General features: G+C 43.0%; 1 protein-coding gene across 5 annotated transcripts; it reads left to right on the top strand.

Moving 5' to 3' along the window:
- The first annotated feature begins 61,425 nt into the window (after positions 1-61,425).
- PRDM1 (PR/SET domain 1) lies at positions 61,426-121,571 on the top strand. Of its 5 annotated transcripts, none has more exons than XM_030945552.1 (7): positions 61,426-61,500; positions 101,004-101,252; positions 107,750-107,869; positions 110,934-111,186; positions 118,883-119,991; positions 120,295-120,423; positions 120,837-121,412. In XM_030945552.1, exons 2-7 carry the CDS (start codon positions 101,070-101,072, stop codon positions 121,410-121,412), a joined length of 2,370 nt encoding a protein of 789 aa, XP_030801412.1. In that variant the 5' UTR covers positions 61,426-61,500; positions 101,004-101,069. The 5 variants fall into 5 exon arrangements, with proteins under 5 accessions (XP_030801412.1, XP_030801411.1, XP_030801410.1 ...); XM_030945551.1 differs by lacking the exon at positions 61,426-61,500 and adding an exon at positions 85,540-85,656; XM_030945550.1 differs by lacking the exon at positions 61,426-61,500 and adding an exon at positions 90,904-91,024.
- Positions 121,572-132,295: the final 10,724 nt, after the last annotated feature.

Consider the following 132,295-nt stretch of genomic DNA (forward strand, 5'->3'; position numbering starts at 1 on the left):
GTAAACTAGCTCTTAAAAGATTTTATGTTGATTTTTATGCTCTGGGAGCAGTTTTCTTAAAATAAACCTTACAAATTTTAAAAAGCAAAAAAGACAATGGGAAACTACAGTAGAAAACAGAGCAGAAAATTGTACAGAAAATTGTTTACAAAGCTCCCAGTAATTTGGTAATATGAAGCATCTTCACTGCTCACTGTGCTCCTCAAATAAAAACTTGGTGGGCACATTTTGAAAGCATTAGAGATCGTGACTCCTGCAAAGACATCGCCTTTTTAAAATGTGAAGGCAAGACAAGAGTTAATCCCAGACCACAAAATCAGACAACAAAAGCATAAAGAAGCTGGCCCCAACTGTGGAAAGGTTTGGACTTGGCCACTCAGGTGGGTTAAGGCGCAACAGATGTGCCTAAGTGGTGGGCAGCAACGTTGTTAGAGATAGTTTAGCAGTTAATAGTTCATAATGCTAACGTGCAAGGAAGTGCTCAGTGCAGGGAAGAAATGGCTCTAAGCCATAATCAGCAAATGAGGAATATCAGACTGTTCCCAGCCTGGCCTCCTGAGATCTGGAGTCATGCCAGCCCGGGATCTGACACACCCCATGGCAGGCAAAAGAAGGGTTGAGACAAAAGCCTCATTGGCAGGCCCTCCCATCTCAGGTCTCTTCTCTTACCCATAAAAGCTGATCACAACTCTCCAGAGCTGGTCCCATTGGCCCTACCCTCCACGGGACCCTCTCCAATAGTGTGAAAGCACCACCCTCCTCATAGTCCAACCAACACTGCTTACTGCTGGGCAAAAGTTTTTTTTTTAAATTGAGTCATTTGTGATGGGAAAGGAAAAACAAAATCTCAAGGGTATGACAGAAATGAAAAGAAACAGCAAGATATAAAAGATCAAGGACTGGATAGAAGAGTCGTCCTCAAAGCTGGCACTGAGCAGGTACCCTTCAGTTTCAGGCGAAACAACAATTTGCACATCCCTGCACTGTGTATAGCTGGCAAAATGAGGCTGGTCAGGAGCAGGGAAAAAATAAGCAGAGCTTCCAGAGAGAACATTTATGAAAGCCTGCAGTGAAGTGTAATGCTTACTCTTCAGAAGATATGAAGCAAACCAAGACTGCTGCCAGAGGAGAGAAAGGGCTGAGGCTGAGCAGGACTCTTTCTCTGGAGTCTCTTTAAAAGTCCCAAAGATACAGTAAGTTAATGTGCCATGCCTCGAGGCAGGTTAAAGAGCATGAACCAAGATTTTCAGTAAACAAACCATGTTTTGTGTCTCTATGGGGCGTGTTCAATGCACATTCAGCATTTCAGCCCAGGCCCATCTTCACCAGTTCCACTGCACTACTTTGTGCAGGGATTCACCCACTAATCAATTCAGTTTGGTCTCACAAAGTCTTCCACTAATATTCAGTTCATCCCCTGGGTATAGCTATCATTTTCTTCTCCCTCAGGCAGCCTTGGACTCTTGCTCGCTGCGCAGCCCTCAGTGGGTATGGCACCAAAGGACTCAGGGACACACAGGAGTTTCAAAGTCCACAGTGCTTGATGAAGGCTACAGAAGTCCTACCAGAAGGATAATAAGTCTTTTGAAAAATTATTCCTTTGCATCCTGTCATACTATAAAAGTACATTACAGACCATAGATTGTCTGGACATACAAATGAATTCCCAATGTTTAATCTATCTGAATGTCTTTCTTGTGGTTTTTTACTTCAGTGTAATCCTTCACTAAACATTTTTCAGCCATTAGCTCAGGGCAATACATTTTTCATTATTAAACTGCCTCATGTTTTCATTATAGCTGCATGTCAGATTTTACTTAGTGATATATCAGTGGGATCACCTCTCTTATTACTGCACTTGAATTTCTCTTCTGAGAAAAATACAGTTATTTCAGATGAAAAGGGGCTCCTCATAGTTAAATGGCCATGAAGTATATCATCAAAATATCTACTCAGGGAAAGAGAAAAGACATCTTTGGGATGCCCCGATTGCAGCCTTGCAATACCTGAAAGAAGCATATTCAGGGTGGAGAGAGATTATTTACAAGGGCATGTAGAGACAGGACAAGGGGGAAGCACTTTAAACTGGAAGAGAGTAGGTGCAGATTAAGTATCGGGAGGAAATTTTTTACTGTGAGGGTGGTGAGGTCCTGGAAAAGGTAGTCCAGAGAAGTTGTGGATGTCGCATCTCTGGAAGTGTTCAAGGCCATGTTGGATGGGGCTCTGAGAAACCTGGTCTAGTGGAAGCTGTCCCTGCCCATAACAGAGAGCTGGAACTAGATGGTCTTTAAGGTCCCTTCCAACCCAAACCATTCTATGATTCTGTGACTCTATGATTCTATAATTAGTCTTGCCAGATCCATAAAAATCGGCATGAACTGAAGTAACAGCAAAGTACTTTCATTTGTGAGGAGTGAACCAAACCAAAAGTGACCTCTTTGGGGAAAGGTGCTGCATGTAGCTGGAGGAAACTCCTTACCCATGGGAAGAGCTGCCCAAATGGACAAGACAGATAAAAGGTGTGAGAAAAGAAGTGTTGTTGCCCCGTATTTCGAACTGGGACTTGAGTCACAGGATGAGTAAGAAGTGATCCGGAGAAGGTCACACAGGAAATCTGTGTCACAGTTGGTTATTAAACCCAGATTTCCTGATTTGCCACTGAATCCCATAATTACAAGACCATCCTTCCTGTCCTTTTTAACTCTGTTTGTAAAGTATCTCACTAATTGGGCAATGCTTTATGGGCAATGCTTTGTGGGAACAAAAAGCCTTCCATGCATCCTGCAGCATGATCTCAGGTGACTCCCACCACTGGATTCTTGTCCATGTCCCAGGAGCCTGGCTGAGGAATTGCATTTCCTCTTCCACACCAGGCTGCCCGCAGTCACACAGGGTCCTCCCACCCAGCTTATGCCTTGCCCCACTCCCTCACACCCCCTTCCCCTGGTCCTTGGCCACTGCTCATCCCACAGCCCTCCACAGTGGCATCCAAACCAGCTCTGCTGCTTCCATCGTGTTTGGTGGGGTTTCCTCACTTTGTGAGTTGGGGTCAGAGAGGAGGCCTTGGTGATCTTCAGGGCTGATGCTGTGGTGCATTTAGTGAGTCTGCTTGAAATAAAAAATGGGGTCACAGCATGCACAGGCTGGCTAAATCTTATCTCTCATACTGCAAGCAAAAGGAAGAAAAAAGACTGAAGGCAGCCACATTCAGTGGGGAAATGATCTACCCAGAAGATTTCTACCAGCAGGGGGAGGAGACCTGGGTCTCCAGGAGTATCAGATATCCTGGAAATTTAGGAAGTTTCTGGAAATCAGAAGACAAAGGAAGTTGGGTTGGGATTCCTGTAAATAGGAGATGAGAGCAAATGAAATGGACACAAGTCAGCCTACCTAGGAAAGAAAGCAACTGACAGCAAACAGAAAATGTCTGATATACCAAGTTAAAGAAGAAGATAATTATACAATCTCACAGATTTCCATAATTTGCTGAGGAAGACTCATCAGATCTACAGATAAAAAAAAAGAATTTGAGTTCCTTCTTAATGGTCTTCTGAGAGGTTTACAATCTGATTTTGGAAGTGATAAAGGAGTCGGTAGTGGAAATAATGAGAAGGTACAGACAGGCAGCTCTCCCTATGGAAGAAGCAGCAAACTCATTTTCAAGTTTAAAAAAACAGAGCCATATGGCTAGATGGTAATGCAGGGCTGAACCCTATTTAATATCAGCATTAACACTATAGAAGCTGTTGCTATAGTAGTGACATCTGGAAGAATCCTTCAAATAGATTATTCTCTAACCTGGATGAAGGATTCTGCCAGTCTGTCTGTCAAAGAAAGCCTTCAGAGCAAATCAATAACAAAGATCTTGTTACCTGAATGCAATGTAATTTAGTGGCTAATCAGTTTGACAACATTAGAAACGCAAGGAGAGAAGAAAAGAAGAATAGAAACCAGGAGATGTAATTAACAGCCAAGAAGGCAGAGAGGACTCTAGCAACAGAAGGAGAAACATAAAACTTTTATATGCCACTATCCAATGAACTTGATCAGTAAAATCACACCTTCACTCTGAACTGTTCCCAGTCTAGCTGACATTTGCTGTTCATAGGCTTCACTTAAAAAGCATTAACACTACCAATAGATAATATCATTAGTGAAGAAGAGAGATGCATGCACAAAATACTGCTAATTGCCAGAGCAATGACAGACATGATGTCCCATTTTTTAAAATGTTGGTTTGGTTACTGTTTTGCTTTGGCCAAGTGAAAAGGCTCCTCTTGACTAATTAAAATATCTCTGCTGAGCACAGACATTTGGCAGTGTCTAGAAATTCAACTCCTGTTTGTAGCTGGTTTCTCTGGCTGAAACAATAAGTGAAAACATTGCTAGAGAGGGGGGTTTGTTGGTAATTTTGTTGGTTTGTATTATATTTACACAAAGACATTTTGAACCTGATTTACTTCTGACACTGAGGAGATCAGCTGAAGCTGGCAGGAGCAATCCTCAGCCCTTGCACCTGATCTGGCCATTGAAATTCTAAAGTGTGATAATGTTAGCAATGTCATTTCCATTCACTTGCACAATGTACAAAACAACTGCATGTCAAACACTCTGTTGAAAATCATGAAATCACGATCATGGCCATATGTTTTTGGAAGGGAACAGGCTGTGTGTGGGGATACAGTATTAAGTTCTAGGGATATTACTGAAAAAATCTTGGAAATAGCAATTGACATTTTTCACACTTGTTTTCAAAATGTACTGCCCTTTGCATCCCTTAATGCAATGTACCTATCTGTTTCCTGGGGGGAACAAGCTATTTATTCCTTGAAGAGACATTGATATTCATTAGGGGTCTTACCCCCATCCCTTCAAAGTCAGAATGGGTGAATACTGGGTCCTTCTATGTCTTCTCCACTCAGCAGAGCAGATCTTACAGAGCAAAAGGCGTGACACAATTCCTGACTTGCAGCCTATGGGTTTCCCAGGTGAGCAAGGGAATCCTGCTTCTCAAGAACAGGCATGGGCCCACGTTAATAGGTTATATGTATTTACCAAGGCATGTTGCCATGAGGGCCATAGAAATTCTGTCACGGAGTCCAGTGAGAGCAGACTGCTGCAGAGGTCCCTAACACCATCTAAGGTGCCACCTGCAGATGTCTCAGAAAATTTGTGGTTTTAGAAGTCACGCTATCCTGGTTGCTTACAGACACATGTGAGCTAGAGCTAGATACACGATTCATATCAGTAACATTTAATATCAGTGCTGCCTAGGTGTTAACACAATATGTGCTATTTCAGTATACCACATTTCTCACACAAAGTAATTCTGGACTTGTTCATGAAGCAGAGACAGAATTTCAAAGTCTCAGCATGCTCAAATGTGAAAATAGATACAACCTTTAGACCAAAATGCTCATGCTCTTTGCAAACTTGGTTTTATTTAGATATATAAGGGTGATATAAGATATTTAATAGCAGAATTTATCGAGTCTTAAGCAGGAGTAGCTGTAAGAAAGAAGAAAGGTAGATGGAGCACTAGGGAAAAAAAACAGAAATTCCGTTCCAGTTCTGAGAAAGTAGTTAAGAAGTCCCTGGATGGCTGTTCATGCAATTTTTACTCTGGCAAAACTACCACTGACTTTAATTGTAGTTCACTCTGTTGGATCAGCCTGCTAATCAACTAAGCACTTTTCATTTCATGGCAATGAGAAGGTGTGCTGAAAATGCCATCATATCTCTAACCATCTTCAAAGCCTAGAATGTCTTCACACCCTTTCATGGGTTTCCCCTTTCCAGTACTAAAAAAGGATGCTATAAAAGTCATGATTTAAATGATATATTGCAATTTTGTGCACTTGGAAGCTAATTTTGCTTAGAAGCATTTTTATGGACTTTGGAAGCCGAGAGTGGGGGGAAGCAGAGCTCCTGAGATCAAAAACTTTCCTTCTGTAGAAAAAGGTTTCAGGGGAGAGCAATTTCTGCTCCTCTGGATAGGACTCAATTGCTTTTTGAGTCTCCAATATTAAAAGGGTTTTGCTGGAGAATATGCCTATAAGAAGGAATTCATTTTATCTGCCCTGGAAACAAAAGAGATTATTTTCAGTTTCTGTTATGAGAGTGAGAAGGGGGGAAGGCCTTTCCAGGGAAAAGCTGTAAGATGTTTTCCTTAATTAGTTTAATTACAAAATGCACTAAGACTATTAGATAAACATTAGGCTGTTTTTGGGTTCAAAACAGGCAGATGTCAGCAGGATTAAATCAAAATACTTTATATGCCTTTGAAGATTTTTTTTTTTACTTAAAGGCCTCAGCTTTTTTTTCTCTTTTTAGGCTCTGTAACAGCTGATAGTATTAGATTTTTTTTCCCTTTTGATTAAAATTATATTTATGCAACTTATGCAAGTCAGCTTTCATTAGCAAAGCAAGTGGTATCTGGCCTATGGTATCACATTTCTGGAATCTGATGATTTTTTTTTTTGTATTTTCTCCCTGCTCTGATCAGATTCTAATTATAGCCAAATTACAGCTATTGTCTCAAAGGCTGAGTAACATATTTGTGGTGGTGGGGGGAGGAGGAACAGAAGATGGCTGATTTAAAAATAGGAATTATACAAAGTAGTAAGAGTTGTTTATAACAATTTTTAAGGGAAGATGGCAATGGTGGAGAAGGGGAAGGCATCTTTTCATCCAAGTACAAGAAAGTTACACTTTGCTGAATTGAAGCTGTGTTTCTACAGCTTCCCTCAACATTATAATGCCCTTTATCAGCTGCTATGAGGCACTGAAGAGCTTGGTAACTCCAGAGTTACAAGTATGATATATGTTGCTTTGGGACCTAACAAATTTATGAATAGTTAAAGGATCACTGGAGAAATAAGTGTAGAACATATAGAGAAAGATTCATAGTCATAAGCAAATTTGCTATAAACTTAAAATTATGTCACCTTTACATACATACCAAGAGAAAAAATAACACTTTATTAAGCAAAAGTATAAGGAGCTGAAATCCATGGTTGTGCATCCTTTAGAGCAATAAGTATGCTTCTCTGAAACCATAAAAATTATTTGCAAATTGAATATAGGTCAAAGACATTTCCAGCACAAGTATCCTTAACCATTATCATTGACTGAGAACCTGATAGAACTGCTTGTAAAGGTATGAATGTCATCAACCCTAAATGAGACCTCAAACTAGAAAATGCAATAAACTTTTGCTCAGAAAGGCATTTTCCACTGGTAATATATTTACAGAGCATTTTTACTTTGTCACTTTTAAAATCTATTGCTAAAGACCACCTCTAAGATTGCTTAATACTGCAAATGACCCCAAGATACAGGCAAAGTCAAATGGAAGACTTCTCACACATTCTTGCATATCAATAGAAGCTGGTTTACAACAACAAGGCTAAATGCAGTATATTTTATTGCATCACCCTTCTGGTCACTTCAATAAGATGAAAATGTAAAAAGCTTTTTTTAGAATTTGGTTTTTAAAAGGCACTTTGGATATTTGGCAGATTTTCGTCTCCGCAACTGGTCTAAAAGTTTCTTATTTTCTCAGAGACTATCTTCACCAGCATCTACCAGGTAGACAATAACAGCAAAAAACAGCAGGGCAGGCTGATGATGAACAGGCAGCTTCACTAAAGAGTCCATAAAACACAGAAAACCTATATATGGACCATGCTGCAAAGACAATGCCACAAAGACATATACAGTACAGACTATACTGATATATTCGGTAAAAAAGTGTGCATTGTGAATATTTGCTCTTCATGTGCATGCACAGCCCAGTGGTCTACCTTTCACATACAATAAACCCTTTCAAAGCCTTTGGTGAAAAAAGAGGCTAAAGTCCCTGAAATGGTCTTCCTGCACACAGAGTTGTGCAGCTCCTCCCCAAGAAAGAAATGCATAAATGTCATCAGGTGTTAGTGTAATGCAAGGACCACCAGATTTTATTAAATGACTAAATCTATTAAATTATTAAATTCTTGGTCGTACCAATTTGTATCAAATGTAAACATACGGTGAAACACTTCTAAATCAATTACCTGATGATAAAGGAATAATCTTCTTACTTGAATGAAAGCAATTAATGTATGTCAGGGCTATGCATTTAAGAGGTTTCCAGGATCAGAACCATCCCTTTGATAGTACCTAAACTCACACTTTCAGAAGTTACATTAAATATCACTAGCAGATGTTGAGTAGCACACTCAGTTGTTGTGCACTAAAGCACATGGAAAACTAAACAATGCTTCCTTTCCCCCCACACCGGCACGTTTCATTCCACAGAATGGCACAACGTTCTAACTCACAGAATTCTGAAATGCAGCCACCGATTTTCCTCCTGCTGTTTGTTTCAGTTTCTGTGAGCAGGACACCGGGAGGGGAGTAGAAGGGCTGCTCCACTCACACTGCTAAAAGGTGACACCATGGTGCTCTTACAAGCCAGGAAAACACAAATAGCATGTGAAAAAGAAAAGGAGATTCAATAGGGCCAGATGAGATGCCCCGAAGCAGTGTCTCAGCTGCTCAAGGTGGCTATGGCTGTGGGGCCAGGCAGAGCATCCCCATGCTGGACCAGGAACACAATATGCTCATTCTGAGACTCCTGGACCACAAAAACTGAAACTATTGAAAGGCCACAATGTGTACCTGGCCAGCTGACAAAGAATAAATACAGTCACTGCTTTAGTTAAGAGCCTTTACAGAAATTGCATACAGACCCTGCCATATTTTCATAGAATTGTAGAATCATTTAGTTTGAAAAAGACCTGTAAGATCATCAAGTCCAACAGTTAACATTGTCAATTTTTATCTGACTTGCTAGCTAAGCCTGTCTCCTGTTCTTGTCAGAACTGTGGCCATTGGTCTTGCTCTTGGGAAGAGGATAAATGAAGAATTGCAACTGCCTCCACGTTCACACTCTTCCTTCAGTCTTCTTTGCTCTTTTCAGGCAACTTTTTTTAGACATTATATTTGCAGTATGGTGACACTGACAGAGAGGTGGGTGTGACCCCCCTCTGGTCCACACATCTTTTCTTCCTCAACCTGTGGTCCATTCACCTCAACACAGGTCTCACCACCACCACGCACCACCACAGAGGTAGGAGTGACCCTAGGAGGCATGTCACTGCTAAGAGGTCATTTTCTGAACAGAATAATGACAGTGAATGCCAAGCATGAGCTCAGGGGGTCTGGCCCTGGGCCCTAGCTGAGGGGCAGTCTTCAGTGTGCATTCTGTTGGATACTTTGACCATGCTGGAGAGGTCTCACAGCATTTATTGTGGGTGTGCTGAATGATGTGCACTGTTAAGTGATATTCATGAGCAGCGTGACCGTGCCTGTGTAATGCACAGTGAAACAGCATTACACATGGCTTGTGCCAGAAGTCCAGTCTCCATGAGCATGCAGCATGCAGTCATTCTGGGACAGGGCCTTAAGGCAGCCCTGCTAAGTGGCAGCAACAACTGTGGGTGTTGGTGGAACATGCTGATACCCATTCTGCTGAGAAAATATAGCGTGTTTCTGGAGCTGACGTAGCAGTTCATCCAGCACAAGTTCAGTGCTCTCCAGCACTGCAGGATGCATTGTATGCATTAGATGCACCCCAGGTTGCAGAAAGATGGTGATCTCTGCCTTCTCAGTGCCCCTTTCCAGCCTTCACCCTAATTCTGTGAGGGAGAGAGAAGTTGCTCTTCCCAGCACATGGGGAAGGGAGAAATTCCAGCCTGCTGCCAGACTACGGCTCAGAAACTTAAGTTGTTAATGCAGATAGAGTCCCACAGGTAGGCAGATAGTCGTGCATAGAGTACAGATGGAGAGGGAGACATGAGTCTAGGGACTATTTCTTTGATGATTGGCCTTTGGGAGCAGACCTTTCCTAAAGTTTCACTAGTTGCATCTTTAATTCAGCTAGTGTTGTTTAGTTTCCTGGTTATTCTCTCCTTCCTATCCTTCTTTTGTCCCCATCTCCTACACCTGTATTTTTGCTTTTTTATATCTAGGGTTTCACTCTATCATGCCACTAATGCCTATGTCTCTACGGCAAAAATAAAAGCAGAGGTGGGAAATATTTCCAGGATGACTATGTCCAGCTGTAAAATCGTTGGACCTGTGTGTCTTTGCTCTGATCGCATTCTGAGAGCCATTTCCAGAAGAAATGCACAGGACCCTTAGATGTAGGGAGGTCCTTGGACTGCAGAGTGCCAGCTTTAGCTAATCACATAATGAATGTTAATAAAATTAATTTCCCCCATAACTTATTATGTTGCTAGGCTGTTTGTTACCACTTCCTGCATCCCAGGTTTCACTGACAAATTGAGAAGAGCTCCTGTCTATATAAGATGATACAGAACTGGATCCTTGGGAGCATCATGTGCAGTATAAATGTATCACACTGAAGTATTTATCTGACCATAACTTTTCACTCACACTGCCCTTATATTCCCAAACTGACTTCTGGAACTTCAGCTATGTTTTACCTACAATGCACAGCCTATATACCACATATAACTGTCAGGAAAGACTTTGAGCTCTCTCCCATTTCTGCTGAACTTCATCATAAATTCCCCTTAACCTTTAATGCATGGGTTCAAGTTCTTTCTCAAATGATTGAAGATCACTCTTAAAAACCAGACCTCTTCTAAGTATTAAAACCTGGAAAATAAATTCATAATACCCTCTTCTACATTTTCCAAACCCAAACAATTGACCAAGTTGCCTGATTTCAAAATCTTACGGAGTGGAAAAAAATGTCCTGCCTGAGACTCTCCACACCAAACTTAAGCCACAAACACATTTTTTACCATGACCATTTACAACTGGGAAATGTGTGGTTTATAATGGAATGATTATACAGCTTTGGCTTGGGATGTCACAGGCCTGCTGGTAAGATAAGTAAGAATGGAGCCAGTACTGAACCTTCACGCATGTTAGGTGCAACTATTGCAATAAAGCTGCTCCCTGGCCCTTTGTACACAGTTTTACCAGGTCTGGGTTTTGTGGAATTCTCTTTTTAATAAAGTATATGGTCTAAGGCCCAGCTTGAAACAAAAATGCTCATTGCTTGCTGAGTTGTATGAACTTTGGAAATATGGCAATAAAATGGACACATATGTTCTATTATTATTATTATTATTATGCTTAAAGGCTACAAAAATAAATCATTCACAAAGCTCACATGGACAAAATGAGCACTGCCTTCTGTGAGAGTCTGTACTTACATGTATCTGTTTACTTAGATGCATCTGTTCTTGATATCTTGTGGAAAAATCAAATATTGTATCTTATGAAAAACCATTGCTGAAGCATTGTTCAAAAAATCCTAAACCAGAAGTCCATTAAAAAAAACTGAATACCTGGGTCTCTGCTTCGAACTCTCTTTTATTGTTATTAATAGATCATTTATCTTCAATATGGTTGGAGATAAAAATTCCTTTTTAAAGTGATGAAATGAAGAGATTTGCAAGTGCTGAAACCCCCTGATCTCCCCCTCTCTCTCATCACCTGATACAGGCTTAAGGTTTCACAGTTTGTAAAAATCAATGGGAAGTTCTCTCCTTGCCAGCAGACTGGGCCAATTTAATAAGTACCTGAACAGAGAGGCGGCCTGTGGAAGGGGCAGTCACCTTTCGCCTGGCATTAGGAGGAGCTGCGAGGGCCGGGACACTGGAGTGCATTGTGTCCCCGTGCGAAGGCCTGAATCAGCAGTGACGAGATTTCTGCTCTCCTGCTTTCCCCCACCAGCCTGACTGCAACCTGGAGGGGAATCTGCGAGGGGATGGACAGCCTCTGCCACAGGATGCAGCTCCCGGGGGTGGGGGGAGACTTCGCGTTTCCAGTAAAGGGCTCTCGTCTCTCACTAGGGCAAGCTCATAGTAGGGAAACTCCAAGCAGCTGCCAGGCAATTTCGTTTCAACTCTGTCCCAACACCACTGTTTACAGTTTTATGAAGGCAGCTCTGACTGTCCCTTCTCCTCCTCTCCCTCCCACTTGTTCAAGTTTGTCGATACCCGATCCATGAACATTTGTTTCCTCCTTCCCTGGAGGAGTTTTGCGCTCCACTGACCTCAAGTTCAGCCCCGACGAGGCTGGCAGGAGGGCTCAGCTGGCTCTCGTTTCCCCACTTGCTGCAGTCCCTTCTGTGGGACTAGCAAAGCCAGTGTAATTCAAGCGGGGCGACTCTTCCCTTGCCAGCTCCTCACACCGCCCAGGGCTCTGCTGACGGGGCAAACTTCATCCACCCTGTCCCGACCCACGGAGGAGAACCCCCTACCCTCCATCCATGGAGGCCGCCGGTGCTGGGGGTGTGCAGGCAGGTCAGGACCCTCAGCCCTGCTCCGGCTGCCCTTAGCTCTCCTCCCTGGTCTACAGCGCTCCACGCTGCTCTGCACCGCACACCTGCGGCCGCGCTGCGCCGTCCCCAGGTGGGTCCCAACTTGGCAGCACTGCTGTGGGTGCACAGGGGTGAAGCACTGGGGGTGGCACTGGAATGGCTGGATGGATGGACGGATGGACGCGTATTTAACTCCCCTCACAGCTTGATCTCCAGGTGATTCCCCGCTGCCCTGTATCTTATACTCCTCAGCACCAGACCTCTTTTTCCTCCCCCTCTTCTCCCCCCACATCTCCCTCTTTTCAGTAGTAACAAAGCCTTTTACTTTAACCCGTTGGGACTGTCCCCTGCCATCCCGCGAAGATGGATTGAGGAGGGGTTGGGAGATCGAGGCTTTCTGTCTGTCAACAGCTGCGCGGCCCCTGCCCAGTCCTCGCCGCCGCGCTCCCCGGCGCGGAGAGCCGCGGGGGTGCGCGGAGCTGTCGCCGGCCACCCGCGGCGAGGACGGGAACCTTGCGGGGCGCAGAAAGGCTGCGCGGCCGGGCGGGCAGCGGCACAGACCCCCGAGAAACCCGGAGCAGGGGAGGGGAGGGCTGGATCCCCCCGTGGATAAATCAGTGTGGATGTCTCTCCCGGCGCCGTGCTGAGCGTCTGCGCAGGCAGGGAGCTGGAGGCGAGAGGTGGGCAAGGCTCTCTGCCCGCATCGCGGCTCCGCTCTCAGTCCGCAGCCCGGCGGGGAGAACCGCGCTGATTCCCGCCCCGCGGAGCCGCTTCGGCGGTGATCCCACGGCACTCGGAAACCGCTGCCCCTCCGCTGGCTCCTTCTGCGCCACCGGCCACTCACATGTTTATTAAATGCCGGCATTCGTTGCTTTCTAATTAGCGGAGCACGAATCCGTCTGCTTTGTCTTCCTCGAGAAGTTGCTGCTACGCGAGCAAGATACATCAAACAAGGGCAGGGGGAGAAACTATTTTAATTAATTTTCCCCCGCAAGCACAGCGAGGTAAAAGAAAAAAAAAACCAAACAAACAAACAAAAAAAAAACCCAAAACGCAATACACATTCTGGGAGATAATCTCTACTTTCTGCTCTCCTTTGCCCGATCTGCCCTGGGTTATTCATTCCGATTGCCGCGCTATTATTTATTTCCGTGTATTTATGTTTCCCGATAGTTACTCAGTAAAGCTGTTTACGCAAACTGCAGCGAGGGGACGGTGGCAAAACTTTTGGGAAGGATGTGAAAATGATTGCGGTTTGATAGTGCCAGAATTACGGCGGAGCTCATATTTAAATTGCACTCGTCGTCGGAGCACTTTGGATATGCGTAAGGAAAAAAAAATAAAAAAGGGGGAAAAAAAGGGGAGGAAGGAAAAAATAATAAGAAAAAGAGCACACGCTAGGAATATCGTACTTTTCTCGGTGCTGCCGAGGGGCGGGCGGGGGTGACCCGCCCGTGTTTGCCCCGCGCTGGCTCGGAAAGCGCTGCGGCGCCGCAGCCCCCGCGGCCGGCCGGCGGGCGGGAGGGAGAGCAGAGCCGGCTGATCCCGGCCCGCCGAGCCCGCTCAGGTGCGCCCAGCAGCAGGTGGGCTGGACCGGGCCGGTGGCGTCCCCCGCGGATTGGGGCCGCGGAGGGGACTGCTGGAAGGAGGGGTGTGCGAAAGTTGAGGGCTCCTTAGCGCGGCGCCAATTGATCCTTCCCTCCGCGCCGCTGCAGCACCGGGGCGCGTCTCGCAGGTGGGGCGCGGGGATCGGGGAGCGCCGCCGCCCCGGCCGCCCCTGTCCCCCGCTCCCGGGCCGCTGCAGCGCCCGGCGAGGGCCCCACGGCCGGGGGTGTTTCTCTCTCCCCTCGCACCAGCCGCCGGCGGGATTACCGGCACGGCCTTGGGCTTTGACCGCTCTGCAGCGCGCACCGCAAACAGGGAACTGCCCAGTGGTTCCTGCGCTGAGGAGTGAATCAGCCAGCGGTGGGACGAGCCCTGATGCTCGGGAAACACGCTGCGGCGGCTGTCGGGAAGGAAAGCGGGCATCTTTTTCTTTTTTTTTTTCTTCCCGGGGATTTATGTGAAATTAAAAAAAGTCCCTTTTAAGTGCGTTGTAAAGCGGGAGAATTTATGATACAGCACGAAGTCTCTCGGTACGGGGTTTATATTCGCTCCCAGGAGTTAACTCGTTCCTCGGCGTCGCGGTGCCGGAGGCGGGAGGTGACCGCGCCGAGCCGAGCCCAGCCCCGACGCTGCTCACGGGCTCCGCAGCGCTGGGAGCTGCTTCAAATGTGTCCCTCCACACACGGTTTATAAAAACCGATTCCCATCTGCAAGCAGCTTCTCAGAAGCTAAACATATGATTTGTTATTATCGGCTAAGTTTACCACTTGCCATTAGGGTAAAACAAAAGTAACTTTTTGTAAATAAACTTACCCCCGGGGGTGAAAAGGAGATTCCGGGAGACTGCTGATGTCTTTTTTGGATTGCCTTAAATGTAACGCTTTGCATAATCTTTAGTGGCTACCTGGGCATTAAAACGCCACAGAATTATTTGTGGGGGTTCAAAGAAAAGGGCCCCCAGGCGTCCAGGAGGAAAAGATACACATACTGGATTTTGGGAGTGGGGAACAGAGACCTGCATTCAAGCAAGCACTTACTTTCCTCCTAAATCACTTTTCAAACCAAATTCACCTAATCCTGGTGCCACCTGAGCCTCCTCCTCACTAGCACAAAAAAGATTGTGTTGTCGGGGCTCTGGGATGGTTGGCAAGCTATTGATTTCCCAGCTGTGTTGAGAAGACAGACTGAATACAATTCAGCAGATGCAAACAGGCAGAATCTGGCTGAGAGATTGTTTTCCTCCAGAAAGTAACCTTGTGAGATGCTGAGGTTATTGACTTTGGAGTGGGGAAGGAGGTGTCTGATAATCAGCTCACTCTCTATCTCCCTTAGATTTATAGCTCAGGGCCTCCCTGTCACTCCTGAAAATATAATCACGCTGGCAATAAACCCTGAGGGAAGAATGAGACAGCAAGTGTTTTTTCTTAAGAGGTAAGGCAGTGACCTCTGAGTTACATACTTAAATGAGCCATGATCTTATAACAAGCCCAGTGCTGGTCTACTTGATTGGCCTGTCTCGGTTGAGATGCCAAAAGCATCCCAGCACATGCAGGGCTGGTAGGATGTCCCACAGCCTCACTGCAGAGGGGCCCAGGGCACAGTGCCTTTGAGATATGTAGTTTGAGAGGGGGGAGAGGTCTGTCTCACTTTGTTTCTCCAGATGGGAAAACTGTACCAGTGGGATTGCTGGGGCTTTTGGTTTGGTTTTTGGGGGTTGTTTTTGCTTGTTGGGAGGGTTTCTTGACAGAAACATTTCCTGTCCTCTTTGCAAAAATGTATTTTATGACCATTTTGCTGTGCAGACTTTTCCCTCTCTGGACATTGCACAGAGTAGTGTAACACCTTCAATCTGTGGAGCAGATACCTCTCAGTTTCTTTATCTCAGAACATGCCTTTGTCTCTCTTCAACCTGTTCTTGCTCTTCAGCAAAAACTCACCTTTTTACAAGCTGTCAAACGTAACACTAACAGCTGAGCATTCCTTTGGAAAAAAAAAAAGCAACCCACATATATTTACTTAAAAATCGCTTAGTATTTATTACTCCTTGATTTTTTATTAGCCTTTTAACAATGTCTCTCACTTTAATCCAGAGGGAATGGGCTCTCTCTTGTGCCTGTAGTAGATACATCCAAACAGAGAAGGGGAAAAAGAGTTGTTTAATCACTTGTAGTATTTCTGATATTTAAGGCCGTTTTTGAACAAGTAAAAGATCCTGCTTTGGTGTGTGCCCTCTGCTGAAAAAAAAAATTGTTTCCAAAAGCTATGTCTATCTGTTGATAAGCAGACTCAAACAAAAGCACAAAAGGCTGCAAAAGCACTGCTTCTACAATCCCATTCCAGAGAGGAGGCACCAGGGATCTTCCTTTAAGGAGGAAGAACATAATCAGGAGATTATGTTCTTCAGGCCGTTTGACACAAAGATGGCCCAAGCATCCATCTCTCCTTCACTTTCTTTCCTGAACTCAGCTGAGTAACCTCAGCCTGCCCACAGTCTGGCAGGCAAAAGGAGGATAAGAGCAACCCAGCTAAGCAGTGTCCATCTTAACTGATGCCAGTGGTTACCTTGGCCAAAAGCCTGACAGACTGAGAGGAATTTCAGAGAGGCCCAGGGCAGCCAGGAGAATGGGTAACAGCTTGGGAAATGTTAAACAACAGACATAAGACTTGAACAACATATTCACTGATCTGCTCCTCAAGTTGTTCTAGTGACTCAGGGTGGAAATCTGGACATCACTGTGGATAATACAGTGAAAACCTCTGGTCAAAGGGCGGCGACAGTAAAGGAAGCTAATTAAATATTGGATAGCAATGGAAAGGGGAGGCAGGCGTGGGAGAAAGGTTTACATAAGCTTTGTCATCGTGTAGATCAGCGGGAAGCCCCTGCCAGAAACAGGATCTCAAAAAGAAAAGAGCAAAATACAATGGCTGAGGGAAAAGCACCACCAGTTGTCAGTGATCTACACAAAACTGATGTTTGGAAAGACCACTGGATGCTTTGGGAGTATGGGATAATCAGAGGGTAAGATGAATAACACAGATGTGTAAAATACAATGGGTATAGTAGAAGATAGGTTAGGAACTTCTTGGCCCTCATGACTTGTATGAGTAATACTTAAATAAGACAAGAGGAAATGGAAAAGAGATCTTAGGAATTTTCTGCACAAGGGAGAGTGGAACACTGTGGAACTTAACTTGTGGAACACTGTCATGAGATGCCATTAAAAGCAAGGTCTTGATGGAATTACAGGAAAAAATATGGATGGATAGACAGAGTTATACTCTGAAATGAAAATAATAATAATTTTATATTATCCCATTTGGAAGTAAAATCTTCATCTCTAAGCCTAAGTAACCGAATGTTTAGGAAGAAACATGATTAATCTAGAAATGTTATTTTTGGCATTTTTTGCATCTTCCCCAGAAGTAGTCACTAGTAGTCATAATTTGAGACTGAATGCACCTTGGATTGAGCTGGTATGACCATTACCATGTTTTTAAATCTCTTCTGGAGGCAGCTTTCTTTCCTGGACAGCTTTTAGTTCAGCTTGCTAGCAGAAAGTGCAGAAGAGAATTCACAGAATAGAAAAATTGAATATGACACTAAAATATTAAGGAGAACAAATCAAATAAAGTTCTACCCTTTTCTTCTTGTTATTATGGCACCTATATGAATTAGAATATCTCATTTGAGTGTCATAAAAATATTAAGTCTTTAGATTCATGAAGATGGGATTGGGAAGCTTTTGAAAATATTATACCCACTGCCTAAATAATAACGTGGAATGTGTTAACCACCACCTCTTCACCCTATTCAAAATAATAATCATGAACAATAATCTGGGTCTTCATATGTGGCAGAGTCAGTTTGACTTTCTCTTCCAATTCAAGTAATCACTACAGGAAATCTTTATATTTGCATACTAATTTGGGGACTTGAATTTGGTTTTAGTGGAACTAGAAAGAGTGCCAGTGTGAAATGTATTTTTTTTTTTATTCCAAAGAGAAAAGTTCCACCCTTATTTTAGTTCTTTAACATTTAGTAAGAATCATTTTAATTTACCACATCTGGGCACGGTCAGATAGTGCTTGCATATCCATTCTTCTAAGCAGTCTGGACAAATACAGTGATTCAACAAATACTATTTTTAAAATCTCAAATTAAATAAACCCGAGAGCAATCATGATAGTCATCAACCGCCCTTACAGACTTCTAACAATATTTTTTTGCCCCTCCAAACACCCGTCTCTTCTAGGCAAGAGGAAAAAAGAGCAGGGGGTTTGTACCCTGAAAGAAAATACCATCAGTAAATTCAAGCTATTTGAAGCTTAAAAGAAAAATAAGCAGCAAATGTCCAGGATTCTAATAGAGTAATTTCTCCCTCAGTAGAGACTGCGCTTCAATACCAGTTCCTCTGCTGACTGAAATTTCTTAGCCACACTCTGCCTTGAATCAAATACTTTAAATGTGGGACTGCTGAAGCAGGTTACAAACCTGAAAACAACCATGCCTGCAATCACTGTGACACAGTGACTGCTTCACAGAGAAATATTATTTACCTCGTACAGAAGAAGTAAGGTACAATATCCTGCCCAAGCTTAAAGGAAGTCTGTCTAGTTCAGGAAGAGAAAGCTCTTCCTAAATCCCATTGTGGAAGACTGGAAGGCCACCATTCCACACAGTATTTAATCCAGCCAGCCCACCTCACACAGCACCGCACTTTTGTCACATTTTCTCCATTTCAGTTGTCATTATGGCCGGGGGACAAAAAAGGCTGTAGACTGCCCCAAAGCACTTTTCCCTCAGCTCTTTTTTCAGAACAGGATGCCATTTAGACTCATGCATACTATTAACATAAATAACCTCAGAACTACTTAAATCACAAAAAGAGTTTTCAAGTGTTTGTAAACAAAAATGTGTGCCAGGTATACATTTTAATTTAGCCTTTCCTCCTGGTTTGGTTTTTTTTTTTTTTTCGGTTGGGTTTTTTTCTTGCTTGCAAACGTTGGTAAATTAGAATATTGTGAAAACTACATAAAGGGATAGCTTTCAGTTTGCTCATTCCTCCTTTCTCCTTTCACCCCTCAGACGTTCTCTGTGTACCTTGACATGCAAATGCAGGGTGGTTGCCTCAGATTATTCTGCTATTTATTATTGAAATATTTTTACTGCTGGGCAGCACTCCTCCCTGTAATTTTGTGGATGGAAAGCCTTTCAGTCAGTTGATTTTAAAAACGTGTTGCACTTGTTTGAGAACACTTTTTTGGTGTTGAAAAAGGCCAAGAAACAAAGTCACCCAATTTGCTTAAAATGCCATGGACACTTGATGGAAGCTTAACTTGATATTCCTTTAATTCTAGCCTTTTGTCAGTACAACTGATGTTAAAGTGCACATATTTAAATTAAAATGTCCTGTGATGAAAGTGTGACAACATCTGAATAAATTCGTGTCTCTTTTTAAATTAAAAAAAAAAAGTGTAATGTTCCTTCCTCTCACTTTCTGTATCTTCTGCCCTTTTCCTTTGTTTTCCAAGCATCCAAAGGTAAAAGAGCTTGATAAAAATGTAGTAATGGGATGGGGGGAAGGAGAGGAGAGGTAAGATAACAGTATTTCAGGTCTTTGCTCTGCTTTGTTAGGACAGATTTAATCTTTGGGCAGCATCAGAAGATAGGCCTGAATGATCACCTGATCATCTCTTCACTCTCTCCTCTTTTGTCTGGATTACTACTGACTCTTTTCAGGGATGATAACTCACTATTCCCGTTTGGTAAATCAGGCTATTTTCCCCTGTATTTCGCTTACTGTAAAATGTTTTCTTTCTTAACTTCAGGCCATTGTTCCTGAGTAGTGAGCATGCTTGTCAATGGAGACAGGGTGAGAGCATGGAACTGTGTAACTGGGGACAGATTCTGCCACATTTTGCCAGTTAGCAGTAGCTTGCTGTCAAGTGCTCTTGACTTCATGGCAGTTTGTAGCAGAAAAAACATGGATGAAAGGGGTCAAAGTTGGCCTTGTAATTGAAAAATGAGGAAAGATAATGAATATTATGGAATATGGAATATTCTCAAATGGCAATTTAATTTTCAAGTTAGCAAATACTCAGAATGACAAAGTAATACTCAGAATAATACTTATGAACTGGGCGAGTTTTGAGAAAGCATTTGTTCACAGTCTGATTTATTAGTGCTTCTTGTTGCCTTATGACAAACACTAAAAAAAAAAAAAAAGAAGAAACAAACACAAACACCAACATCACAGTCGTCTTTATTCCATTTAACAGTGAAACTCAAAGCTAACAGTTGCAGTTCAGAACCAGAAACCTCATGACAGAATACTAAAACGTGTGGTGCTGGGACTTTGTTGTCACTGGAATGTATATTCTGTGTGGTAATCTTTTATCTAGTTGTGCACTGAAAATAAAAACCCCAAACCAAACCCCACTGTAATTACATTTTGCTTGTTCATGCTGAGTAAAACATGTCAGACATTTGGGGAGAGCAGGCTGAGGTGCAGAGGAACCAAGCATGAGCATGTGCTAGTGTTCCACAGCACATGCAGCCTGATTGCTGACACCAGCCAAGAAAAGCAAGGGATTGCTGCTGTGCTTGTGACAAGGTGAAGGTGGTTACAGGCCAGCTCATTAAAAATTATGGACATGTGTTGTGCCACTTTTGATGGCTGTTAAGAGAGGCCAGAGAGAAAGAGCTTACATAAAAGCCAGGACATAATGCCAGTTGGCTCACTCAGCACAAGGTGGCCTCTGCACGTGTAGCCAGAATGAGTGCAGGAGGTGCTGCTGTGTATTTCGGGAAGCGTTGGGAGCTACAAGTTCCATGAGGTGGTCAATGACCATCTGCCCACAAGTCAGGCAGGTGATGGGCATTTCACAGGAGGCACATGGAGAGCTTCTCTGGGGAGGATACTGCTTTTTTCTGGCTCTCTCCCCTCAATGGCATCAACACTAAGACCAGGGATATTCATGGGAAATCACACCAAGAGGGCTATGTCCATAACAGGAAGGTGCCTACAGTAGAAGAAGGCAACAAGATGGAAGTTGTAACTCCCTTTTCCTTTTAATTGCTCTTTCAAAATGAGGCAAGGGTGCAACAGCATCTGACATACTTACATGGAGCATGCCTCTCATCCTGGAAATATTTATTCTGAGCTCAAAAATAACACTGCTGGACCAGATCCATCCCTGCTGTGGGGACACCATTCATTGTGGGACACTGGACTTGCTGTTGGTGGGGTACTGAGTAGTCTGTGCCCATAGGTGTGGGGGCAGAATCTTTTGGTGGGAGGCACAGAAAGGTCCCGCAGAGGCACCTCCACATCACCATGCCAGATGCTGGAGATTGCTCAAGGACACCCTCCCTGCGCAAGGCATGGCTCTGGCTCTCCAGTGGGATTTTCACCAACCCGTTTAGACAGACTGACATAAGGGATCGAGCAGGCTGAGGGGCAGGATGCGTATGGGATCAGTCCCACCAGAAAACAGAGCAAGCTGCTTGTCTGCAGTTCTCCAATGCCCCACTCCTACAGTGCCCCTGCCACACCCCTCTGCTGCAGCGCTGCACGCGATTCCCCAGCCCGGAGCTCCCACGGAACGAGCTATTATTTTTACTATTCTCCTTTTTTCCTACATAAAACACGAAAGGAAGGCTGACACGAGCCGAGCCGCTCCTGACAGCCGCGCTCCGAGGGGCCCAAGGGCGGCCCCGCTCCCTGGCAAGGGCAGCGGAGGGGCCTGAGCTCTGCCCCTCATCCCCCCAGGAGCCCCTCGCTGCCGGGGCTCCTGCCAGGCGCCGCGGCCCCCGGGAGCCCCTTGGCGGGGCCAAAGTGAAAGTGAAGCGACTCCCGAAGCCCTTCTGGGGGTGGCGGCCGGGGTGGCCATGTGACAGCCGGGAAGCGGAGCCGGGCCGCACGGGGGGCGAACAGCGGGCCCGGGGGTGTGTGGATGATTCCTGAGGGCTGCGGTGCCCCCTCCCCGCCCGCCGCGGCAGGGGCGCCCCGCGCCGCCTCCCTTCCCTTCCCCGCATCCCGCACCGCCCGCATCTCCCTCCGCAGCCGCACTCGAGCCCTCCCCGGAGTCCGGGCAGGGCCGGGCCGGGCCGGGCCGGGCCAGGCCGGGCAGGGCAGGGCAGGGCGGGCGGCGCCCCCTCCTCTCCTCCCCTCCCTCCGCCGCGTCCCCCTCAGGCAGGGCAAGGCAGGAGCGCGCCCCGCAGCGCTGCCCCCGGGAGGAGGGACTCGCCTCCCCAGCATGATCACGGTGGCTCGTTAGGGTGGTCGTCTCTCCACCTCTTTTTTTTTCCTCCTTGCAACTATTTTTTTCCCCAATTTCCCTGCTCGCCGCGGCTGTCAGCGCTCTCACCGCTGCTCTTACCACCGCGCCTCCCGGGGCCGCCCCTTTGCGCCCGGCGCGATGCTGCGGGGGCCCGGGGCAGCCGCAGGTAAGCGGGGCGGCGGCGAGGGGCTGGTGGGGCACTGCCGGGGCAGGAGGCGCCGCTGAGGAGGGCGCGGAGCCGCCTGCCCCTAGAGCAGCCCCGCTTCTCGCCCGCACCTCCGCGTCCGGCCGGGTTTGTGCCTTCCTTTGTTTTGTTTAGGTTGTCTGTAAAAAGTTGTTATCACCGCCACCCGAAAGGACAGTCCCTCCCTTCCCCCCATCCCCAGTCGAGACCTCGGGGGTCTCAGACCCTGCCCGTGTTGGCCCTTGCTTTGAGTCTCCCTGTAAGCGCCGCGTATTAAACCTGTCTCCAGCTGCGAATCATCCCTCTCTCCAACCTACCTACCCCGCTGCCCCTCGGAGTCCCCCAGTCCAACCTTTCTGCCTATTTTGATTTTATTTCCTCCCCCCGCCTCTCTTTGGTTTCTAAGGGGCTCCCCTCCAACCTGTCTGTAGGTATGTTTGTGTAACCAGACACTGAGAGTAGCTGTCTGCCGAGGAATTAACTCGGCAACCCCCAAAGCTTAGTTTGCATTCAATAGAGGTGTTTGTTTTTCAGGTTTAAATCTCCAGACGGGTTGAAGAAATCGCCCAAAAGGAACCACTTCGCAAATTTTGTTTCCTCCCTTGAAATCCCACTGGACGTGGAGCAGGTGGGGGATCGGGAGGGGAAACTTTTGGGGTGGAAGGGCGTGATGGGATGGAGAGTGATCCGGGGCTGAGTGGTGGGGGAAAGCGCTTTAAAATTGGGAGAGTGGAGCTGCACTTTCGCCCTTCCCTCCTCAGCGAAGGATAGCTCAAGGCTCTTGCTCTCGTTCGTTAAAAATAAATACTACAGAAGTTGGCAAATTTTGTAGTTTTAGAGAAGTGAATTCTCTCCAGGATTAACGTAAAAAATGTTGATGTTTGAGGAACTGCTCTTGCTCAACCCATAAATAAAGTGGAGATGTTGACAGTTTGTCTAGCCTCTGGTAAATGAGAACAAAAAAAATATTTCAGTTCTTGAAGGGCATCAATAATTGTGAGGGTGGGAGGGAGAGGAAGGAGTTTAACTATTAACCTTTATCTGGGCTCATAAATGAGTTGAAACTCGTGTTTCTGAAGCTTCTTTTATGCGTTTGCTTTCCTGTTTTCCCCCCTCTTCTTTCCTTCAACTGAGATGGTGAAAGGTAAATGAAAATAATGATGCTCGCATTAATTGGACAGGCAGGCGATTTTATGGCTCACCAGTAAAAAATAAATGCCACGGGAAAGTTGCTGTTTGCAGTGCAAGCGGTGGGAAAGTGGTCTGGAGGGCGTGGGGGGGGGCGGGGGGGGGCGGCAGAGAAGTGTGGCTGGCTGCTGGTTGCACTCTTACTTTAGGAGGCTTGGATTTGTGTTTCCAGATCTTCACTTGAAGACGGCGAAGGACAGTTTGTGGAAGGTAGGAGAGCCTCTTCCCCAGCACTTCCATCCTGCCCACGTGTGCTGTGAGTACCTGGGTGTTTGCTCCGGCCCGCAGAGCCAGCACAGCCGTGCTGGGAGGAGACTGCCGAGTTGTTGCTGGACACGGTGTGCATATTGGGGAGCACAGGATTTTTTAGCAGAGTGATCAGCTGCTTTTACACACTGAGATGCTTCTTAAGCTAATGCAGTCCTCCCCTCTAAAAACGGGATAGCCTTTCTTTTCTTAATCAGAAAACAGCAGATGAAGACCACAGTGAAAAAGTTTCTATTCTGAGTCTTTTCTACAGTGGAAGTAGTATGCCTAGCTTAACACGTTGGTTGTTTCCGTCAAAGATGTTAGTATTTATTTTGGTATGAACTGGGGGTAAAATCATCCCTGTATTCTTCTTAATCGCATCTTTTCCAAATGTGGTGGTGTTATTTTGTGGTGTGGTTCTTGCCAGAAGTGAAATAAAGTTACTCTTAGTAGTTTTGGAGATAAACTATGTCCAGCCACCAGAGGTTTTCTCCTTCCTACAGACTTAATGAAGTGAAAGCAAGAGATCCTGTGGAGGAGGCAAGAGTGGGAGAGATATGGGATCATAAAATTTGGCAGAGCAAGTGACTGAGTGCGGTGTCTTTGTTAGTTTGTCAGCATTGCAGTTACAAGTAAAATATGCTTGTAAAATGCAAATTCAAGTAATTTTAAATGAAAATTGAAAAAATGCTTTCTCCCTTTTTTTTTTCCTAGTAAGAAGAGTCTTTCACTTATTTGTCATTGTTTTGTCGTTCTCTTGTGTGGGAATCAAAAATACAAAGACCAAGTAATGCTGTTTATTCTCATGAATTTTTGTAGAAATCTGTACAGCATACTCAGTTGGGAGGGAGTTCCTCATCTCCCCCCTAAAATGAGTCCTTGTCAGCAACAAGTGTGTTGATATACGGATCTGAAGAACTTGGGCATGAAGCCAGCTCAAGCAATTTAAATGACATGGTTAATAGTGTGTCCACTGTCCTTATCACACAGTAGTTGTCTTTAATAAATTCAGAGGCTTACAAGTGAAAATCACAGATGACAAATTAAGTGGAATCCTAGTTCCCGTGTTCAGATGAACTCTCTTTTGCACCAGTTGGTAAATATGAAATGCTAGCTCCAGATGGAGTATAAAAATTCATAAAATATACATTTCTCCTCTAAATATGTGATTCCTTTAAGACAAATAGAAACCAAATAGATTATCTGAAAGTATTTCTAAACCTGAAGTGTTCTCATGGATTCTACTGCTAGCAGTGTAATTTTTAAAAAGTTTTTCTGTAGTAATAAATGTATGTGGGACACTGCATCCTTAAAATGAACCTTTATCAAACACTTCAAAAGAGGGAACAGTTCTACATAAATTAGGTAAGCCAGCACAGCAAATATAACAAATTAAAACACTCTGTAACTCTTGTAAAGTATTTAGGATGGAAGTGGAAAAGATCATACCATCACTTTCAGTTTGAAATAAGTAACCTTTAAAGAGCAGCAAATACAATTTCAGAAATACACTGATACACAGCTGTTTCACAATGGGAATTTTAAAGTTCTTTGAGCACCTCTGGTGATCATAACAACTTTTCCCCATGTCAAATTAAAAGACTACAGCATAATATGTATCTACATAAGAAGAGGCAGAGTAGTGCAATTGACAGTTTTACTGCAAGTTGCATGTATGATTGTTTAGTTTATGACTTTTTTTTTTGGAAAGGTTTGATCCTAAAAATATCGTGACCGGATCTCATTTTCCTGATTTTCAAGCCTGCTAGATCTTGCCAATAGTTGTAGAAATGCTCCTGTTCTCAGCAGCTGTTAAGAGTTTGCTAAAGCACCTAATAATAATGTGTTTTCAATCTTGTGACTGTGATGGAAATACAGTGCTGTGTGTTTAACCGATAAGTTTGGAAATGTTCTTCTTAATGGTCAAGATTGTGTTTTTGAAAATTAACACATGAATGCAAATTGATCACAGATTTTGTTTCTTGTGGCTTGGTTTGCAAAATTCATTCCTTTGAGACTAGTGAAAACTGACAAGATATTACTTATGTCTTAAAAGTAACAAGAAATAAATAATAGTACTTTCCTAAAAGCCTTGTACAAATGAAGAAGTCTAACAGATTTTTTTTTAACTTTGTGTCTCAAATCATATCACAGTCACACCAAAATTTATTCAAGTGTTAGCTTTTGTCAAAAGTGAATGACCCAACCTGAGGTAGTAATGAAATGTTACCATGAAAAGTCTGTGGCCCAGAGAAAGGGGCAAAGAAGGGAATGTGCCTTTATGTGTAAATTCACTGTATAACAAATACGTTAATATTTGCCACTCCTCACCAATATGGATCTGCCCTATTCATTAAAACTAAATACTTGTTAGTTCCAAGTAATACTTGGAAAGATACTGTGCCTTCACACCATCAAGCATTCCTAGAGATACTTTTTTATTGAGTTGATAGGTCACTTCTCTTTCTGGATGCTCTGAAATTGTGATAGTGGCTTTCTGATACTCAAGAAGTGAAGTTAAAAGTGATCTTCATTGTTAAGAATTATAACTTACTACCTTTTTTTCCCCTTTTTGAGCCGTCCTCAAACCTGATAGCATTTCAGTTCCACAGCTGACCCACTTTTCTTTTTAATTTGAAGGCTGGGCAAAAGTCTTGTCAGGGTCTGCAGTTGTACTGCTCTGTGTAGGGCTGGGTGTCCATGCTTGAAACCATATGGGTGTTACTCTTCCAGAAGTGTTGCCACCGTTCCCAATTCCACTCTTTTATTACAGCAAATAATCCTAAGGATTTCTTCATTAATAATGTATCACAGTAGAAACCACACACTAAGCATCATGTACTTGAAAAATTACAAGCCTCAAAGGGTTGGGTTTTTGGTTGGTTTTTTGTTTGTTTGTTTGTTGGGTTTTTTTTGGTTGGTTGGTTGGTCAGTTTGGGTTAGTTTGGGTATTTTTGTGAAAACGAGGCACATTCATTAAATGCACAGAAAAAGTGTTCAGGGTCAGAAAACTTTGCAAATGTAGTGCATCTGAAGCATTTCTCTATAAAATATCTTTATCTTTTACCCTCTTTTGCTTGCCATGTTCATCACAAGACCCAAAATTACCAGCATGCATAATAAGCATAGCCTTACTGCTGTGAGGAATGCCACTTGAATAATTGCAATAATTTTTGGTAAAGCAGTGCCCTATGTTTGCAGAATGGACCTTCTCTTTTAAGCTCTGCAGGGAAGGGAATTGTCTTCAAAGTATTTTCTATGAAGTGCCTGGTATGTCTGTATGTGCCAAAAAATGATAAATAATAACAAACAGTAGTTGACAATTTATGCAGACTTCTTTTTTTTTTTTTTAATAATTATTATTATGATTTTGGAATTTGCCTATGGGGTGCTTTCTAGCAAAAAGAAAAATGTCAGAGTGGCTTCCAGCTGGGGCAAGATGTGCTGTGATGGCAAGAGAAGCTTTTAATCGGGATAGAGCCCACGATTAATCGATTGTATCTTCTGTGAAGCCGTCGGGTCAAAACATCAACTGGCGTAAATCAGCGAATCTCCACTGAAGTCTGGAGAGGCACGGCTGACTTACGCCAGATGATGTGAGAGTCCTTTTTGGCTTTAACAGTTTTCCTTTAATCTTCCTGCTGCTTAAACTTTTACTATGATCTGCCCACATTCCAGAAGCATGGATGGACGATGGGATAATGTTTCCTTACTTTCCTTCTCCTTTCAAGCTTTTGGAGGCTTTTCTTTTGCGTGATGGTGTATATGCTTCGTTAGTTATGTATGCTCTATGTCCTCTGCAAGCCAGTGAAGAAAGCTGGCCTTCTCAAAATCACACCTGCAATTATATTCTGAAAACCTCCAGTCCTGTCTAGCTTGCCAGATGCAAGTGTATTGCAAATAGCACCCAGATCATGGTGTATTTGTAATTAAAGGTTTCTAATACTGTTGTTAGTAACCCTCTTATTAACAATTTGTGTCACGTGAAGTAGTTTTAAAACCTTGCCCCCCACATCTATTTCCCAGAATAATTTTATTTTGTCTGCTAAGGGTCATAATATCTTTAGTTATTAAACTGCATCATCCATACAAAATAATTGAAAATGCTGTTTGTCTTGCATGGTGGGATGACTCCCATAATACTTGCACAGTAAAGACGAGAAATAAACTTCTTTTCTCTTTCTTACAAGCCACTAATAAATATTCTTAAAAGCAATGTTACTAAGCTAATTCTTGTTAGACATGGGAAATCTGTTTGATTAGAGATAGGAAGTCTGATTGATTTTCAAATGTTCAAGATAAATCTTGTTTCCCATTGAAGTATAATGCCATTTTTAGAATTTCAGCATAAATATTTTTAACAAAACTTGCTTTGTTAAGTAATGTAGAAAAGTAATCAAGTTTCTTAGGTGCCTGCCCAAAATTGATGGTTTTGAAGAAGGATTTGAGATACTTGTGTGTGTGAGATTTGAAACAACAGAGAAATCATAAATCCTAAAACACAGGGACACAGGCATGTTCTGAGGAGAATTATATGAACTGCCTAACCATACATTTTTTCTCAAACTTCTCACCCCATGTCCAGTTTTTCCTGATGTTTATAAATTAATAATACCTTCACTGAAAAAGAAAGTAGTAAGAGGAAAGTTGGGCCCAGATGCTTCTGTACTGCAGAAGGTGACCCAGAAAAGTCTGTAGAGCCTGATAGAGTGGATTCTGCAAGTGGAAATGACCATACTCCATTTCCTTTGAATTGATTGGAAAGTTTCTTTCCTCTTTCCACTTTCCTCTTTCCTCTTGTCAGTTCTTCCAGAGCTATAAAGGACCATAGTAACCAAACCTTTCACCAACGTTTTATGAAAGCAGGAAATATATGTAATTACAACATTTCAAGTGGCTCAATAGAGATACATAGAAAACCAATAATGTATGCAATAATTTTAGTCTTTTACAGGCACTTAGATGTCTGTTTTCTTTTTGTTTGTAGTTAGGGAAAAGCTTTGGATAGAAATGGGGCTGGAAAAGGTTGAGAGTTGATGCCAAAAAAAGTAAAGCACATTTCAGAACTTGGCTTGATTTTATTTTCTATTGGTGATGCTGTCTTTGCAGAAAGTGAAAATATTCCAGTGAAACTCTTAACTGGACTGAAAAGCTGTAAGAGTGAGCCACTTTCAAAAATGTGCCTCTTCATTATAATTCCATGTTGTATTAGAAGACATGTTTTCACTCTTGGTTTTGTACCTCTTTTACTGTCAGAAACACTTTGCTGGTCTGAAGCCCTAGTGGAACATCAGCTCCAGCTGAGATATGACAGTTCATAGCAGCTGATTATCTGATAGAATTCTAACTTAAGAACCTGATCTTGCTAATGTAACATTGTTAGATTTCGTAGGTAGCATGTAACGTAAGGAAAATAAACTTCTAAACACTTATACTAGAATTTCTTGAAAATATGAATTTATAAGATGATTTCATATGAGAAGAAGTCCTGTTATTTCACAGGTTTTAGTGGTTTTCCTAAAGTTCTATATGGCATTTACAAACCACAGCTAGTGACAAAGAATCAAATGCTGTAAACTTGCATCACAGATTTTTATGTCTAAAGATGTTTTTAGGGTTGCAAATACTTTACTGGTATTTCATCTATAGCAAAAAAAATCATTTCTCAGTTTAGATTTCTGTTACATATTTTCAAGGGGTATTTTTCCCCCACCTTTTAAAAAAATTCCAGAAGTATATAAAATACAAGAGGTGGATGTTGTGATTTAGAGAAAGTAAAAAAGAAAATAATTTTCTAAGTGAAAATCAGTAATGCTAGAAATTATTTGTTTTGTATAAGCCTTTTTCCTAAAGAGCAAAACACCCCCAAAAAGTGGTGGTTTTTTTTTTCTTCAAAAGTTTTAGAAATATTTTAAAACAGTGGAAGAACTTCATATATTGTGTATTGCTTTTATCTCGTAGCAAGAGGTTTTTTTAAGGCTAGATCTCTGAGGATTTTATATACCAACCTAAATGATTGTATAATTCTATATGAACTACAGACCCCTCCCAGCCACTCACAAAAAGTCTGCATGGTGCTGACTCATGTAAGGTTTTTGTTTATAAGTAATTAGAATAATATAATGGACACGCTGTGTTGGATATCAGAACACCGAAAAGTTTGTGGATCGGGAGTTTAATCCTTCCAGCCTCACTCTGCAGTTGGCTTTGGGCAAGTTAAGCGTCCAGTTATGTGAATCTGCAGCGGGAGGGGAACACATGGGAAGGCTCAGACAGAAAGTTGTTTGTGAGGGAGTGTTTGCAGGATCAGAGCCTTGTACTGTGAGTTGGCTCTCATGATTTCAAAATGAAAGCATTTTAACTTATGAGCTTAAAAGTAGTCACTCTTAATTTAAATACACATTGACAGACTCCTAAGGTCTCCTAAACACTTTTCTGCTGTGACTTTGTATGCTGAGTTATCTATTTGAGAATGAAATCATCTATCACAGCGAAATTAAAAACCAAAATCTGATCAAAGCAATTGTTAGAAATTACACCATTTGATAAGATCATCTGCTGAAAATAAAGGGGGAAATGAGATCTGACAGAGGTAAAACCAGGTAAATAGCTTTCAGCTCTGCTTTTGTTATTCAAGAAGAAAGAGAAACAATAGGTGCTGTTTAGAGTCAGGAGCTGCCCTTCTAACCTCTGCTGCTCTTAAAATGCCTGAAGGTTATTGCATGGTTCATGGTGGCTTTTATGTTTGCGGTTCAACTTTTAATTTCCTAACAAAAGGAGATGTGGTACCAGCCTGCTGATAAACACTGTACCGAACAATCAGAGAAAAGAATGGAGAAATTCCCTCACGTTTTCTTACTCCACTCTAGTTACTGAATTATGCTGTCATATTTTTAACAGAAGAAGAGCACTTCTTTTATGCTAAGCTGCCAAAGTTGGAGACTGATTTTTTCTAGAAGTAGGGACATTATGAGGATGGGATGTGCTCTTGCATTCAATAACCCCAGCCCAAACAGATGATTCGTTGCATGCTGTTATGGGAAGTGATCTGAACACCCACAGGAGCTGAATGTATTTCAATAAGACTTTTAATTCTTGCTGCACTGGTAAAACAGAGCCGAGTTTGCCTCAAATCCAGCTTTCTCTGCATCAAAACTCCAGCTGCCTGGCCCAGGAGTGTTCCTGCTGAGTGGGAGAAGCAGCCTTTCTGTGCAAGCTGTAAAGTGGCGCACGGTGTAAGTAACACAGAAAAACTTCAGTCAGTGCTCTGGCCCTGTCCTTACACGAGCTGCTTGAATTTGTTGGCGTGATCATTGCCCCTGTTTGGAATACCGTGCTTGCTGTGATGCTTTGTACTCGGATACCAGTGCCATCAGAGGAGAGAAGGGGTCAACTTCTGAAGGTATTGTTTTCAAGCACAGCTGAAAGTAATGGAATGTAACAGTTTTAGGAATGTACACCTGTGAGTATATAATAAGAGAGTATCTGTTTGTGTATTTTCATTGCTGACATTCAGATCAAAGGTCCCTTAGGTGGTGGTGGTGTAAGAAAAAGGGAAAGGGGCCACATGTCTCAGCAACTCTGACCTGTCCTCCTGTTTGTTGTTTGCAAGTTTTCACTAGAAAATCAGTCACAAGTCTGTTTCGATGAGGTGACTTGCTTTCAGTTACTACATACAAATATGCAGTTCAAAAAGCTGGCAGTGAACAGACAAAAAAATACTGTTAGCAAGTGCTGCCTCTTAAATACCAAAACAAATGTCCAGGCTTGCATCGGACTGCACTGGGATATTGTCACAAGCCCTTAAAAAAACCCATTGTGTTTTGGGGCAGAGACCTCTGGATGACCAATGCCAAAAAGGCTGACAAGTAAACTGAGAAACATCTTCAAGCCTTTAAAAACACATACCAGCTAAAATAAAAAGCCAAGGAAGCCTCTGTCTCTTGCCCTTCAGCTTGCTTAAAGCTAAAAGAAATCTATCCCAAATGGAGGAGAATCCTCCAGGCCCTCGAAGTTGTTTAATTAATCATCAATTTCATCCTTCTCATTAAATGGCTTTTCTTTTCTCACACGGGCAAATTAAAAAGATGATTACACCTGGGAGAAACAATGACACCTGTTAAATTTTCCTCTGTTGCTGAACATGGTTAGAAAAAATTAGATTTAATTTTAGAGATGCAGAATAAGTAGAAGTATGCTTGGTTTCTTTTCATGCGGGTTATGTGGATGTGTGCTGGTACATATGTGTGTCATAATAATGTATGCTATTGCTCCTGGCAGTAATTCTCATCTTCTGTAACTGAACTTGCTGAAAAACTAGCTTTTTGAAAAATTTATTAAGGTAGAGAAACTTTTACCATCAATTTTTTGCTTGCTTCTGTGACCCATCTGACTTAGATGTATAACAAAGGTGTTCTACATGACAGTCCTGATATTTTTTTTCATGTTGCTTCAGTGCTGGCACCTTGTTAGCTATGGGGAACTTCAGGCAGAATTTTCCATTGACTCAAGGAAGCCAGCATATGCACTGTTAGACTTTTTCGTGGATCTCTGTATGTAGATAGGGCATGAAGGAAACTGCTTATGATTTTGGGTGCGTGTTGGTAAGAAGAAGTAAGCCAGGGGTGTTGGGTAACTGTGGTCATCAAGAGCTTAGTTTGGTGTCTGTTCTCAATGTGCATAAGACCTCTTGGAGTCATTTTCTAACATGTTGTGGAAAGTTACCAGTGCTTTGATGATACACATTTTTCTCTTTCCTGGTGGGCTCTGCAGCTCCAGCTTGCTCTGTATGAATTCCTGGGGCACATGGTTTGCTTTCTGGACTCAGGCCTGAGAAATCTGTATCTCACTAGGTGATAAAGAGGGTTGTTTAGACAGTTTGATTTAAGATATTATTTCTGAGATAGAGATTGAGAGCGAGTCCTTATTTTGCTTTACCCAGATTTATTCCAGAGAAAATCATAAGCTGGGTATAATTTGCAAATGTTTTCTTTAGTTGCAAAGTTTTCACAGTGTGTTCTCCCAGTCAAAGGGTGGGGAAAATATGCAAGAAGGCCTGTGACAGCATTTTACACAACCCTTGGCCACATGGTTTTGTTTTATTTTTGTTTTCTGTTGGCAGGCACTAAAGGGGGTGTTAATTCGTGGCCTGCTAATTTTGCTGGGAGGTCTGTTCAGCCAGCAGCACAATAAAAGGGTTGCCAGCCCTGCTGTTGCCTGTGGCAGCCGTAGCGCAAGAGCGGCAAGTGCTGCTCAGATCGATCTCAAGGCTGGACTGTTGAAGTGCACCCACAGTAAAACCTTCAGCCCAGCTCCCCTTTGCTTGCCCACTGCATCTTTGGAGAGCAGCAGTGTGCCTTCAGCTGGTGGTACCATGTGCTCACTTGTGTCACCTCTCTGGTTTTTTGGGTTGCCAAGCTATGTGAAGTGGTGACTGAACTTTAAGGTGGTGGTTCTGCTGTATGCATTTCAAAGCTATGTGGTAGGACCTAGTTACCTTAAAGATTGCTTCCTGAAGCTTCAGCCTGAAGAATGTTTGCCTTCAGATGTAAGCCCTTTAATTTTCTCACCATTATATTGACCACGAGTAGAGGCGGTGAGACGTTTACCTCCTGGACCCTGCCTCAGGCCTTCAGTTGTATCTTTGGTCCCTCCTTAGTCATTTGGCCAAAGTGGCATTGTTCCAGAAGGTGTAGGTCCACAACAGCTTGAAGTCCCTCTTTCCTTGCAGTTCCTGCCCTCTCCCTTGCTCTAGAGCTGGCTCACAGCTGATCCCATACCAACCACCATACAGACCCCAACTTGCAGACTAAACCACAGAAAATCAAGAATATATTTCTGCAGGGTTATCTCCCCAAACTGGCTTTTCACAGCAGTGGACTTGTTCTGCCATCAGCAGCTAAGATGTGGTGATGGGAGCAGAGAGCCTGTACGAGGGGGTGTGATAGCACAGCCTGAGCACCAACACAATTTAGTTGTTACCTTTTAAATATTGTGAAAATGCAGCTCTTTCCAAGTACTGCGGTTATTGCCCATATTTCAAAGCAGGAAAACCTTTTAATTGCTTTATCACATGCCTGGACACATGAGAGAGCAAGACAAAAGCCTGAGACATGGTTAGGCATCACTTTTAGAGAGTCTGGGGGGGTGTCTTTTAAATGTTATCAAAATCCTTGCTGTTGCCAGTGCTGAGAGCTGGTCTGTAATGTCATGTTATTTTTCTTTATAGTTCAAGATAATATATCAGCATAGCAGACTGGGAAACTATAACACTGAAACCCAAGGTCCAAGGGTGCAGTCTGTCTAGCTCTTTGCATCTCTAGTTCCTGCTTTCTCATAAAAAACCTAATACCATAGCAGGCATTTTTGGCTGGGGAAAGGGGTCTATTTACAGTATTTACGTAAATAATTTTTTTTCTGAAGGAAATGCCAGTCACTGCACTTCATACTTTAGGTGATTAGCCAGTGGGAGAAAATGAGATTGTTGCTGTTTAGCTTGCTAAAGACAATGAAACACATTCTTCTTATGTTTTTGCCTTTCAAATGTCAGATTTTTAAATCTTTTTTCCCTAAAACAAGGCTAAAAAACTAAAATAGGAGCTGTCTGAGTCTGAAATTGGTAATGATAAATATTTCATAAAATTTATTTTCATATTTCGGTAGTCAGCTGGAATGCTGAATAAATCAAAACACCAAAACCTGAATGTGCTACATGTATAACTTAAAAAAAGAACAAGAGAAATTTGATTAAAATACCTTGCCCTGACAGTTGATGATGTTTTCATCTCTTGATGTATGAAATTTTAAAAGCCAGCAAAAATATCTAGTGAGACAGAGAGGAGGAAAGAAAAAAAGCTAAACAAGAGAGACAAGTGGATTTGGATGCAAAAATAAAGGCAGCAACAAGTGTAATACCTTCTGTCTTCAGAATAATGTTGAAATTAGTATAAATTCCATCCTTGGAGGGGCTTTGTCATGTTAGAGTGATTCATAGGATAAAGTGATTTTAATATCTTTTTTGCTTATGTTTAAGTGGGATTTCTCTCAGACAAACAAAGTAACGCACACTCAAAGACTCTTTCTGCTTCATTTAAACACCCCACCTTATCAAAACTCCATTTTTCTGAGTGATGGATCTCTGGCTCTGGATGGGAGAATGAAGTATTCAATTACCTTATTTTCATGTGCTAATGAAGCAGAATGTGGCTTTAGGGGTTTTCTTTTCAGCAAGGTAGCCTGTTTGGTTATGCACATGCCGCCTTCTTATGTTTCCTTCTGTATCCCTGCCTACAGTGGAGCGGTGCCTTAATGGGCAGCGGGGGCTAATCCGTCTGTCCGTCTGCCTGACAGCGAGCCTTGGCCTTCTGCAGCCCAGCGGGAGCAGCCCTGGCCTGTAATTAGCAGAGCCATCAAGTCAAACTCTCTGCCTCGAAGTTATTTCTTTTGGCACCTCTTGCAACAATTTTATATACTGGAAATCCCTCTCGGGTGGTTGTTTTCGGGTTTTTCCCCTCAATTTTTCTCTGCATCGCTGAGTGCTGATGTAAGCTCGCAATTCCTCAGCCAGCTCTGATAACTCTGCCGGTCCCCAAATGGGAAATGTAAAGCTTTTAACGGTTTGCCATGGTTTGTTCAACCGAGTTGAAAAGTGCAGGTACGTTTGTGACTGAGAGTCAGATGGTAAAGGGTATTTTTTATGAAAGTGTTGCACTTCTGCTGATGTAGGAAAGGCATGTGTTCAGCTCACAGGCTTCTCAGTACTGGCACAGGTCCTCTGGCATCCTCAGCTTTGCTTCCATGAGGGATACTGGTTGAATAGGTAGGATGACTCGTACCCTTGATGTTAAGCTTTTACTTAGTGCTTGGATGAAATAGAAAAGAAGTGTTCGATTCTGTACACAATAGCTCCTTAGCTGAGTTGCACATCCTTTTAGCACCATATAATGAAAATAAACACATTTGGATTTTTTTTTTTCCAGCAACTGTATGCTAGGAATTACTGTGTCAGCTTCACCCCAATGGATGATGGAGAAGAATAGCCATACAGGAATTAAGAGTTACTCACTGCCGGTTATGAAGATGAGGAATTGGAAAATTGCAACAAATTTCCCCTTATTTCTTCCCCCAAAAATGAAATAAAAGAACTTTGCAAAATGTACTGAAACATATGCAAGGCAGGAATGTGTGTGTGTGTGTGTGGAGACTTCTGAAGAAAGCAAAGAATGACTTAAATGGTTGTGGTAGGTGTAAGAATAGTCACCTTCAATTCCCCTAGTAGGTAAAAGGAGGAAGTGTAGTAGACACTGAGGATTTTGTAAGGTGCACCATGCTGCTTGGCATTCTGGTTTCTCCTGAAGAGGGAAAGAAAGTGTGAAAACAAAAATTGGATATGTTTTTGATATGCTGTTTCACGAAGGGACCAAAGTTAATGGTTTAGGGGTTTAGTCTGGTCAGGAATTACAGGTGAAGAAGTTAGGTGGTGAAGGATAACAGCCCTCAGCTCATGAATCCTTTTGAAATGGAGCTTTAAAAAAATACTATTCCAAGCAGTGTGTGTTAAAGGCAGAGAGAGAGATGAAGAAGCAGCCCTGATCATTGAGGGTACCTGGCCACTTGTTTGAAATTATATAATTTAAGGCTGCTGGGGGAAGATGCCTGGAAAAATGTGCAAGAAAATGAGGTAACCTGATAACACACAATGTGTAGGAAGTGCATCACAAGCCAGATGTGATCAGTGCAGTGACATTTCCAATTCCCTTTCATGGAGGTGAGGCCAATACTATGTTCTACTGCAGATGGTCAGTATGGTTTTTGTGCAAAGATCCCAGCCAGTGCTGCTCCCAGGAAATTCACCTTGTGTGAAGGAAATTCCCTGCATGCCTCCCCTGCTCCAGCCTTCCTCTGCTTGGAGGGGAATTTCCATGCCTCTCCCTTATCTCTTGCCTATCCCATCTCCAGAGTGTGCTGGGGAAAAACAAGGGGTATTTGGAGCTCTGCAGAGTGCTAGCTGCCTTTGGCAACCAGAGATGCAAACTGTGGTCTGGCCAAAGTCACAGCAGCTCTTTCATCCCTCAGATTCGGGGAAACAGCTCTGTGCTCTTCAGCTGGAGCTGTGTAGAGGAGGTTTTCATGACAAATAACTTTGCCAATACGTGCTGCTGTGGAAAGCAAAGCAATTAACTTGGTTGGTTATGAATTCAGTTTGTTGTTCTGGTTAAGAGTTGGAGAGTTTTCAGCTGAAACTTTTTTAAGCTTTTAATTTCATTAATCATTCTCAAAGTGTAGCATCTCAGAGTGTCCCTTTTGAAATTAAACATGTATTTTTAAAAATACTCAGACTTTCTTTGGGAACACTTGAGAGTTTTTTTTCACACTGCTTAACGTTATTCATTCATCCCAAAACAAAATTTTTACAATGTGCAGAAAAACGCCCACCTCCTGCCTCCTTAGCTGGTTTTAAGACAATTCTCCTTCTTCCTTCCACTTCCTTTTCTACATCTCTCTCTTGGATTTGAGTGAGTAGAGTGTCTGGTATCTCAGTGTGTCTTGAATTTACTGAAGCAAACTTTCCAGAGTTTTGGAAAAAATAAAGGGAAGCAATGTAGCAGAATGTCACTTGAAAAAGTAAACTTATTATTAGCTCTGCACTTGGCAATTGCACTGTGCATTCAGAGCTGGTAGCAAACTAAAATTAGTAATAAACAACATGCCTGTTTTGCAAAACTGTACTTCTTAGAATCAAAATAAGTTTCCTATTTCTTTAGTTACCCAGGTTTTGGCTTATTTCCCATTAATTTCTCAGCTGAAAACTTCCCACTAAAGTTACTCTTTTCAGCTCACTTTCTGATTCTCATACCTCAGTACCCTGCTGAACCATTAAAGCTGCAAACAGTGTATAGGTCTTTCCATGGGCATGCTTACTAAATTCTTTAAAAAATGGCAAGCTGGTGTGTTTTGGAAAACTCCTCTCAGAAAAACTAGATTTTTTCACTGCATTGCATTTTAGATTGATGATGACAGGAAATAGAAAAAAATAAAACCATTTTATGGTGGTAGAGGTAATACCTTCTACATTATTTTATATTGGGAAATATTTTGAGTTTGTTTTAGAGTGATGTGTCTTGCACTGTGATATAGCTTTGTGTATTTATATATACATAATTCCTGGGGATGAATTTTTTATGAGAAGCAGTTAACTTATTGAATCTCATCCCATTCAGGAGGAAAATGTGAAAGTTGTATGATCATGCAGTGTAACTTTTGTATATAATAGGTATGTACAGCATAACCACAAAATTTGGAGTATTGAATTGCAGTATTCAGTGCCTAACAGTTTATAAGACAGTTCTGTTATTACTTCAGAGATTCACAGACTAGCAGTCCTCCTTCTGCCTGGTTATATTTAGTATAAAATTTATCTCTCCAAAGAAATATAAAGCCTACAGTGTCAAAACCCAAGCAAAACCGGGAAGAATCGATAGTGCAAAACCCATCAATTGATAGCAAAAGTCATCTCAGGAAGAGAAGCCTTCCCAGTGAACTGATTACAAGTCTTAAGATTAGCATTTAGACAATGTTGCTTCTTGCATATCAATGAATTTATGCAGACCTAGGGGATGATGGAGTTACACTGTGGCAGGGTAGGCAGCCGTGTCATGGGGAAACTGAAAGCGCTCACAGCTAAACCCTTATCACTGCATTAAGTTCAACCTGCTGTCATGCATAAGTGATCACAGAGCCACGCTTAGGCTGCCCTGTGTGTTTGATTTCACTTCAGCTTCTATGTAATCTTAAGGACCCGAGCAAGTAAAGCCATGACAGTAGCCCACTCTTTAGGTGACCAAACTATGGTAAATGTCAGAAATCCACATCTGAAATAAGAGGTCACACGCTCTTTACCAAGCACAGATGAAGAAAAAAGGCTCTTTGATGTGGCTCTAGTGTAGTATCAGCTCTGTCTGTAACAAGACCTTTGCGCTCCGAGCTCGATGTGTGTGTAAAAGGCTGTGCTGCTGGGTGGAAGGGCTGGTGCAGGCTGATCCTTCCTGTGCTCTCCACCCCCACCCGCCTTCTGCACCTCTCGGGGGATCTCTGTTTTGGCTGGCTCATGTCTCAGCCAGCTAGTCCTCATCCCAGCCCAATCACCTAAACCCCCTGATAATCCCATTCCAGTGCATAAACCAGAGCAGCCATAACAGCCGTAAACAAATGCATAGCAGCTGCTTGTTGCAGACATAGCCCCACTGGAGAGGCCAGTGGGCATCAAATGGTGCTGCCCAGAGAGCAGCACCTCGGGTGGCAAGGTGGCCTTGGTGCCTCCTTCTGATTCCCAGCACACACAGCAGTTTCCATACCTACAGAGTTTATACTTTGCTGAATGTATATCCCTTCTTAATGTTAACATTGCCCTTCACCCCAATGCTGCTCATACCTGTTTCTGTGGTGGGGCAAGACCTACATAGGACATAAGGACCCCTCTTTCATGCCTTTCTCCTTCACAGTCCTCATTTGCCCTGGCATTTTCTCACTGTGAAGGAGTTTGTTTTGATACATCTGATCTGACAGCATAAGACAAGACAGTGCCTCTCTTTGAATCATAATTATTGAAAAAATAGACTTCTATCCCTGGATATGTAGGCAGGGTAAGTCTTCCCATGCTGTATTTATTGTAGGCAATGGATGGGGTAGGAAAATGGTAAAGGATGACATAACTAAGTGGAGCATGTTAGCCTTATGTTATAGCCTTTCTGCTATACTTTTCTCACACTACCACTGTCTTTGAAGTGCCTTTAAGTTTTGTAAAAAAATGGGTTAGGTGTTCTGCTAGGTAAGAAACATCCTTCCCATCATATTGCTATAATTAATCTGTTGCATGGATTATTGGTCCTCATTCTTCAGCCATGAAATGCTGTTGGCTGGTTTGATGAGAAATCCTCAGCTCCTGCCTGCGTACTGCATATGATAGGGTTTCAGGGATATCTATGATTAGAGTGTTCACTTCCTCCAGAATTCAGGCTGTCCATGAAGATGACAGAAGGTGGGATTTTGCAGTTGGTTAAGGACATGCTCCGCTTGATTTTTGAAAGGCAAAGGGGTCCCACATATTATCACAGCAGAATAGTCACTCTTGTGGTGACTGGCATGTTTTCTCAGTGCAGACTTGAGGTGCAGGGACAGAAGGATTGCCCTGAGAGCTTTGTCTTCCTTGGTCCTCACTGCACCAGAAGCCAGAGCAGAGCAAAATAAGGCATAAAGTTTGCACTGGAAAAGCACTTTCAAAGCCTGGGCTTCCAGTTAGGTTGTAATGGCATTTCAGCTGCCAAGTTAGTCATGCATGGCACAGGTGAACTGGTGGTGATAGCTACTTTTGCTGTCCCACTTCCTACCTCTCCATCCCAGAAAACGCTGATATTCCCAACTCTGCCTTCACTGGTGTATAAAACTTGCTAGTGACAGGCTATGTGGTGTAACTACTTGCATGGCTGTAGTTGGTGCAAATGAATATATCTGGGCTTGAGGAAGGAGCCAGAGCATCAAGGTGCCTGTTACACTTTTGCTGTGGGGAGTACAAGAGTGAGGAGCCATGGGTGAGCTGTGCCTGGAGTCCCCTCCTCCCATCCCATGGACTCATGGGGCAGAGCTAGAGCGCCAGGTAGGGCATTGCTCCTGGGCTGGAATGTTCTCACCTTTTATTAACCTTCTCTTATTTTTCAAAACGTATGCAGAGTATTTACCAGGCCATAAAAACTACACTATGCAAGTGCAGCTGCCAGAATGAAAAAAGCTGTCTTTGTGAAGCTGGTGATAGTGTATTTAGAGGGGAATGAGTTGCTTTGGGATTTGATGTGATGTTTACACACTACCTTACAAATCTCAGTGCAATACTTGAGCTCACAGCATTAAGGAGTAAAAATTCCACTTTCCCAGGAGAGCATTCAAACAGGGCTATGTGAGTCAGAGCTGCTGACTTGCAATGTTGCCCAGACTCCATCCCTCTGCATGGCTGTGAGCAGAGGAACACAGCCCTCCCCCTGTCATTTGCTCAGCAAATGGAGGGAAAGATGCCAGTGGGAAAGGCAACCAGTGTGGCTCTTGCTCTGGCATCTGGGCAGCAGGTGTGCTCCCAGGGACTGCCTGCCTGCAGCTGGGGCTGTGAGCTGTTACAGATACTGAAACAGCACGGGCAGAGGGGTTTCAGAAAGCAGTCTCTCCATTTGTGTCCCCCAGACTCCACCTACCCCTGATAAGGTCTGTGTTATGGAAAACGGGGCTCTTTATCAGATCTCAGGTGTTACTTGCCAGCCAAGCATCTGGGTTTTCACAAATATTACTCAGCAACAGGTAGTGTATAGTGAAGGAGTTTGTTTGTACTTAAATAAGGCCATTAAGGCCATTATTAATTGTAAAGGAGGTATTAAAGCAGGGTCATATCTCCTGGCAAATTAATCTACCATGTAATCCATTACTTTTAGTTTTATGGTTTAATATCTTTGTGTGGTAAGGCATTAGCTGCATCACAAGTTCATGCTGAGAATCAGTTTGGTCAGTTTGAGACCTGCTGTATTGGCACTCCAGATCACAGTTCACATGAAGGACTGCCTCTCTAGGTATTGTCCTGGGAATTGCTCCTCTGTGCATCACAAATCTGGCTTTTCTCTTACCTGGGTCAGGAACAGAAGAGGAGCTGATAGAAGTCGCTCATCACTGTTAGCCATGAAACAGCCATGACCTTGTTTGTTTTGAGCTAATTTTCAGATGAAGAAAGCATTGACATTTCTTTCCTCTCCTTTTAGATTGATGGGTGGAAGCAGTCCTTGGGATTTGGCTATTTTCAAAACATTTTGAAATATTTGACCTGTAATATTTATAGCAGGCAGCTAATAGAAAACATACTTGCCCTCTCTCTGTGTCTCTTGTGTATGTGTGTACGGGCACTTCGGGTTCCCTCCTGGGCCTGACCTCTGCTGCGCTCAGTGCAGCTTCATTGACTTCACCTTCTATTCCCTTCTCCTGATAAATGAACCACTGGAAGCAGAGGGGCTTGGTATGCAGGGGAAGCAGGGTGCAGGAAGTTCATGGCAGTCCCGTGCCATTCTGATCCTCTGCAAATGTCCCTTCCTGCCGGAGTGATGGATGGTGTGGGGCTTCTGCGTCCGTCACTTGTGAACTCTGAAGGTCACCCGGGACAGCCTATTCTCCCTTTGGAAAGAGACCCTGCAGGGATGTTGATTTAGTGACATCTAGCAAGGACTGACCCTGTCAGTCAGTGCAGTAATGCTGGGAGTGGGGAATGGTGTTAGCATTGGGTCACTGGATCTAAAGCAGGAGGAAATGATAGCTGGCCTCTATAAAAGCCCTCCTCTGGACTGCTGATTGGACCTGGCAGGTGGGAAGGGGCTATTTTGGAAGAGGTGTCTGGCTGAATGAGCAACTGCAGTCACAGCTCTCTTGCAGCAGCAAGTGCTTTGCCTTTAAGTGAGGGCTGGGGAGTCCTCATCTGCTTGCAAACAGGCGCTTTCTGTTTTTTCTTCAAGGTAAAAATATCAGGGGGGCAATGGGTCTCTACAGAGCTTAAAAATGTCCATGTTATTAGAAGCTGCCCCTGCAGCTTTTTGGGCTCATGGTTCCTGTGAAGTTTGGATTTGAACAAATCTAATTTTCTCGTGTTTGGACCCCTGTGCATGTCAATAAATCCGTCATTGCTCGGGGAGGATTTGCTGTGATGAGGTGTGGCTCAGTGGGATTCAAGGTGAGCACAGGACAGGCAGTGAGGTGCCTATGCCATTAAAATGAATAATGAGCAGAAGCAAACCAGTTGCAAAAGCAGCATTTGGAGTGAGGTGGGAACAAATAGAATTCTGGTCTCCCTTTTCAGCCTCTACCTGAGATGCAGTGCTGGTGGCCTATTTTCATCAAGGCATTTCTTATACTCTAGTCTGGCCATAGCTGCAGACTTCACCACATATTTGAAAACACATTCTAGTTTTTCCAGTCAAAATTGCTGATACACCAAACAGCAGTGACTTCACAACAGCTGGAGACCCAACACAAAAATTCTGCATTCCACAACATCACGAAGTTCCAGTTTTTGGTTCAGCCATTATGAGTTCAGAAATAGAGATCATACTCTAAGCAAGTTGGAATTTGAGTGAATTTGAGCTGACTATTTATTAAAGCTCTATTTAGACTGAGCTGTGATGAGGGTGAATTGCAGAGCTACAGCCTGTGATCAACACTCAGCAGGAGGTTATTTAGATTAAATACCAACTGTCTTGGAATGGTGGGAAAAGTTTCAGACAAAAGTTTTATTTACTGGGTTTTTGGACAAAGCTGTGGGATTGCAGTAATATTTTAGGAATTCTGCTGGACAGACATTTTTCCTTCTTGAAGAAATGTTAGTTTTGCATTGCAATGTTCTTGAATTCAGCTACTTCCTTACGTATCCTCTGATGAATACAGCTCATATCCAATTTGCTCCTGTCCTTTATCTCCTTACTGTGAGAATGTAATCATCCTTTTGCTTTCTTTCAGTCTACATTTCTTTTTTTCTGCCAAGAGAAAAACAAGACAAGGGAGAAGCTTTTTTGAGGGGGTAGGGTGGAGGGATAAGCATCACAATTTTCTCATTTTTCTTGAGATTTTTCTCTCTTTTCCCACTTTACTTTTCCATTTTTCATGCTGACCTTCCTTTTCACCTTTCCTTTTCCTGTGTTCTGCTAAAGGGTGGGCTCGCTCCTCCCTTCTCATCTACTCTTTTATTTTTGAAAATAAGAATCATGACTGACTGATTGTTTTTTCCTCTCATCACTTATCTACTTGTCCACACCTGTTTCTTTCACTTTGGTTTCCTTCAAGTTTCAGCATGCATTTTCTCTTGTTCTGCTATTTGCTTTTCATTTCTCCTCTGTGATTATGCCAGATCCCCTGGTCCCCCCTCTCCTCCTTCCCAAGCTGCTTGCTTCCTCCTGCCCAGCCCCAGCAGAGGACTTTGCAGCTTGGCTGAGCAGCCCCTGCTGCTGCTGCAGTGCCGAGGACAGACTCCTGCATTTCCTTTCTGCTTCTCCCAGCACAGTGGCATTCGGCTTGAGCGCTAATGTGATTTGCATCATTTTATTTTGGGGTCAGCCCTTTCAAAAACTAATGCATGTAGGAAGCACCATAATGACCATGTTGCAATGTTAGGCTTGAACTGCATAAAAGAGGGTCCACTGACTTACTTTCAGAATGAGTGCACAGTGTATAAAAATCACAGAGAGGAAAAATGATACTCATGCAGTTAATGTCCCTGTAAACAGAATGAGTGATTCTGTAAACAAATGTGGCAAGCAACTCCCTGAAATTAGGAAAAATGCGTGTTTCCTGTAATACTGCTTCATGTTTATACAGGGTGTCTTGTCTTTTTTTGGCTCCACAAAACAAGCAATACAAAATACTGGAAATTATAGTTAGACTATTGAAGGTTTCCAGCCTTTCTCACTTATGCAAGTGTGAGATTTCCTGTTTCTCATTGTCACCTGACTGCCATGATGGAGGTTAATTTTATGTAGAAGTTATTTCTTCTTTCTTCTTTTTTTTTTTCCTCCAAGGCTTTCTCAACTGCCACAAAATTTTCCTGAAATTTGTTTTACTAATTAGTGTATTCCTCTTGCCTCAGTTACTTTACTTTGTATTGGAGCTTGGAGGTTCCTGGTGAGATGAAGCCTTCCAAAAATCTCAGTGAAGCTATGCAGTCCTTATCACACAGCAATGTGAAATAGGTCACAAAGGGCCTTCCCTGGCTGTGATGGGCTAGAAGCAAGTGTCCTCCAAAAACTGCAGTCACAGGTGTGCACTGTACATTAGCAGGGCAGTCGTTGGAAGGTGGAGGCCTTGCAGGCACCAGCTCATCAAAAAGAGTCAAATGCTAGGCCAAAACAAACTGGCCCCATGGCCAGTGCTTAGCAGATGGGTTGGAGGGAGATACAAAGACTGAAATATTTTCGTCTGTAGAGGTGCAGTCTGAAAGGCTGATGTGTGAAGCGTGTCACTGTGTTAGGCAAAGAAAATTATGGAAGTACTTTACATTACTAATTTAAGCAAAAATCAGCAATACAAAAATTATAAATTTCCTTAAAATAAAACTGAAAATACTGAGAGCCTTTGATCAGAATTTACTCAAGCTTGAACTGAAACTCTTACTTGATTTTCCAATGTCGCAGTGAAACCAAACACTCATTAAATCACTGTAACAGTATTTAATATCCTTAAGTAGTCTGCAGAAATTTTTGTTTTCAGATAATAATTTCACCAAAGTTACATTTGTCATCTGAATTTTGCTAAGTAGGTTAATCAAATTGTAATTTAGTATCTGAACCACAAACACCTTGCAAAGCTCTCTGGTTTCGGGTCTTACATACTAGCTACTCTATTTCCATCCTGCCTAGTACAGAAATAATGCTTTAGAGGTTATAGGTTTTAACTAGAAACCATAGGTGAACAATCTCAAGACACGTAGCACACTTTATATGGTGTCTCCTGCAAACCCTTGTAGTGCTTAGACACAGAATATTTCTTCCTGCACCTGTCTTATACAGCTTTTGGGGAGGCTCCCATATGTAGGCATTTTCATCTTTGCATCCTAATGATGAAGAAACTGAAAATGCCCCTTCTGTTTGGTTTGAAAATATGCCAACAGACATTGGAAAATTATTATTGTTATTAAAAGGGACAAAATACAAGTGGGCAAAAAAAAGCTTCACAGGTCCTCAGCTTGTGCAGCACTCCAGTATCACAAGTGGTGGAAGTGCAAAATAGATATCAGTGGGCTTCTCATGAGTTGTTTTCTGCAGTGTTGAGAGAGTGACTGAGCCTTAGCTGGTGTGCATGGACATACACAGCTTCCTCTTTCCAATGTGCTTCCTTGCAGAAGCTGTGATCGAACTGCAAACCTTCTCAGACCATGATAGATTAGTGATTGAGGATGATGCCTGGTGTTGGCAGAGCAGTAGCCACCACAGGAATGTGTACCATGGCAGCTCTGGCTTCTAAGCAGTTGAATCCACATTTTTCAGGATGTCCCTTAAGAAGTGCAGTTAGTGCATCTCAGATTGAAAATGTTTAAATAAAACCTTAAAGTAGTTTGGGAATTTTTGGTCACAGGCTCTGTGAGCACTCCTCCATGTGTCCCATCAAAACTCCTAATGAGGAAGGCTCACTAGCATGTGTGCTCTTCTACTGTTGTAAGATCTCTGTGTTCCAGAGAATTCAGATTAAAACTATATTTCATGTGATTATTAAAGCAGACAAGCAGCATCTCAAAATCCAAGCACACAGCTCAGTTGCTAAAATGATTGCACATCAGCAATAAAAAAAATTATTATACAACAAATTTGTTTGTCTTTGCTAATCTAAAGAGAAACACACTTGTTCTTCACATAAACAAGCAACTATATTTACCTTCCTATTTTGGATTTCATCAGTACATCACACATTTTATTTTCCAAAATCCAGTAAAACAGATGGGAAAAATTATTTGAAACTCATTTAATGAACCCTAATATATATAATTTAAAATGTGGTTTCCCTGTTTCTACAAGCTCTTTGCATGCCATGCTTTACTACTGGTCTAGCATCTCCTAGATGAGGAAAAAGTGATGAATAACAAAGCTGCAGTTTTCCCCAGTGTAGGGGTGACTGCCCAAGCCCAGATTTCTAACAGACAAAGAGAATTCCTGAGAAGGGATAAGACAACTATTTATTGTGGTAGCCTTTAAGTCTAAATAGTAACCTTTCTAATTGAATGCAGGGGTCCCAAATCACAGCTTAATAGCAATTCCCAGGAGGATATTTTACATCTCACCTGAAAATAAAATATCAAGATTTTCTTTTATATGAGTGATGTATTCAGGTTGTGTCTGCATCGTCTCTTAAAAATTTGGTCTTATGTTCTGACTCTGAAAAAATGGCAAAATTGAAATTGGGAAAAGAACAACTTGGCCATGTACTGAGATCATGGATTTTATTTTCACTCATGAAATTTTGAGACAAGATCATGAATTAATGTAAATTTTTAAGCCATCAGCAATTTCACAGCACATACAAAAATTGCACAAATTTCACTTATAGCTTATCAATTGCAACAGTAGCAGCAAGATATTATATGGACCTGAATTTGTTCGGTGCGCTCACAGTAGCTCTGAACAACAGCCTCCAACATTAAGGTCATAAAAATAAGAAGATACATATTTCTCTGTCACTGTTAATTTGATACTGAACTGTGATAGATTTATGAAAGAAGCTATATGTGGAAATCATTATTTCTAGAAAAGGTACTGCAGGAAATATCTGTGAAATGCTGTGGGGTTAGCACATTCAGGACAAAAGGAAAACCTATAGGTTCAATTGCACATATAAAGCATTATTTTCTTCTTCTTTTTTTTTTTTTTTTTCCATCTAGATGAATATATTTTGTTTAGATGATGGGTGATATAAGTAAGGCTCCAGTACTGCAAACCTTCAGTAGGATTCCCCATGGCAGCAAAGCAAAGGGTACTCATTTGTCAGGCAATTCAGAGAGATAGTAGGATTCATAACCAAGTGTTTTGTTTGTTGACTTGCTCATAAATGGTTTATTTTGGGCTGATTTTAGGTTGGCTGTGTGCAGAGGGCATCAAGCCATGTTCTGAGGCAATTCTGCTTTGTTACATTTGGAAAAAAAATGGGTTGGATTACGATTTTTTCTCAAATTATTAGCAGGAACAAATGGTGTTTGATTTATCTTGCTTTTCTTTTGCATAATGATTAATGATAGGGCAGTTCCTGAATTAGCTTGGAAATCACACAACTGTTTTGAATTGACCTGATTTCTATATTTGGATAAGTTTCCTTTTCCTGCATGTAAATATCCATAAAAATATGTTGAAAATTTCAGGTCTCACCTAGTTATTCCCCTTGTTATAGCTATTGCTATCTGTATGAGTTTGATTCTCAAACTCTTACATACCAGTGCTCCACTTGATGGCTTGTTAACCCACATTATTCAAATAAAACCCCTTCCCTTTCATCTGATTTAATGCAATATTCTTCTTGGAGAATCACGGAAATAAGAGATAGAAAAGTAAACTTGTGCAAATCTGTCACTTGTGTAAGATTTTCCTCTGATTCCTGACTCTCATCCAATGTTTATTGATTGCCAGTCATCTGTTAGTTAATAGATGGCCTGCCAGCACACCTTATTTAGGTAGAAGGCCTTCTATGCCTCTGAAGCTCAGGCAGTTAGTCATGTTATCATCATCCACAGAACACTGTTTTTCCTATGGAAAGACTGGTAGCTGCACTGTTTATAAGCTGGCTACTAAGAAGGCGTAAAACCCCATACAGTTCTGACTGTTCCTCTACGTGGAAAGTACAAAATAATTTAAGAACTGTGTTTCTCTTTTTTACTCAGGCAATGTTCCGAGTAAGATTTCAGCAGAATTGCTTTTGTGATGCAGCAAAAAAACCCCCCAAACCTGTCCAAGGACTTCACTGTCTGTTTTCTTTCTCTGTCTTTCTCTTTTTTTACATCTTGCAAGCAGACATTGCCGTTACCCAAATTAACCTCTTCTGAGTTTTTCTTTTTTCCTCTGGTATTTGGATCAGGCTTCTCTCTGGGTGGGGCGAAAAGTGAACTCTCCTAACATACAGTACAAATTAGGTCTTTCTAAAAACAAAGACTTCTCTTAAGAATGGCTGTATTTTATTTCTGACAAAAGAAGGGAAAACACAAGTGTGCTCAGTAAATCAAGAAGTCAAATGTGTGTAATCTGATGCCAAGTGTAAACATGTATGGACTTTACAAGGCTTGCCGACACTAGATGCTCTGATTTTCTTTCATTTGAAAAAGTGCTTTTGAGTATTCACAGTAGTGCTTGCAAGAGGCAGTCAAAATCACAGAGTGAATAAGAGCAGGTCCGTGCAACAGCTTTTGCTGAATCGAGACACTTTTAGTTTTTTATGAACACACTATTTTCTGCTTGGAGTAGCTAATGTGAATGTGGTAAATCTAGCTAGCTGCATATGCAGTGGGACCTTTTGGCCTGGCTTTTTGGCAGAAAGTTTGTTAATTGAATACCATAAAAAGCTGCTAAAGAGTCAAAATATAGTCCCTCACATATTAGCAAAACAGTTTGATTTCAATGGATCTTAAATGCATAACTGCCTGAGGATATTGGGTATAAAGACCACCTGAATACTCTTCCAGCACTGAAAGGCCTGAATTCCTTTCTGTGTGCACAGAAGGAAAAACGGAGTGCAGGAGTTAGTGCTTTAATTAATAAAGATGTTGTCGTGGCTTCACTGCTATTCTATCAGGCTGCTGCTGTAACAAATCATGGTATTACTCCATCTGTGCAGGCGTACTGCTGTAAAACTAAAATTTTCAGGCTGCTCAACATTTGTACTGAATGTTTCAAGCTGTGTTAATTTTATATCTGTAAGCCCTCTGACACTGGTGTTAGTTGGGTAGATCCCAGAGGTCTACCAATAATTTTTTCTCATAATTTTAATATTAACAGTATCTTTGTAACTGGGTATTTATTTTAAACATATCACAAGGATTTCTGAGCACTAAAAAAATTGTGTTTGCAGCCAATGAGTGGGACTTCTGTTCTTCAGCCATATCGGTAATTACACCCCATGACTGGGACAACGTGTGTTTAATTTTTGCCTCTTCATGCTTTAGATTGCTTTGTGGGGAAGCAAAAGTAATGACAGGGAAGGGAAGGGAAGGGAAGGGAAGGGAAGGGAAGGGAAGGGAAGGGAAGGGAAGGGAAGGGAAGGGAAGGGAAGGGAAGGGAAGGGAAGGGAAGGGAAGGGAAGGGAAGGGAAGGGAAGGGAAGGGAAGGGAAGGGAAGGGAAGGGAAGGGAAGGGAAGGGAAGGGAAGGGAAGGGAAGGGAAGGGAAGGTGTGCTGCCGTCTGCCTTGCCTGTGACATGAAATCTGAGGGACACCTTCCAAAGAAGAGTCTAGAAATGCCTAGATGGATTCATACAGTGCTTTTCATTCCCTCCCATCCTCTGCCAAGTTTTTTCCATGTAAAATAAGAGAACTGGCTCCTCAAAGTCACTCGGATGAATATAAACTCTCAAAAGTGTCACGTAGCCCTTGGAAAAATTCCAAAAGAATCCCAGCTTATTTGGAAAAAACTGTTCCTTGAAAGAAATGCACAAACATTGGTCTGGTTCCAAAGCCATGAAATCAACAGAGAGACTCTCATTACAGAGGGCTTTGGATCTGACTGACCCACTGGTGGCTATGACCAGAACAATGGTCTGTCACAATAAAAAATTTTGTTTTCCTGATGCCTGCAAAGTTTTGGTAAGAGTAGAAAGAAAAGAACAACCTTCCAGTGAAATCTCTTTCTCTTTTCCAAGCTCTTAAACTAGAGTTTATGACTGTTATTGCTCAGTTTTGAATGCAGTACCTTTTTTTCTCTCTTTTTACAAAAATTAGAGATATATGTAACCATTTAGAATGAAGAGTGGATTAGCCATGCCAAGGACTTGCTTTTAATTTCCTTTTCTGTTTGTTTTTCTTAACTGCTCAGTTCTTTTGATTATCTGGATCCATAGGTCATCCTACGTAGTTAAAATACCTATCAGACAGAGGAGACAGAGCAAACAGCAGGGACTCAAAAAAAATTCAAAAATAGTCCAAATATTCTCTGTCTTGAGTTCTTCAGTGTGCTTTTGCATAGCAGAAGCTTGAAACTGCATATTTGCTAGTGTCATTTGCTTTGCATTCATTTTTTTTTATCATTTGGGTTTGGGTTTTTTTACCGTTAACAGCAGACACTGCACTTGTTTTGTCAGAAACCACAGCCTTCACTGCTAAATGCAGTGGAGAGAAAAGCATTGGTCTAGAGGTTGGAGAAAGGAGTTTATTATGTTCTGGGGTATTATGACAAAATATTTTACCTACAAAAAAAGCCAAGAAAAAATTTAAATCAGTTCAGAGAACATGGGGGGTTTAGATTATCACCTGTAATATTATCAAACCCTAGCTTTCAAGAACTGTAAGTCACGTCATGAAGTTGCCTTAAAAATCACAGGTTATGAAAATAGTATTTTGAGTTCTGGGCTTGGTGCTAATCTATTTCAGTTTCAGGCTTTTCTTTGTCACCAAGACTAGACAGCTAACTTCTTTCTTTCACAACAACTGAGATTCCCAAAAATCACTTTTTATTTTAAATACAAGGCTTTAAGAAAAACCTATCCTGTAAGATTCACGTTTGAATTCCAAAGAGCTCACAGCACTGGTCTTGCATGAAGTATGAGCTGATGGTAGATAAGCAGGTTTTCCAAACTTACTCCAATAAATACAGTCTGTTCCTCAGCTGATATGGATACTACCATCTTAACATCCTTAAATATTGTGCCCAGAAATACCTAAGGAGCACCTGCTACCCTTAACTGTGCAGAATGGTCTCTACTGTGCCTGCAGCAGCAGAGGGTTTCCATTTCCTTGGTCAGATTGGCAGCTCTGGGTGTGTCCTCCTCTCCTTTGTGCTGGGAAAGGAGAAAGCAGGGGGCAAGAGGGTGCAAAGTGGCCCTGTCTGTCTCTCTAATTAGCGATGTTAATTAGTTGTCTTTTCCCGGAAGCCATGCAGATCGTAAAGAGGTGACAGTGGTAATAGGTTTTCCTATTGCCAAGTCTGGAAATTTAATAGGTACTCAACTTTTTCATGGGCAGTAGTACATCTGAGAAATTGATGCACTGGCAGAGAAGAAGCACTGGATGCTCTAGTAGTCTTCACTGACTGACTTGCTGAGATTAAAAGTATGGCTGTATGATCTTCAGCGTGATGAATCAAAGTGCACTCTTCTTTTAGACCCACAGTGAAGACAGTAATGCTCTGGAAACAGGACCACCTTCACAAATAAGCTCTAAAGTCTTCTGTCTTAGTCCAAACTTTGGGACTTGTGATAGCAGGATCTCACAAATGGGCTCTGCTTGCTCATTCTGGAGGAGCTAAGAAGACAGAAGAGAAAATGTGGCCCATGTTTCTGCCCTTAATTTTGAAAAGGAATGACTGTTTCAAGGAGAAAAGAGTTATAGCTGGGGTTGGGATATCTGAGATTGGATGAGGTTGTCTTACTGAGTCCCAAGTGAAGGAGGTTTGGCAGTCCTGTGGAAGACGCACAGAGGTACCTGAATGGTGGGGCCATGCACTCCTTCATCCATCAGTTTTTGTAGCTGGAGCAGGACAGTAGCACAGCCCAGTGCAAAGGGCACATACTAATTCCTGATTTTACTAATTAATGCATTTTAACAGCTCCTTTTTCTGAGTACATGAGGCAGAATGATCAAAAAGTCCCCAAGATGGGGACTGATGTATGCGAAGTAAAAAGCTCCTTGACTGAGAAAATCCATACTTGGCCCCACTTGTGTAAGTTACTGCCTCTGGTTTGGGGAAAAAACAACACATTTGAAGCACTGTGCTTTGGTTTGGTTTGGTTGGTTTTGGCTTGTTTTTTTGTTTTCTTAAATTTTTTTGTTGTTGTTGGGTGGGTGTTTACACTTTTGGCAAAGCCCTTTTAATGCTGAATGTCTGGAGTCTACATGCTGTCATACACAAAAGTTTGTGGATTCTTTAATACCATGCATTCCTGAAAATACATAATTATTCACTTTTTGACTTTGTAATGGAACAGTATTGTATGTGTGTGGTGTGTGTGTGTGTGTGTGTGTGTGTGTGTGTATATTTATGTGTGTGTGTGTGTGTAGAGTCTTGACTTACAGTAAATGTGGAAATAGGGAAGACCTGAGGAGGATAAACAGAGAGTCAAAGTGAATCTCAGAGGAGATAAGTGGTGAAAATGGGTAAACAGAAAACTGCACTTCTGTGGGAAAACATGGAGGAGCTAAACCACAAATGGGAGAAGAAACATCCAAATCTAAACAAGGAATTCAGCAACAAGCTGCGGCAAATGTGATTTTAAAGAACAGAGTGTTCACAACAGACACGCGTCACCACTGAAGATGAAGTATGTGAGCCCTGCTTTCCTGCTTCCCCATCCCCAGTACCTCCACAGAAAGCTCAGCCTCTCCTGTCCACCTTATTTGTTCAGTAGTGGACTTCATAGGATTGATTCAGTTCTCATTAAACTGATTTACTGGGCTCGCTGGCTCTGCTCAGCTTCAGTTTATTCCTACTTTGTTTAAAATTCGGGAAGTGCTGGGGGAGGGGACAGGACACTAATGGCCGTTCTCGTGTGAGTGGAGTGGTAGCTGATTTATTGCAAAGGTTATAAAGGAAAAGTATTAAGTGTGTTCCATTCTACTTGGCAAAGCCATCCTGCACAATGTCCAACAAAACCCTGAGAGTGCTGGTTTGTACCAAAACAAAAAAAAAAGGGGGAAAAAAAAAGGAAAGAGGGCTCTGTGTGTGTGTGTGTATGTGTGTGGAAGGGGGATGCTCCACCAAGATGTTCTCTTCTTCTTTGAGAGCATTAATTAAGACTGTAAATCACGAGCAACATGAAACAACTGTATTTGATGGAACATGGACAGTTCTGGAGTTGTGCTGTGCTTGCGCCATCAGTTTGAATACCTACACTGAAACACTAATGGGAGAGCAAACTTCAAAGAGAAATTCTGGCATGAAGAAGCAGGCTGCAAGGATCATTACATGGATAAAGTTGTAAAATAGACTCCTCCGTGCAAACTGGGAAGGAGGTGGAATGAAAGTTTGAAAGGTTTATAGGAACTCAGGCTTGTTTTCCTTTCATGCACAAAGTCAGTCCCACATTAATCTGGTAAAATAAGCTTGTGTGTTAGTGTTTTGAATAAAAGGGGGGGATAGGAGGGTGACAGCAGGAAAAAAAATTGTACTTGAATAATGAAAAACTCTTTAAAGTTAATTTTCCTTTTCTAATTAATAGTTGAGGGAGGTTTTTTGTTACATCATAAGTAGCAGTGGGTTGCATTCTCCATACTTAGAAAATTTAAAGCCTAAATTTGTTACAATCATGTAGTTTTATCTTCAGCAGAGCATCAATAATAGAAATTCACCCAGTAATTCCTGCACAGTTGTCATATCCTAAATGAATGTGTTTCTATTTAGGAAGCCGTTTAGTCTTGTTTTAAGGGCATTAAGTAACGCAGACAACCCCCTGTGTCAGATTGTTCACTTTATTATTTGTTTAAAATAAAATTTAGTGTTTAAAATTTATTTCTCTTTGATTTCATCTAGTTACAGTTTCTCGCTGTTGTGTCTGTACTGGGCTGCAGTGGAATGGCTCTGCTGTAGCTGAGATGATTTTCATCCATTGTGGCATATAGTCCATTTGTTCCTCATTTTCCTTTGGTGTAAAGGACTGGATGCAAATAACATTTTGATGAAAAATGGTCTATCCTTAATAGTTAATTCACAAGCAACTTATTTCCCAGCACAACATTTTTATGTAATTATAAGTAGACCTCTGTCCAACTACTTGTCCAGGATTAGTCAAAGTTTTTGGTTTGCCAAATGTGGTTTGAGATGCAATTAATAATGTGGTGGATTCCAGAATTGCTGATGAGGGTAATTTTCCTTCTTGTAGAATATGATACTGTAATAGAGATGTTCTCTAAAGATGCATGAGATGGAAAAAATTGTAAATAATAACTTAGGGAAAAAATTATCTGGCGTTATTTATATTTAGAAATCAGGAACCCTGTTTGCAGCAATAGTTCCATGCCTACCACAAAGCCACTTCTTCCACTGATCCTATTAATTTTATGAAGCATAACCCTCTGATGTTATGATACTGTTTTGGAGACTATTCATTAATATAGCCACATTATTTCTATATTTACATGTAGTATAAATGCCTATGCAATAAGTAGGGAAAAGGAATTTGTTATATTACAGGAATGTGCATGCTAGAGGGTTTATGGAATGAGAATTCAAGTGCCTTAAACCAAAGGTAGTGTTCAGAGTCATTGGACTTGTCGTAACTTGCAGAAAGAGACAAATTACCTGTATGCTACTTGGGTTGTAAAGGAAAGTACTTCATGTTCAGCACAGTGTATCCACTATTTGCCACTGTACTGGTACTTCAGAACAGTACCTCTCCTTTCCCTAAGGAACAGAAAAAACCACATTAACTGACTTTCTATGGCATTTAAGACAGCATCTTTTTTCTTCATTGGGAAGCAGGATTGTGCTGGCTTAGCCTGCAGTGCCTTTCAGAGGCACTCAGATGGTTTTGGACATGAATAAATGTGTGCTCTTTGCCAAGAAGGGTTGCACCGTAGCGTGGTCGTGTTTGGAAAGGCTAACACTTGCATGTCCAAGTGTAAATAAAAGGTGCACAGTCTTGAACTGTAACTATGCTGGAAGAAAAGGTCTTGTCAGAAACTCTGGGGTAACAGTAGACTCTTCTTTTACTTCTCCACTGTTCTGTTCTCTATCAACCAAAAAAACCAAAAAACCCAAACAAACAAACAAAAAGATCCCAGCACTACAGCATAAATGTTAATAATTATGTTAATAATTCATTTTAAAGACATTTATTTCAGTGTTATTATGGAATTTCATACAAAAGGCACAATTTGCCACTGATTTCCATGGACCTAAACCAGTGTTTCTTACACCCAGCCAGAGCAGCTGCCTTCAGTTGCTAAGGATATTGTGTGCAGCCACTACACAAAGTTGTATTTTCCTTACTCCATTGTCTTTCGTGCACTGCTCTGGCTGGTTCAAATTGGCTGTGGCTAAATAGGTGGTCACAGGAAAACTATGCATTAAAAACTTCTGGCCTGAAATGATTGGCAGATGTGAAGGATCTGTCCCAGGCTCTTTAGAACAAGCACACTATAACCTTGGTTCTCTAGTTGTCCTGGGTATGTAATCAATTCTTTGATCATCTGGGAAGACTCCCCAGCTCAGGGTAGTTTAATTTTCATTCATAGATAATTTCTATGTATGGAAAACAGTCAAACAGTTTTGAATGAGAGCTGATAAGGAGAAGCAAAACTAAGTGAGATGCTTTTCCATTTCTTATTGACATCAGATGAAGATCCAGTGTGTTCCTGGGGAATACACTCCATGCTAATGAGGTCCTTGGAGTTGCCAGCCAAGTGACACACAGGCTAGAGCTGTGTAAATGAGTGTAAATTTCTGCTCGTGCTGGCTGAATCTGTGGTAGCAGCACAGCTGAGCAAATGCCCTTCAACACCATTTGCTAGCAAAGTGGCTGCTGTTACACAGTCTGTACACCTAGGTAAGCGTGCTTTGGGTCTCATCTTGTGCAAGCACATTTACCTGGAAGAGAGAGCATCCAAACTAAGTTTCATGGCTGGTGTTTGCCTCCAGCATGGGCAGGAAGCGGGGGAGGCATATTTTTCACCCATCTTCATATGCCAGAGTTTGAGTCAGTTTTCTCAGAGCTTTCTTTACTGTCCATGGAGAAAACCAGCCAGCATTTACAACACATTTATCAATCTCTTTCAGACATCAGCAACAGAGAAGTTTACATTTGATCAAATGGAACTGACACTTAGCACCAGACTTTTGAAGTCTGTTGAGATAGATATCTGATGATGCAGAAGGATACACAGTGGGTATGTCAAAAGATGGTGGAGAGGGCTCCAGGCTGTTCTTTTTTCCCTGAGGAGACAAAACACCTTTAACAATCAGTCTCTGAGCTGCTGGGCTGTGATGCTGGCCTGCTGGGCACAGGAGCCTTAGGTGCTGAATATCTACACTGCTCTGGTGGGGAGGGTTGCTAGCAGCTGTGGCCTGACTCATCCAGCATTCTTTTGGATGATACCTGGACACAGCTGGGGTGTTAAAGCTTGACCAGATGTCGTTGCCATTGCTGTAGGTGACTTGCATGACATTGCTGTGAAGGAGTTTGATGCTGGTACATGTGACATGGGCCCTCCTGGGTGAGTAGTCTGAAGGGCCACAGAATGGTTGCAGCCGTGTCTGTAGCCTGTGTGTCCCTCCTCTTTGTTTATTAAATGACAGCCACAGTGTTCCCTGGCTCAGAATAGTTTATAAGCCTAAGTTAAAACTTGGGGAAGAGTTCCCAGACAGGGTAGTTTTCAGCCAGAGTAGTTCCTTGGTCCATTTTGCTCACAGCTGAACAAATCCTTGTGTCTTTATCACTGGGGAAGACTGGGGTGGGGGAAGGTAAATATGTGAGCACGTAGAAAGAGAGAGGTGGCAGCAACTGCTTTAAACCAGCATTGCTGCCAGAAACTTGTTCTTCAAATGACCCCCTGTCGACTTACCTGACAATCCATGGTCGTTTGAATAGTTCACTATATTGGCTTCAGGGAGCCCCAGAACAAAGACTTTCCTTAAAAAACTCAGACCTTACTCAGATAAAACTCCCACTCATGCCCCAGGGAGTTTTGCATGACGCAGGATTACAGGATGGTGTCTCAGCTTTGTTGTGTGTACTGCCTGTTGCTGCTTTTTATTCATCTGTGGATGAATAAAGGCTGTGCCCATTTACAAGAAAACCTGATTTCCGTTTGCTCACGATCAGTTTACTAAAACCTTTATCATCCCCTTTATAAGCTAGAGATGGGGCTTTTGGGGAACTTACCAGTGAGCAGGAAGAGCACCCACCCAAAGGAGGTGCCTTGGGAGAATGTGGAGAAGGAGAAGACTTCAAGGATCTTAGCAGGCAGGCAGTGGCATCTGAGATTTTTAATTTGCCCACACTCTTCCTACCGTGGGCCCCAAGGTTTCCGCTGTGAGATGAGGAGTTGCTCAGGACTGCTGGTAAACCCAAGCTCAGCTCATGAGTCTGTTCAATGTTTGGGGATCCTGAGGTGTTTTTTCCCCTCCTCCTGTGTGACAAGTATGCTGCATCATGCCTTTAGTTTCTCTGATTCTTTGATTACTCATTGTTATTTTGTGTGAGCAAAGCCAGCAGGTGTTACAATACCTTCCCTGTCAGCATGTCCTGCAGTTTCTGTTTCCTTGGATGAGACAGGAAAGCAGTCACTTCAGGGCCAGAGAACTGGGCCTCATTTCATCAGCTGCAAGGTGACTAGTTAAAATCTAACTAGCAGTCTCACACCCAGTGCCTGACAGGAACAGTCTCTGAAGACTATTAAGAAAATAAAAATTCCCTGCTCTGTCATATAATGGAAATGAGAATACTTCAACAGCCATCCCCTCTAATCTGTTAGCCAGCCCTTAGCAGCTTACCAAGCCTGTATTTAACCTATTTCCCTAATGGCAATTAAGAAATGTTTTCATTTCCCAGGGAGAGGATTGCCAGTGAAATCCCCCTCTCCACCCCAGCCCCCATCCTGTGGCTCCCTTCTCTCCCTCCTCTTCCCCACACCCCAACCCCTTCTTCCTTAGCCCAAGGCATCCAAAGCATTCCCCGTGTGTTTGGGTAGCATGCAGTGAGGAAGAAATGATTAAGCAGCTGAATGTTTGAAATCCAGCTAAATGCACCGATTATTATCTGCTTAGGGCTTTCTTATCTCGAACTGTGTGGTGCTTAATGGCAGGCCCATTGTTTTCAGCTCAAAGGTATTAATGAAGGAATCAGGGCAGCAGGCTGATGTCATAGGTGGCTGAAAGGTGACTTGTGCACTGATTTCCCTTACTCCACCCCTTCACAAGTCCCTTCCAACTAGTTCAGAAGAAGGGTTAGTATTTTTAGAATGGAGGGGGAAAAAAGAAAAAGGAAGCAGCCGAGGTTGCATTTGTGTGTCTGGTAAAAGGATTGCAGAGGCTCCTAAATATCCTGCTTAAAAGATGTACTCTCTGAGCTTCTGCTCTACTTTCTCACTTCGTAAAGACCCTGAAGTGTTGGCACAGGTCTCAGCGTGAAAGCGACCAGCTGGCCCTTGTTCACACCTGCCCTAGGCACTGACCAGCCCTCTGCACTTGATGTCCTGACCTATATCCAAGGTGAGGTTTCCACTTAGTGGTTTCCAGGGGAAGAAAGAGCTGTGTAAGTAGCTGCCACCAAGGATGGCTCCTTGAGGTGGATGAAGCCCTCAAGATGATGCACAATTTAAGGAAGTGCTTTCGTAGTCAAGTTATCAGCTGTGTTTTTTGTCACTCTTGGGAGTTAAATCCTTTTCTCTTTTTTTTTCAAATGTACATAGGCATTAGATGCAAAGTGGTGGATGTTGTGTAAGGACAGACTCTTCTCTCTGGGCTGAGGTATCCTGAGTGTATTCAGTTTTCTGTTACACAACACAAGCAGGGAAAGAGTAAAGATTTAGAATAGACTCGATGTCATTGTCATTGTCTGTATTTTAATCATACACTTATTTCTGTTATTCTTTTTGTGACAGATTTAATTTGGTATTCCTTCCCTTTTTGTCATCAACATGAAAAACACTATTTTTTCTTTGACTTAAAGTACTGCTCTACGTGGTAGGACTTTGGCATCACACTCCTGTAAAAATGCTAAAATTTCTTCAAGGTTTTTTTTAATGGACCCAGCTAAGAATTCAAGGAAAGGTGTGCTACCAGAAACTGGCTTGAGGAGCTTTTGTGATTTTGGGGACAATAAAAGAAAAACAACCTTTAAATAGCAATGTCATAAGGTAGCAAGTAAAGTGTTCTTGTGTCCATACATATCCAAGCAGGTCTCAGACTAGAATAAAAAATAATGCACTTTCTTTTTTCATTTTAATGAGACAATATTTTTTGTGTAATATGTAAGTTAATCAGAGTCTTTGTGATTACAGTTATAATGTCTTTGCTGGCACAGGGTTCATAGGATAGGATTTCTGTTTTACCTAGACAAATGAGTAAAGAGCTTAATCCTTTCAAATTTTTGATCGGTTTTGTTTGTTTTTCTCAATTTCAGTTTAGTTTTGCTTTAATGAGCGTGCAGTAGCTTTCACTGCTTGCTGGAGTACTTTGTGCCTGTTGAAGGAGCTATCTAAATAGTCCACTAGCAAAGACTAGAAAGTTGAAAGAGAAAGCAGAGAAGAAAGAGTGGCACTGAATACCCATAAATGCATCAAAGCCAGCTGCTGTCTTGAATAAGATTTACTTAACAGGAAACCATCAAACACCAAAACGCTCCCTTCAATTTTTTTTCCAGGGAGAAGAAGAATTGCATAGCACAGATTGACTTTGAGTCTTTTTTTTTTTCATTTTAACTTATTAGTTCATGACTGAGATTGGTTTGTGTAGGGTGTTTTTGGTTTGTTTGGGGTTTTTTGAGAAGGGTTGAGTGAACTGACTGGCATTTCCAGTCCTGTCCTCTCACATCCCCTCCTGTCCCCCTCCCTGTTTCTGTAGGTTCAGCAGTAAAAACCTATTGAAATGTGAGATTACCAAACTGAAGCAATCAGTCTGAAATGATTAAGGAAGATGACTGTTCTTCTCTTCAGATGACCAAAAGTCATCTTGTCCAGAGTTCCTTATCTTCAAGGTGCTATTTCACAACAGTTTCTTTCTAAGTATGTATTTCCTGTTAAAATCTGAAGACTTTACATTGTAGGTAAGCTTGTATGTACAAACTATCACCAACAGTTACAAAAATGGATATCTGTCTTTCTTTTGAAATTATGTTGATTGTTTTTAAAGGAAAAAGTGTTTATTTATTTCTTTAGTAATTTAGGAGATTATGTGTCAAGCCTAGGGTGAAATTTTGTTTGCTGAACTTATCTTAAACCTCAGGAGGGGAGGAAGGTTCCGTTTAAAGGTCAAAGCATTTCAAGATTTCAATTCAGTGTATTTTTTACTTTTAAAGTTTTCCCTCACCCCACCCAGACCTTGTACCTTAGAAGCTTTTCAGATGCCTTACACATGTTCACCTTGTATTGAAATTTTTGAAGTAACTCCACATTAAATGCCACAATAGTTAAATATTCGTGCCCATATTACTATCATCTAGTGTGCACCAACACTCTTCAGGCAAGAAATTCAGTGTTTGAGCTTGGAGGAGAGTGCTGGAGCTGACAAAATTCAGATGCTAATGATAATTAATTTATGTAGTGGCAAAGATAGGTGCAGTGCCAGGTGCTTTACAGGCAGATAAGATCTGGTTTCTGCTTCAGTGAGTTTACAATCCGAGGCCCCGGTTTTGCAAATACTTATGCACATGAGTTATGCCACCGGGTGCAGTGACACTACTCATGCATGTGAAGTTACTCACCTGTAGTGAGCTCTCTGTGTACAGTTTCAACTGCATTAGCTTTTCAATTGATTGTGCAGTGAGTCAGTAACTATTCAGGCTGATAATTGCAGTTATTTAACAAGCTCTGCCAGTCAGAAATTAAACAAAAAATACAGGAGTCACCTTTCCACAAGGGAATTGAAAACTCATGTTTTCCTGGGAAGTTTTCCAGGAAGCAAACAGTCCATGTTAGATCTGGCATTTTCATGTCACACTGGCTTAAATTATGTCTATTTGCGTACAAATCACAGAGGAGAAAAAAATCACCCGATAATTGGAAGGGAAAAGTGTTATTCCCGTTCCTCATTTGTCCTGATGCTGATCTTGGGGCCATGGTAAGAGTGTTTCCAGTGAAATTACTTTCAAGTCTGGGAAAAAGCAATCAGCAGAGGCCTTGGTAGCTGTAAATTTGTGGCAGCAGTCCCTAATTCATCTTGTAATTCTATGACAGGCTCTGAATTGCCCGTATTTGGCCAGGGATCACCTCAGTGGACAGTTAATGAAAGAGCAGAGGGAACTTGAAGGTCAGTCACACTGAATTCTTTTTTTCTTCCTGGCTGTGTCTTTTTTATTACATCCTGTCTTTCTTTATATAATTTATTAAAGAAAACCTTTTGTTTTGTTTGTTTCTGGCAAAGGCACATCTTTGCCTCTTTGTTTATCTGCCTTTTTTTGCCTGAAGCATTTATAAAACAGCCTAAAATGCCTCAAAATAGATGTTTCTGTTGAAATCAAGTGACAGAACTACGCTTTAGCCAATTTCTATTTCTTGTCTGAGTGTGGTCATGAGAATAAAACAGCAACAGATGCTGCAAGCAGGTATGGTTTTGAGAATGGAATTTGTACATTGACATGTGAATCTAATCTAAGTACAATGAGAAGACTTTAGTTATTGGCTCACACTCAGAATAAATGAATTGGAACTTCAGAAAGCCATGAGACTAATTAAAATAACACCAGAAAATGCATTTGTGTCTGCTGGAGTCAGACTAACCAGCAGATAAGCTGTAATAGCATTTATTTGTTGAAACACTGTAGTAAATGGAGGCTGACTTATCAGAACACAAGTTTTTTTGTGACATGTGTAGCAGAACAGACATGTTGAAAAAAAAATTAAAAACAAAGAGGAGTCATGGATTAAAAATTAAAATGGCCTTTTCTTTTTCTTCTTCCCTCTTTCTTATTTTATAAGATAATTTCCTGTCATCACTGTTTTCTCTTTTTCAGAATGTTTTCTTTCTTTGGAGGACATCAGTCTTCTCTCTTGTTTTATCTCATTCAGTCTGCCTCTCAGAATACCTTGTGTCTTAATCTTCTCTCTCTAGCTTATGCCTTCAATCTTTTTGCCTCCTTTTTCTGTCCTTTTCCTGTCCTTTTCATAGTGTTGTTTTTATCTCTCCTTTATTTTGACTTTCATTCCAAATACAGTGTCTTCCCACCTCAGAGTTCCCTTCCACTATTCAGCCTTTGTCAGAAAAAAATTCATAGGGCTCACCATCACTTGACCCTTCCAGATAAAGTATTTTGAATGACCACTCTGGCTGCAGGGAAAAAGGAAGTGTTGGTGGATGAAGTAGTGGTTTTTTTCACTATCTGAACTCCTTTCAGTCACAACAAGATCACTGCTGCTTCCTCTCAGGTTGAATTCAAAATCCTTTGCAATTCCTTTGCTATTAAACTTCATTTGCTATTAAACTAAACCTACAAAGTAGGGAGAAGCTTCATTTGCTATTAAACTAAACCTACAAAGTAGGGAGAAAAGGGAGATTTAAAAAAAAAGGTGGGTAGAGAAGTTCACTTTCTGTCTGCTATACAAGGGAAAATTAAAAAAAATTTAGAGGTGAGTTTATTTTTCAAAGTACATTCAATTTAAACTAATGGTGAGAATTAACTGCGTTTTAATGGTTATGGTGTAGTCAAGGATGCCCTTACTATAAGCAGAGTACAATGAGCTTTTATTTGTGAACTTGGGGCTCCACGTCCCTTTTCAATAGGCTTCTGCAGCACACGTCCTTTTGTGATAAAGCAGGGGTCACTCCTAGCTGCAGGACCTGCTGCTTGGCTGTGCCTGTCTTGGCTGGTGGGATGTCTCCTGTGGACTGTGGCCACTTGTGACTGTGCCTGTGCCCATTTGTCCCTTACCAGCACCAGGGGATTTCCAGCCCCAAAGCTTTTGCAGATCCCAGACAAGCAGATCACAGATGTGGTGTGGAAAGCAAGGTGATGCCTTCATCTGTACAGATAAAAGGGGGGTTTGTGCATACATAACCCTTCAACAATTATGCCAATACAATATTAGTCAAGTCTAGTGGAACAAAGATGGTCTTGGTTCTTGCACAAGCCAACACAGGAAACAAGGCAGCCTCTCATAGTTTTAGTAACATCTCATTTCTACACATGCTGAGTTTTCAATATTTGTACAAGAAGCTGCTCTGTGAGGGTTGATTGGAAGTGATCATGATTGTTTTGTGTCTCAATTTTTCATATTTCTGTTTAAATCAGATTAAGTCACCATATTTGAAATACTGGATTTGGCAGAAACAAATTTGGCTGAAGGAGGATGTGAAAATCTTCTCTTTGTGTGTAGAAGACTATTGTTAACTTAATATAACAGGGTGTCAAAACCCATCATATGCTAAGTGTTTATAAAGTGCTTTTATTAATGGCGTAAAAAATCCAATAACAACCCAAGAAACTTCTCATTATGAGAGGAGAAAACATTAGTGCTTTTCCTGACAGTGTTCCTTTTCATGAGGGATTCCTCTGTGGAACACTAATCAAGTCCATTCAGAAAGATCCTAATTAATTTAATTAAAATCTGTCAGATCAAACTGATTAGCCTGACATCCAGCCTGGCGGGAGGAAGGAGGCCGGTGCAAGCATTGTAAGTGTGTTGAGGTGGGCTTCTGCTTGCAATCAGAGATGTGTGGCTGCTGTGGGGATCAAAGCTGTCTTTCACTGTTGTCAGAATAAACGTTATGGCTCCCCCGGGCAAGTGATCCAGTTTCTTTTTGTCAGAAAATATTTTATATCTCCACAGCCTCAGCAGCTCAGCAGGGGATAGCAGGTACCTGGTTCTGTGCTGGGTGACCTTTCCTACCCTCCTGACAACGGGAATACAGATGAGACATTTCTCATCTCTTCACCTTCCTGTGTCTCAGGTGTTGGCCATGGGCAGAAGAGAGAGAGGCCATGGTGACAGGGGTGACAGCTTTTGATGCTGAGCACGGGTGTTGCTGCAACAGAGCCTTCCAAGGAGTGGTGTGTCCACATGGGGCATCTTCCTTCTGCTGCCACCTCCCACTGAACTGGGGTGGGAGCTGAGAAACTGCACTCTCTGCTACCTGGCTGTGCTTGTCCAAAATATGAGGAGCTACCTCAGCCACATAAGCTTCTCAATTCGGCAGCTGCTAATAATGATGTGTGGTTTCCATGGCAAACATCAGGGCAGCCAGTGCCAATCTGTATCTCCAGGTCCTTCCACTTCCCCTACCCCACACATGCACTTACGGAGTACCTCTTGTCTTCAAAGATTTTAATAACCACTTTTATCCATCGGTATAGCAGGAGGGATCCATCAAAAGGGTAATAGCTAGTAAATAATCAATTTTTCGGGCCCCAATCCTGCAAATGCTTAGGCATATGTTTTAGCTTTATGTGCCATAATTCAGGTTTCAGTGGAACCATTCACAGTACGTGAGGCTAAGCATATGTGTAAGTTAGGAATTGTAAAGATTAAATAGCATTCCAGTTAGCTGGAAATCAAAAGGTAGATGAAAACAGGGACTCCAACTACAGAGGAAATGCAGTTCCTGAAGGAAGAGCAGCAGCAGCAGCTGACATGAAAGACTTGCCAACAGAAGACCTGTCAGTGACACGTGTTTAGTCTTTATTTGTGAGAGAGACTCTTCTCACATTGGCAAAATGCCAATGGGTCAGTTTCTCCAAGGGTAGAACTCATCTGGAGCATTGAGTTCCATTTGCATGGGCACACACCCAGTAAAAGCATCTTTCTGCAGTTTAGAAGCAGATATCTGATTTCAGTGCTCGGGCTTCACCAGACTTTTTGCCAGGAAATGATAGATTGTTGGAAGAAATAGGACATAAGTTTCATCTGCAGATGCTTTTCCTGACTTACACCTTCCCAGTACTTTCTGCCCATGTTAGTGGAATTGATACCAATATCCTTGAAACAGGCAAGATAGCTTTAATTTGAACAGTGAGCCTGCAATAAAAAAGGTATGTTTGGTCAGTTTAGGATCTTACAGCTGGAGGACGATGCTTTATGGAATGATTCGTGGTGATAAGGATAGGGCAGACAAATAGGTAGAAATAAGCCACTAGCCACACTAGCCAATATATTTGTCCTTTTTTTAAAAAGAAATTAAAATTGTAATCATATTTTGCTTTCTCCACCATCTAAGCTCCAGCTTGGATATTTAGACTTATTTTTCCCTACCTGCCAAGGGCTTCTTTGATCTTTATCTTGTATTATCTCCACACTGGCCCAAGGATCCACCCATGATGAGACCTTTTAACAAGAAAATGTAGTACACAGTGTACATATAATAAATGTGGTCTCTGTTGATTGTGACTAACTCAGACCATTCTTCTAGTGGAGTACGAGAGTCTATAATTTTTTCTCCTTGTTGTTTTTACTATGGAGTCCCTCCCTGGCGTCTTCCCAACTTCTCAATTAATTTTCTCTTAAGATAATGCAAAACTGAATTCTATTCAACCGTACTTATTAAATGGGATTCTGCTCTAAATTTTATTTTTTTACTAAATGTCAGGTAACTAACTTGAAAAACTTCAAGGTTCTAGCCATGGAACTGAGACTGACTGATAGGTTCAACACATTGCCACAAGGCATATTTGTAGATGGGAAACAAGAAGGAATTTTTGAAGATATCTTTTTAGTAAGATTTTATAGAATGGGTCTCTTCCAATGCAGCAGCTGTATGAGCTGTAGGTACCACTTGAATCAAAGTGATTTTTATTTTTTCTTCGTCTTTTGCAGGCAGCTAACCTAATATTTTGAGGAAATAACACTGGACATTATTGATCTATTTTTTTTCCTTTTCTTCCTGGCTCCTAGGTCACAGTTTAGGCCCTAGTTCAGCAAAGTACTTAAGAAGAGGCTTATCTTTAAGCACATGTTCAAGTCTCAGCAGAGTAAATGAGAATTAAGCAAATACTTAAGTACTTTACTGAATAGGGATAGAATTAAGCATGTAGTTGAATGTTTTGCTGAATCAGGGCCTTAAAATTAAAAATTAATCTTATTTGTGCTACGAAGATTGGAAAGCTACATGCTAGATTTGGATCTTGAATTAATATAAACCAGGAACAGGGTAGCACCAACTGTCACAAGGAGAGGGGTGTATAGGTGTAAAAAGGGGGTAAAGCTAGGGTTGCTAAAATTGTGGGTAGGACATAGGAGAGATGTGCATTCTGTTCCTATGTCTGTTTCAGGATAAATTACTGGAGACTGACATTCCTTTGTGTTTCAGTCCTGCTGCTGGTGAATCCTGGCATGCATAAAAAGTTCCATTATAGCTGCCATGCTAACTCTGAAGTTCCAGGAGAAGGGGCCTAATCTTTCTAAGCCTCGACACATGCTCTATTTGTCCTATGAAGGGAAGGTGATGCCATTTCCCTTCTTTCAAACTCTTTGAGCTGGTGAGGTTTTTTTTCTGCACGTTACCATGATGCCTGGCAGAGTGTTCTTGCTTGTGCTTTCTAGAAGGTTCTGTATAAAAGTCCATAATAATAAGTCCCATGCTTTGGGCATGACAAAATGATTCGTGTGACGTGATAGAGTATTGTTGCAGCTGAAGTTTTTGTCAAGATTTAGGATGATATAAACTAATGGCAGCATTAAGTAGCTTTCTGACCAGCATCATTAACTTGTGAGACTCTAGGAAAAAAATATTTGAAAAAGTGTGGTAACTTTCCACCATTTTTTAGGAAGACAGCTGCTGCTTTCAGCCTGTAGGGTTGAGCAGGTTATAGATGAATGTACGGGAATGTTTGCATGGACCTGTTTTAGGGATGTCTGTTAAATCTGCAAACATTTAGAGGTTTTAGTGCCTGTGAATTCCTTCTGAGCAGTTTTTGGTATTGGCAATAAACATTTGAGTGGTTTAAGTGAGGCATTTGAAAACCATCATTTCTGCAAACATGGAATTGGTGTGTGGAGCTGGCTCAGTGTTCATCATGATGTTCTCTGTTGCTGTTACCCTGTAGCGATGCTCAGAGAAGATTGATTGACCCAAGTGCTTCTCTTCAACTATACTTCATATAAGGATAGCTCAGGAAGTAGGGCTGTGAGTGTAATATGAGCTGCATGGGTGCTAGCTAATGGTTAACTGGCTCTGCTGAACCTGTGTTCCTTGAACAAACGCTATCAGTGTGGGATGAGTTGTCTTATTTCTGCAGACAACCTACTTCAGGTTGGAGACTAAAGCTTTACTCTTAGGAGTAGAAGACAGCAGGAGGGCTTTCACTGCCCGCTCAAACAGGGAAGGGAAGGAAGGCATCGCGTTACTAGAGCTGCCGTTTTCCACTGGAAACAGGAGGGATGAGGCTAGTAGGGTTTCTGAGTGTTCTGAAGTGTGTAGGGTGGCTGACCTCCACTCAGCTGTTATTTTGATTTTTTAACCAACTGTGGGCCGAACAGGTGCTTGACACAGTGTGAAACTCCTCAGGATAGCTGGCGTAACTTTGTGCCAAGGCTTTGAGAAAGGGGAGAGAAGCAGGCAAGATCATGCTTTACACAGGAGGTTACAGTGTGGAGATACTCTGTATGGAGAATGAAGGGGCAAGATAGTGCTGAAACTTTGAGCTTTCTGTACAAGGCAGAAAATTAATAGATAAGGTGAGTCAAAACTGTGGATCTTGTATGCTGGGGGCTTTGAAAACTTTGTGGAAACTGCTTGTTATTAGGCATATGGGATAACCATCTTGTTTTCTGAAATTCCATAAGAGCATAAATCTACATTTTCTGTATTTTGTGTACATGAGGGACCTCTCACCCAAGCACAGTTCTTGCAATGATAGCATTGTATGATCATCTTAATTAATCATCTTGGCTTCTAAAATGGGCTATTATCTTAAATCTGAACTGTTTAAAAAACACTAGCTCTAGGTGAGTTGTAATAATGTGGGTTTCTTTGGGGTTTCATTTTTTGCTTTTTAATGGCAAATACAAATTCTCCTCTATGCATTTGAAATAAGAAAACTAGGGGTTTTTTTGAGAATAAACAAATAACTTGTTTCTACAGGTGGAAATCCAGAACTCAGCACTGAGGGCTTTGAAAGCATATTTAGAGAAAAAACAGTGGGTTTCACTTTTTCAGTTATGGGCAGACTAAGTTGGTAATTCATTTTTTTGATCCTGACTAGTAGGAGATACATTAATTACATCAGAAATTGTCTCTTTGTGGTTATTTTTTGAGACTAACTTTTCCTCCCTTGATGAATGAAGTGACCCACATCTAAAAACAAGCTAGCTTTGTATAAAGTGATGGATTTTTAACTGAATAGCATCTATTGCTTACAGTAGAAGCCTCTGTTGAGAACAGAAGTTCGTGATTTGATGCATTTACAGTATTTTTTTGACCAGATAAAATTTTTTTGTTAAAATATTGTTGGGTACTCAGTTCACTCTTCATTTAGGTTACCTTTGCGCCGGTGTAAGTACATTTAATTCAATTGAGCTCCCTGTGACTTAAAGCATTAAACATGTGATGAGAAACAAAATTATGAGAGACTTAAAAGGCAACACTTTTTCTTCTAGTTTTGTGTAATTTATTAACAGTATGCTTCATTTGACTTCGGTTGCACAAAAGCTCTGTCAACTAAGTTAATAGTAAATGGCACTTCCTAGTCAGCATGACATGAAAGTCTCTGGCACACAGGATGATTCCTTTAAGCATCTTGCATTCACAGAATAAAATACGTACCAGCATTGTTTTTTAATTAGTCTTTTAAAATTACTATCAAAGTACAAGACCTTAATTTGATATCTTGTTTAAATAATCTTCTCTTGACAAAGTATGGTTTGATATGATAACTGAATTGATTTATTATATAGAACAAAAGACAGATTAACATATTTTAGATCAATGAAATCTTGACAGGCCTGGAACATAAGTGATTTTGATTTGTGAATTCTCAAGTCACTTTTTGCTTTGGCAGAGAGTCACGCTTGCACCATTTCTAGGAGTTATTCTGTTAATGGCAAAAAGTTTAAACTTATAATTCAAAATTTTTGAAGCAAATCAGAAATTAGGAACCTGGAACAAGAGGCAGCTTTTGAACTCCAGGTTTCTTAAACAAAAATGCATTCGATTTTTTGCTGGGAAACTCCTCTTTTAAGCGCTGCAAAATTCTAAGTTTTTATCTTCTTAATACCTTCTTGGCTTAAAGTGACAAAGTCTAAAAAGATTTTATGAATACAAGTTTCGGGGTTGGTTTTTTTTTGTTTTGTTTTGTTTCACTAACATCCATTTTATGGAGACTTTATGAGTTCCTGTGCATCCTCCAAATATTGACACTGTTGGGGCTGGATGGAAAGTTCAGACCAAATCTTGAACCTCCTCTTGTTGGTTCTACAGACTGTCTGGAGTCCAAAGGTTACGAACTGCTTGTAAACTATCTCCAGAATAAAAGCCTGTGTGCCAGGACATCAGTGCTAGTATTGTGTCCTCTATTCTTTTCCTAATTTGCAGTTTCTCCGCACCCTGCCCTCGTGGATTGTCAATGGCCTGAATTGTTTCAGTCTGTTTAATTCAGCGAGGCTGTGCTAATCGGTGTCGCCTGAAAGCCTGTCCTGAGACCCCGAGACTTCAGAGATGTTAATTCGCTTAGTATTACAAAACTAAAAGGGAAAAAAAAAAAAAGAAAACAAAACAAAAACCCACCAGAGTAGTTCTTCATTGTCTGCTCCAGCGGCACAGACATCAAACCCTTGGATTCTGCAACAGTCAGTACACAACTTTTAACAGAACAGTTTTTAATCCGTGCCGATTTAACAGAACTATTTTCTTAAATATTAAGCATTCAAATTGCTGCGTACAGGATTTACCCAGTGACTAAAAGTCAACAGAAATCTTCCTGTGAACCCAAATTTAAAGAGTTTGCTTTGCTTAGCTGTGCCAGATCTGCATGTTCAACCAAATAAGACCATTTATGTCCTTCAACCCGAGACCGTAACAGCGCTGAACCTACAGCTTTCCCAGAGCGGATGTGGACCCATCGGGTTGTACCTGGAGGAGAATCTAAGAGCTTGAGTTACTGCTGAGGCTCTCTGGGTGGCTCAGTGGGAGAACACAGTACTCAGGAGAGGAATCCCAGGAGCCACCAAGCTCAGCCAACAGCATCCTGAGTTTAGTTCAATGACTTGTGCATTTTTGTGGAGGATAGGGCATAGTCCAACCACATCCTTCCTCAGTAAACCGAATTGCTCTGTCTGTTCTTTGGATATCCTTTGAGGATCCAGGCTCAACCTCTCAGGCAAAAGTGTAAAAGAGTAGATTTCTTCAATGTTATTAAAAAACTTGTTCTAAATGAACATTTCTGCCTAGAGCTATTTTCCAAAGAAATACTTTTGATAGAGAGACGGGGAGCAATCACTTACAGCTTTCCACAGGCAAACACTACATGTATTTTTACTTCCAACTGTGATAAATTTACCTTGGGTTTAGTTCATTAAGAAAACTTCATCAGGGAAATGCAATTTCTCCTCACTGTCTAAACATAACAAATAGTACTTGTCTCCTTTGGCTAGTTGTTTTTCAGATATGACATTCCTATTAAATGGATCTTATTAATACAAACATTCTTAATAGCCACACATTCTTTTCCATTGCATCGGTGTGTGGTTTTTAGTTGGCAGCACAATATGTACTATCAGTGGTTTATCACAGTGATTAAAAGTCCAGTGAAGGCAACTTACATGAGTCTTTAACTATGAATTGATCCCCAGTGATCAAATTTAATTTGTCTCTTTTTTCAGGAATAAAATTATTGTGGGAGTTTTTTGTTTGTTTTATGTAAAATAGCTTTAACCAAAAATTTGGATTTGTATAATGCTTTTAAAATGTTTTTGTGGCATATGCCTCATGAATATTCTCTAAATACTCCTCACAGCCAGCAGTAATCTTAATGATAAATCATTTTGCAACGTTTCAAATGTTCTTAACTATCAGTGAGATAATTCCAAATTCAGTGTGTTAAATATTTTCAAGAAGTAGGCTTGCTGACTTTTAATCTGCAGGTCTGTTTTGTGCCACGTGCAGTTTCCAGGTACCCTGTATCTCTGGTGCTGCGTAACCCCGTCTCGCGTGCGTGGCTATCTAATCTTGCGGCAGGTGAGAAGCTGTAATTTGTAGGGCTCCATATCGAAATGCAGAAAACTGATGTGGAAAGAATGGCAACCAAGCTGTATTTTGCCCTCACAGTATTAATTTTGTGTTGTGTTTTTTTTTTTTTTTTAAAAAAGGTGTAACTGAATGGATAATCTGCAGAGCTGTTAAAACATAGCAGGTTGCGTGGTTCAAAGGCAAACCCTGCAGAGTTGAGCTGCCTGGGGCACCAGCGCCCTTCACTCCCCAAGAGCCCAGCAACCCCCAAGCTCACCCGGGATCTGATTGTCCAGTGATGCAAGAGTTTGCTAATTAAACAGTTCACAGAAGTGTTTGGGGCAGAACCTGTGGACATTTAACCAATTGAACAATTTATTGCTGTAATTGAAGGGGTTACCTGGTGTTTATTAACTAGCCTTCCTGTCACGTTCCAATGGCTGGACTAACCCTTGGTCCCTGATTTGTTTTCAAGTGTCCCACCGGTGGTGTTGGCGCTGCAGTGTCACTCTTCAGGCTGCCACTTCAAGGCCACAGCTTCGCTTATCGGCCTTTTGCAAATTCAGCCACATTACTGGATTTTTTTTTTCCTTGCTGGAGCAGCGTTTTATTACAAAGTACTGTCGCTTTAGAGCAAAACCAAGATGAAAAATAAGTTTGGATTATTAAGAAATTTCAGCAAACCGCTTCTGGCTTGAAAACATTTTCCGGCTTTGTAATCTCAGCATAGCACTAGTTTATTTTCCTTTTATGTTTATGGTCACTTCTGCCGTCTCTATCATCATTAAAGCGGGTTTGGGGCTGGGATAAAGGCGTCATTGCAGCGGCGTGCAGCAGGGCTCCCAGGCAAACCGCTGAGGCACGCGCAGTTTGGGACACAAATCTATTCAGGGGAACAATGAGTCCTGATGGTGATAACAGGCTGCTTCTCCCCCTTACCCATGAAAGCTTCTATAACTAGAACTAATTGGCCGTTCTTAAAGTGCAATTAGCAGGGATATTAATCTAGGCCTGACAGGTGTGAAAATGTGTTTCTTTGAGTCCATTCAACAGGCAGCCTCTCTGATCGCCCGTAGGAGGGGTCTGAAGCAATTGTACCTATAAACTTGCAAGCCTTTAGTTTGCTGGAACCGAACAGCCCACTTTTAATAATCGCATTTGAGTCAGATGACATTAACTCGACAGAAATGGATGGGAGGAAGTTCACTTAATACTGACATAATAGTTGGTATCACTTCCATCATCGGGAAAGGAAATGACTGCTCTCCCCTTTGTTTGGGTATGTGAAGAAAAGGGAAGACTTTTGAAAAATACATATTTTGATGATAAAGTTCAGACTGAATTATTTTGCATTAAGGATAATTAGGTGTCCTCCCTCGGTTTGCCTCTTGTACAGTTTGATAATCTCCATTTGCAATGTTTGCTGCTTTCTTCATTTTTGTTCTCCATCCCAATAGACACAGCATAGAGCAGAGACATTAAAAGGTATTGCCAACAAGGGTGGTATTATCATCAGCTCTGCAGCTTTTAAATAGTGATAATGTAACTGTTTAACTCCAATTAGAGATGTAGTTTCAGGACTCGGGATGGATACAGCACTGCTAGTTCAGCTTTGCTACGGCTGGTGTACAAGGGCACAGCTCAGTGGAGCTGCATTGGTCTATACATGTCCAAAGATCCTTAATTTAAGCAGCAGACTTATTGTGGGATGCTGAAAGGGTTCCAGCTGAATCTGCAGATGGCTGCTTATGCTAGTGGGCTTCAGGCTTGGAACGAAATGAGGAAATTTGTATTTCCCGTTTTAATTAAAAGGGGTATTCACAATTTAAGACTAAAAGACAAAAGCCTACCCCAAAGACATGCATCTGTTTTACATAAGATAAATGTGTTATAAGAGTGAGAAATTGCTTGAAGATGGTCTTGATACTGAAAATAGTGTGAGTTCATGGGCATGCACATGCATGTATACTGCTCAGTCAGCTAGAATTTTTTCCAAAGATGGAAAACTTATTATGTATGGTCTGCATACATAAAAAATATCTGCATAATGCTTTACTTCTGGAAGTATCTGAATGTCTAGACCACTGTGATATTTCTTAGAAATACCTTAGAAGACCTGTTAGAAAAGATGAGTCTAGTCTTTCTCAGCCACTCAGCACAGTCTTCTGATAAAAAAGGAAACTTCATTTAAAAATTGTTCTACTAAGGTAGGAGACCCATCTTACCAAGTCTGCCATTTTTTTTTTGCCTCACTGCTGTGAAGGAAAAACCCCTCTTAGAGTAAAGAACTTCTTGTCTGAAGTTGCTTGAGTGAGTTTTGTTCTTCAGGAAAATCCTTAGCTGAAAAATCTCAAAAAATAGACTCTTGCTGTTTACTTCATGACACTCTGAGCACATCCTTTCCCAACCTTGGCAAACCAGAAAGCAAGAAAGATCATGCTTTCATAATGAAACAAGGTTCAGCAGCCTCCAGGAGTATGAGCAGTGATTGCAGTAGCCTTACAAACTGTGTGAGTATGTCCCTGAACCCGAATTTGTGTGCCCTTCTGAGATGTAAAGCTTATTAACATAGCTGTTACTGTATCTGTGTTGCTCTCTTGATGCCCTGATACCCCTCAGGACACTGCAGTTTTCCACAGCCAGTGGGGCTTGGAGCTGGCTCTGCAGGCTTTGCAACAGAGCATGCTGCATGGTTAGACATGCTCTCTTGCATCTTTTCTAAGAAGGGCTCTGCATTTTCTAACCTAATGCAATCGAAATTGATCTTGATTCAACACAGATGACCAGCAGAGGAAACAACACTCTGCTTCTGGAGCAATAGCAAGGTTTGTCATCCCTTTGGAACCCATTGCCCTTCTTCCAGGTTTAGGAGGGCAAGGCAGTCTTTTTCTTGATTACCCTCAATAGTGCAAAACATCCAAGGGGAAGGAGGGTCTTGTGATTGAGACAAAGGGCTGTGATTCAGGACTCGTGGGTACAGCTCCTATCCAGCTCCTATCCCTGCTGTCTGCTTTCAGTTAAACCTTGGGGAAGTCATTAGATCTCTTCCTCTTACACAAAATCCCAGACTCCTTCTGTCTTTTCCATTGAGCTGAGAGGTTTTGTCACCAGCTGCACATTTGTATGCATTCCTCACTATTGTTATCCACTAATGCAAGCTAGAGAGCCTGCCTTGTCATATTTGGGGAGGAAAGTTGAGGTTAGCGTTTGGGGGGCTGTTCTTAGAATGGTGAACATGATCCTATGCCCAAATCTGCTACCAGGACTCCTGCTTGCCTTTTCATCTCCCACACTAATTCTCTCCCCTCACAACAGCTCCATTTCTCCCCTGTTCTTCCTGAACCACTGAGAAGTGGAGAGGAAGAGACCCTACTGTGAAACCAAAAATATATTATTATCTGTCTTCTCTTAATCAGACAAGATTACTCAAATTCATGTCAACTGAATACGAGCTATGAAGTTTTGCAAGTTGATGACTAAAATTATTGGAATTACCCAGAGCTAAATGGTTTGTTATAGCTGGAAATTGAAAAATCTCTTGGTGCTTGCACCATTGTTTGTCATGGAAGCGTCAGTCCTGCTGCTTCATGTCTTCACCCTTTTTAGAGACAAAAAGCGTACACAATGAAGAGGTTTGTTCATACTTGCTTAAATTCAAATGGTTTGGACAGTTACTTTCTTTATACCTCAGTTATATTTTCATTCCTATTCAGAGTTTTCATTAGCAAGTTATTTTGTGGTTACCCAGAGTGGCATTTAGTCATTGCATTGAGATATTTCTCTCTTAGATTTCTTAGCTGTAATAATGCAGTAAGCCGTGCTTTTGCTCAAGAAATACCTGAGAAAAAAATTCAGTGATTAAAAGAATGCCTAAATAACAACTGCTATGGTATTCATTGATGGGAAGTTGCAGCTCTTAGCTGCAAGGCTGGTAAGAAACAAGAGAATGAATAATAGCTACCAGTGTCCCAAGTTTGAAAAGCCAGAGGAAATGGCCGCAAGAAAAAGCGAATGAAGATGGATGAAATCCCAGGAGGGTGAAGGGAGATTGCAGGGAGTCCTCCATGCTGGACAGGGCTGAGTGGCTGACTCCTGGCTCACCTCAGCTGTTGCCTTTTGCAGTGGTATTTTGAAAGGCAGTGTTTGGGAGAAGTGCTTCCTGGCCGCCACCGCCGCACACCACTTGCAGATGCTGCCTGTGGGTCAGTGAGAGGTCACCTCCAGTTAACTCAACACCCTCAGTGAGGAGAAAGCTCTTGGGGATAAACTTTCTTACTATCAATGTCTAACCAGCACTGAGAGAACTTGCAGATGCTTAACTTGCTCTTTTGCCTTGTCCTGAAGTAGTTCTCATGGCATCATTAGCAGTGCCAACTGTTACCTCTCCACTTGTCCAGTACAGCAGGTTCAGCAGCACCAATTTCTACAGCTCCGTGGTTGGATTTTCTCCTGGCAGGTCCCCTCTCCTTGTGCTGTGCTGTGGCCAGGGCCCAGCTGCCCTCCAGTGCCTCACCAGCACCTTGGCAGAACTGCCAAGGACCAAGAGAGACCTTGGGGTCTGCAGAGGGAACAGCATCCCATGTGCACTTGGATGCCCCAGAGCACATGTGGGTGCCTCCCAGGCTTGCTGTGTGTGACAGGGTGTGGCTCCTGGTCCCATGGAACCTAAACCAGGGCACTCACAGCTCCATGGTTCAGTGCCAAAGGGAAGACACAGCTCTTACACCTCTGCCTGTAGTTTGAACATTGTCACTGACGACATCAAGGGGAGCATCAGAAGGGGATGGACTGAACGTGAAGGTGGGTGGTGTTTGCTTAGGAAATGTGAAGTCCGAGTATGTTCAGCAAACTGCTCAAGTCCTGTAGCTCCAGAAGCAGAACAGTCACATTTAAATAATTGTGTTCTGAAAAAAAGATCAAAGATGCAAATAAATGGCACAAGTAGTGCAGGAGCCCGTTTTACATATATGCATAGAGATACATGAGAAATCAATGTATTTTACACTGTTCCCACATTTTTACTTGTGGCAGCAGTTACAGAGCCCTGCTCACAGGTGAGTCTGGGTGCATGCACTCCCTGGTTGTCACTTCCATGGTGGGGCTTTCTCAAGTATCTGCGCAGATTTGGGGCAAAAGTCTGGAAAAGGTAAAATGCTGAGGCAAGAGCACTGAAGTCTGAAAAACCTCTTTAGGTTTCAGGCTGTTCTGTTCTTGTCCATAAAAGAATTTAGTAGGCATATATTTTATGTGTGTGGGTACATCAGTAGATGCATAAAAATACACACGTCTGTTTTCAATAAAAGTGTTCCATGATCTAAACATCTTCCAGATAACATCTTAAAAATCTTAGGCTTCACATTTTCTCAGACAGGCTTGTTCAGGGAAACGAAAGAGAGTGCTTGACAAGATTATGGTGTTGCTTCTATACATTTCCTTTATTCTTGTGGCTAAAAGGAAATTACAATGTGTTGTTAAGTCAAAGCGTGGTCTGTGGAGCTGAACCAAAAAACCTTTAAATGGACTAAAATTCCCCTTCTGATAAAAGGGAAAACTACACAGCAGAGAGACAGGATATCTTTAATTTAAATAGTGGGTTTAGGTATATTAATTTGAGTTCAAAGCATCTTTCAAAGAGTATGATGCCCACATTTTTAATTTTACCTAATACTGAGCATCTGGTGTGGACTGGTTTGTGGTACTGAGAGCAAAAGGAAATACATTACTCATAGATGAAAGGAGTGAGGGAGAATCACTGTCCTGACTAAAAATAGCCTTTTTTCCACCAGTTAATATCAGCTGGAGGTTTTATTAAATAGTAATTGTCTAGAAAAAGACAATAATTGAGTGTGACTGTTTCCTTTCAGGGGCCAGGCCCAGGTGGTGAAAGTTAAGTATTGTCCTTCAGATAAGGTCCTGAAAGCAGTTTTCCTGAATGTCCACTGAGCCCTCCTGCAAAATGTCCTTTCTGGGTGCTGAGCTGCAGACAGACAAAATCCAGGCCTTTTTGCAGGGCAGCAGCAGTTTTCAGGGATGTAGCACCAGAGGATTTTATGGCTGCTTTGCAAATACAAAGCTGGCTCACCTCTTTGGCTGGAACTCTAACCCAGAGGCACAGAGATCACAAGAGACAAATGTCTTGAATTAAGAAATGGAATTGACATCTATAAAAGTCAGAGCACATCTAGTAGGCAACATGTGTAATAAGACTATAACATTATATCTAATAGGGAGATTGGAAAGCTGTCTGAAAAAAATGCAGCTTCCGTTCAGATCTGCACATTCAAAAACAAGCCAGATTAATGGGTTTTTTTGTTCCTGCACCCCTCCTTCCCCTATACTTACTGATCTGAATCCCTATGCTCTTTTCCTAAAAATCAGTCCAGTTTTTTTTTCAGTACAAGGCTAGTGACAATCCTGGTAGCAACTTTGCCTATCTTTACTGGAGTCCATAGTGAAAAAATGTGTATTGCTGTGAGGTTAACAATATTCTCCTCTTTATTTTTATATGGTTGTTCTCATTGAATGACAGTTTTATGCATCATAATGTTAACACCATTTGTCTGGAGCTTTACGTATCATGAATATCTAAACATTATTTAATTAACCTTTGCAAGTGTCCAGTGAGTCAGAGAACCATGAGACAGAGCCAGACAGGAAGTGCTTTTTCTGCCCTCCAAAAGTTTTCAAATTGCTACTTATTCTAAGTTGAATGGACTCAAAACTTTGGGGGGAGTTTTCATGGAGAAGTGGAGGACGAGAGAGCGTGAGAGACACAGTGGTTTGCTGCAAAATGGCCAGAAGTTCCAGAGTGCTCTCTGGGGAAGGGGAAAGCTGTCATTTCAGCCCTTTGTCCTGCATGGCGAAGTTTTGGAACTTTGGCGTTATGCCTCCACATGCTGAATTAAGAGTGTAATGGCTGAGCCAGAGACAGGCCAGCTCTGCTGGGTGGTCTGCAGAAAAGCACTCGGAGAGAAGGTCACCATGGCCTTCTAGTGAGAGCAGCTCCCAAAACTTTTGCTGGCTGTAGCTTGGACCATCTTTTCTTTTCCATTCCACATAAGTGGTCTCACTGTGAGATGAGGCTGAGCTCTTACCCAGACAGAAACACCACTTCCCCAGAAAGTAGCACATATGTTCTACTGGGAAGCCTGGGTTTTGGCCATTCAGCATTTCCCAGGGGAAGCTGGCCCCTTGGGTCTCTAAGGGTAGTTACTTCAAAGACTGCAGAAATTGATACCATATTCAGTTTGAGAATTCAGACATCTTGATTTGATGGTTTAAACCACTGGACCACACTTTTTCTGAAATAGGTAGGAATATTTGCATTTTTATATAGGGAAACTGAGGCACAGAAAGGGTCTGAGGTTTGCCAGAAGCCACATACCGGGCCTGTGGAAGAGCTAAGAGCAGAACCCAGGTTTCCCGATACCAGCACAAATGATTCAGCCACAGCACACTGTGAGGGCAGGATGGGAAAGAGCAAAGAGATAAAAAATTAATTTATTCTGAAAGTGAATATTCCTGCTTCAAGTAGTGTTTTCTGTTATACCAAAATAATTTCTACATCCCTGTAAACTAATTTTTCTTTACCATTTGGGTTTAACAGTGAATATTGCATTGACACCTAGCTCTGGAAACTCCTGGCCTTCTGCTAACTGCAGATTGGTGGGCTAAATTGAGAGACTGCACATTGAGAATATAATCCTGGTCTGCAGGGGGCACAGAGATTTCTTCACCTCTGGGAAGCAGCCAGTGGTTTACAGTTACCCATGCCTGAAACTCCACTTTTTGACTGGGGCCTGAAGCTCCACGTTTAGTTTAACTCCAAACTGGAAGTTAACATGAACCTTAAAGAGGGGGACAGGGGCCTTTGGCTGATGAGAGGAGTTATGACTTTGCTTGTGGCAGTTTTAAATTTGCAGAAAATATGTATGAAATTTTAAAGGATATGTTACCCACAAGTTCAGGAAGGCACCTATTTTCATGTCTTCCTCCATTTAAAATATAGTGGAAACCCAATACAATTCCATCCACATTTATCAATGTGTTTTAACAGAAAAAAAATGGGGTCAATAAGTCCTCTGAAAAGAGGCTAAAATGAAGGAAGATAGAGTTCATCACTTCCATATTTTGAGCCTGTGACTTCCAAAATCAAAGGCTTGGTAATCCTAATGGATTGACTTCCAAATTTCCTTGGATTTGTATTGCTGGACTTGTCTCTCTCCAGGGCTTAGCTGGATCCCTGCAGATAGATTTTTAGGTTTATATGGTGTAATTCCACTTAGTCCAGCTGTAAACTTGTGGTGGCTGAATTAATACATTACAAGGGGAAAAAAAGAAAAAGAAAATATATACCTACAAACCCCCTGGCTTGTATATCAAATCTTGAGGGGGAAAAACTGGGCATTTCAATTAGTTGGTTTTGTGGCCTGATTGAAGAACAGCCCTATGGCTAACAAAGCTTTGTCTGTAGTATCAGCTTGCTCCTCATCCACCAGGACAAATAGAGTGGTTGGTCATTAACGGGCTAGCCATCGGGTAGGGGTTTTGTTCTTAAATGGGGGCTTTGTCTTATCCCTGCTGTTTAAGCCCTCTCCAAGCACTCCTCACCTGTCATATCTGTCATACATTTAATTCATCACGCTCTCTGGTCAAAAGCTACACTGATAGTATCAAAAGAAGAGGAGGGGGCTTCTTATAACTTTAGCGATCAAAAGAGATTACAAAGCAAATAAGATTTTAATGAAGACGGCAGGTTTGGAAAGGAGAATTTACTGCACTGCGAATCGCTAACACATAAATGTTCGTTTTATCTGTATAGTATTTGAGAGTGGAATCCCAAGCTATTACAGGAGGAAGGATGGATACATGTGTTGGTTCATGGTTTTAATTAAAAACACAGAGGGAGGAGATGTGGGCAGGAAAAAGGAGGTCTTTTATTTCACTTTAAAGGTCATATTTTTATTCTGTAAATATGATAATCAGACTGTGTTTAAACACAAGTTTGTTTTAATAGTGACAAATATATCAAGCAATTTGCCACACAACTGATATTGCCAGGCCAATGTTCTCTGTTATTTGACCTAAGTCTCAAAATATCAATCACAATACTAAAATACACTTGGCCTCACTGCATCCACTAAAGGGGTAAAGCAGGCAGGCATTTTCCAGTCATAGTCATGCAAATCCATGGGATGAATGTCCCTGGGATCATACATGATGGGGGCCAGAGCTGCAGAAATGCACCTTTTGTGTCAGTGGGTCTTTCACAGGAAGGCAGCTCTGTGCTAGTGGTGTGGGGAAAACTGCCTGCCTTAGCTTACAGGGAAGCCTTCCCTTACTGAGAAGCACATGCTGCCCTAGGGCACTTTGTCATGGAATGCGAGCCTGAAGCATACACATCTTAATTCACAGATTATTCTGAATTGGAAGGGACCCACAAGGATCATCTCTTCAGTCAATGGCCTGTAGAGGAATCAAATCCATATCCTTGGCATTGTTAGCACCATGCTTTAATCAACTGAGCTTCTCTCAGTGGCTCATTCACTCATTCACCTTTTATTAAACTTGCAGTCTTTCCACAGAGGAATTTTCCCATTTGGGACTGTCAGTCCAGAGTACATGCTCTGTTTTCTGATAAGATAGAAACAACTGATGAGGAATTATCTGTTGCAGCTCCTAATGGTACTAGTGTACAGTACCCAAATTCTGCATGGCCAGTCATCTGGAGACTCAGTTAGCAGCAAACACACTCCAGGAAACATAAAGGTTTTGGAGCAGATCATCTTGACACATAAGAAACCAAACAAACAGGGGATCAGGCTCAGCCAGTGTGGATTGGCAGGTGCTATTTGACTAACCTGGTCTCCTTATGACCAGATGACCCAGTTAGGGGATGAGGGAAAGGCTCTGGCTGTTGTTTACCTGGACTTCAGTAAAGCCATTGATACTGTCTCCCACAGCAATCTCCTGGCTGTTTATGGCTTGGTCAGGGACACTCCTCACTGGGTAAAAACCTGTCTGGATGGCCAGGCCCAGAGAATGTTGGTGAATGGGGCGACATCCATCTGGTCACCAGTGGTGTTCCCCAGGGTTCAGTACTGGGGCCAGATTTCTCTGATGTCCTCATCAAGTACCTGGACAAGGGGTTTAGGTTCACCCTCAGTCAGTTCACAGGTTGCCAAGTTGGGCAGGAGCGCAGATCTGCTGGAGGGTAGGAAGGCTCTACAGGGGGATCTGGACAGGATAGGCTGGATCAATGGGCAAAGGCCAGTTGTTTGAGATCCAACAAAGTGAAATGCTGGGTCCTGCAGCTGGTTCACAAGAACCTCATGTAGCACTACAGGCTGGGGGAAGAGTGTCTGGGGAGCTGCCCAGCAGAAAAGGACTTGAGGTTGTCAGTCGACAGTGGCTCAACATGAGCTAGCCTGTGCCCAGGTGGCCAAGAAATCCAGCAGCATCCCAGCCTGGATCAGCAACAGTGTGGCCAGCAGAGCCTGGCCAGTGACCAGGACCCTGTACTAAGCACTGGTGAGGTTGTACCTCAAACACTGCGTCCAGCTCTGGGCCCCTCACTACAAGAAAGACATTGAGGTGCCAGAGTGAGTCCAGAGAAAGGCAGCAAACCTGGTGAAGGATCTGGAGCAAAAGTCTTATGAGGAGCAGCTGAGGGAGCTGGAGTGGTTTAGCCAGGACAAAAGGCGGCTCAGTGAGGACTTGTTATTCTCTATGACAAGAGGAAACAGCCTCTGGCATAAAGGGCAGTTCTGATTGGATATATTAGGAAAAATTCTTCACTGAAAGGATTGTCAAGAAGTGAAACAGGCTGCCCAGAGAAGTGGTGGAGTGACCATCCTAGGAGGAGGTATTTAAAAGCCTTGTAACTGGGGCACTTAGAAACATGGCTTAGCAGTGGACTTGGCAGTGCTGGACTCATGGTTGAAATGATCTTTAAGGTCTATATGATCTTAAGGGTCTTTTGTAACTTAAACAATTCTATGAATTTATAAAACAGTGCTTTGGGCACTGGCTGGCATCTGTGCAGTGTACAGAGCCAAACCTACCCTGTTAGTAGCAGAACCAGGCAGCTTTACTTTGCAGTTTTTCTTTGTGGTGAAAAGAAATCCTTTGCAATTGCTGAAGCCTTTGATAAAAGAAGGGGTAGTTTGTATTATTAGCACGGATGTTAACATCTTTACTTCAAAGACAGGGGGGAAGTGGCTGCCTAGCTTTCTTTAAATTGAATTAAAAACATGGGGTCCAGGAAGGAGCTCACAAAACCATGTCTGAACTTGTCAGCCTTTACAGGTTTAGGTGGAAAACTCCAGTTCTCACTTTCCGCTGAGTAATACTGAGAGCTCATTATTTGTGTGGTTTTCAACCTGGCTATGAATTATGAATGATTTACTTAAGAAGTGATAAACTATAGGTCAGCCCTTAAGCTAAGAGGAGGTCCCTACAGCTGAGGTGCTTTAGGTTCAGCAAGGGTCCTCAGCACCCTTACTGATGTTGGAATTAATATCTTGTATTTTCATCTGAGGGCTAGTATCCATCCTTTAAGTTGCTTTTCTGCAGCCCACAGGATCTCCTGATATGCGAGGCCTAATGCACTAGTTTTACTGAAAGAGAGATGAAAATTCACATGTCATCTGTCATCTGGTGGCATGAATTAGCTGAACCGAAGTCAGACCCAGATTTTTTTGCAAGTGAAGATGGGATAAAGATACAGCCAGTACTGTAGTTCAGAAACTCTCCTTGAGTCTTGCTTTGAGTAAACATGTCAGCAAGGAGCTTCTAAACTGATTTGCTTTAATCGATAGCAATAAAAACTGTGAGTGAATAGGGTCTGTATTTATCTGATACTGTGATGAGCTGCAGAGGCAGCTGTAGCAGGGCTCTTCCAGTGCTCACACCAGTTTGATGAATGGCACTGGGAGTCCATCTGCAAGACTCTGCCTTGTAAACAGGGTTTGCACATGTGCCAGACACAAACGTTTGCATATACTGTTGGTTTAAGGACCTCCATGCTTTTATTAATCTGGAAACTGGGGTTTTTTTTTCCTTTTTTCTTTTCCTTGCCCTAAGTTAAGGTGGTAGAGGCTAACTTAAAACATAGTGTTTTCTTTCACAAGTCAGAAATTCTGAGGAGGTGCTCAAGTTACTTGAGGTATAGACCAATCACCTCTACTGACATGTTCAGGTTATAGATCTTAATAGGTTTTTGCAAGACCAAAGTACTTAGGTAAAGAAGTGTTTTTTAAAATAACCTAAGTCCACATGACAGCATATAAAAGTCAAATGACAGAGCAATTAATGGGTTATTGTTACAAAACCAACCTTTCAAACAAGTTCCTGAAATGCTCCGTGGTTGGAGTTTCACTTACGGAATTTACTTTTAAGCCACTTTCTCCAAGCTTACATCTGCCTTCAGAAAACTTCAGAAACTTTTTTATGTTGTTGTTGCTGTTAGGAAAAGAGAGAAAGAAAAATAGCATGTTCTTTTTTTCTGTGTTAAAGTAAATGCTTTTAAAATGTATCACTCCATACCTGACTGGAATTAAAAACAAAAAAATGCAAACCTTCAGAAACTGGGCACCGGTTTTCTTCGACAGCACAAAAGCCACCGTGCCAACATTTGGAACTGCAACAAATCAACCGCTCCTATAGCTCATACTTTATTCTCTGCATCAAAGCTCTGGTAGGGGGGAGTAAAAACAGAGAGTGAGAGAGCGAAAGAGTCAAGCTCTTCAGAGCCTCTAATGACGCGTGCCAAACACGTGGAAGGTAAATCCCCTAATTCAGTCTATTCTTTCAGCATTCCCTGGCGGGCGGCCAAGCTAAATATTTCTGCTGGATAAAAAATGCACCCTCCTATGCGGCACTTTCTTAACAGGATGGCTCTCCAGCTTTAGCAGAGGGGGCTTCTCTGGGGGAAAGCCAACATGTGTGTTCTCTTATCTATTTATTTATTTTATTAAAAAGGGGCTTTATGGGCTGTGATTGGATTAACTTAGTGAACCCTGGAGGAAGAGGAAAAACAAATTGGGAATCTGGTTTAGCACCCCCACCTTTTTGTCATCTTCTTTTGGGATTTCCTGGCTGGCTGCCACCTTGAGCCTGTTGAATGTTCTTTAGATCAATCAATTAAAAAGGCTTTAATATTTGGGTGATTGGAACGCAACATATGGGCTGCTGGTGCGGATGTCATGTGGTGCGTGGAGTTAATTGAAATGATTAATAGAGGTGTTAGTTTCTTCAAGACTAATTGAAGAAAGAATATAATTGGAAGCATAGACTAACCATTATTGTTGACTTTTTTTTTAACATATTGCGTCCCTTAAACACTTGTACATGTTTATAAACATGCAGATGGACTTTGTTTAGATGTCTTCAATGTGATGATTTGCAAAATCCCATCAACTCTACATAAGTCAAATTTATTTTTATGTAAATTAATCAGAAAAAATATTTCCCTGTGCCTTGCTTGTTTTCAGTAACCAGCATGTGCACTGAATTTCTGGTACCTATTTGTTTTTACTTCCTTGCCAGACTTAAACCAATTGATTCTTCCTCATCATTATCTGTGGGATCAGAGCATCCATCCACAGAAACTTATCAGGAGCCTGTGAAGGTCTGGTAGTGCTCTCTTCTCTCTGCACTGTGAGTTGTGATAGCACAGTGCAAATGTGCCAGGTATTTCAGGGAATAGCATCACTATTGTACTGCCCCACACCTTGTCAGCTTGACCATATTTCAAAGGGATGAATATATAAAGGACTGTCAGCAGCCTGGATTTGACAGTCAGAAAGAAATGTCAGATTAGAGAAACTCAGAAGATTTAACTGAGATCAGCTCTTTTGGCCTCTCCACCTTCTGTAAGAATAATAACTTCTTTTCTAGGAGTAGTAGCCTGGGAATTTTTATTAAAAATTCTAAGCTGTTGTGAAATACAAAATGAAAGCAATGAACTGGCTGCAGAGGACATCTGGCAGCAAGGAGAGGGTCTGAAGGATGCGTCTCTGAAAGTCATCCTGCTGCACAGGCTGGCTCTCAGGGTAGAACTGGGGAAACAGCAAACATGACAATCTCTGGTCTGTAGTGGGTAAGCACGGGCTCACTGCGCGAGGAGGAGCAGCAGCATCGCGTCCTGTTGCTGCCGGGCTGTGGTTACAAGTGCTGTAGCAAACTTTCAGATGGGGATTTCTTAAAACTGAACACAATGGCTTAAGTGACTTATGAATGTGCTAGAGGGCAAGCGCTCACTTGTGGAAGAAGAAAATCAGGCGAGATGGCAATGAAGTGTTGATCTAAAAGGTAAGTCAGTTTGGATTTAGGACAGATAAACTACACTTGGAAATGCACTTTTTTCACACCAGCTTTCTTTTCGCCTACTTCTTGTAATAGGGTAACGCTTGTGCATAATTTTAATGTTCTGGAAAAGAACTGTCTTCCTGGAAAGGACATACGTATTTTCTCTGTTTGTTTTCCTTTGCACATGTGGTGCAGCTTATGCATTTGTGCATCTTTTTCAGTAGTCAGAAAGTTTATTCTGCAGCCCAGAATAAACTGAGCAGAGAAGTGATAGATAAGTTTAGAGGCGTTTTGTTGCTGGCTTAGAAGAAAAGAGTATAGGATGGTTTTAATATTTTAGTCTTCCCACACAGATTTCCAGTGATGCTTTGAAGGCAACTGTGTGTCTGCAAAGACTTTGAGCCTCCCCGGAAGATGTGGCCTGTCTTGCGTACAGATCTGAGCAAAGCGTTTGTAGAAAGGAAGTGGCTGTCCTGTACTGGGGGCTGAGAGGAAGGGAAGACATCAGGTCTGATTGCAAGCTTCCCTTACTCCCCGTTGCCTGATTTGTGTGCACGTAGGGCTAGTAGTTTTAAATGAGAGGGATATGCTGAGACAGACTGGTGCAAGTTTATTGTTTCAAAAAGATTTTTTATTATTATTGTTGTTCAGTGATGAAATTAGTCATTTAAGGATCTGGTTTTTTTACAGCAAGCTACTGCAATTACATAGTCACTTGTTTATTTTTCTAACCTTAACAGTGATGAAAATTAGGACTTTCAGCATTCCATTGTCTGCATTTCCCATTAAGATTTAGTATAAGAAAAGGAGAAAATTATATAAACTTACAGAAATAGGAGCATCCTCTCTGTCTCTGTCAAACTTTGCCATGTTGTATAAGTAATAAAATTCTAGTGCATTGGCCTGGGACACTGAAAGAGGAACAGCAGACCAAGGAAAAAGGGCTTAAATCTATGCATGTGCTTTGTATGTGGCTTGTGTCTGATGGAAATATTCTCATTCTCATACAAAGGAGAGTTTTCAATAACATGCCCCTAAAATAAATCTCAGGGAACTATATCTAGCACCATGCTAGCATCACCTATTGCATCACAGACAGACAGTTTGCATTTGGAGATCTCACTTTAAGGTTCTTATAAACCTACCAAACTCTTAACATGTGCCTCAGGTGTTTCTTGCATTTTATTTTCCTATGGATGCATTTACCCCCAAAATCTGTTCTGTCATTTCCAAGAATTTGGCTATGACAAAAATTGTATTGCTAGCATTAGGAGTGTGATGACCTTTCTGTTGAAAAGTAATCTCCACCATGACATCTCCCATTTTCTGGAGCAAAGTTTGAATGACAGGTTCAGTGGCTTGGGGAAGGGCAGCATATGTGGCAGGGGAGAGTGGTGACTGCATTGTCTGGGATGCTCAAATGCCATCCCCTCTGTCAGGAGCACTTCCCAGTTCTTGGATCTCCACATCCAAGTGGAGAATCCATGTGCTTTGTTTGCATTGGGTCTCGGTCAGAGCAAGACCAGAACACACTCTGGCAATGTCCCTACCTTTATCTCTGACTCCCACGCCCAGGAGAATTGCTTTTGAGCTAGAAGCCAGCCTAGAGGATTGGCAGAGCAGCCCTCCCAGGAGCTGCAGAAAGGCATCACGGCTCCCTTCAATGGGCAAACGCTCCTGGGTCTAGAATGGAACACTGGAACTGAGAGCAGTGGAGTGCATGTTCAACACGTGCTCATTGCAAACCATCCCAAGGCCAGAGAGTCATCAGAAGGAACTGTTTTTAAAAGCCTATGGACAAGAGCTGAACCTGGAGGGGATTATGAAGGAGGAGAGACTATGCCTGGAGATCAGCAGTGTCAGGGAAGAGGGAAACTGAGAGTAAGGTTAGTACAAGACCAGGGGATTTATCTTTATGGGTTATTGTAGACGAAGACGAGCAGGCTCGGTGTTAAAAGCGGGCGGGATGTAAGCCAGCTCTGATCCAAAAGCTGCCTGGCTGCATTAGCACAGTGCTAAGCCCAAGCTAATATATCCGGCTTCTCACCAGGGCTTATTAGCTCGGGCTCAGTGCCATACTAACATAGTCACAGGAGTTCCAGTTGGCCTGACACCATGTCTGCTCAACATGGTGTGAACTGAGCTCATGGCTACGTGCCTGCACAGGAGCACCAGGAGATGCCTGCAGACTTGGCTGCACCACACTGATGAGGAGGCTGTGGAGGTCAGGCCTGCTGTCAGCAGGGCAGCAGGGGCACATGGGGATGGAGAGCATGTCATGTTTGCCTAAAGTGGGACAGGAAAGAAGTGCAGTGCAGATGAGGAACCAAGAGGGACTGAAACTGGCTTGATGAGAAGACTTGGCACACAGGAGCCTGGGTGTGGGAGTGGTAGATGTGAGTGACTGGAAAGGGAAACTACAAGAGGGGTCAGGAGGAACAAGCTGAGGACTTGCTCAGCAAGGAAACTAATCAGAAGTCTGAGTCGAGCACTGGAAGAGGAAGAACAAACTCCACACCACACCTGGCATGAAATCAAGATGCCTGAAAGCAGTCATTCCTCTGCAGCCAGCCTATCACCTGATGAAACCCACCAACAGAAGTGTCCTATCCCTTACAATGCTTGTGCTGACCTTGCCAAAAACAAGAGCAACAGTATGGTTGCTCTGAGCCAGGACTGCCAGTGTCCCTACTGAGGTCTGCCTGTGGCAGATCAGAATACCTCAGCTTTGTTCTTGATCTGTGTAGGCATCAGAGTAGTGCTAGGTCATGAGCTCTCTGCTTTTTCTATTTGCAGTTTCAAAAATCAGCATAAAAACTATAGAAAAACATTACTAAAATTGCAAATTCAAGTTCTCCAGAGTTTAAGGTTGTTTGCCTAACTCCAATTTGATCCTCTTATGCATTATGATACAGTCTTTAATTACTCATTTAATTACTGTTTGCTGGCTATGTGCCTTATTCAGGCATAAGACAAGCTTGCTGGGGGAGATGAATTGGGGTGGTGTAATAAAATGTTATCTTTAAGACACCTCTTCCCGCCATCTCATTTGCTTCTGCATAAGGAAGTAAGATGGCCATGGTAGGAAGAAGTGCTGTTCTCCTCAGAGCAGGTGAGCTCTGCTCTGAAGAACTATGTATTATTCCTACCTGTGATTCAGAATAATATTCAGGCCAATTCACCTCAGCAAAGCCTTTTGCAGGTGTGCAAAAATGTTGACATTTTCCTGGGTGCCTGATGTGAAGCCCTGCAAAACACAGAGCCATCACAGAAATGATGCCAGGAAGAGAAATGCTTTGAACATATAAAATAATGCACTGTGTTGAGTAAATCGACTGCTCTGCATCCCAAAAGTAATGTATGCTTTTGATGTTAATGTCATTGTGTCTCCATACCCCTTCTGCAGAGCGAGAATAGCAATAATATCTTCATCAACATATGGGGGAGGTATTGTGAAAATCAGATTAGTCATTATTTGATGTTTGTGAAGGTTCAAGTGCTGCTGTTCTGATGAGCAAAGTGGAAAAATACAAGACAAAATTGGTTGTCTTCATTTGAACGGTCTGTGGTTAAAGTAAAGCACTGGGCCTTTATAGGAGAAAGGAGAGAGAAAAAATTCTGGAAAAATGGCTCTCTAGTCAGCACTCTTCTTTCTAAACACCGAATGAGGTGGAGAAAAAGATGATGTGTCCTATGCCAAGACGGCAGAACTGAGTTTCTGTACACAATCTTAGATGTCCTGGCATCTCCTACCAATTGAAAGAATGCCTGAGTTTGCACCATAATAGGTCTCCCATTTACTGATATTTTGGATCGTTTGTCTCACTGTAAAGCTTGGGGTTTTTTATGTGAGTCTGTTGTCTTGCAAATCTTATGGTTGGCTGTAGGTTTTTACAGAACTTTGACTCAGCTTCAGGGAAGGAGGAATGAAGAAGCAGAAGAGTGAACTTCTGAAACCCTCCTTTCCCTGGGTTTGAGCAATCTGTGCTGTTATGAAACCTTTTGAAATCTCATTTGCTGATGTCTTCCTGACCCCCCAAATTATTCTTGTGTAAATGTTGACACCCAGCAGAGATGAAATCATTGACTTGGGGAAACACAACAAGCTTATCAGAAACTGCACGATTCCAACAATATACCAGCAACACCAGCCTTCTTTTTTCTTTCTTTGTCTTTTTTTAAAAAATTGTTTGTGGTTAGTTGGCAGATGGTATTGTGAATCAGACTGTACGTAACTGAGAGAACAGAATGATTTTTCAGTTCACATGAACCCAAATCCCTGTCACATATCATACCAGTTTTATTTTCAGGTCTTCTGTGTGCTTATGAGTTTAATATGTTTACTCATTTCATGTTGATAGTTTTAATTACAAACTCACAGAGTGTATAAGCAGAACAAGAACTAGATATGTTTTCCAACTGAATTCAGGCTGTCTGTAAATTTTCTCTGCGTGTTGTACCCATAGCTCACTGAAATCAAAGAACATCAAAGTTTCTCTACTGACCACCTGAAATCAGTTAGTCCTCAATTGGGTCTTTTTATGATTCTAACACTAAAGTTATGTGATTTGCTTGCTGAAGGAAAGTGATTTAAAAGTGGACAGAGAAAGCATCAGAAAAATGTTGAGGCTTTGGTCTCCTGTATCATGCCATTAGACACCAAGCAGGACAAAAGAAACAATTGCAATCCGTTTATTCATGGACAATTGTAAAGCTAGAAGATGCATTAAAACTTGATTTTACACCTTGAATGTTTAGGATCACAAAGTAGCTCCATAAAGAAAAATCTTTCTGAGTTTGCTGTGCAAAGGAGAAGGGAGCTGCCCTCTAGCAAACTAGGAAAAAAATCAAAATAGTCTTGTTGGTTCAAAAGCATTAATTTTGAGTTCTGCTGTTCAGATGTAAGTTTTGGTGTTTTATGTTTTAAATTAAAGGCGTGGCTGAATGTTCATTATCCCTGTGATAAAAGCAGTAGAAATAGGTGCAAAATGACCCTTGTGCAATGCTGTAATTTACCTTTATTTTAAACTGGCTTACACATCTTAATACATTATGACAATCAGAATTATCAGGCCACCAGGCGGAGAGGAGTTTGTTTTGTTAATTGTTCTTGTTAAGCCTAATTACAGAACGGGGTGGAGTGGATGTGAGGGGAGGGAGGAATCTGCTAGCAAGAGGAAATTCTAAAATCCTCGGAGCAGTTCCAGGCAGTGTGTGTTGGGGAGCAAGAGTGCGGGTGTGGTGTGGAGTGCATGAGCATGCGTGCGTGTGTGTAAGAGTGTGAGAGCGAATGACAGACTTTCCATATGGACTAAAATCCTGAGATGCATAAGCTGGAGGTGGGGAACCTGTGCCGTATGGACACATAAAGGTACAGTTGAACAAAGAACTGTGCTGTAGTTTTCTTTATGAACTAATCCTTTTTTATTTTTGGAGGGGGATTTGGGGGGGATGCAAATGACTTACTTTGCTGTTAATCTTTGAGGTTTGCATTAGATTGAGTGCTAAAATGGTTTGCTGATACGCTACACTATTCTTTGATATTGCAGGTTGCCACGTAGCTGTGCGCTGGTATCCTAAAGCCCTTTGAAATGTTTTCCTTCTTCCCAGTGATTGTAGCAAGATGTGCCGTGCACAGACTGTTATTTGTTTATACTTTCTAGTGGAAAGCATACATCCAAAGAGCCCTTCTGCCCTGCATTATTCCAGTTTGTTTATGTGCCCCACATTACACTGTTGGTGAATTACTGTGCCTGACCTGCATTGTCAGCCCCCTCCATTGCCTCGGGAGCCTCCGGCACAGAAGTTTCTGATAAGGCAGTTTTGAACAAGCCAGATGCCAAGTGAATGATTCTATAACAAATCTGTGCTCTTCTCCGGGGTATGTTACCTGACTTGTTTGCTGCCAAGGTGGTTTTATTGGTTTGGCTACTGGGTGGAGGGAGGAGACTAGAACAGCACACGAGTCACGCTTTTGTTTTGCTTAATTATAATGTACACTTTTAATAAAACCTTTTAGTGCCATGAATTAAATGTCATTGCAATCCTGCACAAGAAGAAAAATGCTACTGCTGCTGTAGCTGACAGCTGAGTGGTTAGACAGCCAGCATGAGTCTGAGGCTCAGAAGCCTTTTCTTTGCAGGCTAGAGATACTGCTGGGTAAATGTGTTTACTTTTTCCTTAGTATTTATACTAGTTAATGTGTCGCACTAGATAAATCTACTTCCTGAATCCATCTTTCAACTTGCTCTCTTCCCTCCCAATTGACAAATGGTTTGAGTTTGACACCGTTTTATCAGTTGAGCCCCTGCTGGGTACTGCATGCCTGCTTGTTCCTGCTTTATCGTGAAAAGTGAATTATCTGCAATATTTTGCTACCATCTAACTAGCAGTTGGCAGGCTTTTCTATATGAACTGATTTAGATTTCAGCAAGGGGAGGCTGTTGTCTTTCTCTGCAAAGCCATGTTGTTGCTCTCCAGGAAAACAAAAGATCCCGGAGCTTTCTGCACTGCAATCTGCTGCTGTCCCACTTTCAAGGAGGTGTTTTGTTTGTTGCGGCAGCTTCCTATCTTAAAATGATAAATTGAGCGGACATGTGTGCTGTTTTAAACTGCTGTCTCCAGGGCTTTGTGTTCACTCAGGATAAAATACATTATTTTGTGGTAGGCTCTGGTGTGATTTAAACTTGGTTTAGAGATTACAGAGCAAAAGGGAAAGCATCAACATCTTCAGCAGTGGTAGTTTGATGAGGAATAGCTGTCAGAAGAAGAACTCTACTGACTTAACCTCAAGTGGGTTGCAAATGCATTAGGGATTCATTAATATTAATAGTAGAATAGACATTTCCTGCTTTCGTTTGACATCTTCCAAGCTCTTTTTTTTTTTTTAAGAGCAACTTGAAGTGCAGTTTTAACACTTATTCAAGTTACTACAAGGATGATAAGCTAAAATTAAACAGAAGGAGACCTCTGAGTGTGTGGGGTTGGTCTCTAGGAGTCCTGGAATTTGGTGCTGTGCTTTAGAGAAAGATTGTGGTAAACTCTCGGATGAGACTTTCAGGGCAGTTTTTAAAATGGGTCTTTTAGGTGTGACTGCAACCAGAATAAACTGTTGTCACAAGAAATTGTTCTATGAGGGTGACAGGAAGGTCACTTTCAAAATGACATGTAAAGGATAATAACTGTGTAGATTTCTAAGGTGGGCACAGTAGCGGCTAGTTCTTAAGTTTAGGGGTAAAAAAAAATCCAAACCCTTCTTGAGTCTCCAAATACTCTGTGAGGTTGGGTGAACAGTTCTGTTTGAAAAACAAATAGATCCAAAGTAAGTTTTACTTGCTTTCAATCTTCTAAATCCTGTGATGCATTGTCATGCCTCTGCTCTGTTGCCAGCAGGTTTACAAGATTTATTCAATGAAAAAAAAAAAAGAAATTTGACAAAATCACCAAATATCTTTGAGACATAAAATAAACCCAAGAATTCTTTTAGGACCAAGAGGGAACATGTAATTGCAATGATCATTTTTCAGCATCCTGCATATCACAGTTTCACCCACTGAGCCCTTTAAGTAAGAGAACTTGTGGCAGTGGAATGAGGCAAGGGCTTTGCTTCTTATAGAAAGCACAGTTAAGAGTCCCAGTTCATGAAATACCAAAAGAAAACAGGTAAGCCCCCACAAAGCACCTCGTTTGGCAAGTGTAGTGATGCAGCAGCTACAAATGCAGAAGTGCACATGAGTTTGGCAGCTCTTACTGATAGGGCAATTTGAATTGTCACTGTGTGTCTGCTCTACTTGTTGAGCCTAATGAAAAGTACAGTTTAATCACTGGTGTGCCAAATTGACCATGATTAGCTGTTATTGCAGATTAGTGCATTGTCTGGGGCTCCAGAATTATTGATCCGGGTGCTGTGCTCTGGTGTTTTCTGTGCCCTCTATCGTAACCTCTTCTTAATGCTTAGGGCAGAGAAGCAGGAAAGGAGAGTAGGAGGGAAGAAGTCCAGATGGGAAGAAAACAGGTCCTGAAAAGACCACATAGGAACTAGGTCAGGTACTCTGGAGATTAAAGAAGCATGCTTCATCCCTGGACGCAGGAGGCAGGGACAAGTAGCATACAATTACGAGGAATTAGAACGGCAACAAGTAGTGCAGATTTATCAGCTTTAATTGTCTATTGTCAGGACAGAGCCCTTCTTGTAGATCAGGCACTGCCAATGCTTTAATACCTCTAATGGACTCTCTATTGTGGGATTATCTCTCCTAAGGACAATGTATTTCTTAAAACTAGTTGTTTTGGGAGAGGGAGGGAACAAAAAGAAGAAAAAAGAGAAGAAGTGGCTGCAGCCCTCAGTTGTTTTGGGTTTTTTCCCCCTCTCTGGTTTGTCACATTTGCAGGAAGTAGCTGAGAGCCCAGTGTTGCTCTTCTGTCAGCAGCACTATTCCTTCAGGGGAACTGATAGATACCTATTGAACATTAACCCCCTTTGCTCCACCTTCCCCAATGAGCTCCTCCAGAAACAATAGCTGGTTGATAAAGAGCAGATAAGCAAGGACACCCGGCTTAAGAATCTCTCTGCTATCTTTATTTTAAAAGCTTTCCTGGGTTTTGCAAAGTAAACATTACAACATTTAAAGAAGGATAAGGTGTCAACTATTTAATGAGAAGTTGTGTTTAATAGCAGAGGAATTCTTCCCTCCCCCAGCCAACACACAGGTATGAAAAGACTGTTATTTCACCACCCTGGGGTAGGAGAGGTGGAGAAATGACAACTGTACTCTTAGAAGCTTAAAAAGTGGTACTACAGACCAACCCTTCCAGATTCCCTAATCAACTCTAAACATACAGTCACCATTTTGAATCATTTGGTCCTCAATGCACGGTAGTCACACTGCTGGATGTGTGATAATCTGTGGGTAAATATTTTCATTTCCACCACATGCACTTTGTCATGGTGTGTAGCTGTTGTTTTTGTTAATCTGTTTTGAAATGCGCTCTGTGGCCAGCTCTTTGTCAGAAAAGTGGGGTGGTTCCACCCATGGATCTTGCCCTCCTTCTGCTGTGTTCATCAGCTCCAGGAGATTGGGCAGCCCGGAGAATGTCTGACATGAAAACTGAACTGTGCAGGAGCACAGTCTGAAGTTTCACCATTGTTCATATCACTGTGTCTTACCAGGCAGGTTGAGGAGAGAATACTCCAAAAAGTGTAATGACTGCCAAGTTGGGAAGAGACATGAAAGATGAAATAATACAATTAATTCTGAGGTGACTTCATTATTTCAGCTTATTGTGAGCTTGTTATGAGGCTGATGTCTGAAGTATTCACAAGAGTGAGCCTTCTAATATATGCATACCATCTCATCTCTTCTCCATGACAGTCTGGAAGTCAGCCTATTTTAAATGAAAATTTTCCAAAGCACACTCTTTTTTCAGTCCTCTTGTCACCAGTAAGGTTGGAAAGTAATTAAAGTAGTTGGAATGGGTTGGCCAGTTGTCATTAATTTTTCCTCAGATTCAGTTACAATAGACAGAATATTCAAAACTCCAAGGTTGGGACGTCAAAGGTAGAATTTGTACTCAGCTCTTCTTGTCCAGTATAAACTTGTGTTGGTAGAAACACACAAAGACAATAAAAGTGTTCTTATATGGGCTCTTGACTATCATCCCTACCTTTCCCAAGACCACTACTGCTCAGAAGTGTGATGGGAAGGCCGATGGTAACCAAGAAGGGAACATCTGTGGTCCACCCTCTCACAAAGCCTTCTTGCCCTACTGATAGCAGGCCCAGACAGCTTCAGCTCCTTCTTGCCAAACTGAAGCCTCAACAAGAGGAAAAGGCTGAAGCTTAATTCTCACCTCTGTGTGCTGTGAGAATGTTTTTATTCCATTGGAGGAGAATTGTTTTGGCTTATTCATATGTCATCTGAGCAGTATTTTAATAAGGCCTAGTGGGAAACAAAAAGGGATATGGTATTTTACTTTGACTCCTTTTTTGTCTTTTTAAGGAAGATTTCTTGAGAGGATAAAACAACAGAAACCAAAAGTGATATTAAGGCTTGCACTAGGCAGTAGCTGAGAGTGCAGCCAAAAGATCTGCTCTTGGTATTGCACAGCCCAGACAAAAATAAACGTTTGGCATTTGGAAGTGCTAGGAGGCAATGACCAGGGTGCTCTGTAATTAAAGGCAGTCCCTGAAAGCTGCATGTGTTAATTCAAAAGCCTCCTGGCTATAGCACACACCACCCCAAATGCCCTTGCAAAAAGCTTCTTGTAGATTCAAGTGCAATTTTAATTTCTCTCCTTGTAGGCAATACCAGCTGAAGTTGTCTAGGGCATACAAAGCCTCTGAGATCACATCTGAAGCCCATAGGCAGGTTTTGCAAAGGTCAGGCCAGTCTGAAGAGAAGGCAGCTTCTCTTTTACAGTAAAGTGTAAGTTTTCCTGTTGTACAGTCACTAAAGTGTGCCGTGTCTCTCTCTTTCCCTTGAATCTGACAGCAACCATGTTTTCAAAAATGTGGCCCCAAAACATGAGTGCATATCAGAACTTGAAAGCAAGTTCTTCTTAGAGTTTGATTTCTCAGTTGGCTTTTAAAAGATGTGCAGTCGTGCAACTACATCATGTACCTTCTCCAATAATGACCACAACTGGTCCCCAAATGTTTACCAGCACAAGGATGCCTACATGCAGGAAGTGGGAAATGGGGGTGGGTCTGGTAGTTACTCTTGATGTGGTCAATCTGCCACTGACCTTGTTTGGGGAAGGGGAGGATGTGAAAATGAGACTCTCCTTTAATCTCTTGTGTGCATTTTATCTCTCCTCCAACTTTTTAAAGAAATTTCATCTATTAGAGCCAGTTCCCTTCCCTCCTTCTTCCCTTTACAATTACAGCAGGCACAGGGAAAACAGCAGCAGTGGCAGCTGAGGCTGAGTTGCACAGGCTTGTTGTTGAGCTGAAGTGGTGATAGCATCAAAGGAAATGGATGGGGATTTCTGAGATCAGAGCTGTTAGGGCCATTCATGATTTGTTGCCAGGCTGAAAGCTGCTGCAGAGAGAGCTGCCTGAGAAATGCTGATTAATACAGTAATTGAGGTTTTCTATGAGCAAGAAGGAAAAAATTAAAATATTACTAAAACTGTTCTTTTTGAAATGAGCAACATTTCGAGATTGCACATTCCAGACAATACCAGCTACTGGTGCAAACGATTTCTGTAAAAGAGCAGATAACTTCTGGTTGCACACGGCATCTTTTTATGTTTCTCTCTTAAGGAGGAAGGTCAGAAGGTCAGTCTATATATTTCTTTAATGGCAGAGCTTCCTCTGTGATTCTTACTTTAGTACACATTCTTAACAATTTGTTTCTGTCTCTTTTTCTTGATAAACTTAGTTTTATTCCAGATCAGGCACTGCTAGGTTGGATCTGCACATCAGCAATACCCCTTCTCGTGCACTAAGATAGTTCTGGGCTCAGCTTCACTGGGACACCTGGAGCTAATTTTGGGATAGCCTTAGAGCGTGCCACAGAGTTATTTGAAGTCCACAGGCTTCATAGGCTGTACTCACCTCTGCAGGCTCCAGGGATAGAGCTGCATTGACCTGGGATATTGGCATCCTCCTGATGAATATTTCACTTCATCTGATGTGATCTAATCGAATCGAATCTAATCTAATCTCAGTTTCCTCTTGTTTTCCAGCCCAAAAGCATTCTCAGTTCCTTGAAAAGCAGATTTGCTTTTTTCCCCCTGCTCTCCTTCACATTAAGATCAGTCCCTAAAGGAAACACATCAACCCTTTCTTCTTGTCTCCTCCCCACCCCCCTGCCTTTTTTTGTTTTTCCTGCAAGCTAACAGGGAAGTGAAAAGCTCTGAAACAGCTGCCTCTCAGAGTGAGACTATTTTTCGGTAAAATAATCACCTTCAGTATGACTACATTGTTTTTCTGTTCTATGCAGTGTGACTCAGCATCAGTTAATTAACCCAATCAAGTAGGCCGGATTTCTCTCCTTTAATGAATGGTTCTTCCTACTTCAGAGCCTTCCTAGACCTCATTTTGGATGTGCCTCGGTTTTACAGGGTATATCCAATTACATTTCTATCCTCCAGCCCCAGTGCTCAGGCCACCTCTCCCGTGGAATTACGCTGTGGTGGCAGTGAAGCCAGGACGCTCACTTGTGAGCAGTTGCCCTACTTAGGTCTGCTGCCACAGCCCTGCCGCGTTAGCGCGCACACACACACGGAAGGTCTTTACACAGATGTGCTATTCTCAGCATCGCAGGCCCAAAATGGCAAGTAATCCTTTCCACACGTCTTTTTATCAGTGGGAGGAGGAGCAGGTTAAGGGAAAGGGGTTTGTGTTCGCCTGTCAGAGAGACAGACAGGCAACCGACTGCATAAACCTGCTTCCCGCCCCCCCCCCTTCTCCCTTTCTCCTGTGAAGAAATTCACCGAGATCATCCTAGAATAGAAGTGCATGTATGTTTAGAAGGAGAATGTGAAACTAGCTGCCGCGTAAAGTACCAGGCAAGTGACGAGAAATATGCTTGCAGACGTGTGAGAAGAAGGAAAAGTAGTAGAGTTGCCTCTCAGTGAAGCAGCTAGGATTTGTACTGGGCTGTGGATGGCTATAAATGGAATTGTGCATCACCGTTCCTCTGAGCCCGAGGACGCCTTGCTGAAGAGACAGGACCACTGAAGGAAGTAAGGCATCTGGTTGTTTTGTAATGAGAAGCAGGAATGCTCTTAATAATAAACAAACAGGACATTGTATGCCATCATCACAGGATGTCCTTCCTTCAGCCAGCATGCTGACTTGGATCGGAGGAAAAGAAAATTGGGTGCCGGGATCTGTTGATTGCTCTACCAACCCTCCTTCCCTCAGCAGTGTGCTCCCGGACGGCCGCTCGCACATCGCCCCGTGCGAGACCCGTGCTCGTTTTCTTACCGCGCTGCGAAAGGGGCATCGGGCTCGGAAACGCTGCGTGCCGTGTCCTGCTGCTGTGAGCTTCCCTGCTGTTACCAAGGGAAAGGGGGAAGGTTTTGTTTAAGGGAAGAAACAGAAATGTTTTCCCCAGTTCCTCTTACAGGCACTGATTAGAGACTCTGGAAAGGGATAAAATCAAAACTCTGAAACTCCCAAATTTGTCATCTCAAGTACGGTACTATAATTGTTGAGGTTTGGGAGCAAGCACTTTGAATCGAGTTTTAATCAGTAAATCAGTAAATTAATTTTAGTTGGCATTTTTTATAAAGTTCTATCAAGTCAAACTGCGCAAGAACGAAAGCGGGCACGTGTTAAACTCCAGAGCTTAAAAATAGCCCGGAAAACAGATTTCTAGTAAAAGCTGCCTCAGGTGCGCTCTCCGCGAAACGCCGCGGTGCCCGCCCACCCGGCAGATCCCGGCGGCGGGGCAGCGCCGCGGCTCACCCAGCTGACGCACGGGGCCGAAAGGAAGGGGGGAAAAAATAAAATAATAACAGTGATGTAGAAAACCCAACGCGGGTGGGCTGGGCGGGGCAGGGTCCGCAGGTAGGGCCCCACCTCCCGCGCTGTGAGAGGGGCCGGCGGAGGGAGGGCGGGGCGGGCTGGTGCGTGAGCGCGGGCGGGCCGGGCTGGGGCCAGCGGAGCGGAGCGGAGAGCGCGGTTGTGGCAGGCGGCCCCCCAGCGTTCCCCAGCGGCAAGAGCAGCAGCACCTGTGACAGCCGGGGGAGGGAGGAGCGGGAGGGGAGCGGCGGCTGGAGGTGTGAGTCAGTCTCCCGGGGACCCGGCCGCTGGAAGGAAGGAGAAATGTTTACTCTGTAGAAATGAGCCAGGTTTGCCGCCGCCGGTGGGCTTCGGTGTGGAAACGCGCGCGGACTCTGCCCCGGTAAGGAGCGCGATGCCGTCCCCTCTCTCAGCCCCGTCTCCACCTCCCCGGCTCTTGCTTCTCGCCCGTCCCGGCGCCCGCGGGACGGAGCAAAAGTTTCCTCGTCGTCTATCCCGGATCGGGAGCGCTCCTCTGATCGGCATTAACCCTTTCGCTCCGCTGCGCAGCTGTCATACCTCTGGCCCGAGTTTCGCTGTTCATCCCCTCTTCCCCTTCAACGCCGAGGGTCCGGCACTGTCGCACTGGTCGCCTCGACCGCGGTCAGGACGGGGCACGGGGCCGGTCCGGAGACGGCGGCGGCCGCGGGGGGGCTGTGTATTGCCGCGACCCCCGCCTCAGCCTCTTCGGGCTGTGACTCCCGAGAGGGCCCGTCCCGGGGGTCGCCAGGGGTCTCTCCCGAACCCACAGTCAGTCAGCCCTTAACCTCTTTCTCGGAAGATTGTGCGCTTTCAGTCTTCGTGTTTCGTTTTTCCCGGAGGAGGGGTGTGAATTTCATAGTAGCTGCGCCTCCAAAAAGGAAAAATGAAGGGATTTTACGCCGGATTGAGCGTTATTCTCAGCTACCGGCGAAGGCACAGATTTTGGTTCCTCATGAACCTTATGGAAAGAGCCTGACCCTAATACATGTTTGAGAATAGGTTAGATAACAGTGCTTCTGTCCTGAACAGACAGAGGGGCTGAAGGACTTGCTGAAACTATTCTGCTAGGTTCATATCCACTGCTTTGGGATACTAATTCTAGGATGTACCATCAAAATCAAAAGGGTTAGAATAACTTCTAAAAAATATTTATTTATTTCCCATGCTCCTTTTCTGGTTTGACCCCCAGGAACATGTTGCAGTGCTTTGTACAGGGCTGCTGCTGCTACAGTGATGCTGGCAGGATGTCGGCTTTCTCAGCCTTCCATGCCAAAGGATAAGGGGACGTCAGGAGGAGGCGGGGGGGGCCAGGTTGTTTTGAAAGTTGTTTGTGTGTTGAAAGCCGGTGGGAAAGTTCAGGCTTCCCCATTTGGAAGAGGCAAGGCTGGGTTCCGCTCTTCCAACATGCGCTTTCCATTTTTAGCTTCATTCAGACGCAGACAGCAGTTCCTTTCCTCTTCCTCTCCTTGTTTGTGTGACACTTTTCTGAGGCAGCTTTTCCACAGGCGACTAAGTGGTCTCACGGCCATGACCCCACATTTTCTTCAGCACGGAATATTATTTTCTCTCTGAAGCATTAACAAAAGGGTCTGAATAAGGTAAAGTGGTTGTCACAGCCCAGGGATTTTCTCCTCTTTGTTTTTGTTCCCTCATTACTACCGAGACTGGCATTTTAAAGTGCTGCTTCAGTCAGAGCAGCTTCGTTTACACTGCTTTTTGGCTATTACTCAACTGTACCAACTATCCTGCATACGCTTTTAAAGTGTCACAGACTACTGTATTAGTCACACTGTATCAACGGAAACCACAACACTGAAGGACAATGAGGATTAAAGGCTGTTTTCTTTTTTTCCAGGCTGCTACACAGTGTAGCTCGGACGCTGTGAGTTTCAAGAATCTGGTGAAAGGGAGAGAGTGGACAATGAAAATGGACATGGAGGATGCTGACATGACTCTGTGGACAGAGGCTGATTTTGAAGAGAAGTGCACATATATTGTAAATGATCATCCGCTGGATCCCAGTGCCGATGGAGGCACCCTAACTCAGGCAGAGGCTTCCTTGCCAAGGAACTTGACTTTCAAATATGCATCTAACTGCAAAGAGGTAAGCGGCAGTGCTCTGGGGAAGGTTGGAGTCAGACAAGCCAAATCACAGCGCTTTGGAAAGCGTGTGCTCACCCTGTCTTTGATTCTTTAGCATACACACACACACACCCTACCAACAACAACAAATGCTGCCTGCTGGCCTTTCATATGCGACCCTAATAACTCTTTTAAGAAACTGTGTGCTGGTCATCTGTTGTGTAATATTTTCACTGAAAATTGTAGCCAACCTATCCCTGAAACTGGTTCTGTACCAATTCGCAAACAGTTAAATTTTCACACAATTTGAACAGCATCTGAATAAGCATATTTAAACTGTGGGGTAGTTCTTTGTGCCAATTTCTAGGCTGCTGTTTGCCAGGACCATTCATTGCCTCTGGCTCAGAGATTAAAGTGCCTCGGTTGTCCAATAAATAGCTTTAAAAAAGTAAAGAAAAAAAAAACCACCAAATTCCTGGAAATGTGTTTAATTATTTCTTTTTGTTTTCCCTTTGGTTATGAAATTGCTTTATTCTTTTTGTGAGCTTGTTGTATTCCCAACTTCCTAAATTCTTAAAAACTCTGGCATGTCGGTTAAGGAAGTAATGGTAGAACTGTAGCAAGCTTGACAGAAGTGTGGTGGTAGCTTAAATTAACTTTTGTTTATCTGGGACAGTATCTTCACTGGTAGCTAGCCATGCAAGTCTGTTCCATCCTTGTCCCTGGAGTGGGTACATTCTTTGTTGTTGTTTCAGAAGGGCTGGAAAGAAACAAGCCTGGATGAGCAATTTGGTTTTGTGTTTACTCCTTCGTATAGAGTAGCTATTATAGCTAGGTGTGATGTTCAGTAGCGTAACAACCCAGGGGACAACCCTTCATTTCTCCCTGTGCTGAGACTTGTGGTATAGCAACTATTACCTGTGCTTCTGCTTGGGCTAAACATACTGACCACAGAGCTGAAAAGAAGAGGTACACTCATCCATGCCTATCAAATATTTCCTTCCAGAGCAGGTACTTGTTTAATCCTGTGTACAGAAATAGGGCCAGACCCCCAGCCGAAGGGTGTTGACACTGTGGAATTTAGTTTGGCAGTGCCTAATAGAGTGCCAAGTACATTTGGTAAGAGGTTAAAGCTAAATTCTCCTTAAAATCACTCTTCTCTTCCCATCTGCCTTGCCCTTCCCTGCCCTGCAGAACTTTGGCAGAGAAAGGTCATGCTCCAGAAAAAAAAGTGTGAAACCTGGTTTTGTGTTATTGCATTGCTAGATAGGTCTTAGTGTGGTGTGAAGAGGGAAATAAAGGTGAGACTCTGCCGTGGGTTACAGGAGAATTTCTTGATTGAAGGATGAGTTGCAGTGTGACAGCTTGGGTCGGTCCTTGGCCGCCGGCTGATGACTGATTGGCTGCCGAGGCTGCTTGCTCCCTCTGCCCCTGTAGAGTCCTGCTGCTGTGGCTGGAGACATCCAGAGAGCTTTCAAAATTCCCAGCACTGTGTTTGGAAACACCAAGGTGTAATTTCCTTATGCCCTGGCTCAGGTCAGTGAATCAGGAGGATTGCTGCCATCTCTGTATAAGAGGTAGGGGGAGAGAGAAGTTGTTGAAAGATTGCTGGTTCTTTCTTGTAAAATGTGACCCGTGCAGCTCCCTGCTAGTGGGAGTCTGAATATAGGACATCCTCCTTTTGTTCTCCAAAGCTCCCCCCGGTCTTTCATTTGTGGTGAATTGCACCTACCCTAAGGAGCAATAGGAGCTTTTAAGCCCTGGCTATCTTTAAGGTAGCTCTGCAAGGAAGGGCCGATATGATGTGCTCTTTTGCCCACCTTCTGTGAAGGCTACATTCCGGAGAATGTGCAGACAGGTCTCATTCACTACTTGTCTGCAGGGTGAAGTAGTTGTAAATGGCATAATCTGTGTTCTAGGAACTTCTGACATGCAACACTGTATTTTTCTTCTGTCTGCCTTCCAAGTTCGATTTTGTTTAGTGAGCTCAGGACTGGGTACATGTGTTGCTTTTGCGTGTTGGTGTTTGTGGGTCAGTGAGGGAGCCTGATTCTGGTTTTGACCTCATGGAAAACCACTGGAGTCCTGACAGCTCGGGAGAGTGGGTTTTTTCACTTGCAAAAGGATGAGGTAAGACTTTGAGGGATGCATACGTGCGTGTTTGCCAGTGGGTTTCAGATGTGAGCTGTCTTCATTGTTAACTTTGGGGAAAGCTATGGCTTCATCTGGTTGAGAGTTTAAAATGCTGACTCAGTTTATTGTCAAAAAACCATTTATAATATATTGCTTGTGAAATGCTGATACTGTCATGATTAGATCATTAAATCCTAGTTCTGTCACGATTAGTATTGTATCTCTGGCTGGAGCAGGAAAAGTACTGCGTGCCTGCTTAGGAGGGAGGAAGTACGGCCGCTGCTGTTTGGGGAGGGCTGCTTTTTCTATATCTTCTCCTTGCATGCTTTGTGGAGCTCCTCTTTAAAGGTTTATGCAATTTGCAAGGGAGCCCATGACACGTCATCATACTCTTGTTTATTCTTGGATCTTGATCAGGGACTTTTCTGAAGAACATATTTTTTGCTGTGAGTTCACAGAATGTGTCAGCATTTAAAAAAATGAATTACTACTGCTCATAACATTTTAGGCTGTTAGATTTACATGAAGTCATTTATTTATTTGTATGTGAATTATTTATCCTTTCCCCCAGTTTTGGCAATTGTCAAAAAATGATGAAATGTGGTGTCGGGCTTATGCTCTGGAAGGCCATATGTGAATGATTTTTTCATGCAGACATTTAAAAATATTTTTTTCAATAATCTTCCCTTTGGTCTCGGTGCTTAAAGCCCAAACAGCCTTTCTTGATATAAAATGACAATTACTCTGCTATCTTGGATATTACTAGTATCTCATTCTGGTGTGTGAGCTTTGACAGAGGAAAACATATCTCGGCAAACCACCCATTACTGTTGCATATCTCTGATAAGGCCATTTCTTAGAGACAGACCCTGAATCAGTGATTTTGGTGAAAGGAGTGATTTTGACCTGTTATGAACTGTGCCTCACTGACCTCAGACACTTGCTCTCCCCTATTGCTTTTATTTATTTTTTATGTGGTGGCCGAGGAAGCCATCTGAAAGCATTCTGTTTTGTGGCATAACTTTTAGAAAACTGGTCACTGAACAAAGTGGTAAAAAATACATAACTATAGAACTAGTAGCTAAAAGAAAATTAAAATCAGTGTTAATTCAGGACACATAACGGCCTGCCCTATTTGCGTGTGGAGAATGCTGCTGTTTTAATGAAGCCAATAAGAGTTTTGTTTGGTGTTTTGGTTTTTTAAAGCAGTTTAGCGGTCCCATTGCAAAATACCGTCCCCCTGCAGAATGAGCAGGAGTCGTTTTACTTCAGTGCCCTCTCCCCAAACAAAGATGCAAGGAGCGCTGATCTTCCAAAGCGCCATCTCAGATCAGATTTGGGACCGGAGCCCAGCCGCCTCATGCCCGGGGGCCGCGGGCAGGCCGGGATGTGCTGAGCGGGCCGGGCGGGCCCCCGGCGCCGCATTAGGACCCTGGTCAGTTCCAGGGCCGCGGTTGGTCCCGGGATGCCGCCGGCCCCGGGCTCCCCGCCGGGCCGGGCCGGGCCGCCCCGCCGCCGCTCCCGGGCGCCGCTCGCAGCCGGCCCGCTCGGGCAGCGGGCTCCGGCTGAGGCCGGGCTGCACCTTCCTGCTGGAAATGCTGTTGTATAGGGACAAGGAGGGACGCGGCGGAGCGCTGGGAGCTCTGAAGGGAGAAGGGGTAAGCGCCTTTGGAGAGGAACGAGGCGGGAAGCGCCCGTGAGGCGAGGTGCGGGCCCGCCGGCAGCGCCCGGGCGGCGGCTGAAGGGCTGAAGGGCTCCGCCGCTCCCGGGGAGCGCCCGCGCCCCGCTCCCCGCGGCTCCCGGGAAGCGCTCCCCGGCGGGCGGAGCGGCGCGCTGGAGGACACCTGGCGGACAGAACTCCGAAGTGCCGCTCTGGCACAGCCTCCGGCAGCCCGGGGGCCGCTCAGCCCCGGCTCCGGACCCGGAGCTGCGCCGCTGTCCTGCCTACCAGCCCTCGGCAGCCCCCGGCTTCCTGGCTCTTCTGAACCCGCACCCGCTGAGCTGCGGCGGGGCAGGAGCCCCTTCTGGCTGCGGCAGGGGGCTGCTGGCAGCCTGGAACCAGGCTGCCTTGGCACTGCTGGCGGCCTTCTCCTGGAGGGTGGCCCTATCGATCCTAGCAGCTGAGCTTGGGAGGGAACAGTGGAGTCCGAGAATTGCTGACCTGAAAGCCACCGTCAGCTAAAAGTCATCTGGACAGCTTTAAAGCCTGGTTTAGCAAAACTTCAGTGTTGGCACAGGCAGATGTGCAGAACCTTCTGCCAAGTTCTCATGGGTACAGGCTGAGAAATCATCTTTGCTTCTCCCCTGGCACAGCTGAACACAAGCGTTGTCTATAAAGTGGATATCAAAAAGTATCTGCTGTGTCAGAGAGTGTTTCAAGTTGACTAGTTCAAGGAGTGATTTCTAGAGATTCTGAGAATTTCATTAAAGTCGTTTTAATTAAGACCAAGATATTTTTAAAACCATGAAAAATCTCAAGCTATCATGCAGTAAAACTGGTAGGGTGTGCTTGTAGCTTGGTTGTGAACTTTTCTTGAGAGGGCAGATGGATGTAAATTAAGATATATAGGGAAAATGAGAAGAACATCTGCCTTTTTCAGCTCTCTATGAGACATGTACAAGCAAGACAAAAATAAAACTGAGCCACTGAGCTTGTTTCAGCATATGGTAGGTGTAAGAAAATTTCTGGAAGTCCCTCTTCTCTCTCTTCAGTCCAGATGCACAGATCAATGGAGCATTTAACTACCTCTGCTGTTGATGTTTTAATTTTTTTCTTTGTAGTGTGCTGAAAACACATGTTAAAATGCAAACGAGTACAAACAGCCACCGCGAACACCCAGCAGTCTGTTTCCAGGTGATTCCTTGAATCCATGGCTGTTATTTGGCCCCTTTATTTTGACATTTAACAGGAAATTATGCTAGGTGTTCATTTTTTACTGGGATTTTTAATCTTGACCAGTACACAGGCAAGGATTTCTCTGTCTGCCTCTCACTTACACATTAATGATCACAAAATGTAAAAAAATGTAGCATGAGAAAATCAGAAGGCTTAGCTAATTTGTGAAGCACTGTCTACATATCGTCCAGGGTTTTTACCACCCTTTACTGAGAAAGACTGTTAAATCGAAAAGCTCACTGAAGTGAGCTATCTGTAGGGTCTGACGAGTGCTAATCTGCTTTGGTAAGGACATAGATTCCTTCTGGGGTACAGACAGCAGTAATCCCACTTCTCAGTCTTCTTCAACTACTTCTGGTGTTCCTGTCTTGTTCTGAAATCCTGGTGAGCAAAAAGACAAGTGGCAAGATGTTTAATACATTTTGCTATGGGAGTTTATAATATATTTGGTTTTAATACCAAATTAATGGGCTTTTTACCTTCTTTTTTTTTCTACTATCTGAGCAGCAAGAACAATCTTGCAAATGTTTGGGGTTTTTGGTTCACAAAATTGTTGGTTTTCTAACATTGTTTAGATACATTAAATTTAAGAAGATTGGTGAGAAACAGAGAGACAAAACCAATAACTCAGCAGTGTTTTGCAAAGGGTTACTCCAAGGCACGTTCTTCTGAATAATGATGAATTGCTTCCTGATTTGTGGTCAGTGACTTTTTTTGGTATAATTACTGTCAAGAAGGAAACTGAACAACCAGAGTACATTTCTTAGACCTAGCACAGTGGAGCATTTTCTTCAAAATCCTTACACCTTTTTTGACCAAACCCACTTAATATATGTTACCAGAACTGATGATTCCTTTTTGTACAAGAAAGTGACCTGTGAGTATATGTCCCAGAGCCATTTCATTTCTGTTTTGTATGCCACTGTATGCTCGTAAGAGAACTGAAGGTTGTATTTTTTTTGTGTGTGTTCTCCTTTTAGCTATCAGGGCGGGTATAGACCAAAGAATGGAGGGGGGTGGAGGGTGGTTTCATTTTGATCTGGAAGAGCAGTCATTCCAGTTCCTAACTTATTAGAAAAGCAAGCTCTGTAGCAGTGAAGTGATTGATAGATATTGCATATTTTTGTTTGCTGGAACTAGACTTTTAGGGGTTGCCTTTGATAGGGAAAAATTACTTCTGAAGATATTTGACAGTCTCTGTACATTTTGCTTACTGTTTCTTCTTGTAAATGTATTTCCAAAAAGCACATTTTTAAGGGGGTATTCATCATTAGCTTCCATATGTCTTAGGAAAATGCTAGTACCTAGTAAAACTGTTCATATTGTAACCAACACGATTGTTCATTTATTCATTTCTGTTTTCCTGACCTTTCACAGAAAATTTGTTGCATTGTTTGCTTTACCTTGTTACATTTGGGGGACAGGGGAGAAGAAGGAGACTTCTCATTTTCTACTGGCAATGGACTGATCCTGTGCTGCTCTTGTTGTAGGTCACTGGAGTGATAAGCAAAGAGTACATCCCAAAAGGAACACGCTTTGGACCCCTGGTGGGAGAGATCTATACCAGTGATACGGTTCCCAAGAATGCAAACAGAAAATACTTTTGGCGGGTAAGTAGGAAAAAACAGCACCACGTTGTTGCAGTGAGCAGATGACTAAATGAGTATGGCTGAGAAGCTGGGTCACTTCCTGCTGTGTGATGCAGGGGACAGCTTCTGTTATGTGGCCAGGCACAAACAGGGCCAGTGGGTGAATTAAGCTGAGTTAAAAGCCTGGCTGTCTTGGATGTAGGGACTGTGTGGGTGGAGAGAGTGGTGGAGATGTACAGCCCTTCCTGGCTCGTTCTTCCAAAATGTATCTGTGCTGATTCTGTAAAGAAATAGTTCTGCTGCTTGCTGTAAGGGCAGGTTATTTTGCATTTCTTCACAACGGAAAGTCATTCTGATTTATGCAAGTGTCACATCCTTGATTTTTCCCACCACGAAGAAGCTGTTAAAGTACTGCATAAACTTTCACTGTGGAATTATGATACATTTTCTGACATTTCTTCCTGCTTCTTGTATAGAGCTGCTATAAAAGAATGGTGATAGTCTTCAGATGTATCATTCAATTCATAAATTTTTCTCCTCAGAATTGTTAAAAAAGCAGCTCATGGATCTTAGCAAAGGGAAAAGAGACAAACACCAGAGGTGATGCCTAATTTGTACTCCATAGTATAAGCTGGAAGAAAGCAGCAGCCAATATGTTTTGGCATGGGCAGTCTGTGCTGTGGAATATGCTTCCAGTTTATCAGTTGACATAATCCTCATTTTCCTTACAGACACATTATTAATTGTTAGAGAACATTCCTTCAGCCCCATCTCATTCCATGGATTTGTTTTGCTGCCTTCTAGCCATGTAGGTTGTGTCTAAATCCGTGGATTTGGGACTGTGTCCAAGCCTCTGCACTCAGGTGCCTGCCTGCCTTAGTAATATCCCAACCTCATATCCAGGTGAAACCCAGGGCATGCACCAGCATTCCCCACACCCCTTTCTTCCTACCTAATTGAATCATTTTGGTTTTCTCTGGTTGTCCTTGTACGATGTAATACAGCATTGCACAGGCAGTTATTTGCATGAATATTTTTACAGAGCAGGCAACTGTTTTCACATTAACAAAGCCATAAAATGTTTCTTTCTGTTGAACTTTTTGGGAGCTTGGGTCCAGTCTAGGAAGAGACCAGGAGGCTGACACAGGGAAGAGGGGCTGATAACCATCTTGCAGGACTTCATTCCTACATTGCATTGAGAAAGATGACATCATTCTTATGATGTGATTTTAAGCCTTAATGTGGAGGGATCCTCAGAAATAATATCCTAGGAGCCATCTAGGCATCATTAAATTCCCTGTTGTAATCTCTTGATTCGTTCAAGGCAGACTGCTGCACTGAAAATTAATTCCTTCCTAGGGGTCTGACACAGCCTTGCATATGCAAAGGAAATTGTGGGAGATAACTTCCCACATGTTATTAAAGGCATCGTGGGCTCGCTGGCAGGAGCGGGAACATCTGCTGGGCGCCCGGGGCCGCTGCCCGCGCCAGGGGAGCGGGGCCGGCCGGGCCCGCGTCATTTCTGGGAAGCGCGCCGTGACTCAGCACATCTGGGCGCGCCTTCCCCAGAATAGGTGGGAGCTGGGGGCTGCCTCTGCCGGGGGGCCGGGGCTGTGGCCCTGACGTGGGAGCGGTGGAGGGCTGGTTTGGGAAGTGGTGGCAGGCGTCAAGCGCCAGAGCCCCGCGTTCCTGGAAGTTTGCGAGCCGGGGTGAGCAGAGAAACGCGGAGGCTCCTCTTGATGCAGCACAACTCGCCCGGCTCCTTTCCATTTTCTCATAACAAACACACCGCAAAATCTCTCGCAAGCTGCTTTGATGAGGCCACATGTATTTCCCCCTTCTCAGTTTACAGGAAGTTGCTCTTAAAGAAAGTGATTCTGGTGTTTACGGCCCGCGTTAAAGGGCCAGGCCGCCTCCCCTCTCTGCCCGCCGGGCTCCGGGGGGCGCGGGAGGGTCCCGGCCGGCCGGAGGGCGCTGCCCGGCCACGGAGGTGGGAGAGATAGTGCTGGGGGCACACGGGCAGGAACACCCTGCGGAGGGTTTTCTCCGCGAGATAAGCTCTGTCTCCCCTTTGGAAAGGCATTTCCTGCTCAGCGAGGTGCGTTGCTGGTGCGAGCTGCTCTCACTTCAAGGTCTGGCTTTTGCCTGGTCATCTGTTTTCAGAAAACCAGGAGCCCCATTTCATCCAACATGGAGCTAGCTCCCCTTGAGAGTAAGCAGCGTGTTTTTACAAGCGTGTTTCCTGGATTTCTCTTGATTTTTTTCCTTTTTAAAAATAATTCTCTTATTATTTCAAGAAACAGTAGCTTCTGTCAGTGATGGGAACTTCTTTCCCCTGAAACCACTGAGCAGTTTTCAGATTCATGTTTTCTTGCCCCTCTGTGGACAAGTCAGAACATGTCCCTTGGTAAGAAAAGTGACAATGTCATGGGCTAACCCCTCGTCAGGTCTTCCTTCATTTATGGCAGGTGAATTTCATCTTTGCCTCACCCAGCCTTCCTACAAAAGGGTTACAGTTCAACTATGAGCAAGTGTTGCTTTAGGACTCTGGGGGGTGGAGAATGTTTGCATAGTTTAAACCTTTGGGTGGAGGTGGTAGGAAACTGCAAGTACAGAGGCCATAGAAAGAGGCGAGAAGAACTCTGACATAGCACAGCCAGTCAGTCTTATACACAGGTGACTCAAAGCATTAATGCAAGCATGCACTCAGACCTGCCCTCATCAGCATCACCCACTTGTTGATCAGAGCACCAGGAAAAGGGCTCTAAGGTAGACTGTTCACACAGAGAGTACTCTGCATTTCAGATTTTGGGTCTTGTTTTCCACAGCTAGCAGAGACACACGCTAAGATTAAATGGAAAAGATGACTGTGGACTTGCCTTTAAATACCTTCTTAACTCAGAGGTTGTCAGTGTTGGAAAGTCAGGAACACAGCTTGAACTCTTACTTCAGTAATATATGCTCATCTAAAAAAATAAAAGGGGGAGCTTATCACTTTTCCCCTCTGGACTCTGTGCCTACATGTTGCGTACTGTGCCTATATATATATGTATATATATTCATAAGCACTTCCTCTCTATTCCAGATCTATTCAAGTGGTGAACTTCACCACTTCATTGATGGATTTAACGAGGACAAGAGCAACTGGATGCGTTATGTAAACCCTGGCTACTCTGTTCAGGAGCAGAACTTGGCTGCTTGTCAGAATGGAATGAACATCTACTTCTATACCATCAAGCCCATCCCTGCCAACCAAGAGCTCCTTGTGTGGTATTGCCGAGACTTTGCAGAGAGGCTGCACTATCCCCCCTCCAGAGAGCTGACAATGATGAACCTCAGTAAGTGGATTACAGTATAAATAAGGAATGCTAGTAATGTCTCTTTTGCCTATACAATCTAATAATAAGGTGTATAATTACACAGCTGCATCATCTGTTGTGTCACAGGAGGTAGCTTGCAGTGGAAAAGGGGAATTAAAAAACCCAATACAAGAGAATGAGTTCCCTGTGCCTGTTCAAATGGAAAGAGATTATAAAATCTGAGTAGTTGTTTGTTTACAATCTGAGTCTTATCTGGTGAAATTCTGGACAGACAACCTGACCTCTGTCTTCCTAGCCATAGCTGTTGGCTCACTCTCAGACTGCGCAATTTCAGATCTCACGGTGTGTTGAGCAAAAGTCTGCTTTGGTAGCATATACTAAAGGCTGTCCACTCATGCTCCCAAAGGGCTGCCCTCACTGTACCAGGAAGTGGCAACGTGCCATAGCTCTGTCTAGGTGTCTGACAAAATACGTGTTTACTGCATAATGCACTTTGAGCCTTGCATCTACCCTTACTTATCTTGTGGGAGCAAACCTCCTGTGGTCTTCTCATCTGGTTACTTGTGTTTTAAGCTCAGTGTACTTTGTCCCCATTTCTTGACTTTTTATTGCAGCTTTCATTTTCTGTTCAAAAATAATAGCACTGGTAGCAGAGGGAAGAGGTGTTTCCAGGAGTTTGTGTTCCTCTGTGGTTTCTGATTATTTCCAGCCTTGGTGCTTTACTTCTCGCTTAATCACTGCCTGACACCTCACCCAGAGCCCCTTCTAGAGAAGAAAAGATTCTTGCTGACTTCTCAGTGGACTCTTAGGCTACTTCCCCTGCTGCTGCTCTTAAAGCAGAGTATTCTTTTGTCCTTCTGCCAGTGACTACATTGAAACTTGAAGGAAAAACTGGAAATAGTTTTGGGGTTTTTTTAAATAAAAAGAACTATTTACAAGGAATGGGTTATAAAATAGCAGTGTTACTTGGGGATCATTAGAACTGTCATCCCATATTATAAAACTTGTATCCCACATTCAGATTAATCAAAAGTACATCTATACTCTGTGGGTGTCACCCTTTCACTAGCTTTTTGTCTTTCCCTACAAATTAATAGAAGAAAATTTGTTGTCTCCTAATGACAGAGAGAAGAGAGGGAGGGAATGTCTTATGCAGCTATATTCTCTGTTCAGAAACTGTCTCACTGATTCTGTCATCTTTTCACATGTGTCATTTCACCACTCTCTGTGCAGTTTTATTTCCTGATATAATGAGCTGTTGGCTTTTCAGTGGGACCTGCATGTGAGATGAGAGAGCAACATGTAGGGCTCTGGTGGATGAGGAGTTTGCTAAAATCTAGTCAGGCATATTTGGTCACCAGCTAGGAGGATACACAAACATGGGTTCAGTTTCCTGCATCTGCTGGCACCTTAGGCTTCCTTGCAGAAGTAGCAGTTAATGTATTTGTAGACTGTTTCTTATTGTGTCTGGTTACTCTTAAGCAGGTCAAAACTAGGAGTGTCTGGACGTGGCAGAATAACTGATTTCAGTAAAAGTAGTAGGCTCAGTATAAGAATTTAAAGAAATGGGAACCTGAGCCACATTTTTGTAGTTCAGCCTTAAAATTTGCAGTATTTCCAGCTGCTGAGTTTGAAATAGATATTCTTCTCTTTTTTAAGATAATTACATTTAAACCATTTAGAAATTTTATGTTAGCTCCTTCCACCTAAAGAAAAAAGAAATTCAGAAAATGAGAAAAACTCTTCGTTTTTTTTTTCTTCTCCCCTCATTCTTGTGAGCAACACAATCAGGCCTAAAGGCTGCAGATGGGCCAAAACCCCTACAGGTACCATAAGGATTGAGGTTTTCTAAAGTTAGCCTTTTGAAAAGTGTGAAGGAAAAATCCAAAAGTCTCCCAAAATCTTTATTTGCCAAAGTCCCTGTAGCAATGGTGCAAGCAGGGGTGGTTTTCCCAGCATTAGTACTGGAACCAGATGAGTTTACTGTAATGCCAGCACTGTTTAGCTTTCTTCTGCTCCTTTCTCGCAGGCCACTAGTAAAATCTAAAATTAGAGAGCATTGTGCTGCCTCTCCAGCCTCTCTCTGTCACAAAGGCTGGCCAAGGTACGCTGGCACTGCATTCATCCATGAGTAAAGTGCAGGAGTTGTCCCCAGTTCTCTGGCACCCTGTACCTGCTACAGATGTGGGGCTTTGGCCTAGCAGGACATCTGAACACAGCCTTGCTTGAGGGGACCCCCTCCTACCCCCCAACCTGCTAAGAAGTCAGGAAAGTCCTCTCCAGCCAAATGGATTGCTAATAATTTGGTGTTTAAAGTGGTATGGCTTCCCTCAGAAGAGCAGGGGTGCATCACCACCTCTCCCAGCCTGTGGCTGCTGGTTTTGGCACCCGCTGAGGAGGAGGGAGGGAAAGTTGGAGTCTGGGTCCCAAGAGGCAAGCTGAAGTCAGGGCCTCCTCCCATGGGATACACGCTGGTGTGGGCAGGAGGCAGCCAGTGGCCATGGTGTGTTGCACCCAGATCTCTCCCTTAGCTGTGTCTTGGGTGTGCAGTGCACACTGGTGCCTGTGGGAGGCTTTGGAAGAGTCTTACCTTGGCTGGCTGCCCAGCACAGGAGAGGCCACCTGGGACACACACCTACAGAGACCTTCCAGTCTTGCCAACTTAAAATATAGGCAGCTGCTTTAAGTGCCTCAAGGGTTTGGGGATCACAGCCTTAGAGTTCAGCACCTTAGCTCCTCTTTAAGCACCAGAGCAGGATGGGCCTCCGGGGAAAAATGTATCAGGGAATTTCTCTGGCTTTATTTCCTGTAATTAGTGGCCTCAAAAATGAGAGAACTACCACTTTAGAGCATAAATGTATTTACACACCCACATGTAACATCTACTTGCCTGTGTAACAGCAAACTTTCAAATTAAAGGTAACTTCCCCAGCATTAGCTCACTTGTGCCGCAGAAGGAAAGCATCCAGATGCAAGACAGCAATTAGGCATGTACTTAGTTGTGGGTTTAACCCTGTCCTCTGTGTTTTCCTGAACTGGGGCCTTTGACCCAGTCCTTCAGACGCTGGAGCACACACCTACCTTCACGGCCATGATTAGCTCAAGTGGAGCTACGTAACTTCAAATGGATGTTGAAGTGACTGCAAGGAGTTGCACAATAGTGGTAGAAGCAAGACTCCACATTATCCCAGTGCTGGAAACTCACATGGCATTCTCTTCCTGCCTGTTTTGAGGTCTCTAATGTTTTCTGTCAGGATTGGAGATGTCACCTTCAGATGGTGCCTTTGTCCAGTAAATAGTTTTAAGTATGGTGGCACAGGATTTCTGTATTCTGCTAAAAATAAATTTTGAGTAGTTTGTTAAATGTGCCTAACCTCATTCAACTGCTCCTTCAGATTGTCTTTTAGTCTGTGATATTTTATTTAGCAAACACTGAGGAAATTTGCTTTGGCAGTTCCAAATGGTTTAGAATTTCATTCTTACCTCAACATGGGAGGATTATTTTAGGATGAAGGGGTGGAGAGGGTAACAGTTAAAAAAAAACCAAACCAAAACCAAACAACAAAAACCCAACAAAATCCAAACAATTGCATTGACTCAGGACATGACTATTTGATAATAATGTTCATATATTGCAATCATATGATGCAACTTCCTGCTGCTCATGTCATGTTTGTCTCCTCAGTCAAGTACAGGCAGGTGACATCTTTTGGTCAAGCTTTAGAAAAAAAGTTCATGCTGGGGGAAGATAATTTGCATATTTACAAAATATTTGGCAATCTTTTTGTTTCGTTAACAGGTTTAACAAGACATTATTTAAAGCGTTTCCAGTTCTGTGAAGATTAACTTCGTAATGCTTTTTTCTTAAATGCGATTTATTCTTCTCTTCTTCCTGCTGGCCCTGACATGCTGGCCGTTAGCTCAGCCCTGTCACTCGCTTTCCCTTTTGTTTATGGGCAGTTTCACTTTCTGGTTTTGAAGCTTTTCTGTTTGGGTTGAGAGGAAACATCTGCACTTGCTTAAAAAAATGCCTCCTGGAATGTTCAAAAGGGCTCAGGAATATGATTTTTAAATGATATGAGAAGTTGTCTTCACAAAATCAGAATTTGAGGACTGAAGTTTTCTTAATATTGAGAATTATTTGAAGGCTCCCAGAAAGACATTCTCTGAGCAAAAGATTTTTCAAAGGCATGTCACACTGTCATGGACACATTTAGAAAACAGATGATCAAATTTTGTACTTCTGAATGTTGGTCTCTGTTCTCATTTTTAGTGGAAACAGTCTTTGTTTTGCCCGCTTCACAACTTCGAGGTTCTCTTTCTACTAGCAAAAGAGGTGCTTAATTTAGATCGAAAATGTGAATCGGCATAATTAAGCTCTACCTCTCGAAGTGTTCAGTACCATCTCACTCCTGAAATTACTGTTGCAATTACTGTCTGCCGACAACCGTTTTTCAAGTTTTTAGAAAAGAACAGATCATTGTTTTTATGAAATGTTTCTCAGCCTACAGCTCAGAGCACAGGAACCGAGAGCAAAGTCTATAGCTCTGCAGCAGTCTGTAGCTGGAACACCCACACTGGAGTGACTTCAGGCAGCTCCTTCACCCAAGTTTTATCAATACTTAAAAGTAACAGGCGTTTTGTCCCTTTTCCTCTTGCACGCACTCACTAATCTCAGATCTGAGCAAATAATCTGTTGACCTCAGTTAGAAGTGTCAGGATCCTCAAGAGGCGTGTCTGGGGGTTTTTTCCTTTCTTCCACCCCCCGCATTGCCCTCAGATCAGTAACTAAAAAATGCAGCTGCACCTTTCTTGTTTTGTTGTGAATCTCTTTTCTGTGTGTCCCTCTGACCACAGAAACTAGACAGATCTTGGAAGAGTATGTGCCTATATTTACTGTATGTGTATATATATGTGTGTATATGGGAGTGGGGGGAGAAATGCATTTCAGGAGTGAATGGGAGACATTCTGATTGGTAAAAACTTAAATCAAAGATCACAAGTTAAAAAAAAATTCCATTTATAAGAAATATATCTCTTTAACTTTGAAATATGGTTCCTTTAAGAGCAGCAAGAAGGGTTGTAAACCTCTCAATCAATTTCAGCCCTGGTTTAAATCGACCTTCAGTATAAAACTTAAGAACCTCTCCTTGGCCCTGGACATTACCTTCTCTTATTTTACACAGTGCTGACACACTTGTTTATGTTTTGATCTCTCTGGTCTTCCCAAGTGTCCCTTGTACTCAGGTAATAAGGGAAAAAGCCAAGAGGGGATTTATGGACCAAAGATAGCTTGCAAACTAAAGACAGCTATCACAGTTAGACTTGAAAAAATTTCTTTAAATATCATAGCTTCTGTCTACACATGGAAATTAGTAGGAGGGACAGCTTTACTGGGAAAATTCAGAAGGGAAGAAAAGAGCAATTATCTTTAGTCAGTCAAGAGCGAGCATGGGATTGTTGCACAAAGAAAATTACGATCTCTGCATGAACTTCCTTTCTGTCACTTCTGGGCTTGCTCCTGCACATAAGGCACGTACATCCCCACCCTCATGTTTAACCTTGTGACAGTGGGAGCTCTTTCTCCAGCTGAAGAGGCCCCAGTTTTTCTATCACTTTTCCAGCACCACCAGCATTTCTCCTTCCTCTTCCCCTCCCCCTGGGTTTTTTTCTTTAAAAGAGAAAAGTGTCAATTTGAACTTCCTGCTTGACAGACCCCACTGAGAAACTGATACGGGCCTGATAAGGTGGTATTTATTTATTTTTCCTGCTGCAAGACTTCACAAGTCCTACCTCCCACCCCCCTGTCCAGTTTTCAATACTGCCTGGTCTTGATACTTCCCGATACTGATAGTGTCACCAGGAATGTTTGCTCTGAAACACTGCTCTGGTGAAAGGCAGCTGATAAGAAGATACAGATAATATTACTCACAGTGCCATTGTGGAGCTTCTTGAACCTAGGAGGACCTCTGTGCTATGCCCCAAAATCTGGCTGATGTTTAGAAAATAAGTTATCAGTCCAGGAGTACAGACAAAATTACCAAAGAAAGTAGATGTTTTTTAAAGCCAGAGAACACAAAATGTTATTACTTTATTTTTGATAGAGCTCTGCATTAAACTTTGGACACTAAGAGAAGTAATTGGGAAGCTGTCTGTGCGCTTATGTGTGCATATGCTTGCTGTACAACACTTTTACGTTTTATCATACATATTTTAATTGAACTTAACTGTGTTCAATTGCATTTCATTGGAGCTTGAAAATATCCAAACTACTCAAAAATCTCAAACTGAATTTGCTTGTTACTAGTCTAATGCCATTTCAGAAAGGGTGCTACTGTAAAGTGGGTTGCTGTAAGTAGGAACATGTTTTGCAAGCAGCTGTTTTCTTGGATATGTTTAATAAATGGCTTTCTTTGCCTTATAGGGTAATGCTGCCAAATGATAGATTCCATCAGGGTAGTGAATAGTGAAGCAAAGAATCTGTGTTCAAAGCAGCGTGGTCACTGCCCGTTCTCATGTTCCTCACTTGGTTCAGATGATCCTCCAAAAATCAGAAATAACTGTTTCTCACCTCAGATAGTGAAGTAAGAACAGTCAGTCACGGGAGCAGAAACGTTTCTAAAGGACTGCAGTGTTCTTGAGTCACGTACCTACTGGTGTTGGCTTGTACCTCCTGATGGAAAGCCTTACACTAACTATGATTATGAAACCATCTTACAGTTTCCCCCCCATAATAAAATATCTTACAAGTAATCAAGAGTATGTAACAAAGATAAAGGCAGATTTGTTTTTCTACTGAAGTCATCTTTCAGTGTGCTGTTAAGATTGTATTATGTCCAGACAGCAAGGTCTTTGAATACAAATAAATAGAATATGTGCTGTACTGAGATGAATGTATGCTAGCTTCTATTTCCTTCTAAATACATATTTCTTTTTCCCCCTTTTTTTAAAGCACATTTCAACTTAAGCTGGAGCCAACCAGTCTTGCTTTCTTTTGCTTTGCTTCAGCATTTTTTTTATAAAATACAGCTGTAAGCAGAGGAGTTTTGCATAGACTGAATGCCACAGAAATCTGCAGTAAATAGTCTGCTTTGTTGTAGATGTTCCTAAGCAGTATATTTAATGAGTAATGATCTGTTTACTGATGGAGAATACCTTCTCTTTGAAGAAGGCTTTCATCCTAGCCAGCCATGGTTTTTTTGGTACTGTAAGTAATTGAACTGGCTGGTGAAGTGACTGCTGCGGTTTGGCAAAACCTGATTTGTCATGCCTTGTTATTTTACTGAGGAACATTTCTGGGAGCTTGTGTTCTGCAAAGTCCTTCAGTTAAACCTGTATTGTGAACAAATGCTCATTACCACGTTTATTAGAAATACTGCTTAAAGAGACATTCAACAGCAAAGCTAGGCAAATTTAAGGGGGAAGAAAGTTGAAATCAGTTTGCAGAGTGGAGGCTGGCACTCTGCAAATGTATCATCATCCAGATCTCTAGGTACTGGTTGGTATCCTTTAAATTAACAATGCTTTTTATTAATACTTAATACCAGCAGGCATTTCTTCACACAACCATTAGTTTTGTGGCAAGTCAAATGATTGCTCATCTCTGAGAGTAGCTCTTCCTTCCCATTAAACTTGTAGGGGTTAGATTCTGTTTTGAAAAGAGATAACGCCAGTGACACATCTAAATATTCATTATCTTGTCTTTATATTTCAGCACAAACCCACATTAATCCAAAGCAGCACAGCACTGATAAAGATGAGCTTTATCAGAAAAGCGTCCCAAAGAAGGAGCACAGTGTGAAAGAAATTCTGAAAATGGAATCCAATCCTCCTAAAGGAAAAGACTTCTTTCAGACCAACATTTCACCAGTTAATCCAGAAAAAGACTTGGATGATTTATGTAAGAACTATAGCCCAGAGAGGTGTTTCTTCCCTCGAGTTGTCTACCCGATCCGACCTCACATTCCTGAAGACTATCTGAAAGCTTCCTTAGCATATGGCATGGACAGACCCAGCTACATTACTCACTCACCCATCCAGGCATCTACTACACCAAGTCCTTCCGGGAGGAGCAGCCCAGACCAAAGTTTAAAAAGTTCAAGCCCTCACAGTAGTCCGGGTGTCACAGTTTCACCTCTGGCACCTACTTCCCAAGAGCACAGAGAGCCATACTCTTACTTGAATGGATCATATGGCTCAGAAGGATTGGGGTCTTATCCTGGATATGCACCTCCTGGCCACCTCTCACCTGCCTTTCTACCGTCCTATAACCCCCATTACCCCAAATTCCTGTTACCTCCATTCAATATGAGCTGTAATAACCTGAGCGCTTTGAACAATATCAATGGCATCAACAATTTCAATCTCTTCCCAAGGATGTACCCTCTTTATGGCAACCTGCTCAGTGGAGGTAGCCTTTCCCACCACATGCTCAACCCCACCACACTCCCCAGCTCATTGCCCAGTGAAGGAGGCCGTCGACTGCTGCAGCCTGATCATCCAAGAGACTTCCTCATACCAGCACCCAACAGTGCCTTCTCTATCACGGGCGCTGCTGCCAGCATGAAGGACAAGCCATGCAGCCCTACCAGTGGGTCCCCCACCGCTGGTACAGCAGCCAGTTCGGAACACATAATGCAACCTAAACCTACCTCAGTGGTGTTGGCTGCCACCGGCGGTGAAGAAGCCATGAATCTCATTAAAAGTAAGAGGAATGTGACCGGTTACAAAACCCTCCCATACCCACTGAAAAAGCAGAATGGGAAGATCAAGTACGAATGCAATGTTTGCTCCAAGACCTTTGGCCAGCTCTCCAATCTAAAGGTAGGCAGTGGAGAATAAGACAGGAGCCTTCTTTGAAGGCTCAGGTTTCTCCCTGTAGGTTTTTGAGGAAAAGCAGGGTCAGGCCTCCCTTGCTTTGTTAGGCTGTTTATGTGTCTGGGCTTTATACAGCATCCCCCCAGCAAGAAAGCGTGGTTGTGTGCTTTAATACTGACGCCACCTAATTAACTAGATAACATTGTATTTTGGCAATGGGACTCTTCCGCTGACTTTGGAAAACATCTGAAAGCACTTTTGTTGTAGTACTGGAAACTGCAAATTGTTAATTGCTTTGTCTCTCCCTAGGTGCACCTCCGAGTACACAGTGGAGAGAGACCATTTAAATGCCAGACTTGCAATAAGGGCTTCACACAGCTGGCTCACCTCCAGAAGCACTATCTGGTACATACGGGAGAAAAACCCCACGAGTGTCAGGTACGTAACACAGAGAGAGAGGCGATTCCTTCGGAGGCCAAAGGGATGGCAGGGCTTTGCACACCCCCTACAGTGTGCAGGGAGGGCTGAGGGACAAACCCTTGGCTGCTCAGGGCCAGAATCTGCACCGCAGCCGGGCCCAGCCCTGGTGCAGCAGCGTCTGTGAGACAGCACGATTGCCTGCAGCCTGCTAGAGCAACACCTGCCTGATACAGTCTTGCCATCAGCCACACTCAAAATGACATTCAGCAATATTTAAATAAAAAGGTGGGGATTTTTTTTCCCTTTGTGAGAAAGTGTGAAGATATAGAAAGCTGCTGCTTCATCCTGCCGTCTCCTACTAGGTGTCTGTGATTTAAACCATAAAATCGCCTCCCACTCATTCGCTGTTTCTCTGCCACCCCCCACATTAGGTTTGTCACAAGCGGTTCAGCAGCACCAGCAATCTCAAAACCCACCTGCGGCTCCACTCTGGAGAAAAGCCTTACCAGTGCAAGCTCTGCCCAGCCAAATTCACCCAGTTTGTGCACCTGAAGCTGCACAAGCGTCTCCACACCCGGGAACGCCCCCATAAATGCATCCACTGCCACAAGAGCTACATTCACTTCTGCAGCCTCCAGGTCCACCTGAAGGGCAACTGCCCTGTCGCCCCGGCCTCCGGCCGCTCCATGGAGGACCTGAACCGAATCAATGAGGAGATCGAGAAGTTCGACATCAGTGACAATGCTGACAAGCTGGAAGAAGTGGAGGACAATATCGACTTAACATCGATCGTGGAGAAGGATATACTGACCATGCTCAGGAGGGAAATGGAAGGAGCTAACCTGAAAGTCTCTCTGCAGAGGAACCTGGGAAATGGGCTTATCTCCTCAGGATGCAACCTTTACGAGTCGTCAGATATGTCAGTTATGAAGTTGCCTCACGGTCACCCACTACCTCTGTTACCTGTAAAGGTCAAGCAAGAAACAATTGAACCAATGGACCCTTAAGACTTTTTGGCAAAGTGATTTTTTTATTTATGACTTGGCAAGTCAGGGTGCCTGTAGCAGTTGCTTGTACATAGTTTCAATGCTGCAAAGCAATCTTGGCTTACAGTAGTTTCCCTACGCTCTCCAGCTGAAAGAAGGAACTCCAAAGTTACTGTTTTCTCAGGGCATAAAAAGGGGCAAAGGACTCTGCATTGCCTCGCCAGTTACTAAGAGACAATCATTTATCCATAATTATTTTTTCAATGATAGTACTTCATAATTTATTATGCAATTAATCATTCTAAAAGCAATAATTAGGAAAATGTTTACAATGACTGGAAAAATTCATTGTAATTTTTACTTTAAATGTTATTATTTTTTGTTTTATGGGCCATTCTTTGTAGATATTTTTTTTCTGCACATCTGTTTTAAGAACCTAAGATTAGGGTTTCAGTAAATGTGTTTTATGTACCAATGTCTTTTAAACAAATGTGGTTTTTCATATTGCCAAAGTTGGACATGTGACATACAGAATCCTAGATCTGTTGGTTTGAAAAAAATGCTGTGTACTTTCATGAACAAATCACCCCACTGGGAATTGAAAAGGAGAAAAAAAATAGCAAACCAACAACCCAGAGTAGCAGCAAGCAGGGAAGAAACTTTTTCTCCTGCCTCTCTGAGGGGAGAAGAAAGATTCTTCTACCTGCAGCTCTCCCTGGAACAGATGTGGCACAGCAAATGCTGACCTGCCATGGACAGTACCACAGGTTTTTAGAGCACAGCTCCAGCCCCGCACATTATCATGTAACTTTAACACCAAAGGAACACATGAGCTTAAAGTGGCTTTTCCAAAATAAAATCTCACTTACATTCTTTTGTTTCCAAAAGCAGTTTAAAAGCAAAGACACCAATATTATTCTGCCTAAAAGGGGGCTTTGGGCAGATTTCTTTCTTCTGTTTTTTAGGTTTTTTTGGGGTTTTTTTGGCCAGAGCCTTCCAGGGATAAAAAAAAAAAAAGATTATCATATTCCCTGAGTAAGAAGGGGTTTGGTTTTACTTGTATTTTTCTCTCCCACTTTGCCTGGGTAGAAGTGGGGAACAAAGTCCTTTCCTGGCACATAATTTTTTTTCCCGCCTTCCTGTACGACTCAGATTTTTCTCAGTATTTGTGTTTGTACATTTTGTGGTTAATTTAATTAAAGAAGAAAAGGGCATTGCAAAGTTGTTGAACAACAATTACCTCAGTGCTTGTGTCCAGTGGTGCAGACAATGCTGTTTTACCTAAATGCTTTGCTACTTTAGAGAAGAAACCAAAATGTGCACAGGGAAAGATAGAATGCACGTCCTTTTATCTTTTTGTTTTGCTAAGCCCAAAGATGATATGGTGACGTTTGAGGTGTAGCAAAGAATACATGTATATTTATAGATATATTTATACCACTATACGATATATGTATATGTATATATATTTATACCACTTAAGTTGTGAGCCAAACCATGTAATAAAACCTATTTTTCATCTAAGTGTGAAAATCAAATGTTATCCCAGTTTTGCAAATAACCAATGACCTCAAAACCAGAAGGTTGAACCAAGGCATTTATCACTTGCAAATACCCATGCACAGCTGAACTTGCAAACACGTGAATGACATCATCATGCATCCACGTGTGGCATCTCAGTGAATTTGGTGGGAATTACCCTGCTTGCAGGCCAGGCTCCTTCAGTCCCCTGCTCTCCTGGCAGTCTGCACTGGGGGGGGAAGGAGGCTGGTGGTCACTCAACAGCCAGCCAGAAAATGTAACTGAAAGAACTTGAAGCCAAATATGACCCATGTGTGATGTGGTCACAAATCACAGTAAGGGCAGCATGGAAGTCAGGTGGGACAAGGCCCTTGTCTCGTTGTGCCCTGCCACTAACGAGTTGCATAGTCAACTTACATGAACATAAAGTAGCATTATTACACACCTCCCGTCCACGTATCCCTTTCTTTCTGGTTATGTTCTTAAAAAAAAATTTTTAGAAGTCCACCTCAACAATTCAGGATTCGGTGGTCTTTTTGTTTTCAGCAAACTTCATTTTAATGCCTTCTGATAAAAAAACAAACAATCCTGAAATACAAGTCTCTAAACACAGCTTTTGAAGGACTCCAGTTCATTACATTTCCACTCCTGCAAATTGTGCGGCTGACATCTTTTAAATGTAGCAATAGTTCATAAATATAGTACTTAATTGTAGGATAAACCAAAGTATCACTACTCTGTCACTGGACACACACTTTTCCTATTATTGCCTGTAGTGCTTTCTTGTATTTGATACAAAATTTACAAGAATTTATATGCATCAGCTTTAAGAACTGTTACTTCTCTTTACTGTTTCCCCCTCCCCTTAGACGTTTTACATGTGAATGTAGCAACAATCAACAGTGTTTTTGGGGGTTTTTTTGTCTCTCTTAAGAAAGACTCTGACCAAAGTTAACAGGCTTTTTACTTTGCTAGAACAACAAACTATTATATGTTTACGTATTGGTTTACATCATTATTTATGTGCAAATTGTCAAATGTAAATTAAATATAAGTGTTCATTGCTTTACTGATGCTTTCCTTGTCTTCAATCTCTCTGCGCCAGCTGGGTGGTTGTGGCCCCAGCAGTGGTACACTGAGGGCGATGGTGTCTTCAGCAATGCTGTCCCTGCCTTTGTGGGTTCTAATTTTCCCTCACTGAAAGGTGCAAACAGCAATGCCAGTGCTGAATACCCTGGTTTCGTGTTTTACAGAGGTTTCCTCAATTTCAGCCAGTACCTTTAAAAAAAAAAAAAAAGCCAAGAATTTTCAGTGTTTCAATGGAATGCTTGAATGCTATCTGCCTCAGAGATACATGACCAGGGTTCTCATTTACATTTTTCCAAATGATTGTCATTTCTGGCCTGAAACCCTAACCACCAGGACCACAATGACACACTCAAAATGTCAGTGTGAGACCACTTAGTCCTGTCTCAGCATGGTGGGAACTGCATTCAAAACAAATGTGGATCTGTTGTAAGTGCTCACAAAGGAGATGTGAACACTGCACTAAATCCAGGGGAAGGTCAAATGTCTGCCCCTCCCTCCCCACCTCAGCCCAAGAGTAACAGCAGGCCAGGATGCCCCAGAAAGCTAATTCAACATTTGCTACTTCCATCATTTACCATGAGATCTAAACCAGAGAGGCCATGTGCTGCCCTGCCCTACCTGAATGTTAAAGAAATAACGTTCCTGCACATATTGAGACACTCAGTGCCGTATGATGTTTTAAAAGTATTTCACTGTCCTCTTAAAAAAATTCATTTAAACATCTGTCTCAAGAATTTGAAATACTGCCAACACCGAACTGTGGAGTTAAGAAAACCAGAGCACTGTTGTCATAAACGTGCCAAATGCAGCATGTTATATTCCTATATTCGACAGAGCTATTGCTGTAATAATTTTTTTAAAAAACATAGGATAACCATTACCGCCATAAATCATACTTCATTACTTGGCAAAGCGTTACGTTGTGCTGGAGAGTTATGTCCTGGGGACACTTGTAAGCTTTAGAAGATGTTTAATAAAACACATTACATAAAAAGACAATGCACGTTATAGATCACAGCCTTGCGAGGCCGAGCGCGGCAGCTGCTGCCTTGGTTCCTGGCAGCCCCAGAGCCGGCGGGAGCCGCTGAGGGCTTGGGGGCTCCGTGCAGCACTACAGCGGGATTCAGCCATGGCAACACCACCACCACCAGGTCAGACAACCACAACAGCCTTAGCAAGGGGCTGGGAGGGGAAAGCTCATCAATTTGGGAGCTGCCACAAACACGGCCCTGTGAGATCGCACAGGGCCGCTGGCTGCCTGTGGGCAGGCAGGCCTGATGCCCATCTTGCTGTGGCAGTGTGAAAATGCTGAGGGGCTGAACGTGTTGGGCAGTGTGGCCTTGCCAGCTGAGCTGCTTCACCACAGGACAGGGCAAATTACAGCTGAAATAGACTTAAGCATGGATTTAGGGAGGATGCTGCTGCCCCTCTGGCTGGTTTATAAAGCCCAGTGCTTCTCGGCTGGGTACTGGGAGACACCGCTAATTCCCAGTGTGGGCAATTATGGCCTTGAGGTCGAAAATGAAAAATGTGACTCACTGAGGGGGTATGAGCCCTTTGGGTTCAAATCAGTGTCTGCCAGTGCACGGCCGCGTCTCAACACGTGCTGGGACCGTGTGGGATGCAGCCCAGAACGTTTGCTGTCATTCAGAGGTGTTACATTAGAGTGAGGGAATAGTTGTGGCTGTAATTAAAGGCAGCCAGGAAACACTTGTCTAATTACTGCATGAGCCGGAGCTGAGTGGATGCGGTGCAGCTGAGGAATGTGCCCATCATGGGGCAGGTATCTGCAAAACACAGGCTGTCACAGTGGCTAAAGAAAAACTCACTGACAGCATCAAAGCAGCCGCCCTGGCACTGAGAGGGAGGTTTCCCTCCTCTGTGCAGGGTTGGGGTAGGCTGGCAGGGAAAAGGCAGCTGCCTGGCCTGGGATGTGGGGAGCACAGGTTGACATTTTGGTAACTTCAGCACAGTCTTGCCTGAACAGCAGAAAAACAAGAGCTTCCCAAAAACACAAGTGTTTAATTTTCCATGAGATGCTGAAACAGACCCATCCTGCAACCAGCATGTCTGCTGCCCTTCCCATTCTCCTGAGAAGCACATGGAAGAGCTGGCAAAGAGCACATTTGCACACCAGTGAAGGCCACCTTTGTACCAGCTGCCCTCAGTGACAGAGTTTCCGACACACTGCATGACTCTGCTTTCACCCATTTTTAAGAGATTGGGGAACATTTCCCAGCAATTCACTGCGGCAGCCAAACGGGAGAGGGGCCACTAGGCCTCACTGAGACCCTGCTGCCCAAGTGCTGACTTCTGATGCAAAGTTATATTCTCATCCCATGACAGAGGGGTCAGTTTGGAGGTGTGTACAAGCAGACATTGCCTTCTGCTTCAAAGCCAAAGTGTCCTTAGCTCCACCATGAGAGCTTGCAGATTGGCACTCCTTCAGGGGTGCTCTACACAGAAAAACCCAGCCCAGGTTTTCCTGGGATGATGCTTTCCACCTCCAGGCAGCACAGGCTCTGCTGGCTCAGGCTGTTCAGCTCTACAAACTTCAGCCTGCACAAGCTCACCTAGGAAAGGCCCCTGAGACATCACCTCAGCACCCTTTTCTAGGGCAATACACCTCCCTGTGCCAGCCAAAGCCTGGAGCCTGAGCATCTGTCTCCTGGCACTTGAGAGGCACCTGCCAGGCATCACATCTGGCCACAAACTCCTTTCTGGAGCTGGGGGTTACACAGACTGGCTGCCACGACAGGTAAACAAGTGAGCAGAAGCCCAGTAGTGGGGCAAGGATCTACAGGGAGTGGGTGGGTGGCACACACCCCCAGGAGCTGACCCTCCCTGGCAGGGACCCCTGCAGATGGTGGGGGGAACTCTGGCACAGGGCATGCATGAATTTCTGCTCTTTTTTGACACCAGGGCTTGGACATGCTTGGGGACCTATGCCCAAAGCATGGGGAGAGGCAGCACTGGTGTGTGCTCTGGGCAGAAATCTCTAAAAAGAGATGCCTGGCCCTTCAGGAAAGGGAGATGGACACTCAGAGCTCTCTCTTCCCTGTGAGCTGTCAGCCAGGCACCTTGGTGGTGCTGAAGCCAGGCCCTTCCTTCCTTCCTCCTCCTCCTCCTCCTCCTCCTCAGCTGCACGCAGAGATGGTTGGGATGCCAAACCACTTAGGTAGGTGTGACCAAATAGCCCTATTGAAGGGAGCAAAACCAGTATGACTTCCTTATTGTGCAATGATTAATAAAGGCTTTCAGCTCTTTTTCTCCATTAATTGTGAATAAGCAAGTCCTTGATCATTTCCTTATCCAAGGACCGAGTGAGATTCCTTACAGCATTCCTGCCCCAAAGTGGCCACACTGTGCTGGGAAGAGAAACAATTCCTGCAATATTGAAACCACACACAGCAAAATCAGAGGCTGAAAACCTCTTTCCCAGTTCACCTGTGCTGAGGACAGCTGTCACAATGTGATGCCAGTCTTGGGGTTAGGGAGACTCAATGCTCCTGCCCTTAGCAGTTAAGTTTTACACACTAAATCCTAATTTAAAAGCAGTGGTCAGCTTTTGGGCAGGAAGAGGAGTGTGGCAGGCAGCATTTTGAATGGGATTTCTTGAATTTTATAGTTCCCAGTCTCCCTTGAGCTTTCCTGTGGCAAAATTTTCTGTGTGAGAACTGTCCCTCTGTGAACCCCAGAAAACATTTTTCCCCCACCTTCATCTTCTTAGTCTACCTTGTGTATTCTGAAGACCTTTTGTTTTTACAGGACAGGTTCTGTATATCTTTACAGACCAGATCTGCTCTTCTTGTCAGCCTCAAAGCCCCTTGCAGAAAGGCTTTACTAAGAGGGGGAAGTTTGGTTTCTTCCAGCCACGCTGGAGCCATGTCCTTAGGTGGGGACCCAGTTAACCAGGCTGGGTGGTGTCCCAGAGAGGTCTCACTTTACTCTCAACCAGTCATGAAAAAAAACAGAAGTTAAAAATGCTGTAGAAACTGCAACCAGGTGCTAAGGGGAGCAAGAATACATGAAAAGTGAAAATTTGCCTTTTTAATAAGCCGTTACAAGTAAGTTGGGTGTTTAGGAGGGATCATGTGCTGGTGCTTGTAGTCATTCAGTGAAGATTTGGTGTTGTGTGCATGTTTTTAATGAGACTAGAGGGTGCAGAACAGGGCTCCTTTTCTAACCTATATTACAGCAATTTGTGCATGTCTGTAGCTGTGGGTGTTATGTGTTTTCTACTCTGAGTGGTAAGTTTCAGTTTGATTCTGCTCTCGAGAGCTGTGGGGACAGTTTGCACTTGCCTTATCAATGCAGAATCCAAATTGCTTCACAGTGCACCCAGCCAGCCCCTGACACTGCAAACTGAGGAAATACACTTTAAGCGCAGAAAAATGAGAGAGGTGACAACCAAAGGGCTTTTTCTCAGCAGAGCATCCTAATCTGCCAAAACCCTCACAACCCAATCGGCGGGGCAATAAGCCACCTCAAGAGCCGCAACCTCGGTGCCACCCTGAGAGGCCCTAGATAGGGCCAAGCTAGCAGAGCCAGGATGCCAGGGCTGGGGCTCTTTTCCTACATCCCCTTTGCCCTAAAATCCTGCTTCAGGCCTGTTCCCTTGCATTGATGTCCCAGTACTGGGAGCACAGCCTGTCAGATACAAACTGGGCAGCTGCAGGAGGTGCTTGCCCATCCCCATTCTTCCCTGGGCTGTCCCTGAGCAAGACTGGCCACAAGCCCCTGACCAAAATTGTGCTCATGATTAGAGATGGCAGCAATGGAAGGGCAGGGCAGGTACATCCATGGCCCTTGGGAAGCAGCTCTAGTTTTGCTCCAAAGGCTTGTGATCTCAACAGTAATACTGTGCCCAGTGTGCAGTCGATTTCCAAATGAGCATTGGTGTATTTACATGTGTTTGCCATGAAACACCCAGCTTTTAGACTACATACCAATCTCTGTACTGGCTGTCCTGCTATCCCTACCTGGGCTGTGACTGAGAGGAGGTATTCAGAAGGAGTTCAGCACAGCTCCTGGGGGACACCCCAATTCTTATTGCCCTCCTTGGGAGCTACATGCCACAAATCACTGTGGGACTTGTTCATAAAACACCCAAGGATTTCTAAGATGAAGTTATGACCTACATAGCAACTATATGTAGATTTCCTTCCTCACTCACATCTGCTTGAGTTTGTAATCCCCTCCAGATACAATATTCAGGAATGACTGTGTTGTTTGCTGCACTGTCGTTGGTCTTGCTTGACCTCAAAAAGCAGCCTAGGAGATGAGGTGGAGCAGTGGCTGCAGGTGTGAGTGGTTCAAGAGCTGCTGAGCATGGGCCACATGGATTAGGCCCTTCTGCTGTGTAGGGCAGAATTATCCTTACCCTACTAGAGAGCACCCAACAGAGAGGCAGGCTGAGGAGCAGAGGGGACAAACCTTAGTGGAGGCAGAGTGCTCTCCAGTTTCCGTCAAAATCTTAGCTACTCATCCAAAATGAGAAGGCTGGAAAACAAGGGCCCTCCCTGACCATTAAACCCATTTCCTGAAGCAGCACACACCCTGCAAAACACTCTAAGTGCCTTGTTAGACTTGAACACGCTAAATCTCAGTTCTTTGCTACTGGTCTCTTGCCCATTATCTCCCTCTGCATTCATTAGCCGCAAGGAAATGCCTCACCCCATGTGAGTCTGACTTCAAAAATATATCAAGAGATGGACCTAGACACAGACTTCAGTTACAGGTTCTCATTTACCCCGGATTCAGGGGTGTTTAAGTGTGGGAATACCAGTTGATGCCATTCTTACTACATTTTTTAAAAACTGATTTTCAGTGTAATTATTTAGATTATTCTAAACACTAAGGTAGTGATGAGTATCTACACAAAGAAATATATCCAAGATCAAGCTTATCTAACAGTGGAGATTTAAAGACAAACTTTTTATTTTTAATCTAAAAACTTCAGTATTTCAAGGCTGGAGCTAAGCAATGAAAACAAGGACCCTGGAGCTAAGATGGCTGTGCTCTGGTTTTGGTACCTCCACCAACTAGTAGTGAGGTCTGGAACAAGTCAGTTGACCTTCCCATACAGCGCCCAACTCATTTGTAGAATAGGTACAAGACTTGTTCAGGCTGTGGTGTATTTGCACCTTGTTTTGAGATCCTCTGATCTGTAACTGCAAGTAGTTTGTTGTTCATAGAGAGAACTAGTTGCTTATAGTACTATCTGCAATATCATAATATTTAGAAATCCTCACTTATGGGCTATGACTACCCTGAACTCAACACCAACTCTCTCTGCTCAAAGGACCTCACAAACAAAGCACTATTAAAAACCCAAAAAACCACCGTGGCTAGGTGCACGGCTTAAATTTCCATTTTCTCTCAGCATTTTCCCACGAGGGCATTGCATGTGAGAGCACACAACAGAGAGTCAGATCACACCCGGATCGGTTGTGCTGGCATGCCATTTGGCAATACAAGAATGACATAAATTAAAGTGAAACCTCTTCACCTCAGCCTAAGTGAAAATGTGAAGAGCAAGGGGATTGAGGAGGAAGGGGAGATATTGATCCATATCTACTCAACAGCCAGACCAGTGGTGTTGTGGCAACAAAAGACATGCCTTTGCTTTCTCAGTAACCAATAATCTATACAGAACCATTTCCTTTTCTGCTGTTGAGATAACACATTCGCCATCTCAGCTTCATGCAAATAATTCATGCCTCTGCTTACCTAATTTACCTCTCTGGTGCAGACACAAGGGCAGAAACCTCCCACCAGCACTGACTGACATGCTGCACTAAAAAAAGAGCCATCTCACCCAGAACTTTCTGAAATGCTTAAATCATTAGAGGATAACTGCACCAAATGCTCTGCAGGAGACACATGGCTCCATAAGATTAAATGGGTTAATTTTGCTGGTCTTCAGTCTTGCCTGCCTCTGACCCACATGTGCTTTGCAGGCTGGAACTGACATTATTCAAAGAAAAGCATTTGGTATCTCTGCACACAGAGCACAGCTGGTCAACAACTCATCCCAGATTTAAACATAATGTATTAACTCTCATCTGTTGCCAGAAATTAATATTACATGCTATTAAAAGCCTGGGCCCCCAGACGTGTGCTGAACTGAGGGGGCCTTCACATCACTTGGAAACAAACAGGTACCAGGTTGGACATGTGTCTGCATCGAATGGAAACCTTGTTCTAATCAAAATGCTGACACCACTTTCACTGGCTCACACACACTCACCTCTCTCCCTGCATTACTGCACTGCAAGCAAGGTTCAAATGCCAAGCACCAAAAAAAAGAGACAGAATTAATTAAGCCTGTCCACACGTAGCTTCAGGAGCAGCCCTTGCTTGCAGGATCACACACTGGTTTTCCCACAGGGCTCACAGCTTGCTCAGTGCACAAGGCAGGAAATGCTCATCCTGCGTGGGACAGGGAAGGGATGGCATCCTGCCATCCCTCTCACCCCATCTTCCTTTCTGGCTACATGGCTCTGGCCTTTGTGCTCCTGCTCCACTCTCCAGCTGGGGCCATTTGCTCCTGAGTGCTCCCAGTGGACCCATTGGAAAGATGCTGAAGGCTTCACCTGGGAGAGAGAGGGGGTATCCCTAGGCAGGACTGAAAAAGAAGTAAAACACAGAAGTTTAAAGTCAAAAACTCTCTTTGGGTGCCCAGAATTTCAGGGCAGTTTATCCCACATGTTATTTGACTTTAGCTTATCTTAACCTCAGGGGTCAGCTGGGAATCCTGAACACCTTCAAACCAAGCACAAACCAGGGCAACTACACTACATGACCTGTGAAAATTCAGGCTGAGTGACTTGCTCCATGCAATGCACAACTCCTTGGGTAACAGCCAGTGGAAAACATTCTCCCTAGGCAGCACTCCAGTCTCTGGCCACAAGATTCCCTCCATCTATCCCTCCTCTTTCAAGAGACCATCTCCAAGGTGTGGGATTTACACTTTAGAGCCTCCTTTGGTTCCCAATTCCAAAGGCCAAGGGCAAAGGCAACACAGATCCTATAAAGACCACATAATTATGCACGTCCATGAAGGACTGACTGAACCTTAATTCCAGTTTTTCTCATCCTCCAAGTGCCTGGGATTGCTGCCTCAGTGCTGTTCTCACCAGCTGCGTGGGCAAACTCTGAGGCTTTGGAAATCACGTGCGGTAAGATTTGTCCACTCTGTGACTGTCCCATGCTATGGCTGCACAACACAGCAGGATTGGCACTTTCCATGTATCAATCCACCAGCTCTGCTAGCTGTGGCACTGCTGCCA

This window comes from Camarhynchus parvulus, chromosome 3, assembly GCF_901933205.1.
Source record: "Camarhynchus parvulus chromosome 3, STF_HiC, whole genome shotgun sequence".
NCBI classification, from domain to species: Eukaryota; Metazoa; Chordata; class Aves; order Passeriformes; family Thraupidae; genus Camarhynchus; species Camarhynchus parvulus.

Coding starts and splice junctions, on each gene's coding strand:
- PRDM1 (XM_030945549.1), top strand. CDS start 100,971: ATGAGGATTAAAGGCTGTTTTCTTTTTTTCCAGGCTGCTACACAGTGT. Junction 107,870..110,933: donor ACAGAAAATACTTTTGGCGG/GTAAGTAGGAAA, acceptor TCTCTATTCCAG/ATCTATTCAAGTGGTGAACT. Junction 120,424..120,836: donor AAAAACCCCACGAGTGTCAG/GTACGTAACACA, acceptor CCCCCACATTAG/GTTTGTCACAAGCGGTTCAG.